The sequence below is a fragment of the Pecten maximus genome, chromosome 2, assembly GCF_902652985.1.
Source record: "Pecten maximus chromosome 2, xPecMax1.1, whole genome shotgun sequence".
NCBI classification, from domain to species: Eukaryota; Metazoa; Mollusca; class Bivalvia; order Pectinida; family Pectinidae; genus Pecten; species Pecten maximus.
Window position 1 is genome coordinate 35777097 of NC_047016.1, and position 109812 is coordinate 35886908.

At 36.6% G+C, this 109812-nt stretch overlaps 5 protein-coding genes and 1 long non-coding RNA gene across 6 annotated transcripts in view; all 6 read left to right on the plus strand.

Annotated features, from left to right (window-relative positions):
- Nucleotides 1–13281, plus strand: part of LOC117321910 — a 34385-nt gene extending 21104 nt beyond the window's left edge. Inside the window, exons 3-5 of the mRNA XM_033876536.1 lie at nt 9797–9958; nt 10408–10530; nt 10799–13281. Of these exons, the coding sequence (XP_033732427.1) occupies nt 9797–9958; nt 10408–10530; nt 10799–10965 (452 nt within the window). The 3' untranslated portion in view covers nt 10966–13281. The remainder of the gene's footprint in view (nt 1–9796; nt 9959–10407; nt 10531–10798) is intronic.
- Nucleotides 13282–27695: 14414 nt separating this feature from the next.
- Nucleotides 27696–56403, plus strand: LOC117321911. Its single transcript, XM_033876537.1, has 28 exons — nt 27696–27875; nt 28643–28817; nt 29551–29710; nt 31807–32037; nt 33329–33403; nt 34104–34208; nt 36309–36452; nt 36721–36839; nt 39852–39897; nt 40323–40553; nt 41458–41532; nt 43006–43113; nt 43716–43865; nt 44011–44094; nt 44286–44380; nt 46107–46152; nt 46609–46839; nt 47026–47100; nt 48316–48438; nt 48827–48991; nt 51032–51115; nt 51508–51611; nt 53115–53190; nt 53294–53536; nt 54282–54356; nt 54817–54852; nt 55178–55261; nt 55679–56403. The coding sequence occupies exons 3-28, from the start codon at nt 29624–29626 to the stop codon at nt 56144–56146; spliced, it is 3360 nt and encodes a 1119-aa protein (XP_033732428.1). The 5' UTR covers nt 27696–27875; nt 28643–28817; nt 29551–29623; the 3' UTR covers nt 56147–56403.
- Nucleotides 56404–67964: 11561 nt separating this feature from the next.
- On the plus strand, nt 67965–69589 carry LOC117321912. Its single transcript, XR_004531431.1, has 3 exons — nt 67965–68188; nt 69192–69266; nt 69493–69589. It is a non-coding gene; the product is annotated as an uncharacterized LOC117321912 (long non-coding RNA).
- Nucleotides 69590–69842: 253 nt separating this feature from the next.
- LOC117342729 lies at nt 69843–73752 on the plus strand. Its single transcript, XM_033904951.1, has 8 exons — nt 69843–69914; nt 70027–70176; nt 70295–70378; nt 70569–70663; nt 71235–71280; nt 71901–72131; nt 72434–72508; nt 73615–73752. Exons 1-8 carry the CDS (start codon nt 69843–69845, stop codon nt 73750–73752), a joined length of 891 nt encoding a protein of 296 aa, XP_033760842.1.
- Nucleotides 73753–74031: 279 nt separating this feature from the next.
- LOC117321913 lies at nt 74032–81550 on the plus strand. The gene is made up of 10 exons (XM_033876538.1): nt 74032–74190; nt 74888–74971; nt 75305–75408; nt 76644–76719; nt 76836–77079; nt 78398–78472; nt 79224–79259; nt 79584–79667; nt 80143–80566; nt 81150–81550. The coding sequence occupies exons 5-9, from the start codon at nt 76924–76926 to the stop codon at nt 80563–80565; spliced, it is 774 nt and encodes a 257-aa protein (XP_033732429.1). The 5' UTR covers nt 74032–74190; nt 74888–74971; nt 75305–75408; nt 76644–76719; nt 76836–76923; the 3' UTR covers nt 80566; nt 81150–81550.
- Nucleotides 81551–84795: 3245 nt separating this feature from the next.
- LOC117321919 (kelch-like protein 24) lies at nt 84796–102007 on the plus strand. The gene is made up of 2 exons (XM_033876545.1): nt 84796–85040; nt 97754–102007. The coding sequence occupies exon 2, from the start codon at nt 97761–97763 to the stop codon at nt 99513–99515; it is 1755 nt and encodes a 584-aa protein (XP_033732436.1). The 5' UTR covers nt 84796–85040; nt 97754–97760; the 3' UTR covers nt 99516–102007.
- The last annotated feature ends 7805 nt before the right edge of the window (nt 102008–109812 follow it).

Sequence of the window (109812 nt, forward strand, 5' to 3'; positions counted from 1 at the left end):
GACAGCGTACAGTTTACTAAACATCCACGTCATCAAAATGTGCAGTCGTGGGGCATTGGGGGATACCTTTAATTCTACAAAATTTTGAAGCAGTGAATTAAAGAACAAACAATTACATAAAGCAGGTACCGTATAGTGTTGGATCCTGAAATGATCAGATACATTGCCACACATCGGGACGCTTACTAGCGATAGACAGGCGCCCCCTAGCGTGCCTTCGTAGAATATGACCTGCCCGGTACCGCCGCTACAGTATTTTGAAGCTTATCACTGTCCCGTCATGGTAAATCCCCGAAGTCTGATCGACTGGACGGTCCGTGACAAGAATGTTAAGTAACGGAGGCGTCTGGAAAATAACGCATGGAACCTTTCACAATCCGCCGATAAAGGTCGTACCACATATGTGGCCATTCAGTACACAACCCGATAGTTTGTCCATAATCATTTTTTGAGTGACATTTTAGTTTTGGAAAGGCATAATCTTAAATGGTGGTATGTACATATCTTTATACCAACACTTTATCATAGCCGATTGTTTTCCAATTTATTTCAATTTGTGGAGTCCGTCATCTTCCTCTGTCTCCATCGCGTCAGGGCATTGTCGTCGTTATAGGATACGTGATATGTACATGTACCATGAACATTATTTGCGAAGACTAGTGGAAATATATTTATATATAATACGACACCCATTTTGTAGTAAATACAGATCAATGTATGAAACAACTTCTTCTCAATAACCAAGAGGTCTGAGGGATGGAGGGAGGATGGGTCCGCTGTGGCGGTATGTTTAATGTGTACCGAAACTTCATCACTAGCCCACCATCTCTGGGTCGCGAGTCCGAAACCGACATTGGGAAGTTGCTTGGTACTGACCGTAGGCCGGTGGTTTTTCTCCGGGTACTCCAGTTTTCGTCCACCTCAAAAACGAGGCACGTTAAACAAAATAAACCAAACTAAGCCAGCCGGGTGGAGGATTACAAATTTTGTTCAAATGACAGAAATGACTTTGACGTGACGTAATTTCACGATTATAAGAAGTATGTGTTCATTTTAATTCTTTTTACAATAACCAAGAGGCCTATTATAATGGTAACAGGTGAATGGTTCAGTGGGATGAAGGACTGCCACGTTTGTTTTACCGGCCATCATCATGATCAGATTGTAAACATATCGCATGTCAAGGTCGACATACGAAATCTTAGATAGCTCTATTAAGTCAAGGTGACCAATCGACAATCATTTGGTATGTTGTACGCTGATGTGCCGAGGATCAGGAGAATGTCACGTGACCGTGGAATGTGGATGCCGAGCGTTTGACCATGTCGTCACCGGCATGTGTATGTAGGTATTTTCTGACGCCATATGGTGTTGATTGGGCCGATGGATATACAGTTGATACAACATACTTACATTGTAGATGTATAATGTAGACACTAACAACATACAACAATGACTGATCGGAAATCCCATTGTCTTATACAGGCTCATAGCTCTAGTCCTAATTCTTTATACTCTGTACTCGTCCTGATAATTGTGAGATTTCAAGTTGACGGATCTTCATGATACAAATGTAGTCCCAATGTATGTCAGATTTTTTCATTTTGCCACAATTGTCCTAAAACTATTTTTTTTCTAATTTCATTTTTTTCCCAATGCTTGCCATATTCTGGGCATTTTCTTGCACACTACGTAAATCGGACTCGAAAGTAATCGAAATATTTTCGGGGCGTGTGAAGGCCATTTTATAGACAACTAGGATAAAGTGTCAGTGTAGGGATATAGCAGTTTGATTGGGGATTAGAACCACGTGATGTATGGTCGGCTCAGATAAAATGGTATCATACGTTATAGGTTGTCACGTGGTTTCGTCATTATACTGATATCACAGCCTGTCTGGTTAGTTTGTGTGGGTCCCGTACGTTACTGTACCTAGTGATGGCTAATATACTACATTTCCTATCTGAAGTCCCTTAGCTATGGTGGGGTGTACAAATTGACCCATTGGTTATGTAAAGTGTCCTGGATCATTTTGATTCCCTTGATTTTAATTCATATCTATAATACTGGATTGTTGTTGTTTAACCATAATACCCAAACTAGATCACCATGGTTTAACCATAACACCCAAACTAGATCACCATGGTTTAACCATAACACCCAAACTAGATCACCATGGTTTAACCATAATACCCAAACTAGATCACCATGGTTTAACCATAATACCCAAACTAGATCGCCATGGTTTAACCATAACACTCAAACTAGATCACCATGGTTTAACCATAATACCCAAACTAGATCATCATGGTTTAATTATAATACCAAAACTAGATCACCATGGTTTAACCATAATACCCAAACTAGATCGCCATGGTTTAATTATAATACCCAAACTAGATCGCCATGGTTTAACCATAATACCCAAACAAGATCACCATGGCTAACCATAATACCCAAACTAGATCACCATGGTTTAACCATAACACTCAAACTAGATCACCATGGTTTAACCATAATACCCAAACTAGATCACCATGGTTTAACCATAATACCCAAACTAGATCACCATGGTTTAACCATAATACCCAAACTAGATCGCCATGGTTTAATTATAATACCCAAACTAGATCACCATGGTTTAACCATAATACCCAAACTAGATCGCCATGGTTTAATTATAATACCCAAACTAGATCACCATGGTTTAACCATAACACTCAAACTAGATCGCCATGGTTTAATTATAATACCCAAACTAGATCACCATGGTTTAACCATAATACCCAAACTAGATCGCCATGGTTTAATTATAATACCCAAACTAGATCACCATGGTTTAACCATAACACCCAAACTAGATCATCATGGTTTAATTATAATACCCAAACTAGATCATCATGTTTTAACCATAACACTCAAACTAGATCGCCATGGTTTAACCATAACACCCAAACTAGATCATCATGGTTTAATTATAATACCCAAACTAGATCATCATGGTTTAATTATAATACCCAAACTAGATCATCATGTTTTAACCATAATACCCAAAGAACATCACCATGGTTTAACCATAATACCCAAAGAACATCACCATGGTTTAACCATAATACCCAAAGAACATCACCATGGTTTAACCATAATACCCAAAGAACATCACCATGGTTTAACCATAATACCCAAAGAACATCACCATGGTTTAACCATAATACCCAAACTAGATCACCATGGTTTAACCATAATACCCAAACTAGATCACCATGGTTTAGCATGCAATATAATTACATTACCATGGTTCAGAAACAATATAACTGCATTGTCATGGTTCAGAAATACAATGCCGTGTTTCAAAACCAATACAACTACATTGTTATGGTTTAGAACCCATACAACTACATTGTGATTGTTCAGAACTTATAGAACTATAGATTGCCATGGAACAGAACTCATAAAACTATATTATCATGGTTCACTATCCATATAACTAGATTGCATTGGTTCAGAACCCATAGAACTACTAGATTGTCATGGTTTAAAATCCATAGACATAGGTTGTGGTGACCATATAACATTTCCATGGTTCATAATCCATATATATTCAACTAGATTGCCATTCTTTGGAACCCATATAACTAGCCCGCGTTTCATCTGGCCATAACACCATGTCTGGTCCTAGGGCCAGAGGAAACTCGGACTACAATATAACTAGACTGACATGCTTCAGGACCCATAGAAATAGATTGCCATATTTTATAACCCATGGAACTAGATTTCCATATTTTATAACCCATAGAACTAGATTGCCATATTTTATAACCCATAGAACTAGATTGCCATATTTTATAACCCATAGAACTAGATTGCCACATTTTAGAACCCATAGAACTAGGTTACCATGGTTCAAAGCCCAATATAACTAGATCTCGTGGTTCAGAATCCATAGAATTAGATTACCATGGTTCAGAACCCATATAACTACAGGTTCATGGTTCAGCACTCATGAAACGACCTTGCCATGCTCAGAGCCCATAGAACTAGATTGCCATGCTTCAAGATCCACATAACTAGAGTACCATGCTTCAGAACCCATAGAACTTGATTGCCATGCTTCAAGATCCATATAACTAGTTTGTCATGCTTCAGAACCCATAGAACTAGATTGCCATGCTTCAAGATCCATATAACTAGTTTGCCATGCTTCAGAACCCATAGAACTTGATTGCCATGCTTCAAGATCCATATAACTAGTTTGCCATGCTTCAGAACCCATAGAACTTGATTGTCATGCTTCAAGATCCATATAACTAGTTTGTCAGGCTTCAAGATCCATATAACTAGTTTGTCAGGCTTCAAGATCCATATATCTAGATTGCCATGCTCCAGAACCTAAGAATGGTACTCTAAAGCCATCGCGTTAAGATAACTTTGTCAGCATCTCTGTATGTGTGGTTGTGTTGGGCCACGTTTGCTTGAGGATGTGTGCGACAGTGAGTTGTAGGTCATTGATTTCTTACCAATGTTCACGTTCAGCTGCATGTCTAGACGGTTACACAGAATTTAGTCAATCACACTTCAGCAGTAAACCCCTCCGTCAATAGCATACAATAATGTAAGCTTTAGTGAAGTTAATACATCAAATCTATTAGAGCCATTTACATGCCTCCCCAGTCACGGACAAAAGTTTATCTAGGGCGATTACATCGGCGCTCGTGCGCATCAGTTACATATCCTTTATTTACATACACAAGTGTATTTATCAGTTACAATAGGTACACATAAGAGCTGTAAATATCATCCATTTACATACCCACGTGCAAATATCATTTATTAAAGGTACATGTAAGAGCTGTAAGTATTAAGGTACAATAGGCAATTGTATGATCATCATTCATGCGGAAAACAACAGCCAATTACGAGCACACGTGTGACACCAGATACATACAAGCATGTAAACACCATTAAATTTCGGCAAACATAAAAAAACACCATTCTTTTGCATCCAGTGTCATGTAAATATTAATTACATACACATGTTTGAACATCAGTCAATTACATACGGAAATGTTTAACATTTTCAGTTACAGACATGTTGACGTCACTTACATAGGTTTGCAAACATCTGTCAGCAACGTACAGGTGTGTAAACATCAGCCAATTACTTCTACACTCAAAGTAACAATACATCACTTTTGTTACAGACACGTGTTGCCCAAGTTTCCTCTGGCCCTGACACCATGTCTGGTGTAGGCATAAAGAACATGGTGTCAGGGCCAGAGGAAACTCGGGCTAATACACGTGTAGCCATGTCGTTCGGTTCTTCCACGGGAAAGCGTGTCGTCAACTGAATCAACATACAGATTCAATGACAATGTGAAAACATCAGTCATCAACACACATACAAAAATATGGAAACTGAGGTCTATTGCATAACAACGTGTAAACAAGTGAATTATCCACATACTCCTGGCATATATCTCCATTACATACAAAGTGTATTTCAGTTTAAACGTATAAACTACTGAACATTCTGAGGTCACTGAACATATCAATTTCGAACCAAAGATGTACGGAGGTGAATTACAAATGGAATTTCTGGAATAGTTTGGCTTCTGTTGGAAAAGCTTGTTTCTATGGTTATGTAATTCGGACTGAAGCTTGGCAGCTGTCAGTCTGAAAAAAAGTAACACGGAAGTTATCTGATACTCATTAACAAGTTATAAGGAAAAAATGAGCCCATTTTTTCATTTCGTTTTTATGTATCTATATATGTGTGTCTCACTTGACATTGATAAATAGGGTACATTTTGAAGGTCTGTTTTATGAGCTTGAATCCATCTTAGATGGTGTTGTGTAACGCACTTCCAGCTGAAAACAACAGTGGGCATAGTTCCATGTTGCTAATAGCATTAACTATTTTGTTATCAATCAATGATTTAATCTTTCTTGAAACAAGCGTTTTAATTGCCTTAAGAATTCATGTTATCAATCAATAGCGTTAAAAACGGTGTCACTAGTTGATTTACAATTCAATATTTTTATATTCAGCTGAAATATAGGGTTCTAAAGATACAAATGTTATTGAGAACATTCAGTTGCAATTTTGTAAACGTATTTCAAATTTGAGATGTAGTACCCCAAATTGTATGGTCTTTTGTGAACTAGATAGAGAACCTGTAAGTATTGAAATTAAATGTAGAATTACTATGTTCTGGTATAATTTAATCTCTTCTAAATTGTTGTCTAGCAATATTTATAGTTTGTTGTACCACTAACATGAAAATTCTGGTTTGAACTTTGTATGGGATTTACAGGAAACCTGTACATTAACTAAGGATAATTTAAAATTTATTCTAAAGCAAAGACTTCAAGATCAATTTATTCAGAAATAGCTAATGATGTGGAGGTGTCATCTAGAGGGAAGATGCACTCCATGTTTAAGTCTCGATTTTAAATTTTATCAAGTTGAATGTAAGAGAACGAAAATATATTGCAAAATTCCGTACATCATATTTGCATTTGACCATAGGCTGGTATATCTCGTAATAACTGAATTTGTCCTTTGTGTTCTAATGGTGTTGGTGACGAGTATCATTATTTATTTGTTTGTAATTATGAATAAGTATCCAAAATTAGAAATATATACATTCCAAACTATTATTATACATACCCTAATCTGACAAAAATGATAGGTTTAATTTCTCTATGTAATGCGTGTGCCCTCAAATGTTAGCAAGTTTGTTGAAAGACCTGAAAAAAAATCTGTGTGTATCAGATTTGTTATGTTCCGCCATTTGTAAAATTTCAATTTGTATGTATGACCTCTTGTAACATATATGCTTGTCTAGGTGAACAAAATAAAAATCTGAAATACGTTTGTAACCTAGCTTTTGATTTGTTGATACAGTTGCGTTATAATTTCTAAGAGAAAATAGTTCATCAACAAATAGTTGGGTTTTTTTTATTGTTTATTTTTTCCTGAACATAACATAAATAAATGTATTTACTTAATCATTATCTAAAATTAATGCAATTGCATTATAAAGGTCACCAGGTACAGTGTATATGTATCGGGGTCTCTTACTCGGTGATAGGGTCAGGCGATACTCGGGGTGAATGGCCCATGCTGGGTGTATATCTTACATTGTATGAAGGCTGGTGTACTATGTAGATCCATGGCTGACAAGTCTAATGACCTATTGACCCCACACTACGTCAGTAAAACTCACACACACAGATTGTGTATTCGCTCCTTCATTATCAACTCGAAGGTACTGATCTTATCGTGACAGTGCGAAACAGAGAACCGATATTTTTAAACTTTTCTCTGTGTACTTCCGGTAATATCTAATTAAGTCTGTCTTGTTTAATTATTTTCTGTTGGTAGTTTACACACAATGCGGTAACAATTAGCGGTCTGTGTAGAAGCTTCAAAGTGTTTGGAGTAGATTCAGACGTAAATGCTCGGTCTTCGGAATGTTTTCGTTAAATACGATCAGCTTATTCCGCAACTTAAAATACTCATCTGTATAAAGCGTTGTAATTTTCATTTTTTAAAGGATTCGTTTTGTTTGATGTTTGTCATTACAGACAAGTATGAAGATTTATAAACGATATCTGAATGGACGCCAGCTATTGTTTAGCTTACAGCATCGTCCATGGATGAATGGTACCTTTGTTGAATGTACATCTGATACTATTTTCTACCAGAGAAATGTGGTCATTATGTACGATAGGTTTATTTTATATTGTTGTCACTGAATACGTTGTCAGGTGTGATACTGGCGATGTCCCGACACTTTATTACTAGCCCTCCACCTCTTGGTTGCGAGTTTGAAACCCACGTTGGGCAGTTGCCTGGTACTAACCGTAGGTTGGTGGTTTTTCTCCGGAAGCTCCGGATTTCCTCCACCTCTATGATCAGGCACGTCCCTAAATGACCCTGGCTGTTGATAGGATGTTTAACAAAATAAACCAAACCAAAATAAACCAAATGTTGTCAATGGATACAGGCTACGTGTGTTGCTGATAATGTTGTAACGGTATTGACATTTAACAACGGTGTCAATGGATACAACGTCGTGTTAGATATTGACATTTAACAATGTTGTCAATGGATACAATGTCGTGTTAGATATTGACATTTAACAATGTTGTCAATGGATACAATGTCGTGTTAGATATTGACATTTAACAATGGTGTCAATGGATACAATGTCGTGTTAGATATTGACATTTAACAACGGTGTCAATGGATACAATGTCGTGTTAGATATTGACATTTAACAATGGTGTCAATGGATACAATGTCGTGTTAGATATTGACATTTAACAATGTTGTCAATGGATACAATGTCGTTTTAGATATTGACATTTAACAACGGTGTCAATGGATACAATGTCGTGTTAGATATTGACATTTAACAATGGTGTCAATGGATACAATGTCGTGTTAGATATTGACATTTAACAATGGTGTCAATGGATACAATGTCGTGTTAGATATTGACATTTAACGATGTTGCCAATGGATACAATGTCGTGTTACATATTGACATTTAACGATGTTGCCAATGGATACAATGTCGTGTTTTCATATCGATATTTAACGCTGCTGTCAATAATACGATTGGTATTGATATTATCAATGTTGTTATGGATACAACATCACATATTCTGTTGATAATTGTATCCATGTAAGGGGCCGCGGTGGCCGAGTGGTTAAGGTGTCCCGACACATTATCACTAGCCCTCCACCTCTGGGTTGCTAGTTCGAAATCTACATGGGGCAGTTTCCAGGTGGTTGTTCTCCGGGTACTCCGGCTTTCCTCCACCTCCAAAACCTGGCACGTCCTTAAATGACCCTGGCTGTTAGTAGGACGTTAAACAAAATAAACAAAAGTATTAATCTAAACAAGGCTAAGTATACCTGACAACATGTTATCGCGGATACAAGGTCACTTGCAATACCGACAAGTGATGTGTATGATAACAAGGTCATGTGGCATCGTTAACACTCCCGGGTCTCGGTTATTTAAATGTTAACCAACCGTTAAATGTGCGCATCGTTTAGCTCGTTTTCTTCACTAAATGTCAAGTGCCGTGTGTCAGAAGGATATAAAATTGAGTAACGCGTTACATGTATGATAGGTGCGATGTGGTATTGTTGTACATGGAGCCATCATACAACAGCCACGGAAATTGCCATTTTGATACATGCTATCCAGCCATGGTAGTCGTGTGGTCCAGACTGTGACGATATTCGTATCCCATAAAAATCGTCGTAATTGTTATTGTAGACTGACTATAAATTCCTTAACAGAGAGAGTTATATGAAAATAAACATCACTCTTTTACTTCTGCAAAAATTGATCGTACTTTTTTTTCATTTTTATTTTACACAGTTTGTTTACGAACAATGGGTATGGTATTTTGCAGTAGATCTAATAATACTGTGAGCGCTGTAATAAACCTATGCCGTATTGTGTTTGTTTGGCATTGACCCGCAGTCGTCGTTGATGAGATACGACAAATTGGGAAGTAATAGAGGCAGTACAGGCACCGGGGGAAGCTGTAGGGGCAGATCAACATTGTAACATAACGTTATAATTAAACTAAATCAATTCCATATGATGATGTGGGGAGCCCTGTCTGCCGAACTGATGGGGAACGTGCAGTAAAACAGTCCCAGCGCGTAACGAAATACTTTTCAGAATAGGTCATATTAAAAACGTAAATGATTGGTTTCCGGATCATATGGTTTCTTTTCTTTTAAATCATAATTATTTTTTTGTAGAAAACAGAGTTTTCCGAAAACAGTTAATTGATGCCCACAATGCACTACGAGGTAGCCATGGAAGTCCCAAGCTAGCGGAAGTAGACGATTTGACACGTGATGCGCAGATGTGGGCAGATATCATCGCAGAAAAAGGGTTCACGCAATACAGTGAACTGCCTGGTAGGTACATTAAAGCGGAAAAAGGAAAAGCAACCAAAGTGAAAAAAAAAGACAAAAGAAAAATGAAAAAAGGGAATCCTAAAAAAGAATCCTAAAGTCAAAAAGAAAGTTTTAGAAAAGAGGCAACGTTTTGGCATTATCTGTGTTGGTGGTTTTTTTTTTTTTTTTTTTTTCGAGCTTCGATTTGGCATATGTTGGCTTTGGAGGTTATGATCCTTCTTGTTATTTCGCTTTTGTTGGATCAATTGACATCTGTTTGCGGGCAGCAAATCAACAATAAGATCTCGTGAGCCAACATAGGGATAAGACATCGGCAATGGTAATATAAAGTGATCAGTCAGACATTCGTGGAATTTAAAATGTTTTCTGTATATATTCAAAAAAATTTGGTGTAATGCATTAAAAATATAGGAGGAGTTATAAATGAGCCTTTCAAATACACATTTCAGGGAGAGGAGAAAGCATCGCTCTCCTTGACACGAACGGGTTGGAACTAGACGGCAGTGAGGTGTCAAAGCTATGGTACAAAGAGAGGGACCAATTCGACTTCAACGACCCCAAGTGGCGAAAAGGTAGTCTAAAATCCTACTGAAATTTAAAAAAAGGAAACTTTTTATAAAACTATTAATGCTAAGCTAACACCCAATTAATGTTATTAGTTGAAAGTTACTGATGGAATATATATAGGTTCTCCCTGTTTCAAAAAAGAATAAGGATTGGAAAAGTAGAGAAAAGATAATTCAATGGTGGACGGCAAGATCCTTTTGGTTCTTTTGCATAATGTTCTAGGTTAGAACGGATTCAATAATTTGTTCAGTAAACAACCATTTTCACTTCCAGCCACCATGAATTTCACCCAAATGATTTGGAAATCCTCGACCGATGTCGGTGTGGGCGTGGCCAAGGTCAAAGACAAGGACAAATGTGTGGTGGTGGCTCAGTACCGACCGGTCGGTAACGGCAACAGACCAGGGGAGTTCCGAAAGAACGTACCGGCGTCTCTATGATGTTTGGGTGACAATGTTCCTTATGTACTGAATGTAAACGGATTCGACCATATTGCTATACATTTTAAAATAGCAGCGAGGACACCATTTCTCACTTCCATACTCTGTGATGTTGGTTGATAGTGGTATCCTTGAGATATCACTCAATGGAATGGATTATTTAATTGCAATGACAAAAATCTGTCAGTCGCCAAAAGTTTTATCACAACATTTGAAGCACTACGGATGAAAGATGAATATTGATATTGTTTAAATGTTGATATTGTTTACATGTTTTGGTGTGTTAATATAATGATTTACGTGATGATTCATTTATCCTACCTTACACATCTATTAGTTTACCTATACGCTTTATTAGTAAGTCCACAAGTACGTTATCGTCGGCCCCACGGAGTCTCCTCTACGGTACACTCGTTTGACCCGTTGGGAGCACTGGCTTGAAAGCCTTCGGTTTGACATAAATATTCATATTTCATCGACCAATCAAATCCTTCTTATTAATGAAGCTCTTCTCCTCCTGGAAAAATAGAAACGGTATACCAAGATGATCGCGCCTATGTGTCGACTTAGGTTATTTGCCATCTTGCCAAACAAACCAAAGAACATGTGAAACAATGTTTCTGATTGGACAGATATTCCGTAGCCATTTGATAATTTCAAGATTTCTGGATTTTGTACATTAATAATTGTTGAATAGGATGTTTTATATGCACGTGCCCTCACGTGATCGATCTGAGCTAGGGAGGACAGATCACATGGGTACCAACGATGACAATAAAGTGTGTTTAGTCCACGCTTTGTGTGACAAGAAACATCCATTGTGTTTCTATTGCATTCTGATAACATCAGAGTTACTTCCCCTGTTCCACTCTGTCATACAACCGGTAGAGCCGATTTATTGAGACTGTAGTCAGCCTTTGCCTAATCCATACTGTGACGCAACCCGATACTTATCGTTAGTTCCTCTCAATTCCCTGCGAGTTGTGCAATGTGCGTATGACTTGTTTGTGTTTGGTTCACTTAGCCATCATTGGTTCAACTTACATGTGTTTGTAAGTCATTTACTTTCTTGTGACTGATTCGCTTACCTGAGAAATGTCCAATATACATTCACTCTCTTGTGATTGATTCGCTTTCCCGAGAAAAGTCCAATATACATGTACATTCACTCTCTTGTGGTGGGTTCACTTACCCGAGAAAAGTCCAATATACGTGTACTTGTAACGTGTTCATTCTCTTGTGATTGATTCGCTTTCCTGAGAAAAGTCCAATATACATGTACATTCACTCTCTTGTGGTGGGTTCACTTACCCAAGAAAAGTCCAATATACGTGTACTTGTAACGTGTTCACTCTCTTGTGATTGGTTCACTTTCCTGAGAATAGTTGATCTCGTGACTGGTTCACCTTACAAATGCCTTGTCCACCTTGTTGCTAGTTCTACACATTGATTAGCTTAGCTTAGCTAGTTCACTTTATCTAAGACTGGTTCATATCACTCCTGATTAATTCGTCTTACGTCTAGCTCAATTATCTTGTGACTAGTTCAGCTTAATTGCGACTGGTTCATTTTACATGTGACTACGTTGTAACTGGTTCACTTTGTGACTAGCCAAACTTTTTAGATATTAAACTTACCAAAGATTGCTTCATCTTACTGTTGATTAATTGCATTGACCATTTCAAACATGTTATCATATTGTTGCTGAATCGCCTTTATTTACAAATCGTTAATGACCTCTATGAGAGGGTCTTGGGTATACGAGGGAGGGGCATGTGGTATGATTGCCCCTCCTTTATATACCCGAGACTCTCTTTTCACCGATATGACCTGTAAGCCAAAGATACATATTTCTGTAAATAAGGACGTTATTTTACATCATTATCCTTGTGATCTCAGCCTTTTTTTTGCCTCCACAATACCATTAAAAGTTTCTGATATAAAAATTGTAACTCTTCCAGAGTTTGTACTATTCTCTATTCATATTGATAGAACAGAATATGGACACATGGTACAGGGACACATTGTACAGGGATACATGGTACACGGAACATGAATATAATGGAGTAAAACAGTCATTTTCGTCTTTTTCGTAAATACCCAAAAATAACGTGTTTGCTTCAAACTGCAAAATTTTGTGAAAATCAGGTACATCAAAAAGATGTTCTGCTGTATAACATTCTTGAGAGACTCTTGTTGATATTTAATGGCGATACTTTGATTTTTTGTATCTGAGATACAATTCTAGCCTTCTTCGAAATCGTGATTTAGTGCTACACAATTCGCTCATTTTTGATAATAAATAGCTGAGTTGTCTGTCTTTTTTTCTTTTCTATTTTTAATCCTCTGAACATATAAAGAGTCTACACCATTACAAAATGAACTTGATTGTAATTAATAAAAACTGCAGAAAGTATATAATGTATGTATGAATATGTTTTGTTAAAGATGTTCCATTGTCTTTAGTTTCATTTCTTAGAACTGTACAAGAAGCACTCATTATGTTACGCGTTTTTTACAAATAGATTCCATTGAAAAATACGTGAATTAGATTTGAAATGTGCAAGATACGTAAATAGGAACCGGACAATGAAAAATGTTCATGTGGTTGAAACGTGTATGTTTAGGATATTACTTTTAATAGAAAATATCTATGATGCTTTTCCTTAAAAATCGCGAAAAAATGTTTTTAAATTATCCCACAAAACCATATACTTTTAACCTATATGTGTTTGACTGTTATAAGATAATACATGTATATTTGTTCTTTTACACAAACACTTTTCGTATCACTTATTTTTTCGTATAGACAACAGCCCGGATTGAAGAACATCTGAAGGTTATTCATTCGATTCTATTGTTCCAGTTGAAATAGATATGCAAATTGTTTGCTATAAAACATTTAACGTTGATATTTATTTAAGTTATTCCTTATTTCAATAAAACGTTAAACTTTAGAAAAATTACAATGAGGACATTTTAGAACAGTGTACGGTTTAAATTATGATTTTGTACTTCAAAACACAGTCAATATAATTTCTTTTCTTGTGGCATTTTAAGTAAATTTCCACATGATTTCAAATTTACACACTTTGAAATCTGCGATTATCAAAACTTTATTTGTACAGAAATTAACAAATTAATAATTACTATACAAATAATTGACGATATATATTTCGCTAGAGTTACATAAATGTACAAGTGAGTGATAGAAGGGAGCTAACTCTAACAGCACACAATGTCATTGGGGGCTTTATTCACCTGTACAAAACAAGTACCATACATGTATGTGGGTGCAAAGTTACATTTTGAGCAGAGTTCCACAGTGAGTTACGTTTACACATATTATAATATTTTTGAATGAAACTGCCTATACAAGGACATGTACTTGGCCACAATATGTAATGCACAATGAAAACATAAAAATAGAACGGAAAACGGCAAATAGGAAAACAAAATTCAAAATGGACATGTTTTTTTTCGGTTTACATAAAACGTTCTCACTACCGAAAACATAGCTGGTTTTTACTTATTATAGGTGTGATATGAATTCGGCAGGATTTCTTATCATACGTGTGCACACATAAACCCAAATGCACCCGGAAATGCTTCGATAAAAACTGAATACACATTCATTTGATCGATTGTCTTTATTATCCCTTTTTTTCTAACCGTCATGATTTCCATCAAATTTTGCATATGTAAAGGGAGATAATCACCGAACTTAATAAATTAGGTATCGCGATACCAAAGATCATTGAACATTGCGTCAATAATACCCACTATATGATACGATGCATCAGTGTATATATGAATTGTTGCACATCGCTCTCTTTTCCATCAATCAGAGATAAACAACAACACATACGTATCTGTCTATACCTAAATATAACAAAAAGGAGAGTTTAGAATAAGTTTGAAAATACACAGGACAGATAAGAATGGGATATAACTGATGCAACACTGGTTCAAAGCGACGTTCACCGGAAACTAGCCTGCACAGGTAGAAACATTATGTACTTATTGAATTATATAATGTATCACCAAATGCCAGCGAAAATGGTTATTCACTGGTGCTAAACTTAACTGTGGTGCGCGCGCAAAAATACCAACTCTGTATTACTTCTTCAAAGGATAGTAAACGTACATGTATATGTGTTGCTATTTACATATACAGTCGTTTAAATTCGTCTCCCTTGTCCTACAAGGCACCGGACGTTATCATACCAATCAAATCTACATAGTTGATACAGTTAGTACATGTTCTTACTATATTTATAGACGATTGACGACAGAGGACGTTTTCAACCAGGGGGTGATGTCACCAGTTCATTGAAAAAGCAAAATAGCTTGACAAATAGCAAAATAGCTTGACAAATGGATGACAACTAGCAAAATAGCTTGACAAATGGACTACAAATATCAAGAAAATGAAATACAAATAGCAAAATAGCTTGACAAATTGACTATACATAATAAAATAGCTTGACAAATGGACTACAAATAGCAAAAAAAGTTTGACAAATGGACTACAAATATCAAGACAATGAACTACAAGGAGAAAAATAGCTTGACAAATGGACTATAAATAGCAAAATAGCTTGACAAATTGACTACAAATAGCAAAATAGCTTGACAAACGGACTATAGATAACAAAATAGATTGACAAATGGACTGTTAATAACAAAATATCTTGACAAATGGACTATACATAACAAAATAGCTTGACAAATGGAACTATAGATAACAAAATGGTTTAAAAAATGGATGATAAATAGCAAAATAGCTGACAAATTGATGACAAATAGCAAAAAAGCTTCACAAATTGACTACAAATAGCAAAATAGTTTGACACATTGACTACAAATATCAAGACAAATGAACTACAAATAGCAAAATAGCTTGACAAATGGATTTCAAATAGCAAAATAGCTTGACAAATGGATGCCAAATAGCAAAATAGCTTGACAAATGGATGCCAAATAGCAAAATAGCTTGACAAATTGACTATAAATAACAAAATAGCTTGACAAATGGACTATAGATAACAAGATAGCTTGACAAATGGACTATAGATAACAAAATAGCTTGACAAATCGACTATAGATAGCAAAATAGCTTGACAAATGGATGCCAAATACCAAAATAGCTTGACAAATTGACTACAAATTACAAAATAGCTTGACAAATGGACTATAAATAACAAAATAGCTTGACAAATTGACTATAGATAACAAAATAGCTTGACAAATGAACTATAGATAACAAAATGGTTTAAAAAATGGATGATAAATAGCAAAATAGCTGACAAATTGATGGCAAAAAGCAATAAAGCTTGACAAATGGACTACAAATAGCAAAATAGTTTGACAAATTGACTACAAATGTCAAGACAAATGAACTACAAATAGCAAAATAGCTTGACAAATGGATTTTAGATAGCAAAGTAGCGTGACAAATGGACTATTAATAGCAAAATAGTTTGACAAATGGACAATAGATAGCAAAATAGCTTGACAAATGGATGACAAATAGCTTGACAAATTGACTATAAATAACAAAATAGCTTGAAAAATGGACTATAAATAGCAAAATAGCTTGGCAAATGGACTATAGATAACAAAATAGCTTGACAAATGGTCTATAGATAGCAAAATAGCTTGACAAATGGACTATAAATAGCAAAATAGCTTGACAAATGGACTATAAATAACAAAATAGCTTTGCAAATGGACTATAAATAGCAAAATAGCTTGGTAAATGGACTATAAATAACAAAATAGCTTGACATAGATAACAAAATAGCTTTACAAATGGACTATAAATAACAAAATAGCTTGACAAATGGACTATAGATAGGAAAATAGCTTGACAAATTGACTATAAATAACAAAATAGCTTGACAAATGGACTATAAATAACAAAATAGCTTGCCAAATGACTATAGATTGCAAAATAGCTGGACAAATTGACTATAAATAACAAAATAGCTGGACAAATGGACTATCAATAACAAAATAGCTTGACAAATGGACTATAGATAGCAAAATAGCTTGACAAATGGACTATAGATAGCAAAATAGCTTGACAAATTGACAACAAATAGCAAAAGAGTTTGACAAATGGACTATAGATAACAAAATAGCTTGACAAATTTACTATAAATAACAAAATAGCTTGACAAATGGACTATAGATAGTAAAATAGCTTGACAAATGGATTATAAATAGCAATATGGCTTGACAAATTGACTATAATTAGACACATCATCAAATTACTGTAACACCAATACACACACACATTTATATGCAATAGCATTCGACACACACTGTTCTTGGAAAACGGAAGAACCCTTTGGTTAACGCTGAAATGTTTCTGTCAATAAATGTACGTATCGGATATCGTCCTGGTCAAAATTAGTATACTGTACACAAAATACAAACAGAATCTTAATATCAACGTGGCGGTTGGGATATTATTATCATACATGTAATTACACAATATGGATAGCCACTACACCATCTTTGAATGTGTCTATACTATTTCACAGTAGTGTTTCCCGGCGGCATAACAACCGGAACTGGAAACAAATCGATCAGTATCAGGGTCAAGCGTTTTACCATTAGTGAGTTTCGATTTGCCATTTTTTTCGAGAGGTACGTCATCCGTCCTGTTCCCATGGTTACCGGCTAGACCGGATGTGGCAGCCAATCTATTACAAGCATCCCGTAACACTTTGCGAAATTTGTGGGCAAATACACAATATACAAGGAAGTTAGCGGCCGATTGGGAAATATACAACAGACGAATAAACGTCATCAATCTGGTCATTAAAGAAAAATTCTGGATGTATTTTTCTTTAGAAATGAATGTCACAACATTGATGAATATATACAACGGAAGCTGAAAGAAAATTAGGATGATGATAATTAAACTAACATTAACTTCCGCATGTTCTGTGTTTCTCGTATGTTTGGACGAAGCATACCGCTTTCGCAAAATGGTTATTTTTCGGAGAATTGTGACATTGATAATAAACAAAAGAACACATAAAACTAAACTAGAAACGGTAAAGAACCGCTCATAATCCCGCCTCCATGACGCAATCAACAAGTCATCGTGTTCAGGCTTGATTGCTTGCGGACTGTTAACTGCACGTGCTATTTCTAGCAAAAGTTGAGGCAAATGGACCAAACAGCAGACGACTGCAATGCCAAGAATGGCCAAACGAGTTCGGTGTATGGTGACAAGGCGATAAGCTTTTAATGGAAAGTATACTGCAACGAATCTCTCAATCGCCAGAAAAATCGTTAACAATAAATCAAAATACACAATCGTGTAGGCAAAAAAGTGTTCAATCGCTCTCCAAACAAACGAGCTTACTTCAGTGTTTTTATCGACATCTCTCGAGCCATTGCCTAGAAATGAATATTCAAAGTAAGATGTATTCCTGGGAAGATATGTTGTCTGATTGCTGTGCTCAGTGGAAACAACTGATGTAAGTTGGTTCTGGAGAGTCAAGTCGCCTTCACACACGATGGTCCTGTTGTTGTCAGCGGACGCGTTAGCTTGAACGAATTGTTTGCAGCCAATCAAAGCCTGCATACAGGACAGAACTTCGTCATGTGTTGTGTTTAGATCACATATATCTACGTCAATATCACGGGGAAGACTCTTCAAATCGAGAACCGCCATGTAAGACCGAATGGCAGGCTCAATATCAGAATATACGGAGTACGCCATGTTCACTAAAGCGTGCACAGTCAGGTACTGTAAAATACATACGGGGGCGCTGCGTAAGGACTTATGGCATAAAATTACCATAGTAACAGAATTACCTATTATTCCCAAGACGACAACAATAGACATTATAATCCCAGAACAGACGAATATATAATGGAATAAAGACAATATCTCCTCAACAGACAGGCTAGAGATTGTTTGTGTCCCGCCCATGTCTTAAAGTGACTCAAACAACCTGTCCTGAAAGCACAGGGTCTTGCGATATGTGGTCTATCACAGTATTCTGATTACACAAAGACTGTTACCACAATACCTCTTAAGTTTGTTTTGGTTACAAAAAGTTTTTTTCTATACGTATGACGTCCTCCTCTCCCCTATAACACAGACACTGGCGACACACGATGTTCAACGTCAGTGCAGTACCTCACGGCTTTCTGGTCACATAAACGCTTCAGTTTCATTACTCGCGCACAGGGTTCGATTTATAGGCACATTTTCTGGACAAACAAAGAAGTATGGCGATGCGCATGTACAGTAAGTGTTAACATTCATTCAATTGTAGCCTCCTCTATTTACAAGTATTTAAATACCTGTGTATTGTTCCTAGTGTGTTTTTCTGTATATGAATTATCACATAAGGATTCCTGTTGATTTGTGGATGTGGAGATGTAATGTTCACGACCAAAGCCCATCTGCTCATTGATAGCGATGTCTCGGCACCAGCGTTTAAATGGATAGTCTTATTCCTATGCCTGCTCTGACGTGCGCAAAATCTGATCAATAAAGATTGTACATCTGTCGGAAAAGAAAACTATTGATATAGATTTCCTTTCTCGTCCAAAAGTCCCCCAGTAGTGAGAGAAGTAGATGTGGTCAGAAAATATCATGACTTGGAATTATATTCATTTATATTCAGACAATGCCACGGGGCAGGAATTTTAAACCTGTCAATCAAAGCGACAATATCGAGGATGCTCAAAAGTCATGTCAACACAAGGGAGCAACATGTCTGTTATACATATCAATGACTGGTTTACATATGGAGACAGAACCACGAAGTCTATCAATGTTTGAAATCACAGAGAATATTTAAAAGCCCTTTAATGTCAGTTTTTTGCTTTCAGGTTTTCAATAACGACGCCAGCCAGTGTTACAGTAACGTCACTAAATAACGACGCCGGTCAGTGTAAGAGTAACGTCACTAAATAACGACGCCGGTCAGTGTAAGATTAACTTCACTAAATAACGACGCCGGTCAGTGTTAGAGCAACGTCACTAAATAACGACGCCGGTCAGTATAAGGGTAACGTTACTAAATAACGACGTCTGTCAGTGTAAGAGTAACGTAACTAAATAACAGCGCCGGTCAGTGTTAGAGTAACGTCACTAAATAACAACGCCGGTCAGTGTTAGAGTAACCTCACTAAATAACGATGCCGGTCAGTGTTAGAGTAACATCACTAAATAACGACGCCGGTCAGTGTTAGAGTAACGTCACTAAATAACGACGCCGGTCAGTGTAAGAGTAACGTCACTAAATAATGACGCTGGTCAGTGTAAGATTAACGTCACTAAATAACGACGCCGGTCAGTGTTAGAGTAACGTCACTAAATAACGACGCAGGTCAGTGTTAGAGTAACGTCACTCAATAACGACGCCGGTCAGTGTTAGAGTAACGTCACTCAATAACGACGCCGGTCAGTATAAGATTAACGTCACTAAATAATGACGCCGGTCAGTGTAAGAATAACGTCACTAAATAATGACGCTGGTCAGTGTAAGATTAACGTCACTAAATAACGACGCCGGTCAGTGTTAGAGTAACGTCACAAAATAACGACGCAGGTCAGTGTTAGAGTAACGTCACTCAATAACGATGCCGGTCAGTGTTAGAGAAACGTCACTAAATAACGACGCATTTCAGTGTTAGAGTAACGTCACTCAATAACGACGCCGGTCAGTGTAAGATTAACGTCACTAAATAACGACTCCGGTCAGTTTAAGAGTAACGTCACTAAATAACGACGACGTCGGGCAGTGTTAGAGTAACGGACGCCGGTCAGTGTAAGAGTAACGTCACTAAATAACGACGCCAGTCAGTGAAAGAGTAACGATACTTAATAACGACGCCGGTCAGTATAAGAGTAACGTTACTAAACAACGACGCCACACAGTGAAAGAGTAACGTCACTAAATAACGACGCCGGTCAGTGTAAGAGTAACGTCACTAAATAATGACTCCGGTCAGTGTAAGAGTAACTTCACTTAATAACGACGCCGGTCAGTGTTAGAGTAACCTCACTAAATAACGACGCCCAGTCAGTGTTAGAGTAACGTCACTAGATAACGACGCCGGTCAGTGTTAGAGTAACGTCACTAAATAACGACGCCGGTCATTGTAAGATTAACGTCACTAAATAACGACTTCGGTCAGTGTAAGAGTAACGTCACTAGATAACGACGACGTCGGTCAGTGTTAGAGTAACGGACGCCGGTTAGTGTAAGAGTAACGTCACTTAATAACGACGCCAGTCAGTGAAAGAGTAACGTCAATAAATAACGACACCGGTCAGTATAAGATTAAGGTCACTAAATAATGACTCCGGTCAGTGTAAGATTAACGTCACTAAATAACGACTCCGGTCAGTGTTAGAGTAACGTCACAACATAACGACGCCAGTCAGTGAAAGAGTAACGATACTTAATAACGACGCCGGTCAGTATAAGAGTAACGTTACTAAATAACGACGCCACACAGTGAAAGAGTAACGTCACTAAATAACGACGCCGGTCAGTGTAAGAGTAACTTCACTTAATAACGACGCCGGTCAGTGCTAGAGTAACCTCACTAAATAACGACGCCCAGTCAGTGTTAGAGTAACGTCACTAGATAACGACGCCGGTCAGTGTTAGAGTAACGTCACTAAATAACGACGCCGGTCATTGTAAGATTAACGTCACTAAATAACGACTTCGGTCAGTGTAAGAGTAACGTCACTAGATAACGACGACGTCGGTCAGTGTTAGAGTAACGGACGCCGGTTAGTGTAAGAGTAACGTCACTAAATAACGACGACGTCGGTCAGTGTTAGAGTAACGTCACTAAATAAAGACGCCGGTCAGTATAAGATTAACGTCACTAAATAACCACGCCAGTCAGTGTAAGATTAACGTATCTAAATAACGACTCCGGTCAGTGTTAGAGTAACGACACTAAATAACCACGCCAGTCAGTGTAAGATTAACGTCACTAAATAACGACTCCGGTCAGTGTTAGAGTAACGACACTAAATAACGACGCCAGTCAGTATAAGAGTAACGTCACTCAATAACGACGCCGGTCAGTATAAGAGTAACGTCACTTAATAACGACGCCAGTCAGTATCAGAGTAACGTCACTAAATAACGACGCCGGTCAGTATAAGATTAACGTTACTAAAAAAACGACGCCGGTCAGTGTAAGAGTAACGTCACGAAATAATGACTCCGGTCAGTGTAAGAGTAACGTCACTAAATAACGACGCCGGTCAGTGTAAGAGTAAGGTCACGAAATAATGACTCCGGTCAGTGTAAGAGTAACTTCACTTAATAACGACGCTGGTCATTGTAAGATTAACGTCACTAAATAACGACGCCGGTCAGTGTTAGAGTAACGTCACTAAACAACGACGTCGTTCAGTATAAGAGTAACGTCACTAAATAAAGACGCTGGGCAGTGTTAGAGTAACGTCATTAAATAACGACGCCGGTCAGTATAAGATTAACGTTACTAAAAAACGACGCCGGTCAGTGTAAGAGTAACGTCACTAAATAACGACGCCGGTCAGTGTAAGAGTAACGTCACGAAATAATGACTCCGGTCAGTGTAAGAGTAACTTCACTTAATAACGACGCTGGTCATTGTAAGGTTAACGTCACTAAATAACGACGCCGGTCAGTGTTAGAGTAACGTCACTAAACAACGACGTCGTTCAGTATAAGAGTAACGTCACTAAATAAAGACGCCGGGCAGTGTTAGAGTAACGTCACTAAATAACGACGTTGGTCAGTGTTAGAGTAACGTCACTAAATAACGACGCCGGGCAGTGTTAGAGTAAAGGAACTAAATAACGACTCCGGTCAGTGTTAGAGTAACGTCACTAAATAACGACGCTGGTCAGTGTAAGATTAACGTCACTAAATAACGACGCCGCTCAGTGCTAGAGTAGCCTCACTAAATAACGACGCCAGTCAGTGTAAGATTGACGTCACTAAATAACGACGCCCGTCAGTGTTAGAGTAACGTCACTAAATAACGACGCCGGTCAGTGTTAGAGTAACATCACTAAATAACGACGCCGGTCAGTGTTAGAGTAACGTCACTAAATAACGACGCCGGTCAGTGTATGATTAACGTCACTAGATAACGACTCCGGTCAGTGTAAGAGTAACGTCACTAAATAACGACGCCAGTTAGTGAGAGAGTAACGTCACTAAATAATGACTCCGGTCAGTGTAAGAGTAACTTCACTTAATAACGACGCCGGTCAGTGCTAGAGTAACGTCACTAAATAACGACGCCGGTCAGTGTTAGAGTAACGTCACTAAATAACGACTCCGGTCAGTTTAAGAGTAACGTCACTAAATAACGACGACGTCGGGCAGTGTTAGAGTAACGGACGCCGGTCAGTGTAAGAGTAACGTCACTAAATAACGACACCAGTCAGTGAAAGAGTAACGATACTTAATAACGACGCCGGTCAGTATAAGAGTAACGTTACTTAATAACGACGCCGGTCAGTGTTAGAGTAACGTCACTAAATAACGACTCCGGTCAGTGTTAGAGTAACGTCACTAAATAACGACGACGTCGGTCAGTGTTAGAGTAACGGACGCCGGATAGTGTAAGAGTAACGTCAGTAAATAACCACGCCAGTCAGTGAAAGAGTAACGTCACTAAATAACGACGCCGGTCAGTGTAAGAGTAACGTCACTAAATAATGACTCGGGTCAGTGTAAGAGTAACTTCACTTAATAACGACGCCGGTCAGTGCTAGAGTAACCTCACTAAATAACGACGCCGGTCAGTGTTAGAGTAACGTCACTTAATAACGACGCCGGTCAGTGTTAGAGTAACGTCACTAAATAACGACGCCGGTCTTTGTCAGATTAACGTCACTAAATAACGACTTCGGTCAGTGTAAGAGTAACGTCACTAGATAACGACGACGTCGGTCAGTGTTAGAGTAACGGACGCCGGTTAGTGTAAGAGTAACGTCACTTAATAACGACGCCAGTCAGTGAAAGAGTAACGTCACTAAATAACGACGCCGGTCAATATAAGATTAAGCTCACTAAATAATGACTCCGGTCAGTGTAAGAGTAACGTCACTAAATAACGACGACGTCGGTCAGTGTTAGAGTAACGGACGCCGGATAGTGTAAGAGCAACGTCAGTAAATAACCACGCCAGTCAGTGAAAGAGTAACGTCACTAAATAACGACGCCGGTCAGTATAAGAGTAACGTCACTAAATAACCACGTCAGTGTAAGATTAACGTCACTAAATAACGACTCCGGTCAGTGTTAGAGTAACGACACTAAATAACGACGCAGGTCAGTGTTAGAGTAACGTCACTCAATAACGACGCCGGTCAGTATAAGAGTAACGTCACTTAATAACGACGCCAGTCAGTATAAGAGTAACGTCACTAAATAACGACGCCGGTCAGTATAAGATTAACGTTACAAAAAAACGACGCCGGTCAGTGTAAGAGTAAAGTCACTAAATAACGACGCCGGTCAGTGTAAGAGTAACGTCACGAAATAATGACTCCGGTCAGTGTAAGAGTAACTTCACTTAATAACGACGCTGGTCATTGTAAGATTAACGTCACTAAATAACGACGCCGGTCAGTGTAAGAGTAACGTCACTAAATAACCACGCCGGTCAGTATAAGAGTAACGTCACTCAATAACGACGCCGGTCAGTATAAGAGTAACGTCACTAAATAACGACGCCGGTCAGTGTTAGAGTAACGTCACTAAATAACGACTCCGGTCAGTGTTAGAGTAACGTCACTAAATAACGACGCCGGTCAGTGTTAGAGTAACGTCACTAAATAACGACGCCGGTCAGTATAAGATTAACGTTACTAAAAAACGACGCCGGTCAGTGTAAGAGTAACGTCACTAAATAACGACGCCGGTTAGTGTAAGATTAACGGAACTAAATAACGAATCCGGTCAGTGTAAGAGTAACGTCACTAAATAACGACGCCAGTCAGTGTTAGAGTAACGTCACTAAATAACGACTCCGGTCAGTGTTAGAGTAACGTCACTAAATAACGAATCCGGTCAGTGTAAGAGTAACGTCACTAAATAACGACGCCAGTCAGTGTTAGAGTAACGTCACTAAATAACGACGCCGGTCAGTGTTAGAGTAACGTCACTAAATAACGACGTCTGTCAGTGTAAGAGTAACGTCACTAAATAACGAATCCGGTCAGTGTAAGAGTAACGTCACTAAATAACGACGCCGGTCAGTGTTAGAGTAACATCACTAAATAACGACGCCGGTCAGTGTAAGAGTAATGTCACTAAATAACAAACTCGGTCAGTGTAAGAGTAACGTCACTAAATAAGGACACCGATCAGTGTTAGAGTAACGTCACTTTATAACGATGCCGGTCATTGTAAGAATGACTCGACTAAATAACATATCTGGCAACGTTGCACAATAAGAAAATCTGTCTGTATAAGAGCTTATAACGACGGTTGACAGTGATTTTGTTATGACTCTATAGCGATACATAGCGTGCCCGTGTTTTTGTTTCTATTCTCAAAATCATTATCTTATATGTAGTATCTCTAGGAACTCCGTTATCGTCAATAAATCTGTAAGATATAGTAGCTCGCAAATAATTGGTTCACACCTCACTGCCTGATAATAAGCAGGCGTAAAATTCTTGTCTGCATAGATTTTACCATCGCTTATAAAACCATTCATGCCAGGTTCTCCATTCAATCGTCTACGTAACCGCAGACAAAAGGTACAGGCGTTCTATACAAAGGATATTCTTTAGTGCATTTTAGATGATCTGTTGATATTGATTCTATGTATGTACATCGCACCACCGCACGTACAATTTAAAATTTAAATCTTTTTTTTTTTCTGCGTCAATGTGGATTATTGATAATTTACTTCAACACTACTCCAACCCAATGTAGACACTTATACAGATCAATATGAATGCCGAACTTCATATTTTTATTTAATCGTTTATAATAGAAAACATTTGTCGATCGAAATTTAATTTCGTGTTATCCTTATACACATTCGAACTGTCATGTCTCTTCTAATAAAGGAAGGAAAGATAGTCATGCGAAAACCAATTACACAATATTTAATTGAATAATTTCCTTTTTTTATTATCATTTACCTGTATATAATGTTTATATTCAGATCTGAACAATTCAGTCTGTGTTAGGTCTTTACTCACTTTCAGTACATGTATATCTATAACATGTGTTGTTATGTCAGTCACAGGTCCGTCCGGACGTCCAAGACGTGTATGTCTATTACTTATGTTGTTATGTCATTCACATATCCGTCCGGACGTCCAAGACGTGTATGTCTATGACTGATGTTGTTATGTCAGCCGCGGGTATGTCCGCTCGTCCAAGACGTGTATGTCTATTACTTATGTTGTTATGTCATTCACATATCCGTCCGGACGTCCAAGACGTGTATGTCTATGACTTATGATGTTATGTCAGCCTCGGGTATGTCCGCTCGTCCAAGACGTGTATGATCATGACTTCTTTTGTTATGCCAGTCACAGGTCTTTCCGGACGTCCAAGACGTATATTTCTCAAGTTCAAGTTCTTTATTTACCAAAAGCCCTAAGGCCTATAGGTATACAAGATATATAACATTAAACAATTACAGATGTGTACGGACATGAAAATTGTTCGATATAAAATTATCTACACTAATCAAATTTGTCTTTTGCTAGCCAAGTATAGATATTTACCTAAATTTGACAACTCTCTAACATTATTTACAGATAAGAGTTGGATTAATTTAAACACAGATGGTCTTTTGTATTAATATTGTTTTATCTATGACTTATGTTGTTACGTCAGCCACGGGTCTGTCCGCTCGTCCAAGACGTGTATGTCTATGACTTATGTTGTGATGTCAGTCACGGGTCTGTCCGCTCGTCCAAGACGTGTATGCTTTTGATTTATATTGTTACAATGTGTCAGCCACATGGTTGTGTCCTTAACTATCTTTGGGTACTGATAAACATAATGTCAATTTGGGGTAATGGTAGCAGCTTAAATATTTCTGGCAGCTCGTATTGTTGATCCGAAGGAGACATATATAAATTTCGTGAAGTATCTATGCTTTGTTTAAGATATGATATAAGTATGATTTAACAGTTTGTTTGTTTGTTTGTTGTTGTTATTGTTGTTTTGTTGGGTTTTTTTTGTGTTTTTTTTAATACAATTATAATCATTTTTTTACATATTTATGCACTACGAAAAATAGTTTAAATGAGGATGTGGAAATGAGCATGAAGCTTATGTTGATTAATTTCTCTCAAACATATCAATATCAACATGGTAAACGAAACACATGCAAAATATTAGTAAGCATTAATGTACACTATTTATTAAAAAAAACAATCAATTGAACAAGCCAGTCCAATAAGCTGGCGGTTGAGACAGATTGAAATCAATACATACACTCATTTTTTTTTTACTTAAAATCAAATTTCAAATTTAGCGAACTGTGGAATTCTGAGAAGTGGCTGTTTAAAACACCATCGAACAAAAGAATGCTTTTGTAGTTCTTTCGAGCGGAATGATTACTTGTCAGACCCATGCATTGGCTTTATATCCTATTGACGGGTTTAAGTTGCTACCTAACGTATATACTGGACAGAAAATAATAGCCTGTAAATGTTCGATAGCTGGCTTCGACTGGCTACCTACGAATTAAACTTCCTTGTCCTCATACATGTATGTAAAGAGGCACAAACTCGCACTTAATATCATCGATTTGAAGCTTTTGCTGTTTATAAATACCGAGTTTGTTCCGGGACGAGAAGAGAACTTGACCCACTGTTTCTGATGTGTAGGATATAGAGGATTAACTTAGACAGAATCCAAACACTGGTAAGTCAGTACCTATGGCTGTATGTTTTTATCTGACCGAGAGCTGTGTTGTGTGTCTATAAATAATCAGGCATAGTTTCCATTACATGCATATAAACAACAGTTATAAGTGCATACGTACTTAAGTATCCATTGTTCTTATACTTATTGTTTTTGTATTATTCTAATGCTTGTTGACAATTTAGATATTTTTTTTACATGGTTCAACAGTTTATATTTCGATTTTAACTGCAGGTGATAGCTATGTTTGATCTGAATATTGATCACGTTATTATGTCTAGTGCTTTAATCGTGCGTATTTTACCAGTACTCAGAAGTGCAACGATGGAACACTTTGAAACAATCTGCCTATAGACTTTTTCTAACGACGGTAAATTGTATGTTTTCGTAACATTTTTTAGCTTTGTTGTTACTGTTGAATGATAATAACATCTGCAATCGTGATATCAAGTGGCGCCAAAATGTTGGGTATCATAGGATATATATCAGGATGTGTATAAATGTCTGTTGTATTATAATAGTTTCTATCATATCTCGCCGCGTTGGATGGAGCTTGCCCATGTAAGATAACTATGTAAGAAAAACATATCGTACATAAAAAATGTAGTATGCATTTCATTGAATGCTTTCCCGTTCAATAAAACATATATTTCATTCGAATGACCGAATATCGATTTTCACGAGTGCGAAGAGTGAAAATAAAAGTATTAGGCATTACACTTGAGAGACCGTGATTTTTTATTTTTTTTTTAACTTCCTTTTAACAGCCAGGGTCATTTAAGGACCTGCCTTGTTTTGGAGGTGGAGGAAAGCCGGAGCACCCGGAGAAAAACCACCGACCTACGGTCAGAACCAGTACCCCACGACGGTGGGTTTCGAACCCGCAACCCAGAGGACTGTACAGGCCTACTGTAATAGTACAAAGGCCGACCTACCCTACAGGTTTGTCATTTGTCTTAAACAAAACAACACGTAAACAAACAAAATGAAAGGACATTGAATGAAAACCCTGAATAGAAATTTCTTATTTCTTAACAAAAACAACAAAACCGACGAAATGGTTCAGGCTACGTGATCACAGGGACCTGGAAATTTGTCTACTTTAGGATCACAGAATCATACAAATGTAGTCTTGGTGCCGTTGGAAGCTTGGTTTAAGCTCATTGTTGACACTTTTTCGTCATAGGAGTATGTGGCTTGATCCCAGAGTATACACATATATATAGTAGCACCTTTTCAGACTTTTTTGGGCTGTGTGGCTAGATTAAAATTCGGTAAAAATAACATCCCCTGTGTCATTTACCGAGTATTGTTGATAAACCTGTCGGCTTCGAGGGTTTTTACCACATTTTGTCATCCGGAGGGTGGTATATTCTTATCCAACACACAGGTATGAAAGTCTTCTAACCTATTGTATACGTATATATATACAGTGTATATACATGTACATCAAAACAGTGTTTTCTGTATAGATAATTTTCTGCACATTGTAAGTAAAGAAAAATATATGATATTACTACATTTTGTAATGAATCGGGTTTTTTTTTCTTTTTTGAGGGGAGGGGGGGGGGGGGGGGGGGGGAGGAGTCCTTTATTGATAACGAATTAAATCGAAATTAACTTATTGTTATATTTTTTCACTGAGACATGTTATCAACTCATCATTGTGTTTCAGGCCAGATTGTGACATCATGTATGAGTGAGCTCCCGTAGCAGTGATTCGATTCTGTATTGAGACACAAGCAGTTATGACAGTAATAAATACCAATCCTGTTTCTAAGGGCAGATTTACCAGAGTAGCGCATGCGCTGTTGGTGTGCACCACACTAGCAAAGGTTTGTTGTTCATCATCATCATCGTCGTCGTCGTCGTCGTCGTCGTCGTCGTCGTCGTCATCTTCGTCATCATCATCATCATCATCATCAACAACAGGTCGTCGTCCTTCTCATATAACAACTACACTATTCCTCGTTACCGTCATCTCCAATCCCCCCCCCCCCCCCCCCCCCCCCCCCCCCACCAAATTAGGTAATAAAAATACACCGTCTCCCAAAGAACTTTGCTATGGTAAATGATCATGAAAATTGTATTATAATCATCTAACCACATATTTGCATATTGCACTTATCATTTAATTTTGCATTTCAATTTTTGTAATTCACAATATCACATTTCGGAATTAAATATTCCCGCGATTCTGAAGTATAGCGGGAATATTTTGTTTTCTCTGGCACGTAGTGCACGTGCGTTTCTATAGGCCTCGGTTAGGACACGTATACGGGGTAAAGGGGGTCATTCTCTAGCTTGCTGTCTACCAGTGCAGTTCATGCTAAATTTTTGCTTGGTATTATGCTGATATTAAAGTTTTTCGGCATAGCCGTATACTATTCTTTTGGCCCCGGATATGACGCGACAGGTGGCATTACTGGTCAAGATGAAGTATGTGATTGGTCAATGTTGCGGTAAATGCAAAATGCAGATTTGCAGTTAAAAACGAAACAAAGTTAAGATTGAATGCAAAGTTGTATAAGTGGGTGTATCTTTTCAAATGACACATTAATAAAATTATATTCCTGATTCAAATGCAGTCTTATTATTACCAAAAATGATTCAAACTGATATAATTTTGTTATCCGTGCTGATACGCATTAGTTCGTTAATTTATTTCACCAGCAGTTTTACATTATAACTACCAATATTAAAACTATGCCGTTTATCTTTTTTAAATATATTTCTTGTTTAAAGGTTATTTCAATACAATTGCCTGCATTTCGGTCGTTTCTGCAGCCTTGTTACATGGTATTGCTGTTAGGCATTTCGGGGAGTCGGTGTTATCTTGTACAGTATATTGTACGTTTATAGGAAGTATTTTGTGTCCACGTCTTATTTAAGCTGCGGTTGAGTGGCTTTTTCGTTTTTCTTGACACCGGTCCATCTGTCTGCCCGGAGAATGTATCGTAGACAGAGATAATTAATTCCTGCCAAGTTGGATACAGGTTTCCGGGCGCTATCTCCGGTTTTTACTGTGCGCGCGATACATTCGATGAGGGGGCATGTATGGAGCGTCTTGGACGCTCGCGTGGGTACGGAGGGTGTGAGATTGGGGCGTTTGTATTACGTCCGCCTGAGTGAGTAAAAAAAATCATTAAACGTCTACTGCACTAATTACAGACGAGCTAGTACGGCAAACGGATATTTGCGTGTTGGTGTTGTTATTTCGGATACGAAGTGGAGAGAAGACTATGCAGTTTACCTTTCAATCAAAGCATGCCTCTTAGAGTTTCCTCCCCTGAACTACGTATAGAAATGACACCTTCCTTTAACTAATGATGACTCCCTGTCATTCGGTGTGTACATATGTTGTGTGACCCCGTGTTATACACGACTCGTGTTTGTGTGTGTGTGTGTGTGTGTGTGTGTGTGTGTGGAGAAAAAAAATTACAACATGGCGTCATATTGCCTTGAGTTGTCCAATGTACCTGTTTCACAACATGTGAGCGTAAGGTCGAGTGTGACTGCACGAGTACCTCGGTACCCACACAACCCTGGGTGTCGTACTACACATGCGTACTCTTACCCTCTCATCTCACTCTGCACTGTGTTGCCGTCTGGGCCTTTGAGGCCTCTGGTAAGTTTCACTATTTTTTTTTAAGTTAGTAGGAATTATAATTCGTGTACATCAGCATATATATAGTGCAATATTAACTAATAGGCAATACTATTATATGTCATATATATATAAGTAAATATGATATTATAATAACGAAATGTTGAAAGTGAAACTGGAACTTTTTCGATAGTAGTCGAAGACTAATAAATGACGTCAGCAACGGTGAGTTACTGTTTTCATTTCCGGTTGAAACTAAAATCGTGTGATTCTAATAAAACTTGAACAGTTTGATGTGTACCAAACGGTTAATTTACTCACTAGGGTGTTGGAGTGACCTACGTGGTAATAGTCTCCCTGATGATAGGACGAGAGGGAGTGTTGGATCAGGGTCAGAGGATGGTCTTAAATCAATTTTACCTCTATGGACTTCCACTAGGCGACCTGTCCGAGGGCGTGGCCTACACGCTTTACGTCATGCTACCACTGAATACCATCTTCGGCATTATCGGACTTTTGGGTGTTTTATGTAGAAACAAGCTGCTTATCCTAATGGTAAGTTCGCATGTATGTGGGTTTCCTATGTGAGGATATCCTCTCCGCCATCCAGGTAATTATCATACCCCGGGATCCAGTATGAGGATATACATGTAGTCTCCGTCATCAATATGAGCTATATATAGAGAGCTGTAGCTTTCATACTCCAGAGCCCCTTTAGGAATATCCTTTCCGTCATCAATGTTAACTATCATGACTTCCGGAGTCCTGTGTGGGAACATCCTCTCCGTCATCCAGGAAAGTTAGCACGACCCCATAAGGGAATATCATCTCCGTCATCCATATAAACATCAAACCCCCGAAATCCCCTTGTAATAACCTCTCCGTCATCCAGGTAAGTGTTCTAACTCAGGTAATCCCCTGTGAAAATATCCTCTCTGCATCATCCAGGTAAGTTATCATGACCTCCGGGGTCATGGGACGGAATATCCTCTCCGTCATCAAGGTGATTTATCAGGTCTCCCGGGGTCATGTGTGGGAATGTCCTCTCCGTCATCCAGGTAAGGTAGCATGTCCCCCGGGGTCATGTGTGGGAATATCCTCTCCGTCATCCAGGTAAGTTTGCATGACCCCCGGGCTCCTGTGTGGGAATATCCTCTCCGTCATCCAGGTAAGTTATCATGACCTCCGGGGTCATGGGACGGAATATCCTCTCCGTCATCCAGGTAAGTTATCATGACCCCCGGGGTTATGAGTGGGAATATCCTCTCCGTCATCCAGGTAAGTTATCATGACCTCCGGGGTCATGGGACGGAATATCCTCTTCGTCATCCAGGTGATTTATCAGGTCTCCCGGGGTCATGTGTGAGAATATCCTCTCCATCATCCAGGTAAGTTATCATGACCCCCGGGGTCACGTGTGGGAATATCCTCTCCGTCATCCAGGTAAGTTTTTATGACCCCCGGGCTCCTGTGTGGGAATATCCTCTCCGTCATCCAGGTAAGTTATCATGACCCCCGCGGTCATGTGACGGAATATCCTCTCCGTCATCCAGGTGATCTAGTTATGTGTCATACCCCTGGAATTTGTGTGGGAGCGCCCACTCCGCCATGCAGGATATTTACCTATGTACCATACCCCCCGGGACCCTCTGTGGGAACACCTTCTCCGTTATCCAGGTAATTTAGTTATGTACCACGGGTTCTGTATGGCACCGTCCTTTCCGTCATACTACATCATGACTCCCAGAGTTCTGTGCGGGAAATTCACTACGTGCTCTAAATCAATACTGTGTTCTTTGTTGGAGTACAAAAATTGTTAATGGTCACTTCTCTTCCTGTGTTACAGTATACCGGATCCCTCGTCCTGGCCCTCGTTCTGGACATCATATTACTGACGCTTACCTCTATATTGCTCAACGGGGTAAGGTTTTGAACCACTGATTTTCACCAAAACGTTGTGTTTATATGATACATATGTTCCATTGCGTTAAAAACGAAGTATAACCTATTTGAAAATATCTTCATAAGTCGCTCAGAGCGTTGACGTATGTAACCTCAGGTGAAGATCCGAGGTGCGTGGTTAGACCCTTGGCTGGTTGTGGTTTTTTCTGAGAAACAGACCAGTCTGTGCTGCCGTGACTGTATCCTTGGACAAGACACGTTACCCTAATTGACTGGATGACATACTCGTTAGTTGACATCGAGCTCTTCTGTTAGGCTTTGGAGCCTTTCTCAGCCATTTGTTTGTTTTCTCTATTCATTTCCAATTCGGTATAATGTAACGGCTTGCCATATATTCTTCAATTATGTAGTCACCAACTACTACAAGGAGACCCTGCCTTAAAATGACGCTGGATCTCCAAGGGGGCGGTAAAACCAACAAATTAGCAAATTCACAACGGCTTCAAATCAACAGTATCTTAGATATTGGATGTCATTTTGATATTTTAATTATACAGTTCATATGTTTAGCTTCCTTTTCCTCGCAACCTACGCAACTTACTTCATTCTTATTTTCGTAATTTGTTCGTCACACTGTTTTCAAGAATATGACGTAAGTTTGTTTGAGACACGTATGTTTGAGTGGTATGGAATTTTTAAATCGTTTGTGTCATTTACAGCTAAGTTCCTGGGTTCAGGGAAGCTTTGAAAACGCCTTCTCATATTATAGTAGTGCATGGATCAACACCGACCTTCAAACTGCTTGGAACGCCATGTTTATAAATGTAAGTACACAGATAATCTTTAATAGAAATGTGTGTCCATATGTCTAGACCAAATGGAGAATCTCAATGAAGATTATCATTTCTTCTTTTTCCCCCATTTGACACTATATATAGCAAACAAGACCAAAGATATGGAGGTTTCATCATAAATAACAGTTATATTTCATCGAGGTGGGTGAAAACTTATTTTTTCACGAGTGCGAAAAACGAGTGAAAAATATCAAAGTTTCCAACCAACGATATGAAAAATACATTGCAACTGTCATTCATCAAGAAACAAGGATTAGTCTATCTTTTAAATTTGTTCTCACCTATGCCAGTTTAAAACTGCCGCTCTGTCGATTTGTTTACCATATCATATTACTCCGCTGAATAATAAAGTTCTACAAATGGGACACAAGTTTCGAAGCAGAATTAATGTTAATCGAATAAAAATAACGCATGTAATGCTCCAACAATTTAATACCAATATTCTGGGATGATGTATTATAATTCTACCACTGTCAAATTATTGAAACTGTTCGCGTAATAATATCACTGGCAACACAGCTGTTAAATGATGGCGATGTGAATATTGTAAGCCGACATATTCACGTCGTTTGGGGATGAACACGGAATAGTAGTACCAACAAACAAATCTTGACATATCAAAATATGCGAGTTATATTCAATCATTCTCGCTGTCGAGAAATAACCTTATGTGCATGTTACGCTTTGTAACTGGAGAAGGACATTAATCATGACGAGACAAGAGGCATGCTGGTTTATCAAGGGAAGATAATCGGGGGGGGGGGGGGGGGGGGGGGGGGGGGGGGGATGCGTGGGGGGGGGGGGGGGGTGATCATAATTTATTTCTAACAGAAAACAGAATATGGGAGATCTCGCGATTCAAATTAATTATAATTTTGCTGTAGTTATTCAGACTGTTATCTGTTATAGTTGACGATATCAGAGGACAGATATTTTACAATATTGTGTAAACGTAAAGAATGAATGGTCAAAACGATTGAAAATACCGTTTATATTATCACTTTAAAACCTTATATGTCACCGCGAAAAATGTAATAAATATCATTCTTCTGCAAATCTTCCATACGCTTATATAGAAGCAAATTTCAAGAAACTAGATACAACCATACTAAAAAATATAAATGTATATATTTGTGCTCATGCTAAACGAACGCTGTATTATATTTAAGTACAGCAATTTCTTCCGTAACATTTTCCAAATGTCCATTTAATAACATGGAATGTTCGTTATATAGAAACATTAGATGTGAATTTATCTTTTTTTTTTTTGGAATGTTGAAACAGTTTACTTTTTTTCCGGGGACAACTTATAGTTTGTACCGGGAAATAGCTCGAAACAAAGAGAGAAAATATCAACGAACATTTCGTTTTATGCAACATATTTTTATGATATAGTACGTATTTACATGTTTATATATGGTAATGCCCGTGCTGACGATATTGAACAAAGAAGGTATTACCCGTGCTAATGATGTACTATATGGCATTGTCCGTGATGACCATATAGTATTTATATGGTATTCTACCATGTTTGCTATGTAACGCCAGTTTTGATTGGTTTAAAACCATGTATTATTTTCCAATACCCCACGCTCGTGCCAATAATACACGGTAGTGAGTCACGGCTGTTACAATTTTATATATCTAATATTCACACATTTTATAGGTTACGATAGCCGAGTGGGCTAATGGGTTAGTCTTTCAATACATTTTTATCACGATGTGAGTTCGAATCCTACGGTAGTACTGTATTACCTTCATATTTCATCAACAAATAATGCAATACTCCAGAAATAAATTACAAGGTTTTCTCGGGGTTTCTTTGCTTTTTTTCTATTAGAAAGAGGTCGATCTCAGAACTAAACAGTACATGGTAGAATAGAAATAATCAATTTTGACTCGTGTATTGTTGCAGGATATACAACGAGGACGAGGATATTTTGCAATTAAATTAATAACGAAGGCCGCAGGCCTGAGTTATTAATTAAAATTGCAAAATATCCGAGTCCGAGTTACACGAATCATCGTTAATTATTTCTTAAATAACTGATCTGTCTTGTTTTGTTTTAGCTGGACTGTTGCGGTGTGTCAGGGACGTACAACTATTGTGCTGGTATTGGCACTAAGCCCGGCTGCTGGAACAAGTACTATACCCCTATGACAGGATCCGTTTTGTCACTGTTCATACTTTTGATTTACAGTATCGTACTAGATGTAAGTATCACATAAAGTCCCATGTCACCTCTGGCAACTCCCTCAAAAAAGAATAAGGGCAAAATTAGCATTATTGTATATTTTCATAATAACCTTATGTAGGGCGTCTCCGGACTGAACATAACTTCAAGAAAGAAAATGAAATACTTTCCACTCGTTACCCTGATATAATTTGTCCTTCAAACCAGCGATAACACATATTAAACCAGCGATAACACATATTTTTGCAAACGAGTAAAGACCTCTTTTGAAATGTTGCCGTTTCCAGATTGTTGGCCTTGTGATCGCGGAGTTGGCGTACCAACGTCTCGACAGCAAACTAAAAAACAATTGTTCTTCTAGCATGTACAGAGAGTTCGGCAAGTTTGTACAAAGATCATGGCAAATGTAAGTAAGGGGTCCAATTAAGTTTGTTTCTTATGTGGTGTTTCTAATTCACGGACTACGGTCCAATATGAGGAACCAACGTCTACTCGAAATAACGGACTTAAGTACAATATGACGACCAACGTCAACACGAAATAACGGACTACACTACAATATGACGAACCAACGTCTACTCGAAATAACGGACTAAAGTACAATATGACGACCAACGTCTACTCGAAATAACGGACTACAGTACAATATGACGACCAACGTCTACTCGAAATAACGGACTACACTACAATATGACGACCAACGTCAACACGAAATAACGGACTACACTATAATATGACGACCAACGTCAACACGAAATAACGGACTACACTACAATATGACGACCAACGTCAACACGAAATAACGGACTACACTACAATATGACGACCAACGTCTACTCGAAATAACGGACTACACTACAATATGACGACCAACGTCTACTCGAAATAACGGACTACAGTACAATACGACGACCAACGTCAACACGAAATAACGGACTACAGTACAATATGACGACCAACGTCTACTCGAATTAACGGACTACAGTACAATATGACGACCAACGTCTACTCGAAATAACGGACTAGAGTACAATATGACGACCAACGTCTACTCGAAATAACGGACTACACTACAATATGACGACCAACGTCTACTCGAAATAACGGACTACAGTACAATATGACGAACCAACGTCAACACGAAATAACGGACTACAGTACAATATGACGACCAACGTCAACACGAAATAACGGACTACAGTACAATATGACGACCAACGTCTACTCGAAATAACGGACTACACTACAATATGACGACCAACGTCCACTCGAAATAACGGACTAGAGTACAATATGACGACGAACGTCTACTCGAAATAACGGACTACACTACAATATGACGACCAACGTCTACTCGAAATAACGGACTAGAGTACAATATGACGACCAACGTCTACTCGAAATAACGGACTACAGTACAATATGACGAACCAACGTCAACACGAAATAACGGACTACAGTACAATATGACGACCAACGTCTACTCGAAATAACGGACTACACTACAATATGACTACCAACGTCTACTCGAAATAACGGACTACAGTACAATACGACGACCAACGTCAACACGAAATAACGGACTACACTACAATATGACGACCAACGTCAACACGAAATAACGGACTACACTACAATATGACGACCAACGTCTACTCGAAATAACGGACTACACTACAATATGACGACCAACGTCTACTCGAAATAACGGACTACAGTACAATACGACGACCAACGTCAACACGAAATAACGGACTACACTACAATATGACGACCAACGTCTACTCGAAATAACGGACTACAGTACAATATGACGACCAACGTCTACTCGAAATAACGGACTACAGTACAATATGACGACCAACGTCAACACGAAATAACGGACTACACTACAATATGACGACCAACGTCTACTCGAAATAACGGACTACAGTACAATACGACGACCAACGTCAACACGAAATAACGGACTACACTACAATATGACGAACCAACGTCTACACGAAATAACGGACTACAGTACAATATGACGACCAACGTCTACTCGAAATAACGGACTACAGTACAATATGACGACCAACGTCTACTCGAAATAACGGACTACAGTACAATATGACGACCAACGTCTACTCGAAATAACGGAATACAGTACAATATGACGAACCAACGTCAACACGAAATAACGGACTACAGTACAATACGACGAACCAACGTCAACACGAAATAACGGACTACAGTACAATATGACGAACCAACGTCAACACGAAATAACGGACTACAGTACAATATGACGACCAACGTCTACTCGAAATAACGGAATACAGTACAATATGACGACCAACGTCCACTCGAAATAACGGACTACACTACAATATGACGACCAACGTCTACTCGAAATAACGGACTACACTACAATATGACGACCAACGTTTACTCGAAATAACGGACTACAGTACAATATGACGACCAACGTCTACTCGAAATAACGGACTACACTACAATATGACGACCAACGTCTACTCGAAATAACGGACTACAGTACAATATGACGACCAACGTCCACTCGAAATAACAGACTACAGTACAATATATATAACTACATGTATATAACTCATATATATATATTTATTGCATAATGCGTTTAGGTTTCCTTAACTATACACATAAGTTATATTAAACAGTTATTGTATGGGTGTGAGGGAAATAGCACTTTTATTGTTCCTCGATACATGAACATAATAGTTAATGTCAAGGGGAACAATGAAAGTGCTATTTCCAGAAATACTCATACATTAACTGTTTTATTATACCAGCATTTGAATAATTTCAATTTTCTCTCGAACCAGTGTTCATATCCTCCACTGTTCCTAATGAGTTTTTCCTTTCAGCATGCTAACTGTCGTTTTTATTACATGTTGTGTGTTAGCGCTGTCTTTTTCAGGAAAAAATCATCTTAGCACTTCTTCATCCAGATTATCGAAACTTTTATATAAAGCCATTTCCCGGAACGTTTCTGTAGCATTCATTTGAACGATTTTAGTAAACAAAATGTGTCTGCTTCGTCATAGTCTCGAAATCGCTTATTTCCTCGAAAGCGCTTTCAGACTTTATTGTAATGAAAGGGATGGCGGTAGAGACGATCCACTGCAAACGCTTAGGTGACGTTAGACTGTTTCAGGTTTTATAGCTTGAAACGAAAACGTTCTTATGTATAAAGAAGATAAATACGCATTGAAGAAAAAAACAAGATAAATTATTTGAATTTGACTTTATTTTAAAAGATTTAATGCCTCACACATGTTCTACTGCACACTATCCTGGGGTTTATTTCTAAGTCAGCTTACACTGTTCTATGCTGAATTGCGATTTTTACATTTACTACATCTTTAGTTAAAACATGTACTATTATTTGCTTCAGGGGCAAAGCCAAAGTCATATTTACTGTGATCACAGTCTTAGACATGGTAAGTCATGAAATCAAAGTCATAAATACGGTAAGTCATGTGATCACAGCCATAGACAAGGTAAGTCATGAAATCAAAGTCATAGATACAGTAAGTCGTGTGATCACAGTCATAGACAAGGTAAGTCATGAAATCAAAGTCATAATGAAGGATAAGTCATGTGATCATAGTAAAAGATATGTCTGTCATTTGATCACAAGCATACATACGGTAGGTCATAAAATCAAAGTCAAAGACAGAGTAAAAGGACTCCGTGTAATTAGCGTAAATTTCCACGTTTACAGTATTTTGTCTTTCATGGGGTTTTTTTAACATTATAAACGTAACATATTTTCTAAATCCGGATTAACACAAGAGTGATTTTATATAATTAGATATACTTGATATACATTGCCTGTTATAATCATCTATTACGTTTGTTACAGATGGCTGGTCTAGGCATGGTCGTTGCCGGAGCAGTAACGCTTCAGAGCGACTTTGTGTCGAACAGTTTTCTCAGTCCCCTTTTCGGAAACCTGCGATTTTACAACATTTACCTTCCTGAACTAATGCTTGGACTGGGTGTTACCATGATAATAGTTGGAGTTTTCAACACTGGAGTGTGTGGTCTTGGACTTAACATACTCTGTTTTAAATCAAAATCAAAGATTATAATCGTAAGTTGAGTACAATTTATTTGTGTATATTTCTAGATAAAATGAGAAAACTGTGATAATTTGAATATTTGTAAACGAAACGATTCTTTTGCAGATAAAACATAAAGACAGTGGAATCCATGGCAATGGTCAGGCAGCAAATTTGATTAGCACGTCTTTCTTTATTTGTAATGGATTCACCATTGTCTTCTGTAAATGCTATTTCAATAGCATAACATACAACGAGTTTTATAGGTATCAAGATATTGTCTGACTTTCGATAAACCGATCGCACTAGCAGATTCTTATTTAAAACACCACAGCACTACTAGACCTTCATTTAGAAATATGCAATCCGGAAATCTAAATACCAAAGGGACCTGAATTGCATTCAAACAGTCAAGTGTCTGCACATTAGAAGTCCATTTACGGAATGGTTAAGGTGTCCCAACAATTTATCGTTAGCCCTCCACCTGTTGGTTGCGAGTTCAAAACCCACATGGGGCAGTTGCCTGATACTGACCGTACATGTAGGTCGGTATTTTTTTTTCGGGTACCCCGGCTTTCCTCCACCTTCAAAACCAGGCATGTCCTTAAATGACACTGGCTGTTAATAGGACGTTAAACAAAATTAACCAAAACCGTTGACCGATTTCGATCTCTGAAATATGAAGGTTCTTAAATGTTTTGGGTGATTTAATTTCGCGATGTTCGTGTTCATAAGATATAACCCAAATATGTATTTGTAAAAATTCATGTATAAAAGTCTTAAAAAGGCGTGAAATTTGATACACGCGATTAAGCTTGGACAAGAACAACAGCGGAAATCCTGCGATATTGACATCTGTACAGTAAAATAATATATAGATATGAAAATTCAGTCCTATAAACTGTGTATGTTGTGACCCTGTCTGGTAAATTTCAGGCCCGAGTCCTTCAGACTGTTATGACTGTGGTGTTCTTGACAATGCTTGTTTTCTGGAGTGTAATGCTGGAAGAGGTAAGTATGACATTCATTTGATCTTACTATATCCTAATAAAAAATCACAGGGTTGATAAAATGTACATTATGTTAATGAATGCAGTTGCATACTAATTTCAATTTTTTTTTTTTTTTTTTTTGTAATTTATATTTTATTCAGTTAAACAAATATTATCAACAAACACAAGACATCTACATTTTATGGTCATTCACACCTTTCAGCACTGATGTGTATTTCTATTATAATTTACTACGCACAAGCTTACTCACACACATACACACCCACACACCCCCATTCTCGCCCCCCAGAGTCTGCTAAGCTACGCAAGCTACGCTATACCACCGTACTGACCGAGTGACATATGAAACGAAGGGAAGTAACTCTGATGAATGAGAATGACACACCCCACGCAAACACCTTCCCACACACATGAATGTTCTAGTACATATACATACATGTACACAATACTATACACATATACATGTTCATACGTACTACATATAGTCATATACTAACTATTGCATATGACAATGAGCACACATGCTTTACTACACATACATGTACTATTTTGATATCCATCCATTGGCATGTACACACAGCACTTACATGAAAACATATCCACATACCGCACCTACTACAACTCAAATATACCCATACAAGTGCACACATACTACACATGTTGTATATATTATTGTATACATACATATATAAGAAAATGCATATTAAACAAACATTCTGTTTCTATTATCCTGCTATTCATCCATGTAAAGACAAACAGACAGACATACACCAACACCAACCTACTTTGACAGAAAGATACAGACAGACTAAACAGAGACACAGACATATACAGAAAGACTGACAGACATACACACAGACAGACAGATACATAGACTAACAACACCAACCTACTTAGACAAAAAGACACAGACAGACTAAACAGAGACACAGACATATACAGAAAGACTGACAGACATTTACAGACAAACAGATACATAGACTAACACCAACCTACTTAGACCGAAAGACACAGACAGACTAAACAGAGACACAGACATACAGACAGTATTGACATACATAAATAGAAAGATAAATAGACAAAAAAAGGAGAGAAAGGGGATGGAAAAATCACAATATATTATCAGAGCAACAAAGCAAAATTATTGACCAGTTTAGTGTTTTAGAGCCTAGGAGACATGTCAGTTAAATATATTATGAAATGAAAGCTATAACCTAATTATTTTTTCCCATTTTAGCCATTCGTTTCTAAATCTCTCCTTATACATACCTCCTTTGCTATAAGCTACACATCTTTGTATATTAAAATAGTCCTGTATAGTATTTATTAAAGCATTTCAATCTTTGTAAATGAGCGAACATTTTATTAGTGTTATTTAACTTAATCAATTCTACGGATTAAAATAAACGCAATTTGTTGATCCAACTTGAAAATCAGTTTGTATTCGAATGTTCAATACGGCTATTTCCAGGTCAGGGGCAAGATGGAGTTCCAACTCTATAAAGAATTTCTGGGTTATGATAGTCAGTTCGACTATGGAGATTATTTTACCCAGTCATGGAAGGCACTTTTTGTCACTGTAAGTAGTCATGACAAAAAATACTTTGTTTTTAGCAACTCGAACTTTCCTGCATATCATGCTTGTTTTTCCAGTCAATCTCTTAATTGTCTTACTTATTGTCCTGCTTTTTCGTCCCATACTACTGCCTTTATTCTCTTGATATCATTTTTTCATTGTCCTCTATACATTGAACTCCCTGCATTGAATGACCCTATTGCCAGCCGACCGATTATCATCATTTGGCCCCTTGATGTTTATGATTTTGTCAACCAAACTCTTCATATTTTGTTTCGACCGTTTTTGTTAGTTTTTCGGTCCTTGGCATTTAGCTTTCACCTATGATAGATCTTGATTTATTTCGATACAAGCTGACAGATGGGAAACAGAATAGGACTATGTGCTTGGACTATATGTTTTTAGTTTTATTCTCCGTGACATTCTTACGCCATTCTCTTGTGACCTTGTGAACGCAAGTATGGATTGAGTGATGCCATTTCATGTCTGAATTTCACATTGGACAAGGGGTATTCGTGAATTGCTGTCTTTTGATATTAACTGCCTGATTGTATTGTGTTTTAACTATATATTAGTGTTTATCTTTAATATTATCTATTTTGCAGTTTACATGTTGTAAGGTTAAAGGGCTGGATTATATGGTTTCCCCAATATCCTCCGGTATACCAGAGCAGTGTTTGTATGAAAGAACACCGATCAACTCTAACTTACATTATGTCGGAGCCACCATTACAACTGGTACAATAAACCAAGAGGTAAGTTAGTCATGAACGCAATTACCCTTTTGTTTCGAGACAGATTGAATGAATATTAAAAGTGGATGTTTTGTTGACCGATGAACTGATGTAACATTTTGCTGTTAAGCCGATCGATATTTCTATTCGTTATTTCTCTTTGAAGTTTTGTGAAGAGAAATTGTCGGACGAGATATACAAATACCAGGTGACTGTAGCTGTACTTTTTGGGATTGCTATCTGTTCTAAGGTATGGTCACTTTGTTCGGCAAGTACACAATGATAATTTAATAAATTATCTTTTAATTGCTTTATTGAATAATGCCTATTGCTGACTCCTGTAACGTAAATTTGCATAAACAAATATATTGTTACTTTTAACACGCCAATACAATACAGACTACTGTTAGTAATGTAAATAAATTGATGTTTTTGTGACAGATCTATGCTATAGGATATCTGTTTTCCAAGGATAATCGGACGGATGATGACACTCCCCGCGTACCGCTCTCAGTAACTCTCCGTGGAGTGAAAAGGTCAGTCTCTACGCTACTATTAGAGAAAAAAGAACGATATTTTGTTATTGTTACGTGCATGATATTGATACAGACATCAGGAATTTGAGTAAATATTCCCAACACCTTATTCCCAGCCTCTTTGGTACAACCACAATTGACTTTCCTTTAAATACATTTTTCATATTTATTCTCTGTATATCAAAATATTAGCGGAAAAAAGAAACGCAAGTTTATTTCCGGTAGTTGTTATTTAACATGATTCTTTGATGATGCGTTCTTGGTGTGGGTTTCTCGATTACATCATTACTGAATACATTTTGATGAATTTTGTTGTCCTATTCCCAGAGGTGTTTGCGTGAATACCGTTAAAACGAGGGTACCCAATGCCGTTTCCTGATCCAAATCAGTAACGTATGTGCCTACCCCTGGCATCAGTCGCTGTTCCTACTCTCCTTGACCCTGTTATTGTCCTTTGAGGGATATTATTCCACTCCTGAATTAGGGCCTACGAGATTTGAGCAACGTTATATGGGACACTGAAGCGCTTCCTAACCCTCCTGTCTAGCTCGTCCCACAAATGCTCGATATGGGACATGTCTGATTGTATGGTGGTCATTCAAGAACTGGAACGTGTTTTTTTTTTTAGGCAGACAGTCCCGACAAACCCTAGCAACCTTGGGCCTCGCGTTGTCCTGCTGCAACGTAAAGTTACGTTGATGAATAAGAGGAAAAACTTGTTGTCTTAAGGCCTGATCCCGGTTTCTTACTACTCTAAGATTACCGTTGTTCTCACGCCTTGATATATCCCTGCCCATACCATAGCAGACCCTTCCCCAAATGTGTAGCTCTCCGTTACGCAAGCGCCGGAATATCGCTAACCGCGACGTCGATAGACACGTTTTTGTCCATCTGACCTGTAAAGCGTTAAGCAAGACACATCAGTGAACAACTTGCGTCTCCAATGGGCCAAACGAAGCCGATTTAGTGCATTTAAAAGCAGCTACTTCATTCGACGTTGGCATCGCCTCTGCGAAAGTAGCGTACTGACATCGGGACGTCATTACCGTAAATGAAACTCTCACCACCAATTCCTAAACGTGCTTGGACACACTAGCCCATCATGAGTGCCGGCAATTTGATGTGCCGTCTCTGTTGCCGTCAGCAATCGGTTACGGAGGTGCGAGAGACGTATGCCTTTATCTTGACGTCGCGACGTAATACGCGGGCGTCCGCTCCTGTGACCGTCACAAAATCTTCCTGTGGCGCTGGGACACCAAACTTAACGGTATATATGTCTCATGTACACCATATTGGTGGGCTATATGACGTTGCGAATGCCTCCTGCATTATCAGAGCAATGACCCTACCCTGAAAGGTGTAACTGACCTGTACTGTTTCAATGTTTCACCAGCACATGGTTGAAGAGTACTCCGGATGCACGGTGTCTTCCAACGTTGAGCGTGATCACGGTCGACTGAATTTTAACTGAAGAACATTTAACTGTGCACGGAGATAGCTCAGTGTAAAAAGAAATTTAATTTAGATCAAGTGGCTAAAAGTTTCAGTAGAAAAACCGAACTTGCTTATCTTTTTTTCCGCTAGTATATATGATAATCGAACCGCCTTCGTCTACAGTGAAAACGGTAGTATTTTGCGTTGGTAGAACTATTGCTATCTTCCTGTTTATGTGTAAGCTGTTAAACAAACATCTTTAACCTTCATGTATATGATATGTACATTTCAGAAAGAAGATGCAGGTGATGTTGACCGTCGTACTAGTAACAGGATTAGTAAGTAGTTCAAGAAATGTGGATTATACTAGCGCTGTCCTCTGTGATTGATTCCCGCTGAAATATTTGATAGCGGTGTCGTATAGAAACGATTATCCCTTTACATATAAGCTTTTAATTTGTATACCTGACATTTTATACGATTTACCACTTTCTGCTGGTGAAGAGAAAACACGGCAGTTATTCAAACGCTGGACTGTTGTTCACCATCTCCCGGGCTAAAGTTAACAATGGCGACAATGGGAGAGGGAAGTGACATCTATTTTGTGTATTTCCAAATGTCTTATGGCATCAGGGATAGCCACACCGATATTACGATATAAAACACTATAGTATGGCTTTCTGTTTAGACGCCTGCAATTTTAATTCCAAACCAGAATAAGTTGCATAAAACTGGGGACGAAATGACCATTAGGCCTTTGATTGTAATTAATGGTAGATGTATTTTTGCTGTAGTCTATATCCTTGGGTATCCTGTTGACGGGGACCATTCTGAGGTTCGATAACGTGTTCGGCCACAAGGACATCAAACATTTATTCTCCTATGTGTACTTAAGTGGAAATAACCTGGACTTCTGGATGCTTGCCCTGACGTATTTTATGATAACCATGGGCAGTGTGACTCTTTTACTGTTTGGATCCGCTTTCGTGTCGGTAGCATCTGACTTTCCAGCTTTTTACATAGCGGTAAGCACAAGTTATGTACTTCGTCTTCGTGTTGTGTTTAAATTTTGTCAGTCAAAAGAAAAAAAAAATTCATGTGACTCAAATGGGTACATGCCCTATATGCAAACGTCTAAATTGCGTACACGTATAGCAAAAACATACAAATTAATTATCCTAATGCCCGAATACGTCATTTTAATTTGATAGCCTTTGAGCGGCATAGTTCTATCTGTGAGCACCAAACTCATCGCCATTTGCGTTTGGATCAACGTGCGAGTAGAGGTAAGACTACATGTAACTAAGGAAGACTATTGCTATAAATATAATAACTTATTTACGTACCCTATTTCTTTGTGTGCGATAATTGAATGGACTGTATAATGTAGCTTCAAGTTTACGAAATGAAATAAGGTTGATGCTAAGTAACACGAAATGCTGTTGTTTCACTGTCGCCAGCGTTAATTCTGCATGTCACCATAATGCATGAAATGGCACCAACGATACATGAATGTTATTAATTAACACTAGAAAATGAAAAAAAATTGCTTGTAAGACCGAGAGTTATGTGCAAGGTGGATCACACCAGAATGTCCCATGGGAGGATTTTTGCTTTTTCGACAACACCTAACAAGCAAATCTACATATGTAGTTCAAATCCAGACTTAGTCACATGCTACCCATGATGCTGACAATGGAGCAACCAGTCATATTAGCGAGCAAAATAAACGTCTAAATTTATATCGCGTACAGAAATATATCCCCATTACTGTTATGATACCGACCATAAAACATTCTTATGGTCTTCATCTCTGCATTTTCCGTCAGTAGTCAAAAGCAGGGAGGTTAATATGAAGAAAGGTAATATCAATAATTGAGAAATTGAAGAAATTTCGCATATCATATAGCCTAGATATTATATGTATGTGTTGAAGTACTCACACCAATTATTCGGATTTATAATTCATTTATTCCGGCACGGTTACAAATACAATTGTACTGATACTAAATATTTCACTCGCTTGTGACAGGTTCATCCGTTGTCAGTTTAGTGAGGTCGGATCCTGCTGGTAGTATCCAGTATTCTTCAGTGAGGTAGCACTATAACGTCGGCTTCAGTTCCGCCCTATCGCAAGGAGACAAATCACAAACATGCCACTGTCTCTCAAAATACTATCATTCACCATACGCATGCATCTCACTCACAGCAGAAGCCGTCTCTAAATTACCTTTGCTGTTGATAGGACGTTAGACAATACAAACCAAATCCTTTATTAGAGACGAAGGGGGGAGCAGGGATGCTACTACGTAGAAATGGAATAAAAATAATTGAGAAATTTAAATCATTATGCATATTCTACAGCTTAGTTGTTATCTGTCCCTAGGTCCTTAAGTATGCACATTACATATTTGAATCTATAACATCATTTATTTGTAATTCCGATACTGTTACAAATACTGGTAGTAAGCATTTCACTCGCGTGGCTATGTTTCTTTCAGATTGATTGGACTCTGGTGCCCGAAATGAGATCCGCTCTGCTGAACTATTACAGGACAGATAGTTCTGACAATTATTTGTATCACGGAGATGTGAATCTGGGATTCAATTTTCTGTTTTACGAGGCAAGTGACAGAATAGCAGTGTGTTTGATTAAACAACTAATGTCATGAAAACATTAAGAAAGACAATGTTTCAATATCATGTGTTCCTGATACTGGAATACCATCAGTCCATTTCATAAAATGTCTCATCTGATAAGATTATAAAACAATAGAATTAATTATCCTCCTCAAACACACAAACCAATTGAAAGTGAGACCAAACTTAAACAATTTTTTTTTAAAAGTGAGACAAAACTTAAAAGATGTTTTTTTTTTTTTAAAGTGAGACCCAACTTCAGAAATAATTTTCAAATCTGGTCACTTCGTGCATACGACGATTATTGGCCACCAAGGTGTCGAGAGTAACTCCTCTATGCATCTTTTGCACATATTTGTCGAACTGTTGTAGGGAGATTGCTGTGGCGTTGATTCGATCTCCGACTTTTACTCTGTCTCCTGGGTATCTAACTACTTCTATCCATCATACCCAAGAACGTGTCACTTGGATGCTGATACCGTGAGATGGTACACCAACAGAGCGATGTCGTCGTTCAAAGATACAGTCTATACTAAAGTATGTATTTTAATGAAAATTGATTATTGTTAATTTTCACTTTAATATACGAAATGAATAGTGAAGAGAGATTTGTTGTACCTATGTTCTCTTCTAATTCCCCGCAATGTAGCATTTGTGAATATAATGTAGATAACTATTGTGTGCAGGTGATTTTTTTTTTTGTATTTCCATGAGTACAAAGAATGAGTATTGAAAAATAATTGAATTTGAATGAAGTATATATTATGCGATAACAAACCATGAAAAATTACGACTTTCCTGCAGAAGTCAATTGAGTAGCTAACTGTATGATGCTCAGTATGGTATGATGTTCAGTGTGGTATGATGTTCATTGTGATATGATGCTCAGTATTGTATGTTGCTCAGTGTGGTATGATGCTCAATGTGGTATGATGTGGTTTGATGCTCAATGTGGTATGATGCTGAGTGTGGTATGATGCTCAGTGTGGTATGATGCTCAGTGTGGTATGATGCTCAGTGTTGTATAATGCTCAGTGTGGTATAATGTTCAGTGTGATATGATGCTCAGTGTGGTATGTTGCTCAGTGTAGTATGATGATCAGTGTGGTATGATGCTCAATGTGGTATGATGCTCAGTATTGTATGTTGCTCAGTGTGGTATGCTGCTCAGTGTGGTATGATGTTCAGTGTTGCATGATGTTCATTGTGGTATAATGTTCAGTGTGGTATGATGCTCAGTGTGGTATGATGCTCAGTGTGGTATGATGCTCAATGTGGTATGATGTGGTTTGATGCTCAATGTGGTATGATGCTGAGTGTGGTATGATGCTCAGTGTGGTATGTTGCTCAATGTGGTATGATGCTCAGTGTGGTATGATGCTCAGTGTTGTATGATGCTCAGTGTGGTATGATGTGGCTTGATGCTCAATGTGGTATGATGCTGAGTGTGGTATGATGCTCAGTGTGGTATGATGCTCAGTGTGGTATGTTGCTCAATGTGGTATGATGCTGAGTGTGGTATGATGCTCAGTGTGGTATGATGCTCAGTGTGGTATGATGCTCAGTGTTGTATAATGCTCAGTGTGGTATAATGTTCAGTGTGATATGATGCTCAGTGTGGTATGTTGCTCAGTGTAGTATGATGATCAGTGTGGTATGATGCTCAATGTGGTATGATGATCAGTGTGGTATGATGCTCAGTGTGGTATGATGGTTAGTGTGGTATGATGCTCAGTGTTGTATGACGGTCAGAGTGGTATAGTATTCATTCATGATAATTTCGCCCATCTATCGGTTTTCATTGTTGCAAATAACATCACACTGTTACAATAACTGTATGGATGCATTCGACACGTCAGTTATATTATTTATGTCGTTAATTCTACCATGTTTGCTTTGCAACGCTAGTTTTGATTGGTTTAAAACCATGTATTATTTTCCAATAATACACGCTCGTGCCAATAATACACGCGCGTGAGTCACGGCTATTACAACTTTATATATCTAATATTCACTTATTTCTTATAAGGTTACAATAGCCGAGTGGGCTAATGGGTTAGTCTTTCATTAATTTTTATCACGACGCGAGTTCGAATCCTACGGAGGCCCCCCTTTTTGTTCTTTTTTTTTTCTTTTCTTTATCCTTTTTTTAAATTTTCATAATCAATGCCATATTATAGATGCTCTTGATCGTAGTACTGTAGTGCCTGTAAAGAAATGTATATTTCATCAACAAATAATGCAATACTCAAGAAATAAATTACAAGGTTTTCCGGGGTTTCTTTGCTGTTTTTCTATTAGAAAGAGGTCGATATCAGAACTAAACAGTACATGGTAGAATAGAAATAATCAACTTTAACTGCCTGCGGCCTTCGTTATTAATTTAATTGCAAAATATCTTCGTCCTCATTGTATATCCTGCAACAATACACGAGTCATCGTTAATTATTTCTTAAATAATCAACACGATTATGATCTATACGATTAACGCATTGAGATGGGTCTATTCTACCCTGACTGGACAACGTATAATGATTTGTTTATTTAATTCCATGTGCCTTTCTACTGTACAAACAGGGATGTGCCAAAGAGGTTCTGGATTCCATACATAATTACGATATCGCGGGATTTGTCCTACTCTCTTTATCCTTAGTACTAGAGGTAAGGAGATCACAGATACTATTACTGTACTGGTTTTTCAATAAGCAATTTTGTGGTAAAGACCTCTATAAATAAACATAGGTTTGGTTTTTGCTACAAATCATGGAGGCCAAATATGGTCTTGTTTTTGTAAGTAAAGCTTTGATGTGCTGTAAATTGTAATGGACATGGTGTGTGACGTCATATTCTTTTAAGCTGTTGTTCATGGTGTTCATACCAATACTAATACAGTATTTTGATGCCCGTGTCGCCCACCACCCCCACCCCCAACCCCTCTTTTGTTTCCTGATCAGCCTTTTTCAATAAATGTTCATACTTCCACACCTATGTATGCTGTGTGTGCTGTAGGCCGTTTTTACGAGTAAAATGATAAAGAATTTCTCTTTTGGTAGGTGACGACGTTTGTGTTGCTAGATCGGCGGTATAAACAGAGAGTATCACCTGATCAACTGAGAGGTGCTTTCTCCACTTTCGTCCGTCACGTAACGGGGAACAGGTATATATTGGTATCAAATACGTCAGTCACCTGAAATGTTATACTTCTATTGTGCGATTTGAGCTGATACAGCCAATCAAAAGTGACGTTATAAATGGCGACGTCATTTACGTGATATGATGAAAAAGTATTCTTAAGCCAATGAAAATACTTATTACAATCAAGATTGAAGTATCTATGAATACGAATAGTCATAAAATAGTCGTAAAAGTCAATAAAACAGACCCTGTAGACACACGTCGTTCGGCCCAATTGGCATTAACTCAACTCTGTTTTGGACGCGCTAGTTGCAATGCTTGTATATTGTATTCTAAGGTAAATTATGCACTTTGCAGTAATTAGCAACTGGAGAGAACAGAACAAATACATGTATAAAACGTATTCAAGTTACACGCAATGGATAGAACACAGATTCCTTTGGAATGGATGTTGTGTTATCAACAACTGTCTTACGCATCAGGCCGGATCATTTTTGTGTCGCCTTGTAGGTATCACTATTTCGGCGACGGCGGCGTCGTCGTCGTCCGCACAATGGTTTCCGTGCGATAACTTCTAGTTTCCTTAGGCCAATCGAACTCACATTTGTATAGTGCTTCCTTATCAAACTGGTTGCTTTTCATGTTTGAAGGTCCAAGATGAAGTTCACTGATACTATAAATAGAAAAATGTGTTTCCATGCGATAACTCGAGTTTTTCTTAGCCAATCAAGCTCAAACTTCATAAGTATATCCTTACCAAAAGTGCTTGCTTAGATTGCTTTTCGGGTTCAAAGGTCAAAAGTCATTGTAACCATAAATAGAAAATAGGTTTGCTTGCGATAATTTAAGATCCCTTAGGCAAATCAAACGAAAACTTGATTTGTTGCTTGGGATCGCTTTCAGCTTCGATGTTCAAAGAGCAAGGTCATTTAAACTATTAATAAGAAATTGGTTTCCATGTGATAACTCGAGTTCCTTTTGGCAAATTAAACTCAAACTTTGTATAGTGCTTTCGTATCAAAAGTGCTTGATTTTTATTACATCATATAGTGCTTACTGGTTCCTGTATGAAAACCACTTAAATTCTGCATGAAACCTTTTGATTTGCAGAGATTGAAACATATTCATATATGTACGCATGTACCTTGAATAGCTTACTTTTACATTTAGTGGAAAAAATGTGTCACATACCTGTTAATATCATGTTTCTGTCGGACAAATACAACATGACATTAAGAGGAATTCACTGAATCATTCGTGAGTGCATTCATTGCATGGGAATCCATCCGGCAAATCATACAAATCACACTTGGAAAAGATACAATGAATATCCAAGCTGTTGTTTTTAGGTGTTTTTTTTTATATATTTTTATTCATTTCCTAGCTTGCTGCGCAGGCGACACATCAGCTTCCGTGGAATTCTTTTTTTCTGTATGAATAAAGTCAGTATCCACACTAGTTTCTGTTTTGTGGTGTTTAATAGTTCCATATATTGCTTAATTCATTTCTTGTTGGTTTTTCGTAGTGTGAATAACAGCAGCTATATGCCAGGCCTGACTGCAAAAACAATAGTGTTCGCAAGTTTGACTGCCTTCTTAATGGTAAGTAAAGATATTTCAACATTTCTTTTTTCAACAATATATATATATTGATATAATAGCTTATTATATATAAACATATAATGCATTTATTTTCTTTTTCAAGTTGGCTGAAATACTGCTGTGGGTCGGTGTACTGATACAAACATTTGCCCCAGGTTATTTGACATATGGTTTGGTGAAAAAACTCACCGAGGCGGAGCATTGGTTTAACGATCAACACCCACATTTAGGCTACCTCCTCTACGGACTTCTGATCACTATATTTGTCACTGAGATGCTGTTTGTCATAATGCACGTTATCACTATATTCGCAATGAGAACGCATCGAAAGGGATTTATTTATATGGCAAGTACCCGTTACATTAAATATTGACATTGAGATTAAAAAACCTAATGAGTAATATATTTGATTGAAAGCGGTTATGACAGTATGTATGAAATTACTCTCGTAATTAAACATCGATATCATGGCCGTGGGGTTTTAACTGGTAATTGACATCGTAGTCGGAAGACCAAAACTCAGTTTTCAGTGCTTTTGAGTGACTTCGTTATAGAACATAAAAGTTTCCAAGGAAGCTGCATCTTGGTTTGAAATGTTTACTCAAAGATGCTCGTATATCTGAGCAGGAGTTATTGTACAGTACCTGCATATGGTGTGTGTGCCTATTATACATATTTTTTTTCAAAAGTATGAGTCAGGTTTTTTTCAATATCGATAGTGCACATTGTATGGTTGAAATTGATTAAAGCAAAGTCGAAGATAAACGATCAACAGCAACGAAAACGGAAATAATTGAAAGAGGACTCAAACGAAAGGTTTCGAAATGAAGAGCGCTGACCCACACACTCTCAAACCTGGCATTTTATATAAAAAAAATTGATAGGGAATGCAACAAAACAAAACGAAAAAAATCGTTCAAAATAGCGTTTTTGAACAATGTTAGACCTACTAGAAGAATATTGCAAATACCGGCAAATGATAATTTCTATTCATAATTTGTATACACCATTTGTTGATTCATAATTACCTCCCTCGTTGAAAGCACGTGTATCCGGATTCATTTGTTGATTTTGTTTTTGATTTTTTTTAGTCCGTCGTGTTGCTTGCGTTTATGATAATATGCGATATTATCACCCTCTCTCTTGCGTCAGTATTGAATGATAAGGTAAGAAAAAGCTGTTTCTGAAATCGATTGATTAATCAATGTTCATGATGGTGTCTCTTTGATAAGGTAAATTTTACACTAATTCATTTTTTGGTTACTTGGGGTGATCTACAATCGTGTTTCTGACGTTACCAATAATTTCTAAAGGATAATCGATATCTATCATTGATGTGTGATGAAGCATTACATTATCTATGTCGTCATCGCTTATTCCTAAGTTAACCTTCGTTTTTGATGACGAAACCATGATCTAGTCCTTGACTTCATTGAAAAAAAAACGATGTATTAGTAACCATATCTGGGACACTTTCATTTTTATGATATTGTCTGTAAAGGAACTGCTTTTATTCCTGATTCACATCTTTTGTTTCGTCTGATATGATATACTAGTATATGGTATAAGTTCATGTACGTTTCTGATATTAGTTTTGATTAAAATATCTTTTTTAATTTGATGTAGGCTGGCCATAACTGCGAGGATACTTTCTATTGGTTTGTAAGTTATTTCCTCTTTTTTAACACAAGACAACTATAATATCATGAAACAATTCTAAATGCCAAACAGAACACTGCCTTCGAGACCTGGACATGGAATCTTATACGAATGTGATGAAGATTCTATCTGTAAATACAAAAAAAAAAATCAATTAGCTTCAATTTTCTTTTTTTTAATTGTGTACATGATGTATATACGTCATTATCGCCTATTATTCTAGGTGAATTTTCTCTTCATTGGACAACCCTCATAAACATTATCAATGATAGACCAATCCACTTGAATGTACAGTGATATATATTCATACAAAACCGTTTTCTCCCAGGGATTTTGTGATACACAAGCAAGCTCGGTGTTCCTAATGACAGGATTGTTTATCGGATTTGATGTCGTTCATACAGTTTGTTTGGTGAGTAATTGCTGCATTATAACAAAACATGTCAAATCAATTAACAAATTGAGTGAAAATAACCATTTCTTTATTTGTATATCTACCTACCAAGCATATCCTAACTGTCACAAAAAATAAAACAAATATATCATCTGATATATCAAAAGACAAGAAAACTACGATATAATTATCTTCTCTTATGTTTTAATTCAAAATGACCATGTACCTGCTGTGTGACCTACATCAATCACGTTTGACTTGGTTTGTCATGTATGTATGCTTTCCTTTCCTTTACTGTAGAGATATGATAAATCGAATATGTAATACATGTAGTTCTATTTGATTGTCCAATACCATTAACCATATGTTGAAAGAGAGTATCTGGGTATATTTGATTTTTCTTTTCATCAATGAATGGCTTTATCAATGTTACAGTGTGTGTTGATCGCCTTAGCCCTACATCTCAGTAAGATTGCTTCTCCAGTGACGTTAGTGACTCCAGTAGATGGGCTTTCTGGACTTGATACTGTGTCAATATCACAACCCGTCCAACGGTCGTCTATAAGAGAGAACCATGCTGATAATACAATAGCAAATTTTTCGTCAGATCATTCCGGCCATACAACCGGCCGCAAGTCTTCTAAAGCACAGTCAAACACTGAACGTGAAACACCTATTTCCCAACCGCGCACTGGCCGGCGAACATCTATTGCCCAGTCTAATAAAGGCCGTCGAACATCTATAGCTCCGCCGACCACAGGACGCAAAACATCTTTAGCCAGACCGACGAAAGATCGCCGGTCATCAGTTACATCTAATGCTAGATCGGTTGAAGACCAGACTACCTTACCTCATGAAAATGACAACATTGATGACGATGATCTCGAAACAACGTATGCCTGAAGTGAATAACCCATTTGTGTTTGAGAAAAGCCTTAAATTCTATTCATTAGATTACTTTGATTTATCCATTAGCTAAATCGGACGTGGAAAAGTATGTGACTCTTGTGTAGACAATAAAATTGTGCACCTGGACATTATCTTCAGGGTGGGAAATGTCAAAACTTTATAGAGACCAACCAACCAATTGTTTTCCCATAGACTTTAGTGTTAACGTTTTGGAGTATCTCATTCAAATTCTTGAATTCAATATGACAAGTATGGTTTATAACAAATGTTTAGGGTCTGATATATAACCTAATTAAAAAAAAAAAGTTGGGTTCTTCAGCTCAAATTTTCTCCAGGGTAGCCATTTTGAAAATAGGTGAATTTCGCAGTAAAAATTCTCAAAAATCTTAAATGTTTACTTGTTTATTATTATTACGTGAAATTTTGGGGAAAAAATCAATTGGACATACGAAATTTATATCAACATTTCTTATTGATAGTTACCTATCAGGCTACATATCTATTTTCTCACCTCATAGCATACTGGCCAATCAGTGGCTGCCACACATTTTATCCTTGGCTCAACTTTCTATACACAGGGGCTGTTTAAAAAGTATATTTTTTTCAATTTGTTGGTTGTTCCTTTAAACATTGTCATATTTCCATTCCAACCCTATCAAATATCAGCAAATGAAGCTGGTCAGTAAACCTGACAATGGCTCATTTGGTGAAATCGTTATTGATTCAGGGAAATTAATGCCAGGATGAGAAGTTTTTTTTTGCATAAATCAATCTGTTATTTACCGGCATGTTTGTAGTTTTAAAAATGTCACCACATGTTTAGTTTAGTTTGTTCTAGAGGTTTCTTGTCTCTCGCTATAATGACGTAGGACCCTAATAGGAATACTTTTTTATCAACAAAATAATAATAAATATTTCATACTTTGTCAATGTGATACAAATGCTTTGTTTTTAACGAAATTGCCTTAGTTATCAATTTTTCATTCATTAGAAACCGAAGGTCTACTTTGTAAGTTATACAATCCCTTTGTTAGCTGCCAAAAGTAACCAAAATGGCACGTCTGTTTATGAAAATAACTGACAAAATTTTACACAATTTTCATTTTACAGACGTATTCATATTCTTTTTTAATTGTAGTCGTTCGTCAGGTATCTGTTTAACTGTTAATTCTAACTATGTTTTGCCATCTTCGATACTTTAAGAAATACAAAAGGTTACAAGAGCATTTGTTTGTAATCCCTGCAGTATCGAGAAGGGGCCGCGGTGGCCGAGTGGTTAAGGTGTACCGACACTTTAACACTAGCCCTCCACCTCTGGGTTGCGAGTTCGAAACCTACGTGGGGCAGTTGCCAGGTACTGACCGTAGGCCGGTGGTTTTTCTCCGGGTACTCCGGCTTTCCTCCGCCTCCAAAACCTGGCACGTCCTTAAATGACCCTGGCTGTTAATAGGACGTTAAACAAAAACAAACAAACAAACAAACAAGTATCGAGAATAATATTTTTTCTCCAATTTTTTATTATCTTTTTCATGAGAAAAATGCAAGAGACAATCACAAAATTTAATTCAATCGTTTACAATTGTATTGAAGTTTTATTTCTATTACTATTCATTTGTTAATTTATCATCGAATATCTTAAATGTACCGGATTCGGGATGCAGTTTAATATGGGTTCTGTAACGTAATATGAAATGAAAACCTTACCTGTATATAATATTGTATTTCTGCAGTTAAGCTGCCATAAATAACTGCCTTTATATAAGAAAGGATCTACAATGTATGTTCATTGCAGTATCCATATTAATTACAAACGTAAACAATACATAGACACGGGCAATATCAATCGCCAATGATATTAAAGTCAAAGCAAATGTATTCAATGTGGTTGTTAACGTTGTCATGATCTACATACAGCGTCTAAATATGTATGGATACGGGACTATAGATAAACAATAATCATTTATCTTGTAGACTTTTAGAAGGTGCTTCAATGCACAATTACAAATTCCCATTTGGGAAGCATCGAATTATGTTTGTTTAACAGAATATGTTTGTATTCTTTTTCTTTTTTTTTTCTTTTTTTTTTTATTTGCTTTTTGCGTGCGGAATATCGGAAAATTAAAAAACGAAATGTATTTTTCCAACCTAATCTATTTTAACAAGAATACCGCGATGTTGGAACGTAGTGTATCTTGCCGAAAATGACATTAATCACGTAATTACTACCAAATATGGTATCTTTGAAATATTGTCTCTTAATTTGAATATTTACATGCAATTTATTAATGGCCGCCATGCATTAATTTAAAATAGGCATAAGTTTGATATTATATTTGCCTCCCTTGCAGTGTCGAATCTCCATTTATATTGATAAGCATTGTCTCTTCGTAGATCAGCGTCCTTCAGGTAAAAGAGTATAAAGTTTTCAAATAATATCCTCTTTTATTTAAAATTTGTAATTTTCATTACTCTTTACAAATAACAAATAACGTATATATGTTGTAATAAAATATATAACCTGGTATACAAATGTATACAATGGTTACACACCTTTACATATTTATACCTTTAAATAATATCTGAATTTCTGTTTGTTGATTTACCAAATTAATTGAGGAGGCTACTCACTCAAACTTTATCGTATTGAGAATAATTATGTCTTTGTGTTGAATATGTTTTATTTTTATACAATGTTAAATGTGCTATTTTACCAGTTCATGTATACAAGTTTTCATTAAAAGTCCTCATTCCTTAGTTTGCGTTATGAATTTGCTAAACCTGTTTAATATAAGACAGAAGTGAATCATATACAGTCAAACCTGCCTTAGTGATCACTTGAATTAATAGACTCCATCTTACATGTGACCATATTTTTTTGCACTTCAAGCGATATTGACATACAAGTTTACCTGAACCTGGGTTATGAGACCACCTGTTATTTGTGACCTTTTTTATTACCTTCCCTTGAATGTCACTTATGACAGGTTTGATTGTTTTCAAGCGGACTATCCACGACTCTTTCCCTCATGAAAATCACTGCGAGTCATTTTTGTTCCGGTGTACAGCTACAAATTGTTATTAATCATCAAAAACATTGAAATAGAAACATTTACTAACTACAGGTATAAGATTTTGTAATCTATTTTTTTTTCAAAATAAAGGTAGCTAGGGTGTTGTTGAGACCCAACATTTTATAACGTAAATTTCACGACGGTTTGTTTACTAGCTTTAACGTCTGGTCTAAGGTTAGACTGGTTTTGCCGACACTCCTTTTAGTGATGATTGGACGCATAAAGGTGCGTCTAGAATGTATATCCCCCACTGTAATGTTGCTATATTCAATTCACCGTAGTTATTGGGCGAAATTCAAAATTATCTTCTTCCAATAAGAACATATCTTCGCGTCGGTCAACCATGTTGAGGGGATTCACATTTACAATACGCTTACGCTCACCGATAAACGTGTCGTAAAATCCACCAGAAACATTTGTTTAGCTATCACTCATTATACTACGTCGATTTAATTGATAATTGAAATCGAATATCAGCTTTTATACATAAAAAAAGTCATGAAAATAATTACTCGATAGTTTTGTCATGCTCTGATCTGTCATAGGATTGTTTATGGAGTGGTATTACAATGCTATCAAAATGAAGCAGTGAGGATTGACGGATGTTCTGTAAATATTTATTCCATCAAAATTGGGCTCAAATATGTGTGTAAATTTTTTGCATTGATCAATATTAAAAATCCAAATGCAGCTTAGTTCAGCCGTTAAAACAAAGGAGTGTCTCTTTAAAGCCCCAGAGAATAAGTTCTTCCAAGTGGAACGACTTGTTATCGGACTACATACACTGGCTTTGTATCCATTGACAGGTATAAGATGCTACCTGACGTATTCTACCTGACAGAAAATCATTATGTGTTTATGTTCGAGAAACTTGCTTCGACTGGCTACCTACGATTTAAACTTCCTTGTCCTCATACATGTAGGCACAAACTCGCACTTTGTGTTCTCGTCATCGGTTGGAAGTTTTTATGTTTATGTATACCGATTTAGTTCGAGTCGAGATGAGACCTTTACCTATGGCTTCGGATTTGTAGCATAATATGAAGAATTTACTTATCCCAAATCGTCAATAACATTGGTAAGTCAGTTGTTTGATTATTGTACTTTGTTTTTATTTGACAATAAATTTTTCACTACAACGAAAACCCGTCGCGTACCTCGTTCATAGTTGTATTCAGACAATGTCTCTATTGATACATATACACAATATTTATAAGTACACAGTACTTATCCATTGTTTTAATACTTATGAGATTGTATTGTTTAAATGTTTGTTGAAAATCTAGTTTTTTATGCAGCTTTCCTGTTTTTAATTTGATTTTAACTGCGTAATTATAATGATAGTTATATTTTATTTGAACATTGATCTGGTTACCAAGTCTTATATAAGGCTTTGGATGAAATCTAGTTCGTGACGCATATATTATCGACTGTCGAACGACAAAATGTTTAATCATATGTTCGATACCGGTAATCCACTAGATGCATGGCTGAGGGGTAATATTATACCTGTTTTTTTAAAAACAAATGGGGATGTGTATTACGCTAATAACTATAATACAATCACACCTCTGTCTCAACCAGCTGTCTGGGTAAATTATTTATGGCTTTAATTGATTAAAGCCTCAATCATTCTGCCGATAATATTAAACTCATACTAAAAAACAAGCGAGGGTTTCAAAAGCAACACTGGAGTATTGATTATATATTTTCACTTTATTCTTCACTTGAACTTTTTAAACAGTTAAAAGTCGTGTGTTTTGTGCTTTTAATCGATTTTGAGAAAGCATTCCACAGTGTCTAGAGAATACTTAGTAGGACTGTGGAACAAAGTTATATATGTGTAAACTGTTTTAAAGTAATAATCAACCGGTACAACGGAATTAAGGCTAAGTAATCAAAGGGAGCTTAGTGTCTGATATTTTTTATGATATTTCCGGGATTAGACATGGTGAAAATGTATCCCCACTTTTGTTTTCAGTCTTGTTAAAGGATCTTTTGATATAACACTTTTGTATAGGCCTATCAAATTTGGCGGGGAAAATGGTGACCGAGCTACAAGTTTGGCTCAAGTCGTATGTAAATACTATAATATGTCGATAATACCATTCTAATAACAGATACTGTCGAAGATTTACATAAGCAACTTAATGTATTTCACACTTATTCCAATTGATGGCACCTTAAAGTAAATATTTATCAACTAAGATAATGGTCTTTGGTAGAGGGACTGTGTCGCAAGATATACATTTCAACTTTAATGCTAATTGTACAGAAATTGTGAAAAAGTATCTCTGGCTTTATTTCACCCATTATTGCTTCACTCATTTAGATATCAAGCAATTATATGAAAATGGTTTTAAGGCCATGTATTGTGCTATAATAAAATGTAGAAATCATATTCTTTCTCTTCACTCTAAATTAGATTGTATTATATGGCTGTGATGTTTGGTAAGGGGCTTTTGTAACATCAAACTTTTAGAACGAAAATTTTGTAAGCATATTCATTATTTGAAAACATCCACGCCTAACTTTACGGTATAGAGAGAGAATTGGGGAGATTTCCATTGAGTGTAAACATAAAAGTGCGCAAGGTTTGGCTCCAGGCTAAAATGATAGAATTAGCGAATAACAAATTGAGTGGCAAACCGTTTAAGATAATAGAAATTATGGTACACATTTTGCATCATTTTATCTAGCGTCCTTTTTTATTTATATTTTTTTACTTTCTTTCTTTTTTTGTACGTTACCTGTTTCATGAAATTATAATAACGATCCAACAACAATCAATTTATTTAGTGGCGCCCAAATGTTTACGAGAGTTCACATTCACTATTCGGGTAAAATCATCTTTTTATGCGTATACAATCCATACATGTACATCGATAAAAACAAATTCTGCATTACCATTTTATTTTACATTGAAAGGAAAGAAAAATATTGAATATTATATCTGCATTTAAAGAAATAAAAAAAAATAATTTTCTACAGATCACAAAATTAATGAACATATTGTTATTTTTTCTCTGAGACATGTAATCAACTCATTATTGGATTTCAGGTCAGATCGTCACATCATATATGAGGGAGCCCCCGTAGTAGTGATTCGATGCAATATTGAGACACAAGCAGCCATGACAGTAACACATACCGATCCTTTAGCGAAGGGCAGATTTACCAGAGTAGCGCATGCGCTGTTGGTGTGCACCACGTTAGCAAAGGTTTGTTGTTGTTATCGTTCCATTGTTAATATGTGCATGTGTGATTTTTGTTTGTTTGTTTGTGATTTTTTTTTGTAGTTTTTATATTATTTTTTTCACAATTTCATTTTGAGGAACATTAAAAAGGACCTGATACAGAAACAATGGACTTGCGTTCACGAACCAATTTAACGAAACTCATATTTTATCTGTAAAAACCTTATATAGAGACAACCCATGTTTTTAAACTTCAAAAGGTCCCACGGGCCTGTTCTATTTTACTCCTATACTCACTTTACTCCGACTTCTAATATTTTTCTTCTGATTGACGTCATATAACTCTGGGTTACATCCATACATTGTTGCCAATCATTCTTGATAATCAATTCAGTACAGTTAAAATACAGATCACCATTGTATGCTTCGTTATACGCACAGTGCTGATCTGTGATTTAATCTGATTGCCTCAGTTATAGTGTATTTATTTAGATGGAAAAACACGGACAAGAAAAAACCTGATGACTAATACACAGTCGTACCTACTAAATTAATCAGTGAAATGTAGACATTGCTAATGAATGTTTATCAGAAGAAAAAAAAATATATATATATAGATTTTATTTTTATTTTTTTTTAGTTAATTTTATTTCCGGTTTTAACTTATTCCGATCGTTTGAATGTAAATTATTATTATTCTAATAAAACAGGACAGTTTGATGTTACCAAATATACATTTATCCACAGGGTGTAGGAGTGACCAATTTGGTGATAGCCTTCCTAATGGTTGGAGGGAATGGAGTGCTGGCGGATAGTCAAAGGATGGTGTTTAACCAATTTGACGTCTATGGACTTCCACTAGGCGACCTAACAGAAAACATGGCCTTCGTCCTTATTTACATCATGCTACCCCTCAATACCATCTTTGGCCTCATTGGACTTGTGGGTGTTTTATGTAGAAGCAAACAGCTTGTCCTAGTGGTAAGATCGCATGCGTGTGGGTAATAAATAATGGATAGTGTGTATGGGACGTATTATCCGTCATCCACGTAAGTTACAATGTAAAATGTGAATGGGACATATACTCCGTCATCCATGTTGTTACAATGTATAGTGTGTATGGGACATATCCTCCGTCCTCCATGTAAGATACTCCCTGATCCTGTGTAGAAACATCCTCTCTGTCATCTAGTTTAGTTAAGTTTGGGTATTCCCTGATCCCGTGTGGGGATATCTTCTCTGCCATCTAGGTAAGTTTTAGTACTCCCTGATCCTGTGTGGGGACATCTCCTCTGTCATCTATTGATATGTAAGTTATGAAACCCGGGACTTGTATCATGACTCTCAGAGTTCTGTGTGATTACTTTCTGCATGTTTGAGTACGATACATATTGTAGTTGTTGATGAACACTCTACTCCGACAGCATACTGGATCCCTTGTCCTGGCCCTCCTTCTTGACATCGGACTACTGGTGCTCACCTCTATATTGCTCAACGGGGTAAGGGTTTGGACCACTGATGTTTACGTAAAAGGTCTGTTTAATATAATAGATATGTTTTCTTTGAAAATATTCTAAATTAAAACATTTCATAAAAGATTCCAGTGTGTTAAATGCGAGTTATAATTTATTAAAACAATTCTTTATACCACATTACATATCTGGGCGTGTTAGAGTGGAGAACAAGTATACAAAATGACAGTATGTCCATGGGCGATAAACCTAACAAACTCAAAACGGCATCAAGCTAAGCATATCAAATATTTGATGTATTTTAATTCAAATCTTCATAATATCGTATAATCTAAACAATTATCTATAATCTAAACAATAAATATGTTTTGTTTCCTTTCCTCGAGCGGACTGTATTGTAACTTGCGCCATACTTTGTTTCGTACTTTTAGAGTGTTACATTTCAGCGTTGTCTAAGTTAAGTGTATGTGCAATTTACAGCTAAGTTCCTGGGTTCAGGGAAGCTTTGAAAACGCCTTCTCATATTATAGTAGTGCATGGATCAACACCGACCTTAAAACTGCTTGGGACGCCTTGTTTATAAATGTAAGTATACACAAATTATCTTTAAAAAATATGTGTCTTAATATCTGGACAACATCAAGAAATACTATTTTACTGAGAAGATATGTTTTTCATTTGTTGATATAAATGATTTAGTTTTGCTTACAACATGCATTTTCTTTGACTTTAAGATTTGTTTTCAGCCCATAACGCAAAAATATATGTTGCCGTTTGTAACGTCCCTTTTGATTGGCTTAAACAACAGCGTAATAATTTCAAAGGTTCAATTTATAAAAAGTGGATTTCAACAGAGATTTTGTTTAGTAAGACGAATTATAATGGAGCTATAACACAAACAACAGGAGTTTACTCTCATAAAACACCGCTTAGCGGCTTATGCAAAATGAACTCCTTTTTTTTGTTATACATGAGAATATCTTTAAGTTAACGTTTACGATGATACAGCGCCAACAAAGAGTAATTCTGATCGATTTAAAAGAAGAATAGGCTCTGGTAAAGATAAATACATTTTGTTGTTACCACCCTCCAAAAGTGTGAGACTCTTTTTAAATCTAATGTAGAAAACCAATTGCATCATGAACAAAGTATATCGTGCTCCACATCGACCCTGTTGTATTGACTTTTATAATAGGCGATCCCATTTGCGCCTAGGTATATCAATGAAGTTTGTTTCGGTTCCTCCAGTACATAACCTACAGGTACATGCGGCTGCGATCTTACGTACAATCGATTTGGGAAGACCATTGCGAACAGTGAGGAGTCTTTCAAAAAACTGAAGTGTTGTATAATACAAAAATCAATCTTAGTGAGTATGTCACACACTCAATATGCCTATACAAACAGGAAAATGTAATGAAATATGTACATAACGTTTACTAGGTAAGGAAACCATTTTTTTCATATCTTTTGGCTATTGAAATTTAAATCATCTAATGTTCTTGGCCGTTGAAGTATCACGTTGAAGGTTTTTTTTTTTTTTTTTTTTTGTATCAAAATCGTGTAATTAAGATTTGAAGCAAGGAAGACGCCAATAATGGAATATAGATTTGGAAAAAAGAAGAGAAGTAGAAATATGAATATATTCACAGCCAAAATATGCTCCTATGCATACATTATATATTTTAAAGGCAAAACAAAGCTCTTCCGGATTCGAACTCGTTATACTTATATATGTACTCACCGACACAACCATTTAGCCCTCACGACTGATTCATGAAAGTAAAAGGTATAGGGCATCGTGTTAAACTGGTGTGTACACACATACAGAATACCTCTTTTTCCTTCATGAATGTTAACTCGTGTGCCAGTCAAAGATCAACATAACAGGTTACTCTTGTGGGATTATAACCTTAGGTCTAATAAACAGTATTATTTTACTATCTGGACACTGTTTCATTTGTTTGTAGCATCTTTCAACAATAAATGATAATTATACCATGCTTCTACAGAACTCTTACTCCCTAATGGAGAATCAGAAATCAAGTCACTAAATATCTGAGATGAAAAATTACTGTACTGACGATATATGTATATCTTCGTCCTTAGTCCTACCCTTTTAAGCGTCTATGTCACTCAGATGTCAACACTGCCAGACGACAGTCATGGGGACCTCTGGGTCTACAGGAAAGCCGCGATTTCAGTTATTCTAAGTGTGTTTTAATGATTATGTAATAATACAAGTATATCATGGGATTCTGTGCAATAGTCCAGAATATTTTACCTCAGCACTGGTATACCACCGATGTTCTATTGGACTTGGCCTTCGGCCTCGTGCTATAGGACATCGGTCGATTGCCAGTACCTCGTGTCAAATATTCTGGACTATTGCACAGATCACCATGGCATAATTTTTTTAATCTATAACATGTACATATGCAGTCTATATATAGTATTGTCGACGATGTAGTAATGACATATGTGTGTAGTACTTATATGGTAATGCCCCTGCTGAAAATGAAGTACTTATATGGTATTGCCCGTGCCGATATTGCACGACCTGTACTAATGGTGTAGAAGGAAATGACTAACGATTCTGGTAATATATTGACCCGTCTGGTTTTGTTTTAGCTGGACTGTTGCGGTGTGTCAGGGACGAACAACTATTGTGCCGTTGTTGGCACTAAGCCCGGCTGCTGGAACAAGTTCCATACCCCTATGACGGGATATGTTTGGTCACTGTTCTTACTTTTGATTTCCAGTATCGTACTAGACGTAAGAATCACACGGAGTCCCGTGTACCCTTTAGCAAAACAATTAATTCCTTAAAAAAAGATAATTGGCAAAATTGTTATTATTGCTTAATTTCATAACATATTTTTGTTCTGTTTCCGGACAGTAATTCAAGAAAGAAAATTAAACACTTTCTAATCCAAATATCTTATCACTCAAACCAACGGTAACCCATATTTTCGCAAACTATGAAGGACCTTTTTTGAAATGTCGTCGTTTCCAGATTGTCGGCCTTGTGATCGCGGAGTTGGCGTACCAACGTCTCGACAGCAGACGCAAAACAAACTGTTCAACTAGCATGTACAGACAGTTCGGCGAGTGTGTACACAGATCATGGCAAATGTAAGTGAGTATTGTACTGTAGTTTGACTCTGATTTCGTGTGTCTAGGTCACGTCACATACGATAATTGCTCTTACATTTACTTACGATATTCAATGAGAAGATAGAATTAAGTGTAGATTTCTGAAGCTAGGAGAAAGGATAACTCGCAACATAAAAGTTTTTGTCTTATGCGAAACCTTTCGTATTTCGTAAAACTACATTAATAACTTGTATTGCATGATGTAGTTTTGCATTATCTAAAAGGCCGCGTTGGCCGAGTGGTTAAGGTATCCCAACACTTTATCACTAGCCTTCCACCTCTGGGTGGCGAGTTCGAAACCCAAGTGGGGCAGTTGCCTGGTACTGACCATAGTTTGGTGTCGAGTCGTTCTGATCTATCAAAAATACATCTCTTTAAAAACTTATGACAATTAATTTACATATACATTTCAACGGCGTTTTACAAATGCAGCATATCGTTTTATATATTTTAAAGGAATAGCATCTATTGTTTTGATTCCGATGAAGCAAACTGGCGATGACGGACGTAGGTATTGAAGAAATAAACAAAAGACATCATTTGAATTTTACTTTTGTTTAAAATCTTTCATACCTCACACGTGTTCTACTGCATATTTTTCATTTAAGTGATTACTAGTTACAAGTTGTCAACATACACTGTTGCTGAATTGCGATTTTTTACATTTACTGCATCTATGGTTGATACTATTATTTGTTTCAGGAGCAAAGCCAAAGTCATATTTACAGTGGTTACAGTCATAGACACGGTAAGTCATAAAATCAAAGTCATAATAAATGATTAGTCATGAAATCACAGTCATGGAAATGTTAGGTCATGTAGTCAAAGTCATAAATATTCACACGAGAGTAATTTCACAATGTCAACTTTACATTTGTATATATGATCATCTATTACGTTTGTTACAGATGGCTGGTCTGGGAATGCTCGTCGCCGGAGCAGTAACGCTTCAGAGCGACTTTGTGTCGAACAGTTTCCTCAGTCCCCTTTTCGGAAATCTACGGTTCTGCAACATTTACCTTCCTGAACTAATGCTTGGACTGGGTGTGGCCATGATAACAGTTGGAGTTTTCAACACGGGAAGCGTGTGGTCTTGTACAGAACATTCTCTGTTTTAAATCAAAATCAAAGATTTTAATTGTAAGTAAAGCATTAGGTATTTGTCGGTCTTTCTAGAAAAAAAAGGAAACCGTAATAATTTGAATAATCGTAAATGACTTTTTTTGCAGTGCAACATGCTTTTATCATATGGAAACCTTGTAGGAACACTCTTCTTAATGGGTGCAGCATTACCTTGCATAAATGTTAATTTAATAACGTTATCTAAAATAGGTGTTCTAAGTTTAAAGTGATTACTTTATTTTCGATACAACGTTTGTACTAGCTGCGTTTAATGTAATACAACACCCCACTATTGAATACATTTAGAAAAGTGCGAGCCGGTAATCTTAAAATCTAAAAATTACACTCAAGCAACCATGTGTCTGCCCGTAAGATGTCCTTTTTTTTCAATTTAGAATAGGACAATGAATGCTCTGAATGATTCGGAAAGTGACAGTATTTTCTGTGTCATTGCTTAGTTTCGCGTATTGCAATGAGACAGCAATAGTTTGTCGAATTCCAATTCCATATTTCATAAATTTGTCCGGAAGTGTAGTGTCCCATTGATAAGAAAGGTTCTGGGATACTGGTTGTCCATATCACCCAAAGAGCTTTTCACTACAAACCTCTTGGTATCTAAACATGCCATTCCTTGATATTAGACTAAAGTGTTAATTCCCATACATTTACCTATCTGTGTAATTGATTTAATTGCAGCACAATCAAGTTATAATACAAATATTCTATATAATTGGAATTTTTACGGTGGTTTTTACTTCGCAATGTTTATTAAATATGGATATGAAAATAGATAACCCTCGAATATTAAGTTAAACAAATTAATGTTAGAAGTGTTTCCTACTGAAAGTTTACAGGGAGTAAAATGGCGTAAATGGTATGCCCGCGAACAAGGTCTGACAGGAACAACCATGAAATATCAGTCCCCTGAAATGAACGACTGTACAGTAAGTACAAGGGCATGCGATGATTGAGTGACATACATGTACATGTCTGTATTGTGACCCTGTTTTATATATTACAGGACCGAATCCTACAGATAATTATGAGTGTGGTGCACATTATGATGCTTATCTTCTGGAGCAGAATGCTGTACGTTGTAAGTATGCAGTTCTTTTGATCTTGGTGTTCTCGCTTCTATTGCACAATTTCAAAGAACTATGTATAAGAGGAATATGATGGCAATGACTGCAGCTGCACGCTAATTTCATTCATTTTAAATTGGCTGACAGTTTATACATGTATCTTAACTGGATTTTAAACATTCTTACTTTATCTACCCAGATTACAGATAAGTAATAGAATTCCAATGCGACTTTTTCCAGGTCAGGGACCAGATGGAGTTCCAACTATATAAAGAATTTCTGGGTTATGATAGTCAGCTCGACTACGGAGATTATTTTACCCAGTCATGGAAGGCACTTTTTGTCACTGTAAGTAGTCAGGACAACAAAAATACTTTGTTTTTAGTGCCTCGAGCTTTTTTATATACATGTATACCGTTTGTTTTCCCGTCGTCTCTTCATTTTCTCCATTTCTTACTTCGTCCCACTAGCCCCACTGTCTGTCAATCTTACAATAACTTGAATTAACTCCCCTCCCTTTGCCCAATGCCCTTTGACAAATAGAACGCTTTTAATTATGACAGGCCTTGTGCTTGCAAGAGAAAACGAATATGTGCTTTGAATATATCTCTTTTGTCTTACTGTCTGTGACATTTTACTCATCGCCTGTGTCCCTCCGGAACGTAGGCTGGATTGAGTTAAGTATTTCGTGTATTGCAGTCTTCTGGTATTTGCATGGTTGTCTTGTATTTTACATACATGTTCTTGTTAATTTTCATATGATCTATTTTGCAGTTTACATGTTGCAAGGTTAAAGGGCTGGATTATAAGGTTTCTCCAATATACTCCGGTATACCAGAGCAGTGTTTGTATGAAAGAACACCGATCAACTCTAACTTACATTATGTCGGAGCCACCATAACAACTGGTACCATCAACCAAGAGGTAAGTCAGTCATGAACGTACTGGCTCTTTTTGTTTCGAAGACAGATTGAATGAACAATGACTTGATAAAACATTTTCTTGTTAAGCCGTTTTAAATTTATGTTATTTCTCTTTGAAGTTTTGCGAAGAGAAATTGTCGGACGAGATATACAAATACCAGGTGACTGTAGCTGTATTTTTTGGGATTGCTATCTGTTCTAAGGTATGGTCCCTTTGTTCGGCAAGTACACAATGCTGATTTAGTAAATTATTTTTAATTGCTTTATTGAATAATGCCTATTGCTGATTCATGTAACGTAAATTTGCATAAACAAATATTGTGTTATTTTTAACACGACAATACAATACAGACTTCTGTTAGTAATGTAAATAAATGTATGGTTTTGTCACAGGTCTATACTATAGGATATCTGTTTTCCAAGGATAATCGGATGAACGATGACCCTCCCCGCGTACCGCTCTCAGTAACCCTCCGTGGACTGAAAAGGTCAGTCTCTATGCTACTATTAGAAAAAACGATATTTTGTTATTGTTACGTACATGATGTTGATTAAGACACCAGTATTATTAGCTATCATTCCAAATAATTTATTCCTGATCACTTTGATTCAACCACTTTCGTGCCGGTTACTTTAAATCACTTAGATTTCGCAAGTACTTTGTTTCGCGAACTTTCTTCTCCAAACGCTTAACTATAAGAGTCATGGATCGGTTCCGATCGTTTGGGCGCCATGCAATTATGTTATTTTGGTACACATAATCGCAAAACAAATTGAATTCGCGATTGACTCTCCTCGCATATTAACGCGAAAATAAATACCACGCGAAATATAAGTGATTCATAGAAATACTATAAACTACGTTCAAATAATCAATCAACTGCATTCGTCATCTATGTATAATTGAATCAATTGACTTTCCTATATATACAATTTTTCCTTTATTCTCTATAAATATCCAGCCACCTTCGTCTACATTGAAAATGGTACTACTGTGAGCCGATAGTATTGCTATCTTTATAGTTATGTGTAATCTGTCATATGGTACGTACATTACAGTAAGAAGATGCAGATGTTTTTGGCTGTCGTCATAGCAACAGGACTAGTAAGTGTTATCCTCTGTGACTGATTTCCACTGAAATGTCCGATAGCTGTGTCGTATAGAAACGATAGCCAATTTATATATGTTTAATTTGTATGTCTGACACTGGTAAAGCGAAAACCGTCGGCAGTTATTCCATCGCTGACTGTTGTTCGCCCACTCACAGGATATAGTCAACAATGGCGGCTATGTTAAAATTTACGCATTTCTCAATGTCTTTTGACATCATAAATAGCCACACAGAAGTCAGCATCAGTTGCTCGCTGAAAACCATGGACCATTCGGCCATCTGCTAATCTTGTGAATGAAGCCTCTACTCATTGCGGGGGCCGCAGTGGCCGAGTGGTTAAGGTGTCCCGACACTTTATCGCTAGCCCTCCACCTCTGGGTTGCGAGTTCGAAACTTACGTGGGGCAGTTGCCAGGTCCTGACCGTGGGTCGATGGTTTTTCATCGGGTACTCCGGCTTTCCTCCACCTCCAAAACCAGACACGTTCTTAAATGACCCTGGCTGTTAATAGGACCTTAAACAAAACAAGCAAACCTCTGCTCATTGCGGAGGATTCCTCGCGTACATTATTGGTATTTTGATTATAATTAATGAAATATAAATTGTTACTGTAGATGATTTCCTTGGGTATCCTGTTGACGGGGACCATTCTGAGGTTCGATAACGTGTTCGGCCACAAGGACATCAAACATTTATTCTCCTATGTGTACTTAAGTGGAAATAACCTGAACTTCTGGATGCTGGCCCTCACGTATTTTATGGTAACCATGGGCAGTGTGACTCTGTTACTGTTTGGATCCGCTTTCGTGTCGGTAGCATCTGACCTACCAGCTTTTTACATAGCGGTGAGTAAAATGCATGCACTTTGTCTTCATTTTGTATTCATTTGTTACACAAAGGTATATTTATCAAGCCATATTTATTCCTTTTGTCTCTTATCTTTGAAAATAATCTAATATTTCATCGGCCAATGTTCGTGCATATTCATAATTTATTTGTTCCCCTGACAAACATATTACAATATTGTGATTATTATTTCGTCTGTATGTGACTCATACGGGCAAATACCTAACATACAAACGTACAAAAGTACTCAAATTGTTTTTCCCCTATTGTCGTATACGTCATTTTGATTTTGTTTTGATAGACTTTGAGCGGTTTTCTTCTGTCTGTGGTCACCACAATCCTCGCCATCTGCGTTTGGATCAACGTGAGGGTAGAGGTAAGAAGTAAATAAGGAAGCCGATTGATATCCATATCTAAAGATAAATACAACGTCGCCAGCGTTAATTCTGCTTGTGTCATTAATGCATTAAACGACAATAACGGTATTAAAATATAATTTATTAACGCCAACACAGGAAATAAAAGATAACAGCGTCCTAAATTGATCGTTTAGAAGACCGAAAGTTATATACCAGGGGAATAAGACCAGGTATGTCCATGGAGAAGGGTCTTTTGCTTTATCGACGACACCGGCCATGTTAATATAGTTCAAATCCAGGATTAGTCGCATCCTCAAAATAAGAAGCATAGTGCTGAAAGTGGAGGCATCTTAGCGAGAATCAAACACGTCTTACTTTTAATCGCATACGGAAATATATGTCCTAATGATGCCGACTATTAAACTTTCCAATGGTCAGTAGTCGACTTCTGTCACGGTAATAATAATGGTAACACGCCCTTGACTATGCACTGCCTCGCGTTTGGCTTTCATTTAGTGTTTTGCCTCTGTGAAGAAATCTTTTGTATGTCTTGGACTGGGGATAGAAGCAGAGTTTATTGACATTGTGGTTGCTCATTTTGCTTAATGCCCAGCTATTTGTGAGTGGGATGACTGGTTCACCCGTTGTCAGTTTAGTGTGGTCGGATCTTGCTGGTAGTATCCAGTATTCTTCAGTGAGGTAGCACTATAACGCCGGCTTCAGTTCCGCGCTATCGCAAGGAGACAAATCACAAACATGCCACTGTCTCTCAAAATACTATCATTCACCATACGCATGCATCTCGCTCACAGCAGAGGCCGTCTCTAAATTACCTTTGCTGTTGATAGGACGTTAGGCAATACAAACCAAATCCTTGATTATCTAGTCATCGTAAGAAGAAGGGGGGACAGGGATGTTACTACGTAGAAATGGAATAAAAATAATTGAGAAATTGAAATCAGTATGCATATTCTACAGCTTAGTTGTTATCTGTCCCTATTTAAGTATGCACATTACATATTTGAATCTATAACATCATATATTTGTTATTTTATTTTAATTCCGATACGGTTACAAATACTGCGTAATAAGCATTTCACTCGCGTGGCTATGTTTCTTTCAGATTGATTGGAATCTGGTGCCTGAAATGAGATCCGCTCTGCTGAACTATTACAAGACAGATAGTTCTGAAAATTCTTTGTATTACGGAGGTGTGAATCTGGGATTCAATTTTCTGTTTTACGAGGCAAGTGAATATTGACAGAATTACAGTATACAGTAGATATAATAAAGGTTTCCATTATTTGTAGCATTTACGGAATTGTTTATCCCATGTAATATCATGAAAACATACAAAAATAGAAAGAGTTTCTTTATCGTGTGTTTCTGACACTGGAATCAGTCCATTCCATCAAATGTCTTACCTGATAAGATTGCAAATCAATAGAGTTAATTATCCTCCGAAAACACCCAAACCAATTAAGAGAGAGACCCAGCTTACGTTATAGTTTTTCTGATCTTCTCATCGTTGTAGGGAGATTGCTGTGGCGTTGATTCGATCTCCGACTTTAACTCTATTTCCTGGAAATCTATTTACATCTATCCATCATACCCAAGAACGTGTCACTTGGATGCTGATACCGTGAGATGGTACACCAACAGAGTAATGTCGTCGTTCAAAGATACAGTCTATACTAAAGTATGTATTTTAATGAAAAGTTGATTATTGTTGATTTTCAATTTAAGATATAAAATGAGTAGTGAAGAGATAGTTCTATCTGTTTCACTGCAATCATAAGAAACTGTATACACCTTGACTGATATATCTAAGTTAAAAGCAGTTGAATGTACTTATAAAGACAAAAGCAACAAACAAACAAAAACAAAATGGGCAGGTGGTCATAATATACTTAAAGTAACTAAGGTAGCAAATTTAGATATTATGTAGATAGTTTTTATTAACAGGTGGTGTTTTGGAAGCTTGATTTTATGGATGGTTTAATTCATGCGAGTGACTGGTATTTTACACTAGTAGAAAACATGAGTATTCAAAAATATCTAAATTATAATGAGTTACATACGTTATATAAAACCGTGAAACTGTTTACATTTTAAATGAAATACCAAAATGTCCAGTGACATTTTGTTACTCAGTGTAGTATATTATTCACTCACTATAATTCCGTCGATCTACTGATTTTCATTGTTGCAAAATTATACCGTGACTATGAATGAATTCGCAATGTCATTTTTTCTTCTTTTTTTTATGATGATAAACAACACGGTTATAATGCATATAATTAGCGCATTGAGCAAGGTATTAGAATACCCTAACTAGGCAACGTATAATGATGTTGGTGTATTTAATTCCATGTGCCTTTCTACTGTACAAACAGGGATGTGCCAAAGAAGTTCTGGATTCCATACATAAATACGATATGGCGGGATTGGTCCTACTCTCTCTATCCTTAGTACTAGAGGTAAGGGGATCACACCAATAATAGTTTTAGAATAAATATATTTGTGGTCATGACCCTAGTAAGTAACCATGATTATGATTCCTACTACAAATCATAGAAGACAAATTGTTGCACTGTTATCGATATTGATCAAGGATTTTGATGTCATTCGTCCTGAAGTTCTGAGTGTCTCCCTCTATCTTTTGCGTTCCTGATTAAAGTGTAACAGTCTATATCTATTTTGTATATTTGCATATTGTGTATTTTTACAATGAATGTCCCAATCTACCTCACCTTTGTGCACTGTAGGCTGTCTTGACGGGATAAAATGATGCATAATGTCTCTGTTGGTAGATGACGACGGTTGTGTTACTAGATCGGCGGTATAAAAAGAGAGTGGCACCTGGTCAACTGAGAGGTGCTTTCTCCACTTTCGTCCATCACGTAAAAGGGAACAGGTATATATTGGTACAAAATACATTAGATGTGGAAACCTGTCAATCGTATCACAATTATGGATGCCGGAAGTGATGGTTTATAATCTGTGATTATCAAGGTGTTTACTTCGCCCTATCTATGGCTATAGATTTTTAACGGTTTACTTGTGGGGTGAAGAATATACAGAATTTAAACTTCGTAGTGATTCCCTACACAACTAATTTACTAATTTTCTCTAATGAACACATTCATATTTTTGTCTGTTAGGTTTATGCTTAATTTTTCTAATTACATCCCCTAGTTGTTACCTCTAGGAGAGAACTTATATAGGCTATGCCTGTTGTTTGATCATTTTTCTTTATTGAAATAAAATTTGTTGCAATTGAAAACACATTCACAGACAGATTTAATGAGGAATGGTGGGAAAACAATATACTTGCAGGGCGCATTAGCAATTCATACAAACAAACTATCATCATTTTCAACAGGATAAAAGGGTATTCTAATTTTGGGGTTTCCCCTCATCACTCATTACACATATCTGCATGTGCTTTTAAGTACGAAGAACCTGAAGGATCTTTCTCGAGATTTTATCCACTTCATCCCTAGATCCGGTGCACAATTTTGAGCTTGGAAAAATGGCGCACATTGTCCTCTTGAAGCTTTTTATCGCTATTTTTTCATTGATCTTTCCCAAATTTCTGAGAGGCAGCTTTCTTTAATCTTAATAGATAAAATATATGCCAATTTTCTGGGAATTTTTCTTGGATTGTTTCTCAAATTGTATACATTTGTTTGTGCATGTTGTAAGTTCTTTTATCTCTCATTGTTTACTATCAAATCCAATAAATGACTGATAAACGGACATGTTTTATTTTGACAGATCAAGCTAATTAGCGCCATTTCTAAGCAACACTTCTCATATTACATCGGTCGTTATCCTTAGACTGATCGAAAGTAATAAAGTAGCTGACTTTTCATTATTAATTTTGACCTATGGAATTTATTATCGCTATTTCTATGGAATTCATTCATTGATTCGTTGATCAACAGGATGCAGTTTAAGGCGCCATTGTAATTTTGTTATTGTAGTTTATTGTATTGTTTGTATGTGAAAGAACGCACAAAGAACTTAATTTGCATAGCTTTGTTTTGTAATTGATAATGTAGGGAAAACGGCATATTCCTTGTGTACTGCGTATGATTTCTGTTGTTTTCTTGTTTTATGTTTAATTGATTTCTTGTTTTTTGATAGGGTGAATGCCAGTAACTATATACCAGGCCTCACTGCAAAAATATTAGTGTTCGCAAGTCTTACTGCCTTCTTAATGGTAAGTAAAGATATTTCAACATTGTATTCATTTTTTTGAAACCAATATAATGTTATTCATATATATTTATTTATATATTATATAAACCTCTAATACATCTTTTTTTCTTTTTCAAGTTTGCTGAATTATTGCTGTGGGTCGGTGTACTGATACAAACATTTGCTCCCGGCCATTTGACATATGGTTTGGTGAAACAGCTCACCGATGCGGAGCATTGCGTTTAACGATCAACACCCACACTTAGGCTACCTCCTCTACGGACTTCTGATCACTATATTTGTCACTGAGATGCTGTTTGTCATAATGCACGTTATCACTATATTCGCTATCAGAACGCTTCGAAAGGGTTTAATTTATATGGTAAGTACCAGGAATTACCTTTGAAATTGACATATAGCTCTGTCCACCCTGTCGCTATTACGTCATTTGATAGATATATAAAATCCATTCATGTACGTGTGGTACCCTCCATTGCAAATATTTTATATTGGAACTGATTTATTTTATTTTCAATAATTGATCAAGCAATAGAATAGTAAAGCGCCTTAGAGTGTCTTTTATTCAGCAATGCCAAATGTTACCACAACCATACCAGAATTGAGCTCGTCAGGACTTAGGTGATACATGTACCTTGACCACTTACGCAATGATAAGATGATTTTTGAGACTCGCCTATATTTACATATACATGTGATCCAAAACAAATACATGCAAATGCAGATTCATGCACACACGGCACTTCTGCCGTCTCTTTATGAAATGCTTAAGGCAGGAAAGTAAAATATAGAGTAACGTGAAAACTCTGTCAGGCAGTCTAGTTGTTTCGGCTTTGAAATTATTCTTTAGGAAAATGTATGGTTCCGGATGAACACTAGCTGTTGCAATGTCCCAACGTCTCGCCATTCTACCAAAGGGAGACTACCGCACAGCTCTTAAATCCTGGATAACGGGTATCAGAAATCTAAAGTATAAATCACACACTTATTGACTTGACAGAATGTATCAAATACCCCCCTTTATAATGCCTAAGCATTGATAGCATGGTCGTAGGTTTTAGCCGGTAACTGAGAGCATGGTCGGAAGAATAAACCCTGCTACAACAAAGCTACGAATCTACGTTTTCAGTAAAAGTGTATTTCGCGACAGAGCTTAATACATCTGTAATTTTAAGGGGTTGCATTTCGCAATAACATGTTCAAAGAGATAACATGTATTTGTAACTTTCCATAATTTCATGTTATTGTTAAGGAAAACTATATATTCATATTTAAAGTTGTAACTATATATGATTCTCAATCATGTGAGCACTTCATTTTTGAATATAATTTGAAGTCAGCAATAAGAAAAATAAAATTTCATACTATTTTTCATAAAATTCAAATTCAAATCAAGGAGGAAGCTAACGAAATGAGATCAAAATGAAAGATAAAAAGAATTTTCGAGAGGTTTCGTGTTTCACATATTTTGTCGTTTCAAAACAAAGAATTACAATTGTTCAAGTTAGGTTTAGGTACTGTAGAGTCAAATTATTAAAAAGAAAATCAATAAAAAACAAAAAATGCTGGTGTTGAGACGTTTTGCACTCACCAGTAAAACTAAAACATTTGTATGATCTGGTTTGCTTTTCTTCCCTTTGAAACATGTGTGTATTGAGATTGATTTATAATATTTTTTTTAGTCCGTCGTGCTGATGGCTTGTATGATGATATGCGATATTATCACCCTCTCTCTTGCGTCACTATTGAATGATAAGGTAAGAAAAAGCTGTTATTGACATCTCTTGATTAATTCATGTTCATGATTGTGTCTCATTGATAAGGTAACATTTTTTCACACATTCATTATTTGGATAGTTGAGGTAATCAATAATCACCGACGTCATCAATAATTGCTAAGATAACCGAAAATTAATATATGTGTTAATAAAACAGCACATTGTCCTAGGTATCATTAGTAATAGCTTAGCTTACATTTGTTACTTCATTCCTTGGGGTGTTTTTGGCTATAAAGTTTGAGACAAGTTTGAGTTTCGGGGTTTTTAGGTCAAGGTCATTGTTATTATTTTTAGTGGGCCGTAATGAAATATTGCGCTTTTCTTGACATCATCACTGATTGCTAAGCTAACTTTCAGTGTCTGTGATCAGCTTTTGTCCCTGGTGACATCACTCATTTCTAGGACCTATATCGATAAGGTTATTTCCATTTTTTAGGTGATCGATATTCATGTATCCATTTGTAAGAAAGCATACATTATTTGTGATAACGGGGAGTGTTTGTCCAGAAGTCGTTACTCCTTGGTAGGGTAACTTCCACTATTTGTCCCTGACAAAATTTTAAAAAATGCATAAGAACCATATCTGGAACACTTTCATTAATTTTCATCCATTGGTCTGTAAATGAACTGCTTTCATTTCTTATCTTTTGTTTCGTCTGGTATGAAATATATTGTTTAAGTGATGTACGGTTCTGATTTTGACTGAAATGATATTTTACATTTGATGTAGGCTGGACATAACTGCGAGGATACATTCTATTGGTTGGTAAGTTACATAATTTTATCTACTTTTAACACAACAAGACAATTACAATATGATAAAAACAGTTGCCTTCTAAATTACAACCAGAACACTGCCTCCGGGACCTGGACATGGAATTGCATACTTATGCGAATGGATGTATTCCATCTTTGAAAGCAACGAGAATCTTTTTTCTTCTTCTTCTTTTAATTGTGTACGTGATTTATATACGTCATTTAAGCCTATAACTCTATATAAATTTTCTCTTCATTGGCCAAACTTCATTTACCATTAACTAATCCACTTGACTGTACAGTGATATATTCATGCAAAACCGTTTTCTCCTAGGGATTTTGTGATACACAAACAAGCACGGTGTTACTGATGACAGGATTGTATATCGGATTTGATGTCGTTCATATAGCTTGTTTGGTGAGTAATTGCTGCAGATATCATTATCTCTTAACGTGTCATATGAATGAAATGTAAAAAAAATCCCTTCTACATTTGTACATATTTAGAGATTTACAAATATTTCTAAATTTCATAATTTGTTTAAAAGGATGTTCATATACTTTCGGCTCCTAGCATCTCCGATCTGTTTTAGAAAATGATTAATATAGTTTCATAATTGCGAAAAGGCGGAGAAGCTTGGACATATCTGCTCATTTGTTTTACTTTAAGATGACCATGCACCTAATGTGTACGCTACATCAACCACGTTTAACTTCGTGTGTTATGTACATGTATGAATTCATGCTATCTACTCATTGAAGAGGTCTTGCCTTTGCTCTGAAATCTGATAAATCAAAGTCGAATCTATGCGTGCATTTCCATGTTATTGTCCAATAACATAAGTCATATATTGAGGGAAAATATTTTGATTTTTTTTTCTTTTATATTACAGTGTGTGTTGATCGGCCTTGGCCTACATCTCAGTAAGAATGCTTCCCCAGTGACGATAGTGACACCAGTAGATGGGCTTTCTGGACTTAATACTGTTCCCTTATCAAACCCCGTACAGTCGCCTGCGAGAGATAATTCTGTGAATGCTTCAGTAGCAAATTCTACTTCAGATAGACTTGACCGTCGTGTATCGGTCGCCCAAACTAATACAGTCCGCAAATCATCTATAGCACAGTCAAACACTAATCGTGAAACACCTATTTCCCAACGTGGCACTGGCCGGCGAACATCTATAGCTCCGTCGACCAGAGGACGACAATTATCTAGAGCCGAAGCGACGACAGATCGGCAGTCATCAGTTACACCTACTGTAAGATCGGTCGATGACGTTGATAACGATGACCTCGAAACAACGTATGCCTGAAGTAATTATCCTTAAGCTTTAAGAATAGTCTTAAATCCTATTCACGTAATATTTTTCCACTAGCTAAATGTACTATGGAAAAATACCTTACTCTTGTGTAGATAATTGCATTGTGCATTTTGACCAAAGCTTGTGATAGAGAAATAGCGATCCTATCAAATGTTAGCAAAGTGAGCGATAAGTAAATATTACAATGGCCCATTTGGCACAATCGTTTTGTATAATACATATAATTGAGTCATGTTGTAATGCAGTTGTAAGTCTAAAATAAGTGTATGCTGTTCTTTTGCAGTTGTGCCATTTAACCGGTAAAACGTTGTCTCCTTTCCATAAGATGGCCTTTTTTCTTTGTTAATATGGTGTAAAACACTAAAACAATTGTTCTACAAAAAAAACTGGAGAATATGTAAATGCTGTTTCCTCAGGATTAATGAATTTTCGATTATATATCACAGGCATATTTGACATGATAAGGCAGAAAATTAGTTAAAAATCGCCTGGAAATGAGGTCAATATTACTCGCAAAATAATCATGTCAATTCTATCAATTGTTTAACATTAAGTTCTTTTATTTGTTTTTTCAGGGAAATTTGACCTGAACATTTTCACATGAACTTGACCTCAATTCGACCTAGATTGACATGACGAAATTTGTACCTTTGTAACGAGTTTAAGTGGTGGCTTTTAGATTGATGATTTACACGACGATCAAGGGCATACGACACAGTCAGGAAATAATTAAGCAACTGCCATTAAAATTGACATGAGTGATCTTTACGCCACCATTTGCTTTGCTGCAAAAAATCAACTGCCTTTCCATACTATTTGTCTTCGATATGTAGACGTATTGGAGGAAGCATGCTTTTTTTTTTATTCAAAAGAGCGATTATTTCAAATTAAAGATGGAAATGCAATAATTTTCCGTTATTGTTTAATGGTAATATGGAGAATCCTATTTTAGTTCAGAAACTAACAAGTCAGAATTTTAATTTTTTTTTAATTTTTTTTTTTTTTTTCTATCATTTTACTAAAAAAAAATTCAAAAAAAATATGTTGGGAATGAAATGATACAATCTTTCATGTAGTGATATATCAAATATCAGTTTAAAGAAGTTTAAAGAACATAACGTTGCCATGAAAATAAAAATAACAGAAACATATTTTTGTTGGTTTTTTTATTAGTCGTCACAATGACCAATATACGGAAGCCGAATAGGACCAATATAAAAAAATAACTTAGTTGGTATCATTAAAAAATAAATCAATAGGGCTCCTGACTATATTAACATATAATCGGTGCTCAAAGGGAGGATAACACTTACGATCTGTACTCAATCGTACGTTTGACGTTCGATTGGAGATCTTTTTCTCTGGCAGTAGCATTTTATGAATGAATCTGATAGCCGCTTTAAACAATTGACTAATTTAAATATATTGAAATTATACCAAGGATTATACAAAGGATTCACAAAATATTGAAAATTACTGATACAGGGAAATCTATATACACCAGACAATGAAGAACATGTACTTTAGCATTATCGCAGGATCCAAATGGGGACTCTTTTTATCAACAAAAATTAATTCGTACTTCAATATTTGTTAACGAAATGATTGACGGGTTAAGTTATCATTTCATTTAGCTTAGATTTCCGACAACTTCTTTAAATTGCCGTGACACGATATGACTTATGCGCATGCTCCCTGCCCAAAGCAAACTAACGGGGATGATGTATATTATGTTACGGCATTTTTAGACGGATAAACACCGAGGCATATCATACAATCCTTATATAAGTAACCTACAACCGGTCTTACGTCAATAAATTCATAGGAAAATCAATTTGATAATAGATATCTCAGTTAACTCTCTTAATCTTTCTGGAATTTAAACTGCCTAAGATGAACGCTTCATCAAACGAGTCATTTATATGAAAATTTCAGACATTTTGTACAATTTTCATTAAGAAAAGCATTAAGCATCAAATTTTAATCTTAAAACAATACCGATATATGTTGGGGTTTTTTTCACGTGTAACATATCACAAATACTACCTAATCTATTATAGCAAGAATACTTTGATGTTGAAACGCAGTGTACCTTGCAGAAAATGACATGTATTCATTAAATAAGTTGCCTCCATGCATCAATTAAAAATAAGCCTGTGTTTAAAAGTACAGTTGCCTCCCTTGCAGTGTTGAATTCGCCTGTATATTTATAAGCTTCCTCCCTTTATCAAAGGTATCATATATCCTGTTAAAAAATTAAAATTTTCAAATAACATCCTCTTTTAGTAAACATACATGTACCTGGTATGTAATATTTATAATCAATGTAAAGAAGAAAATATGTAATTAAGTATGAATAACATTTCTGATTATGAAATGCATGGCATTCCAATGCATACAATGGTTACACAATTTTTTAATGATTTAACGGAGAAGGTGTAAGAGCTAAGTATATGTAACATGGATCAAATATACCTTAACTCACCTCTTAATCTGTATACGAATTTACCAAAATAGTTGAGGAAGCTAATAGTCAAACGTTGTGATTTAGATGTTGTATATAGACAGTGACAAAATGAACATGGAATATTTTATCACATACTGTTGGTGTTGCTATCAAAAAAGGATACATGTTTGTGGTGCATGCACGGCATGCACGGTGTAGTGAACCATCGTTACGAAATTACGGCAGCACTATAAAAAATGACCGGTATATGCAATAAAGTCTAAGGCAGCGTGCCTCTTGGCAGCCTGCTTCTTATCAAAGAGCTATAAACTGGCAATTTTCAGGTGACTGTTATCACACATATTACTTTGTATCATATGATTTTGATATAGCAGAACTCGTTCGAATCTTGCATAAAAAATACAGTTAATATGGGCATGGGAGCGATTAGGAATCAGTATGGTGTGATAGAACATATCGATATGGAATCGTAAGAATTCTCTGGTGGAGAGCAGGTGACAAAGGCCTTGCCTAATCCTTTCGCTGTAAGATAAAGTGATGATTGGCTACTTTTAATTAACTAGCGATTTATTGACTATGTCGATCGCAAACCTGACAAAACTTGATAGTAATCAAGGACAGACTCTTCAAGTTCAACTGCTCACCTCATTCTTAAACAGATAACCAATGCTAGCCCCAAATGTCAGTTTTTTTTTCTATATCCAAGGGCTAGTTCCGGAATTGACATTTCCAGTTGTTATAGATGCCGACTCTTGACAGAAGAATGAACACAACGGATTTCGAGAGATGGTTGAGTTAAAACAATGGGAATGTTTTGTAATCGGCAGCATCATCTAACTGGTAAATTGTAACGTTTTGCGTTGTCAGCGTTCGTTAATATGAATGGTGCATGATCGCGATACATGAGAAATACTTAACCTATTCATCTGGGTGACGTCGATGAAGCAGAATACGTAAACCCTACTAGAACACCTTGGCTCTTATTCATGAAATAGTATTCATGCTCAAATATACTTTTCGTGCTCGAGCTCAAAGTCTTTTTTGATAAATTTGATATCTGAATAAACAAATTTGTCTGTTCTTTGAAACAATTTAAGAACGTCTTTAAGTGAAATATCTTTTTTATGTGTTTAGGTTTTCTTTTAAACTGCCATTTCATGATTTAAGCGAGTTTAAAGAAACTTAGATTGAGCGCAGATTTTATGTTGATCATGAGATTGGTTTAAATTAATACGGACCACGTACCACAACCAGACTTTGATTTTTTTTTTTTCTTCTTCTATTTGAATTACTTTTAATTCGCATTTTGCCGTTGATGATGTAGATACGTTTGGTGTAAGTTCAGTGTACATGTGTTTACAGTAACTTCACAGAATACTGTCAATTAAATAAAATGACCAAATTGTAAATAATGAATACATACAGTATAACTCTACCTACTAGCCCGACAGTGATTGATGTATGCTTATTTACTAGAACTGATTAGTAATTAGACAATATTCAATTGTCTCCCTTTCAGAGTCTATATGGTTAAAAACATGTGCTTTTCCTAGAACGACCTACATGCTGTCACTAATGCATGCAGATAATTCTCAGCATACCTTGCCTAGTTCATAATCTACCCGCTAAATGCTTTCATACTGAAATCGATAGCGACTAGAACGTTAGGTACACAGATCAATAATTCCTGCAGGAAATGGCTACAGAATAAACTTATACACCATTGACCTGCATAGACGGTAAGGGTGAAGGTACAGTTTAACTATATGGAAGACAATGTGGAATCGAACAATACATACGGAAAACTATTGTCATTGAGGGACACGGGATGACATCCTGTATGGAAATCGCTTCAAAGTGAACTCGTCCTGACTGGGATGGTTAGGGAGACTGCCGTGGAGAATATCTACATTAGTGGAGTGAAATACAATCGTTCAGACATCTGAGGAATGGAGCGACAGTAAAATCTGCAGGTTTCTGAACGTGAGTCATACATTAGGTAAGTACGTCTACCAACACTTACAACTACGTACTTCTACCTCCGCTAACTACCATATAATTCTACCACCACTTACTACCACGTACTTCTACCACCACTTACTACCACGTACTTCTACCACCACTTACTACCACGTACTTCTACCACCACTTACTACCACGTACTTCTACCACCACTTACTACCACGTACTTCTACCACCACTTACTACCACGTACTTCTACCACCACTTACTACCACGTACTTCTACCACCACTTACTACCACGTACTTCTACCACCACTTACTACCACGTACTTCTACCACCACTTACTACCACGTACTTCTACCACCACTTACTACCACGTACTTCTACCACCACTTACTACCACGTACTTCTACCACCACTTACTACCACGTACTTCTACCACCACTTACTACCACGTACTTCTACCACCACTTACTACCACGTACTTCTACCACCACTTACTACCACGTACTTCTACCACCACTTACTACCACGTACTTCTACCACCACTTACTACCACGTACTTCTACCACCACTTACTACCACGTACTTCTACCACCACTTACTACCACGTACTTCTACCACCACTTACTACCACGTACTTCTACCACCACTTACTACCACGTACTTCTGTCACCACTAACTACTGAGTACTTCCACCAGCACTCATAACCACGTACTTTTATCAACGTTTATTACCACATACTTCTACAACCGCGTACTTCGATCATTACATGCAACCACTATATTCCACCATTTGATACCACTCAATTTTATCCCAAATGTTGCCACTGTAGTATACTACCACTCTATTCTACCATTAGATACTATCACTGTATACTACAATAGCATGCTACCACTCCATTCCATCATTACATACAACCACTCCATTCTACAATTACATACTACCACTCCATTCTACTATTACATACTACCACTCCATTCTACTATTACATACTACCACTCTATTCCATCATTACATACAACCACTCCATTCCATCATTACATACAACCAATTAATTCTACCATTACTTTCTACCATTCCATTCTACTATTACTTACTACCACTCCATTGTACCATTACATACCACCACTTCATTGTACCATTACATACTACCAATTCATTGTACCATTACACACCACCAATTCATTGTGCCATTACATACCACCAATTTATTGTACCATTACATACCACCACTTCATTGTACCATTACATACTACCAATTCATTGTACCATTACATACCACCAATTCATTGTACCATTACATACCACCAATTCATTGTACCATTACATACCACCACTTCATTGTACCATTACATACTACCAATTCATTGTACCATTACATACCACCAATTCATTGTGCCATTACATACCACCAATTTATTGTACCATTACATACCACCAATTCATTGTACCATTACATACCACCGATTCATTGTACCATTACATACTTCCAATGCATTGTACCATTACATACCACCAATTCATTGTACCATTACATACTACCACTCCATTCTACCATTACATACTACCACTTCATTCTACCATTACATACCACCAATTCATTGTACCATTACATACCACCAATTCCTTGTGCCATTACATACCACCAATTCATTGTACCATTACATACCACCAATTCATTCTACCATTACATACCACCAATTCATTGTACCATTACATACCACCAATTCATTGTACCATTACATACCACCGATTCATTGTACCATTACATACCACCAATTAATACTGCCACTTCGTTCTACCACTGCATGCAACCACAACGGGCAGTCCCCTTTCATCCTGAACACTATAAATTATTGATAAAAAATTCGTATAGTATTCCTAATGAAATGTCACGACGAGACGTAAAGTTTGCGAGTTAACCTATGCCTTTCTGTTTACACTTCTTATTAGTATTTTAATTAATCATTGTTAAGATACGGTCCCATAGCAATATGTCCTAATTGCTAGGAGTAAAAGTACTTTTATTTATCTATTTTCGTTTCACACACGGGCGTGACTGGTTTTTACAAACAGTTCCCGGCTTTGCATTATAAATAATTTGTGGCCAATGACTAGTTGGCTTATTGACCTAGTTCACTAAGGAGGAGGTGCTCGACAGGCAGACAGATGAATATATCAGACGGGATCAAAAGATTTTTAGTTTTGCAAATCAATAGAAAAATCAATATTCTGGTTAATAATTTACAACTCGGAATGAGGTTCATACCTTTGAAAATATTTAACAAAGTAAGTGATCCACCATGACACAGCATTAACAGTTATGTATTGGTTTATTCAACAAGGTTTGGCATAGCTCTGGCTTTCAATTAATTCTTAGTTGTATACATCATTCCAATCAACAATGTAAACATTTACCTCTACACTCAGATATTAAACGGCATCGAGGTGTGATTTCGATTCATTTCGTGGCTTAACGTATCTTTCAATTAATTTATAGTATCAATACATTTATGATATAATGGCAAACATTACGGCAAACCAACTGATTTTCGCGTGCGATTAATTTTCGCATAATTAGCAGACGATTAATATTCGTGGAAATTGATCGCCGCGAAATAGCTTTAATCATAGGTACTGTACAGTAGGCTTTTTATGATTGTAAATCGCGAAATTAAATCGCCGCGAAAAAAGTTGTCAGTTATGTATTGGTTTATTAAACACGGTTTGGCATAGCTCTGGCTTTCAATTAATTCTCAGTTGTATACATCATTCCAATCAACAATGTAAACATTTACCTCTACACTCAGATATCAAACGGCATCGAGGTGTGATTTCGATTCATTTCTTGGCTTAACGTATCTTTCAATTAATTTATAGTATCAATACATTTATGATATAATGGCAAACATTACGGCAAACCAACTGATTTTCGCGTGCGATTAATTTTCGCATAATAAGCAGAAGATTAATATTCGTGGAAATTAATCGCCGCGAAATAGCTTTAATCATAGGTACTGTACAGTAGGCCTTTTATGATTGTAAATCGCGAAATTAAATCGCCGCGAAAAAAATTGTCAGTCATAAAAACGCGAAAATAAATCGCCGCGAAAACAAGTTGGTTTACAGTTTGCTTCATTATATTGATCGGGTACCTATAACACACATTGGATATCGGTAAGCACTAACGACAAGTCCGCTTCGTTTCATGCACCACGTGCCGGTAGGCAAGAGACCGCCAGACATGACACAGTTACGGGACAGGTGCATTTAAACCTTAGATAGACAGCCAACAGGACGAATCAATTACTGAAAGTAATGCAATTTAGATAAATAGAAAAGGTTTTGCATTAGGTAATCAATCATAGAACTTTATCTCGTATGTTGTAGTCTACTAATGTGGAAAATTAAAAAAAAAATTTAAAAAAAAAAGTCATATTGATTGTACTTGAGTTTGGAAAGGGTTTTTGTGTTTCCTTGCAATACAATATCCTAGCATGATGTTGAAAAAGAAATTGATTGTTGCCAATGTGGTGTTTAATAAACTACGTCTACAAAACGTCGTCTCATTCCTGTTAAATCATAGTATAGGAATGTCCATATTTGACGAAATTGATATATGTGTACGACTTTCTTAAAGATCAAATTGTTCTCATATTTGATCTGTCAAAGAGTGTTGCGCTCTTCCTCTAGCTTGGCATATGTTGCATAGTGTCTCCTGTGTAATCCAAGTTTACAAGGTGACAACTTCACAAGCCTATTGACCAACGCACAAGGGACGTTGTCACCATACAAGATCTTGGTTGCATAGTTTTCGTATTTAGTTTGATATAGTGGACGTTTTGGCATGGTATTAAGATTGAATATTCGAAACCATCACCCCGTCCTTCCCCACAAATACCACCCCTCGGCTTCTGCTTCTGCCTATTCGTCTGTTGAGAGTTTTTTGTTGTTGTTTTTTTTTTTTTTTTTTTGACCTTCTCACAATTTACAAATAGAATAATGATGTGAAATTGATGCAGGTATTTTTGCATTGTGAATCGAACACCGGCCGCCTACGTGAAATGGCTAGTATGCTGTCTCTGTGTCACCCGACCACCTTACGTATTGTCCCTTGTAGTATTGAGTGAGTAACCAAATCCTGCTTCACAAGCAAAACAGGTACCCGTGACAAACTCGATACCCTGTATATACAATCTAATCCCTGCTTTCTTCGCGACACAATTCAACGTTAGTGTAGAACAACTATACACAATTTCATTCATATACATCAATGTAAATGTAAATGTTATGTGTGTTACAACAATTGTGAGACATGATGTATAAACTTATATTAATCACGCTTGTTGTCCCGTATGGAAGTGTGCTATGGGTTTTACTGTGGGAGGAAATATTAGAATATCGCCAGTAGAAACGCCAACGTTATTGTTTCGATAGACATAAAATGGCAGTATATGATAATAAAAACGCCCAACGATCCTTTACATCCGGATGAAATAGAAAACTGTCAACATCAAACAATTTATATGAACATCGTATGGCATTACATTAAACACTGGATTTTAATAATTAAACTGATATCCAGTATACGCGAGTCAAATATCCCGTACAATGTGATGATCTAAATTGATGACGTGCATAGTGTTTATGTAATATACCGATAAGATATATGTTGACAACATCAAACTGACGTCCATTAATCACTCATAAAACAATCTATTATTCCAGATATTGATTCACTCAATAGTCTCTTCGAGAAACGAATGACGATCATTATTCCCTGTGGATAAAATCAATCCCATGTCCAGTTGCATATTGCATGTCACAGATTCTTATCATAGTAAATGAATATGTATTAAATTGCAATTATTTTCGCCTCCGCTGGGTATTACCGTAACGCTAACAGTCGGAATAATGATATATTGTTCTGTTTACGATCATCGGGCGGTTAGCAAGTAAAAACACAAGCCACTCACCTCTTCAACATGCTAATAGCACCTTTTGATGGTATGATAATAATAGTTACAGTATACAACCATCAAACTAATGCGTCTTTCTAATAGAATCTGACTGGAGGTAGTATCGAAACGTGTGGAAATACGGTAGGAATGTTAGGAAAATATATTAAAAAAAAAGTCTCGTAACATAAAGTGGTTTTTTTTCTGATCCTTTTTTTATAGAGATGCAGAATAATATTATTATTCTGAACAACAAACATGAAGTCATTGCCAAAGGTAAAAATTAAGTTTGCACTCCTTGAAAACATTGGGGGTCTTTTTTTTCTTCAAAATCCGACATTTTTTTAATAAAATGAAAGGAAAATCTAGAAGTAAAATGTAAATTAGTCAAACAATTGATAATAACATATATATGACTTGTAAATATATGTATATGTATATACCCTGCCTGTTTGATACATTCGAAGGGGCCGCGGTGGCCGAGTGGTTAAGGTGTCCCGACACTTAATCACTAGCCCTCCACCTCTGGGTTGCGAGTTCGAAACCTACGTGGAGCAGTTGCCAGGTACTGACCGTAGGCCAGTGGTTTTTCCCCGGGTACTCCGGCTTTCCTCCCCCTCCAAAGCCTGGCACGTCCTTAAATGACCCTGGCTGTTAATAGGACGTTAAACGAAAACAAATCAAACCAAATGATACATTCGATAATCTGAGCTCCCAGAAAATAATGTAGAATACGAAATATCCTAAACCTCGTTTACAAAATAGCGATACACCTCGAAGACAAAAAACATTCTAGAAACTGGTTTTGGATATCATATGAATTGTTCACCCGTGATGTTAACAAGAATTTCAACCTTGAATCAGAGCACCGACTCCGCTTGTTATCGGTATAGATTAACATTAGTTTTGGTGAGTAGTTGTTTACAATCTGTTTACTAGATTGACAGTAACATATATCAAATTTTTGACAACATAGATTATTTATCGGAAGCATTAATTTGGCCTTAGATAAAAATATTAACATCGGTCTTTACATGATGAAATACAGAAAAAAATAGTAAAGAAATCTTTCTTTTTGTATGTTTCGATCTAAGTAGAATTGATATCTTGAGTGTTGTTTTAGGGTAGTTTTATCAGTAAATATAGAAGTGATCTGCAGATTGCGAGTTGTTGGTTTTTTAACGCAAGTTAATATAAAAGGTCGGGGCTTTCAATACAGTACAATAAATCACTCCTCTATTGTGTTTCTTCATAGTTTTCACACACACAAAAACCATACTCTTATTCATCAATAGTGAATAAATGTAGATTTCACAATAACAGATAATATATGATACGTTCTCGTTGAATATATGTTCAGAATATAGTATCCATTCATAGTGAATGATAGAGAAACGTTCCTCTTTAATAGCCAGAATAAGATTCCTTTATTTCTGAAAAAGGGAGTTGTATCATAATTTTCAAAATTAATATTTCTGGTGAGTTATTGCATATTATTTTTTTAGATAATTTGATTTCTTTGTATTGGTCTGGGTCAAGCACATATGAAAGTAGTTTCAGGGCGTGTTCCCCAAGACACATAGTAAATAATTATAAAACCTCCCAATATGTTAATATGACTATAACGCAATTCGTTGTCAAACAATTACATATGTACACTTAATAAGTACCTAAATGTGTTGATATACATGTATGAGAATCCTAGTTAGTTTACATCAAGAAGGATTTCAAACAACACTAATATACTTTCGAAAATAGATCACGTGGATCCTTTATCAAATGCATTTTACAGTTTTACTAGGTGCGTATCCTGATGATTATCGCGCAATTCCAGCTATATCTTAGAAATCACCCAATGATATAAATCAAAAGTGACCTCGTTAAAATTGGTTCAGATTGTTATGTGTTGACTCTTGTTTGAATCAATCTCATACTGTCATCTCAGACCAGGTTAATTTCTTTTGTTCAATATCTGAATATTATGATATGATTGAAGGTTCCCATTGTTGCGGGTTGTTGCTCTAACGATGATAAATTTCGCAACATCCTCGTCCTGTACAGGTGAGTAGGCGGTGTGCAAACTAATCGAATATTGATCCCTGAACATGCAGACCATACCGCAAATAGCACATGAATTATTGACATATGAGGTAGGTAAGTGGGACAAAACCATTCCCTATCTACATCGTCTCACCATAACCGAAACTCAGTGGCCTTACCTGCACACGACAACAACAACAACAAAACGTGAGTAAACATACGTGATCCCAGTTAGAACTCTAATGTTTAATATCACTTTGATATGATGATTTAGAGGGACGAAGCGGTAGTTGCAAATATTTTAATTTGATCTACCTATGCAAGTACATATGCAGGCATTTTCAATTTGCTTTACCTATTTCAGGACAAATGTACTGGCATAGGTAGAGCATATCGAAAATATCTGCAATACCAGTAATATCTATTCTTATATACACCAGAATATATACTATACATTGTATATTTCCTTTCAGTCCATATACAGTGGACCCGCGATAATCCGGACGCCGATAGTCCGGAAAACTCACAGTCCGGACGGAAATGCACGGGAACGGATTTCCGTAACGTTATTTGTACTCACCAGTCCGGAAATTCGGATTCCGATTCCGGAAGCCCATTTTGGGAACGGAACGTACTTTTCATTAGTAAATTTCCCTCAATAATCCGGACGATTTTTTCACCACGAGGAGAAAAAAATGTCGGGGCAAGTCACCCGTGTCGACAGGTGTACAGAATATCGCTTGACACTGTGCGTAGTCATAGCGACCGCTGCCAGGTCATAGCCCCGGGTGTTTACCTGTGTTACAATGTGTAGCTTTTGTTTTTATAACGGTACATTGCTTTTTTCTCTACGACCTAATTGTTACAGAATTGATGCACAAACATTCAGTTCAATTTATGATCGGTAATTAACATCATTAACACTTGCACGGATATCGGCATTGTAACACCGTTAACGTTACGTGAAACGACGACTCGTTGAAAGTTGCATGTTATTAATTACATACACATTTACGTATTAAGCAGTGATCACAAGAACTGGGTTGATTACACACAAATTAGTCAATAGTCTTCTGATACTTAACTAAGCGTCACATTGTTAAGTGAATACGGGTTGAATAATTATCGGACATCTTGGGTAGTTCTCGCTGGTGTCGCGTACTTTTAAATAGATAGCTTGGGGTTTCTGGTACGTAAAAATCATAAAAAAAACATAGACTGACGGTAAGTTGTAAAATCGGGGTATTTTATTTAAGGTATTTAACGTTTGTAATTTCTACTTGTTTGTGAACCTCCAGGACGTGACACATGTGTGTTGTTTGTAGGTCACATATGCCCGCTATAAATAAAACAACTTTCACTTTACATGTTCTTTTAAAAACATAGTTTATTTTTTACTTTCTACAAAACAAAACAAATGAATCATATCAGAAACATAAGTATATTTATTGTTAAAAAGTCTGACAATTAGACGTGTTTATGAAACGTCCCGGATTGTATATAATCAAGGGAGATAACTCTTACACGACAATTTTTTTTGACCTGGTACACGAAATTCGGCAGTCCGGAAAACTCGTAATCCGGACGGTTTGGACTGGGAACGAAGGTGTTCGGATTATCGAGGGTCCACTGTACTTCAAACATTTGTTTAGGCCTACACAGAGTATTTTGATTTCCCGAACAATCAGGATTTCCAAATTTCACATTTTATAATCTTCTGTAGAATAAAGTCCCTGTTATGGAGCAATTTAACATTCAGCATAAACTGAATTATTTACACCACTAGAATTGTATTTGAATATTCTGTATATTAATTTGTAAGTTATTTGTTATATTCATATCAACTTTCCATGCATGTCAACACTCAGGCCCTGCTGATCCAGCGTATAAATAATCACCATGTTAATTGTGAGAGGGGGCAATTATCAATTTGCATTTTTTTTTTTTTTTTTTTATTCATTTAGTTTTTTTAATAATATATATACTAAGTAGTATCCGATGGAAATGTATTCCTTATTTTTACTTCATTTCGATACCTCATTATGTTTATTTAGATAGTGTAAGATGTCTGTATGACATTTGTCTATATGTCAACTCATATAAGCATTGGTACGATTTGGAAAAGCTTTATAATGAAAGGAAGTGATACGGGTTAAGTAAATATTCTGTAAGTATACCTCAGGTGTATGTAAATATTTCCATCGCAAATCCATCTGTTGTATTATTTCGATAAAACCTCATCAACTCACGTACTTCTGACTAAAAAGCTGTTCATCAAATAAGCATTGATTTTAAGCACTAAAATGTAATGCAGAAATAGGTATGATATCGGTTTTATCATTATCAAAGGAATAATGCCGGTGTGTATAAGTAGCTTCTTTATCCTGTACACTTTACTGTATAGTGTAGGTGATAGTTTACAATAGGCGGTCTATGATTAATCCCACATATGTACTAAACAAGTATATTGTTAAGTAGATATGTAACTATACAATATTTTCTTGTCACCCACTCTAGGGCGTTTTGTTAAATTATAGACCATCCTTTTTATAGTCTAAATTTTGAAAATGTGTAAAGAAAAAATAAAGTTTGACCATAAAAAGAATTTCAGACTCTTCAACGCTGAAGCTTGTGATATACAAGTATATAAGGGTTAGTTCGAAATCCCTTATTTAGCGAAGCCATAAACACTCAGGTAAACTTTTTTTAAAGTTTGTTACACAAAGGTTCCTTTATGGTCAAGCAGCAGCTATCAAATGTGAACAAAAATCAAATATAGTACGATATTCGAGAAAGCGTTATCGGAAACATTAAAAGGTAAAACGAAGATGAAGAGTGAATCCAGACAAATAAATGTCAATGTCAGAGGTTACGACAAAGACACGTATAAAGCTTATTAATATTGCTTCTTGATCTTTTTTTCATTAATGTTATAGTTGTAGGAGAGCTGTAGCTTAAATGAGAACAGTAATGAGAATTTTATTATCATGCATAAACAATTACATGTACAATGTACGAGAGTCCCAGCGGCAGACACCATATCTATCAGTTTAACACATCTATCCCCGCATTGTTCAACCTCTGATTGTCATATTCCAACTTTTGACTAGTCGTCGCAATGATCTAGTACTGATTTTCATTGCAGAAACAATGTAAATGTTGATACCAGACATGGTGTTATTTTATTGTAACTGTACCTTTTAAACGTATTCTAGCGCTGGATCAATTCAATAAAGCTGAATGCTGACTGTCTCCTGATAACTTGTGATGGGATCAATTAAATTCTCGAGACATTTTCCATTTTTGTGATTGCAGTGTCACATACTGTAAGGTTAATGCTAGTCGTGGGAACAAAATCGATATCGTACACTAGACCAAAGACATCATTCTACAGTGGTACAGATGTACCTGAATCGTGACCTTTACCCTGAGTAATATTGTCTGTCCTGCAGACTGTATGTTAGGATGTCGCCTGCTGCTGTTCCCGTTGCATGATTTATAAGGGGTTACCGCGTTTGTGATTTGATTTTCATCTTTTTTCCCCTGCTACATACGTGAAATTTCTTCATTTCAATTAAGGTCAATTCATTGTGAGTAATTTTAAGGTCGAGACAAATTGACCTTTAATTTCACTTGCATTTTTTCTTCACACGAAATTGGCCTTTTCATGTATTTTTGAGGTTAAGTTCAAGTCAATTTCAGGTCAAGATTTTTTCAGATCAATTATAGGTGAAGAATTTTTCACGTCCCCGGGGTATAGTCATTCAAAATACCACAGGATATCCTTGTATAGCATTCACCGCTGAAAGTTGACATAAGGATACAACCTGGCCAAGTCTGATGTCAGTATAACGGGCTGAGTCCATGTCCATGACAATGTGCCTGCGACATAACATTTCAGTAAATCACTCAATAAAGCGGTCCGTTAGTGACTTCATTCAAGTACATATCATTAAATGACATAATGGTATTTATAATTAGTTACAATTAGCCAACAAAATAATTTCAAATAATTTCTTATTAAGGCATTCTTATTTCGTATTCCTAAATATTTCTCCCTGCCTTGATACCAGCGTCATTACATTTATACACGCCATCTTTAACCACTAGAAGAAAATACATACCATTTCTTATCTCGGTACCAACATACATATATTTACATACAACCTCGCTCTGTTTAGCTAATTATTTTGGTACTGTTTTCGTTCTTTCATCTATATCTGTATCTTTACGAATCACACGCGATCCCGTGAGACCACATAAATATATTGTATGTATATCGGGTTGATTCTTCCGTCTCCTGCGTCAAGTTCCTTTTAAATAATTCACACATCATGTTACGTATGAGGGAACAATAGGCAATGCTGTTTGTACATGAACAAATATTTCACTTACATCCATCCGCTTGCATGTTTAAAGGTAGTTGAGGAAGTGCTAACGCGTATATATCATTAAAGTAAACTGACACAGCAAATATGTACCTTTAAAAAACGGATGAACATCTCGATTACCTATCAATTATTGAACATGCTCCTGCATGATATCATAACGCTGAAAGAATACGTTAATCATGTATTGAATTATTTTAAAGTCACATATTTACTATTGACACATGCAGATGCATGAAAACTATGATAAAGATTTATGTTCGACATCCTAACCTCATTAGGAAATATGTATCTTTGTGTGAACTGCTTAGTTCTGTTTCGCCACCCTTTTTCTTATTTTGAGAAAGTGACTCGGATTTCTCCTATACCTGGTATTTGTATGACGGGTGTCGTGGATGTAGCCTAAGATACCAACACTTCCGAAACACATGGTCTTGTTTCTATTCCCATTTTTCAGATGTCTCCATGCTCATCTGTATTTTCCTGCTATTTTGACCTCGTTTTGTGGATTATTAGTTAGTTTTGTTTAAGTGTCTATTCATTTTTTTTCAGATGACATCGTGAAACTTTAATGCCACCCATATTTGTTTCTATAAACAGGTTATTCCACTTCCAAATCCCACCGAACATGATTCATATCGTTATCTTTCGTGTCGGCTTGATTCCTTTATTTCCCTCGTGTTGATAGTGTTTTAAATTAATGATGTTTCATCTAGTTATCTCTCGACGATATAAATAATTCTGTGTGTATACGAGGTGAATTAGTATGTAGTTAAGGTTGTCATTCGTCACAGTTCTGGAGGCATTACGAACACTAATTATAATATATTGTATCGATAAAATTACCATCATCATACTTAGTAGAAGCTTTATATGATACTTTCAATAATTTCATAATTTTTATTCAAATTTTTGTAGTGTAATTACGCAAATCTCACACATTATACGATCTAATATGCTGAATACATTTTTAAATAAAATAGGTATAAGTTTTGTGGGGGCTTTTTTATCTTTCTTTGAAGGAATCTTTAGAACAAAATTAAGCGTAAATTCCAATACTCGTTATAAAGAAGTAAGCATATAGCCGTGACTTTGTCCCTACTGACTCCATTTGTTTTCCTTTAGTGGGGTCATTCCATTCATACATACCATTTAAAGATCCCTCACCCAAAAATAACATAGGTCAAATAATATCATAATATCTTCATTCAGAATTCATAGAATTGTTTACTCCTATTTATGAGATAACCATTCGATGAAAAAGCACTCCCCATGACTTCAGGGTAAGTCATTTCGGCGGGTTTTTACGTTAGTTACAGTTTCTGATTTATAAATAACATTGTATTTTTATGTTTCAGAGTAAACATGCCTGCCAACTGGAAGCAAGACCTCTCCATGTTTATACATGCGTCTCTCGAAGATATGTACAAAAGTGGGCGTCATACAGATGTTGAAATTACTGTGGAGGGTAAAACATTCAATTGTCACAAGACCGTGTTAGCCGCTGTCTCGCCTTATTTTGACGCTATGTTTTCCTCTGGTATGCGCGAGTCCTTAGACGGTGTTGTCACACTGCACAACATAGACAAAGCCATTTTTGAACACATCATAGATTTCATCTACTCTGGAAAAAGAGTGGTGACTGTTGACAATGCCCAGGAATTGATTAAAGCAGCGGCAATATTCCAGGTTGAGTATCTACATGAAAAGTGTGAACAGTTTCTTTTGGAAAATATCTGTGCCGAAAATTGCATCGGTGCATGGAAACTCGCCAAGTCACATGAATGTCCGCAACTTTCCCGGAAGGCCTGGGCGCTGATAATGGAACATTTCAGTGACATATGCCGGTCTGAAGACTTCATGTGGCTTGATGTTGATGACATCATCGCAATCATTACTGACGACCATTTGATGGTTGCAAACGAAGAAGTAGTATGCGACGCCGTATTTCGCTGGTATAATGCAAAACCACAAGAGCGGAAACAAGAGACAATTCGTCTGTTTGAACACCTTCGCCTTCCGCTCTTAGGCTCGGAGTATCTCTTGCATGAAATAGAGCCAATGCAGATCGTAACGGATAGTCCCCGCTGTAGGGAAATCGTCAAAGAAGCCATAAGTTATCAAATGCTTTTAGCGCGTCGACCTGAGTTTAATTCCCCACGAATTGCCTTTCGGCAATTTTCCAACCTGGAGGAAGTATTAGTCATCATAGGCGGGTACAACGCCATAGGGGACAAAGTGTCAGACTTGTTAGCGTATAGCTTCCAGCAGAAACGGTGGTGCACTCTTACTCAGCTTCCCATCGTCCTGGGTCGTGAGTTTGCTTCTTGTGCATACGGAAACGATATTTTCGTGTCGGGGGGTTCTCAGAGGCTGGACATACTCCTCCGTTACAGATCAGAAAATAACGACTGGTATCGATGTACGTCGTTGGTTCAGGGGCGGCGACGTCATGCCATGGTCGCGGTTGGCGGGTCCATCTACGTTATCGGTGGCTATGACGACAATGTCAAAGAGGAATCTCAACGAACTTTGTCATCCATCGATGAGTACAATATTCAAACACGTTCCTGGTCTTCAGTAGGAAGCCTCCAGATGGCAGTTCGGTCTATGACGGCAGCTGTGTCGAAGGAGAAGATTTTAGTCTTTGGTGGAATCCTTTCTGACGATAAAGAAACAGACGCAGTCCAATGTTTTGATACGAGGCTCGGTGTGTCAAGTTTTCTGTCAGGAATGCCTTCCAAATGCAAAATGGCGAGAGCAATTGTGTTAGAAAAACAATTATTTGTAGTGTGTACAGACGGCAGTATTGTGGAAATGTCTGAGGATGGCAACTGTAAGACTATTGAAACGCTCAGTTACTTCAATAGACGCCGGTTTGGTCTGGTCCACCACAACGGCTCTATACTGGTCATAGGAGGGGAGACCTCCGGTAATGTACACCAGGACATCATATCATTTAATCCTGAGAGGAAGCAGATTCGGGTCCTTCCGTCTCCAACGCTTCCCTCAAGGGCTAACTTCGGTGGACTCAAGATAGTGATCCAGAAGAAATTCCTTACTAGGGACCACACGCGCGATAGGGAACCTTCTTCTCGACCGCCTTCAAACGACAGTTAACAGAAAATGTAGAAATTAAAAGGGAGCTTGCGTTAAACTCTTACGCAAAAAACAATTGACAACAAAGTCTTCGTGCAATATGAAATTTTCATTTAACATTTACACAAACGGCATCGTAAAAAGTCGGTGAGGTATATACATGTACATGCATAGTGTAACACAGTTTGGCACAGTGCATCTATTATAAACAATATATCTGATAAAGAATATATCTTCAAAATGACATTTGTTTAATGACACGGAGATGTTTGAGATTAAGGGTTAAGGATTATATCTGCATTTGAGGTTTAATGGTGAACATGTTTCTCGGTGGCTGTGTCGAAAAATTACAATTTACAAAAAAAATATTTGCTTCAGTTCCAAACAAATTCTCAAACATTCATACAACCCAATTAAGAATGAAATACATGTAATGTTAATATGGAATTTCAAGAAGATCAGCTATGACATTTCCTGTAAAATTATACTTGTGTATTGATAAACACCATATTTGTATTGTGTCGAAATATTATACTATTTGTCTTGTATTGAGGAATATTTACTGATACTCGTAGAGTAACGTTTGGTACTTTGGTGTCCATCCCTTTGCTGTTCAGAGTTAACCGTGTTGACTATACAGAGGGGAATTTGGCCGCCTCCAAAAATTAACACCATCTTGATAAATGACGACCCTGGCCACTTATAACCTTGGCACATGTAAACATATTCCGAAACAATAGTTTCGTTTAGACAAAAGTCAAAGAAAAAAAACTAAATGTAAAAAGAGACGTTTGATATTTAGTGTATTGCTTTAGATGTCGATATCCTAAATGCTATATTAATATTACCAGTCAACAGAAATTTATTGTACTTTTTTATAATATTATTACAAAATATTACAGTGCCCTTAGTAGCTGAAATGTGTTCCATATACATTAATAACCTATTGGACTCGTTTTAGAGTCGCACAAACGCATGTATATATAGTTGTTATAAGTCAAATATATGTATAATGTATAACTCCTTATGACTCATATGTCTACCGTTGTCATCCGTGAATAATCGAGAAAATGTACTGTAATGTTCTACAAAACTGTTTTTTAAAAATCATTCCCATGGAACAAAATTCAAACCGGCGTTATCGCTTAAATTCTACACAGATTGTTGTAAGTTTCAGCTTCGTGAATGTTTCGAGGGTTTCGACACTTTATCACTAGACTTCCAACTCCGGGTTGTGAGTTCGAAACCCACGTGGGGCAGTTGTCTGGTACTGATCGTAGGCCAGCAGGTACTTTCCTCCACCTCCAAAACGTGGCACGTCCTTAAATGACCCTGGCTGTTAATAGGACGTTAAACAAAATAATCCAAATACAAGGTTTCGATATTTCTGGTAACATACCAGTGTAGTAACCAAAAACCACCTGTCCGTGGCTTACTTTACTACGCGATACGTCAGCCGCGAACAGATTACTTAGTAGTTAGTAGTAAACCAAACTATGACAGGTGACGTTAATCAGATTTCAAACTGGTTGATAAATCCGATACACGGAATTCCATAGGTAACAGAGTGTTCACTGAATACATTACCTATATTTTTTTCACCTGGATGAGTGATCGTGACATCTGGGTGACAGTCTCCTTTATGTGTCCAGGAACTGTTCGTTTCAGTGCCTTTAACGTGTACAAGACAATTTTGTACTGAGTGATAAATGTTTTGCTTCTGTAACAGAGACAGGAAATATAAATAATGCTGGTGACGTGTGCCCTAGGTGTATTGGTTTTGGCTAAGATAGAGAATAGAATAAAAATGCTAAGTTAATTATGGTTGGAAATATAATTAACATTGCCGATAGTGTATACACACTGCAGTGCTTTTAACAAACAAAAAACATAAATTGGCATTTGTGGTAGAGAAATATACTTAATTAAAACCAACAGTTGTAAAAAAAAATATAATAGTATTTGCTGTACTATCAGGTGAATGATAGCATGTAAGACCGAAAACATACAATATTTAGAGGCGGTGACAGCTAAAATTTCTCCGGATAGGGGCGGGGGGGGGGTCAATTATCCGCTCTTGTTTTCAATCGATCGTAGTGTATATATAATATAATTTTGGCATAGCTAGACGTAGAAGCTTCTTGTTACTAAAGCAATTTGTTGAATATAAGTCAGTTGTTTTTATTTTTTGGACATCGCTGATTTCATAGTGCATTGTCTTATAAATCACAACACGGTACCCATATGTCATTTTCCTGCTAAACTGATGCCAGATTGTTTATAATACCTATGAGGCGACAGGTTTTGAGTTGTATATCCACAATTTATTAACGATACTCTCCATAGATGACTGATAGCAGTGAATCTAGTCTGTCGGCAGGAAACCTGACACCACATAGCAAAGGTTTAAATATTCATATAGTCAATCTATAGACCAAACCGAAAACTGTATAGCTTTAAAACCAATCAAAATGTTCGTTTGCTGAATAAATGTAATAAATTCTTAAAATATTCATGTTTTTGTTATTTATTCTAATACAAATCGCAATATAGACAAGAGAAAATGATACAGTAATTGATGTGTTCCTGTTGATGAATTTTAATGAAAAAGATGCACAGTCCATGCACGTACATAACAGATACACCAACAAACCATTGTTCAGCTACCATTTGTTCCTTCTAGTATCATTTAAGAGAAAAAAATGTCTACCTGAATTTTCATCGATATAAGGGAGAAAACTCTGCCATGACTATGCACATCAATTACAAGGTTCACCAAAATCTTAAAGCTTCAACTGGAAATAAGTTTGTTGAACACAATGTTTCATCTTTTTACATAAATAAATACATATTTTGTTTTACTGTTACATATATTTCCTCCCTTTTTCAACAAAAAAAATCGTACAATAAAAAAATATTCGGAAACCTCAATAGCCTATAACTACGATGGCTGGGGTGTACCGATTACCAGCTGTTACAATCGAGGGATACGTTGGGGGAATTACCCAGAGAAATGACAACACAACACCATCATTCTCGCTTCGTGGCGGCAACTCTTTATATTCCGGAAAACAACAAAGCAAACTAATATTCGAACCAAAATATAAACAACTGGCTAACATTATCCGGAACTAAGACATTTCATGGTCACCTAAAATATATATTTTACATATATATAACATGCCCCCCCAAAACAAAAATTTTACCCTAGGGAAATTTTTTGAAGAACCATGAAATGAATTAGAAACCCAAAGTACATACATGTAGTTATTATTTATAAATCAATGATCTGATTATGATAGATCAACATTTGAAATTTCAGTCATTCCACAAAGTCCATATGCCAAATAGAAATGTTACTCACTCATCATCATAACATAATATATAAAACTGAAACATCATAATCTCACTAGATTAATGAAGATACAATTGCAGCACCACATAACACAATAATCTGTAATATATACATGTATGCTGAAACTAAACTGTATAGTACGTATATATACACTGTTTATAGGGTTCCCATTGGATAATATTATCAATATTACTCGACAATGTATAACGTATCCTCTATAAACAGTCTACAACACCGACTTAAATCACTTCAGTAACGAGATATTGTCAAATTATAAAATCACTTATTTATCAGAAATGCTAGTAGGTCTTTGGAGTTGATCGAGCATGTCCCATCATCAGACTTTTTCACAATACTGTCAAAATTGGACGGTTTCGAAACAGTGGTCACATGATTGACTTGCGAAGATGTCAAGTTCCTCTTTCTCGACATTTGTTGAGCAAATGGGTTTGTGTCCCACCCAAAGTCATCATCACACGGACTTGTCGGTAGAGAATTGGCTTTCTCCTCACGAACGAATCCAGCTGTGATAGTTTTTGGAGGGTTGATCTGGTGCACATTATTGAAAGGTTGACCTGTTGGTTGAGCAATTAACTTTCCTTCACAAACGGGTTTACCAATATTCAATAGCGCTGTCTTTGGATGACTCGAAGGCGACTTCACACATGATGTAGCAATAACCTCAGGCTTAGGCTCAATGCTGATAGGCTTAACAGGGTTAGGGTCACACTGTGTCATCACACTAACACTATGTAAAACTGGCTGTTCAACAGAAACACCAGAGTCGTCTAGATCTGTACTCTTTGGAATAACCACCTGATCATGACTCTTAATCCCTTTCCGCCTTTTCCATGCCTTGGTTCGTCGCTTACCGTGCCTGATCTGTGACGGCGACTTTGATTTCGGTTTAACCTTGGTAATATCACAGGAATCACCATGACCTGTCAAATCCCACTCAATACTAAGTGATAAATGATGCTGGTCGTCCTTGAGCTCGTATTTAAACGGTAAGGAATCGAACCTCAAGTCATAGGTTTGTAATATTCGTACTATCTGATTTGGTAGCATCTCAATGGTATAAATCGTGTCAATCACAAAGACAGATGAAACGGCAATACAGTCACATCATAGGCATAACACACATCAAACGGTCACAGCGGCTGCCTGCCACACACGTGCTTACGCAAATAATAAGTTCACATTACAATTTCGACGATAACATCAAAATAAAACGATGAGGCACTTGCTTGGCAGTTGAGGTTTCCTTGAGTTTGGATTCTCCACCATGTTACAATCGAGGGATACGTTGGGGGAATTACCCAGAGAAATGACAACACAACACCATCATTCTCGCTTCGTGGCGGCAACTCTTTATATTCCGGAAAACAACAAAGCAAACTAATATTCGAACCAAAATATAAACAACTGGCTAACATTATCCGGAACTAAGACATTTCATGGTCACCTAAAATATATATTTTACATATATATAACACAGCTATCTATTTTTCTATCTAGTACATGTATCTATATGAGGTCATGTGATCTATATGCCTTACATTCCTAAAGGCTGTAACGTTTTGTTCTGATTATAGCCACAAAGCCATACATGCGTCATGATAAATTATATACTCACTATACATGTACATATTGCATGTCAATTATGTTGATTTCGTTCTAAAAATAATGATTATGTATTATCGTATTGTATTATATTATACGACACTTCCTTAACTTATATATTGTAAGACACTTCCTTAACTTAAATATTGTAAGACATTCCCTTATCTTACATATTATACGACACTTCCTAAACTATTATATTGTACGACACTTCCTTAAACTATTATATTATACGACACTTCCTTAACTTATATATTGTAAGACACTTCCTTACCTTACATATTGTACGACACTTCCTTAACTTACATATTGTACGACACTTCCTAAACTATTATATTGTACGACACTTCCTTACCTTATATATTGTACGACACTTCCTTAACTTATATATTGTACGACACTTCCTAAACTATTATACTGTACGACACTTCCTTACCTTATATATTGTACGACACTTCCTTACCTTATATATTGTACGACACTTCCTTACCTTACATATTGTACGACACTTCCTTAACTTACATATTGTACGACACTTCCTTACCTTACATATTGTACGACACTTCCTTAACTTGCATATTGTACGACACTTCTTTAACTTACATATTGTACGACACTTCCTTAACTTACATATTGTACGACACTTCCTTATCTGACTTTTTTTGCGATTAATGTCGCTTAACTTACATATTGTATGAGAATTCCTTAACATAAAAATGCATTTGAAAACATCATTTAAGGGAAATCTTAGCTAATGACTTAGATTCTGTAATGTGTTCCTGTGGAAAAAAATCCGTTAAAGAATTTCCTTAGGATAATTGGAATTTTGATGAAACTTGGACCTGGGAATGTAAGTTATTGAATCGATCAATGTTATGATAGGCACGTTATATGCATGCATATTGTTATCTAATTAATCATTTTCACAAAAACACAGTTCCGTGTTCAATAATAAGAATGCAATATGCCAACTAAATTTTGTGAAACTGCACTCCATATTTTGAAAATATGAAAAATGCTTGTAGTTGACCTGAACCTTTGAGTAAATAGAATTATTATAAAAGAATGATCTGTGTTACACGATGCCGTCTCTATATCGGCTATACAATCGTATGTTGATTATATATCCACAACGACCCGAAAGGTTTGCCCTTGGTGACGGCACCATTCATATTTTGAAGGTCGTTAAGCTTTGTCCTTGACGCGAACTTGACAATGTCATCCACCCCGGGTGTCACCATTCAAACAGCGAAGCTTAAATTGCGACTGGATATCAATTATATGTACATAACTAAAAACTGGGTCCGAGCTCGGAGGACTACCTATGAAGTGCTTAAAGGCGCATGCACGTATCACCAGGTAAGTACAGGGAATGTGAGGGTAAATTAGGCGTGTTTGTTGGAGGGGAGGGGGGTAAGATAGCCCATCTTTTGACTTTGTCGTTGGTTACCATAAGTGTTAACCTGAATTTATTTAAGGGGTTGCTGCAGTAAAGTTAATCTTAATTTCCACACCCTCTTGTAATGTAGTTAATGTCAGGGACGTATAATAATAGGCTTTTGACTTCAAACATCCCTGTTAATGTACAGAAATATACTTTAACTTGGTTAATTTATAGTTCAGCGGAACATCATTTTTACGTGTTTATTGACAGTTTGTACTGTACACGTATTGAACATATATACTTGCACTGTTGTTGACTATAGTACATTACGAGGTTGACCCCAGTACATGACGAGGTTGACTCCAGTATACAACGGTGTTGACTCCAGTACAATACGGTGTTGACTCCATTACACTACTATGTTGACTCTAGTACACTACGGTGTTGACCCCAGTAGAGTACGCTGTTGACTCCAGTACAGTAAGGTGTTGATTCCAGTACAGTACGGTGTTGACTCCAGTACAGTACGGTGTTGACTCCAGTACACTACGGTGTTGACCCCAGTACAATACGATGTTGACTCCAGTACACTACGGTGTTGACTCCAGTACAGTACGGTGTTGACTCCAGTACACTACGGTGTTGACCCAAGTACAATACGATGTTGACTCCAGTACACTACGGTGTTGACTCCAGTACAATACGGTGTTGACTCCAGTACAGTACGGTGTTGACTCCAGTACACTACGGTGTTGACCCCAGTACAATACGATGTTGACTCCAGTACACTACGGTGTTGACTCCAGTACAATACGGTGTTGACTCCAGTACAATACGGTGTTGACTCCAGTTCATTACCGTGTTGACTCCAGTACAATACGGTGTTGACTCCAGTATACTACGATGTTGACTCCAGTATACTACGATGTTGACTCCAATATACTACGATGTTGACTCCAGTACATTATGAGGTTGACTCCAGTACATTACGAGGTTGACCCCAGTACATGACGAGGTTGACCCTAGTACACTACGATGTTGACTCCAGTACACTTTGGTGTTTACTTCAGTAAAACAGGGATGTACATACATATGTATGTATGTACGATGTACATTGTATGCACATGAAATGTGGAATAGTTTCTTGGCTATATACATGTAATATTTGATACATTATATACAATTTCAGCAACTTTGAAATGTTATACATATTTTAAGATATACTTTGTATCAAAAGGTGATGAAAAAAAACAATGGAAACTTGATACGATTGGGCAATTAATTATGATATTAACAAAGATGAAGATTAATTAGGGCTTACTTATTAAATTATTAACTAAATGTTAATAATTGATTAACAACATTTTCGTTTATGTCAGATACCTATAATAGAATGATAAACGTATCTGTATATATATAGCCGTATCGTTATATAGTTAGCTTAATTTCCATTTAAAACAATTCCATTCACATGAAATTTGGCATACTAAATTCTAGCTGCTAGATGAAATACTAATACCCAGTATTAATTGTCGGTATTGTAACGTTGATCTAGTGATTCCCGTCAATAAACCGTGTATAGCTTTGTCGTGGTACTATATAGGTATATACATGTATGTATAAAAGTTAGGTAAGTAAGAATTTATAATATATCTACAGATCATATCCTCTCGTGCATTCCATATATTACACTGCACCATGATATATACACGTTTTGTGTGAATATTCCATAAAGTATCTCTGTAACCATCCATGAATGTGGTCGCAGCTGGACGCGGCGGAAATTCTAAATCCAAGATGGCGGTACATATGGACAGAGAGTTTGTACAAAGTGTACTAGTAGTTCCTGAGGATTCTGTCGTCACACACTAACACTGTACGGGGGAAAGGAAACATACAGTTAGAGAAAGACCCCCCCCCCCCCCCCTTCTAAATAGCACACAAAACTTAGTTTTGATATCTAACGGTTTACACAAATTATGGGAAAAATGAAAATAAATCCAAATAATTTCAAAATTAGTTGTCAAATAAAAAAGATACCAGATATATACATGTATACTAATATAGACTTAAAAACTTAATATAGACTTAAAAGCGTTTCGACAAGTTTTAAATGAGCTTTGATACAAAAACGTGAAGTCCTAAACATAGGAAACTTAAATTAAAAGAAAAAAATAGAATAAATCAATAACATTTTTTTTTTGTAACTTTACTCTACTATATGATTATTAACTTAATTCCGGCTTGGCGTCCTCCACCTCTCTTGTCTTGATCAATCAGTCTATTTGGTATTGTACCTTCAAAATAGAGCAAATTATTTTCTAAATTCTCCTAATTTTCTTCTGTTTATCTCTCCTACCATTCCCTTCTACAATACATATTTATTTTATACAATTCAGATTATCTTTTTTATACTAAACAGATTATATTTTTAAATATGTCTCAAGTACACGTATTTGCTTTTTTGCAGTTAGACGTACATGTAAAACCATTTCAGGTAAAAGTAGATTTCAATTGATTCCACGAGGAAAGGGGTATCTGAAAGCTCTTTTACACATGGCAGACAATCTGACAGCTATATTCAGATACGTGCTGAATGAAAACTATATAGCATTGTTAGATCTCCTATCCCTTAAAAGGTATTATCTTATATAAGATATGTTATCACGATAATATGCGAAACACAATACAACATAGAATTATAATTTATCTTATTCCATTATAACAATTATACACAACGAGAAAAACTTTTTTTTCAAATATGTGTGTGTGTATTTCGGCACAAATTGCATGAAACTTGTAGAAAAAATAATCTGATACTTTCTCAATTAAGAAAAGTAAAATAAGCACCTATATCATCTATTGTTAAACGTACATGTAGTGAATGAGCGAATAGTGAAAATTGGAGATAATATCTTATTTACATATTTAAATTGCTCATTTTAATATGATTTAAAATTTGGGCATAGCAACATTTAAAAATGTTCTGGGGTCTGATCTAGCCCACCATTCTTCCTTTGGTGCCATCCCTATAAAGGACTACTTACAACCGGAAACCAGGGTGAAGTCTGATTTACAACTGTACATATTTGTTACTGTTAATCTTAAAATGAATGATAAAACATTAACCAAAAGAACAGGTCCGGAGTTATATATGCGCATAGAGTACAAAATTCACCATTGGAATTTTCTTCACTACATGACAGTTGGTAAGGTGCAGGAATGAATCAATACTTTTAAGGAAATCGTTTGCTTTCAAACGTTAGGTGAACGTTACTACACGTATGCTTAGGAATGTTATTGAATATAATGAAACACAGCTTTCTGAACGCAGATAGACACAGAAATCTAATATTCAAATGTACAGATTTTGATATGATATATGTACCATTTGTCTGATCTTCAATGAAAATAGTAAATTAATGTATTTTTAAATCATTACGTTTGCACACCAATGCTGTCACGAATGTTTTGCCTTACATATCAAGGCTGCTAAATAGTGGGATTAACGTCTCCAAACGAGACCAAGTGTGATTTTCCTGGCTTGCCTGGGTTGTCACATGAACACAGTTCTCTGGTAGTTAAGCTTCTGAACTCTGACCCCTTTCTAACTGAACTCTAGAACACATGTCGTGCTATGTTATGACCACCGGTACAGTTGAAAGATTCCTTTATATTAAATTCAATTCGACTTTACTGGAACTTTTATAACTGCAACTGTATTTTTATATATAAATGTATTTTACCTACACATACCGTCATTAAAACATCACCCTTTGTCGCAATGATCATCCCAAAACGTCGTGTTACGGTAACGCGACTTAAATACAAGGTTGATCTCAGGTTTTTGGTCTTGATTTCTTTCTTTTACAGCCCTTTCCACTGGAAAGGTATTGCTTTGCCCAATGGACTATGGTTATGTACGTATGGTTATTGAACACATATTCGGACATTAT

Coding starts and splice junctions, on each gene's coding strand:
- LOC117321913 (XM_033876538.1), top strand. CDS start 76,924: ATGCGGAGCATTGCGTTTAACGATCAACACCCACACTTAGGCTACCTC. Junction 78,473..79,223: donor CGTCACTATTGAATGATAAG/GTAAGAAAAAGC, acceptor CATTTGATGTAG/GCTGGACATAACTGCGAGGA. Junction 79,260..79,583: donor AGGATACATTCTATTGGTTG/GTAAGTTACATA, acceptor GTTTTCTCCTAG/GGATTTTGTGATACACAAAC.
- LOC117342729 (XM_033904951.1), top strand. CDS start 69,843: ATGTGCTTTGAATATATCTCTTTTGTCTTACTGTCTGTGACATTTTAC. Junction 71,281..71,900: donor TCGTCATAGCAACAGGACTA/GTAAGTGTTATC, acceptor TTGTTACTGTAG/ATGATTTCCTTGGGTATCCT. Junction 72,132..72,433: donor TACCAGCTTTTTACATAGCG/GTGAGTAAAATG, acceptor TTGTTTTGATAG/ACTTTGAGCGGTTTTCTTCT.
- LOC117321911 (XM_033876537.1), top strand. CDS start 29,624: ATGACAGTAATAAATACCAATCCTGTTTCTAAGGGCAGATTTACCAGA. Junction 44,381..46,106: donor ACTCTCCGTGGAGTGAAAAG/GTCAGTCTCTAC, acceptor TGTACATTTCAG/AAAGAAGATGCAGGTGATGT. Junction 53,537..54,281: donor GAAAGGGATTTATTTATATG/GCAAGTACCCGT, acceptor GATTTTTTTTAG/TCCGTCGTGTTGCTTGCGTT.
- LOC117321919 (XM_033876545.1), top strand. CDS start 97,761: ATGCCTGCCAACTGGAAGCAAGACCTCTCCATGTTTATACATGCGTCT.